At 45.9% G+C, this 142,564-nt stretch overlaps 2 protein-coding genes across 12 annotated transcripts in view; one reads left to right on the forward strand and one right to left on the reverse strand.

The window, feature by feature from the left end:
* The first annotated feature begins 45,528 nt into the window (after nt 1-45,528).
* On the forward strand, nt 45,529-117,953 carry PRR5L (proline rich 5 like). Of its 8 annotated transcripts, none has more exons than XM_024752557.1 (10): nt 45,529-45,550; nt 67,005-67,292; nt 68,980-69,060; nt 83,253-83,301; nt 94,983-95,040; nt 100,123-100,214; nt 101,247-101,429; nt 103,890-104,030; nt 108,195-108,321; nt 116,657-117,953. In XM_024752557.1, the coding sequence occupies exons 2-10, from the start codon at nt 67,129-67,131 to the stop codon at nt 117,049-117,051; spliced, it is 1,290 nt and encodes a 429-aa protein (XP_024608325.1). In that variant the 5' UTR covers nt 45,529-45,550; nt 67,005-67,128; the 3' UTR covers nt 117,052-117,953. The 8 variants fall into 8 exon arrangements, with proteins under 8 accessions (XP_024608325.1, XP_024608320.1, XP_024608326.1 ...); XM_024752552.1 differs by lacking the exon at nt 45,529-45,550 and adding an exon at nt 47,747-47,941; XM_024752558.1 differs by lacking the exon at nt 45,529-45,550 and adding an exon at nt 47,747-47,941 and having other exon boundaries at nt 101,295-101,429.
* Nucleotides 117,954-131,066: 13,113 nt separating this feature from the next.
* Nucleotides 131,067-142,564, reverse strand: part of TRAF6 (TNF receptor associated factor 6) — a 27,787-nt gene continuing 16,289 nt past the window's right edge. For all 4 annotated transcript variants that reach the window (XM_024752563.1, XM_024752562.1, XM_024752561.1 and 1 more), the window contains 2 exons: nt 139,474-139,551; nt 131,067-138,122 (listed from right to left, as the gene is read on the reverse strand). In XM_024752563.1, the coding sequence (XP_024608331.1) occupies nt 137,253-138,122; nt 139,474-139,551 (948 nt within the window). In that variant the 3' untranslated portion in view covers nt 131,067-137,252. The remainder of the gene's footprint in view (nt 138,123-139,473; nt 139,552-142,564) is intronic.

The raw sequence follows: 142,564 nt of genomic DNA on the forward strand, positions 1-142,564 counted from the left end.
AGTGGAAAATGGGCATTGTTAACTTTTTTATAAGATGCGTATGAGGCATTAAGAGCACAAACGAGGGAACAGTCAGGGCTATCTAGATGACATTGGGAACTTTTTTTGCAAGTTACTTAATCACTCTGCACATTAGTTTCCTCTATCGTAAAATAGGGATAGTAATAGTACCTTTTCATATGGCTGTTGGGAAGATTAAATCAATCATGCACGTAGAGACGAAGACTTGTCCAAATTAAAAGTTTAAGAAACTGTAGCTATTATTATTAAAAGCTTATGCCTTGAATTGAACTATTAGGACAGGAGAGTATATTTGCCTCATTTCCTGGTATAAAATTCACATTTGCAAAGTTCAGATGTATTCAGGAAATCCCAATGCTATTTTACTAAAGGCTTTAGTCAAGACAGAAATTGATTAATTTAAGCTGATAGCTCTGGCTTTAGAAATTTTAAATCATTACACAATTCATAAACTTCCTAATGGTTCTCTCTTGATATTTAGTTTTGGAATTCGTAACTTCTTTGGGGGCTGTTAGCTTTGTAGTCACTTCCTTTCATCAGCTACACATTAAGAATTAATCTGGAGTACGAGCTAATAGCCCAGCACTCCTGACCAGAGTTCCCTTTGATTTTGTGTAAATTATGAGCAATTGGCCATATTCCACAAGCAACTAGTTATGAAGATAGAATATGCACGAGCAGAGTTTAGTGTTGGGATCAAATAAGGCTTGTAACAAATTTAACACGGCGTTGTAAAGGATATGCAAAATCAGTATTGTGCTGCGGACTAATTAGACGTAAATGCAGTTCACACAGATGACCGTAGTTACCTTGCCCCCAAACAAGTCCTTCCAGGATTCGCTACCAGAGAAGGGATGGGTCTGTTAGGAGCAGAAAGGAGCTTTGGGGCGCCTCAGTTCTCCTGAGCCCAGAGCATCCAGATGTGTCTCTTTTGGGATGGGGCCTATGTGACCCAGAGGCTTATTGTTTAGGACCAGGACATGATGTAATCAACCTCGTCCTGCTTCTTACAGGGGTTTGACCGCAAAGGAAGTGTATTAGTCTAGGCAGGGGTCAGCAAACTTCTTCTGTAAAGAGCCAGATAATAAATATAATAGGCGCTTATAGAAGGCCATATGCAGCCCTCTGCGTTGCAAGGACTCAAGGCTACCATTAGCAGGGCAAAAGCAACCATAGTTGGGCTTCCCTGGTGGCACAGTGGTTGAGAGTCCGCCTGCCAATGCAGAGGACACGGGTTCATGCCCCGGTCCGGGAGGATCCCACATGCCGCGGAACGGCTGGGCCCGTGAGCCATGGCTGCTGAGCCTGCACGTCTGGAGCCTGTGCTCCGCAAGGGGAGAGGCCACAACAGTGAGAGGCCCGTGTACCGCAAAAAAAAAAAAAAAGCAACCATAGTCTATACACAGGCTAATGAGGTGGGCTGTGTTCTAATAAAACTTTATTTAAAGAAACAGGGGAAGGGGTGGATTTGGCCCTTGGGCTGTAGTTGTGGATTCCTGGCCTAGGCTAAGGCTCTGGATGGGAACCTGGAAAACAGGAGAGTCCGAATCAACAAGTTCCTGAAGCAGGCTTGCATCTGGGTTGGTGGATGAAATAGGGGTGTGGGAACCCAGAGCACAGGGAAACCTCAAACCCCCTTTCCTCTTCCCCTCCTTCACAGGGCTTGCCTACCTCAGTGAAGGCAACCAGTGGCAAAGGTGGTACAGAATGGATAAAAGTGTGGGGACAGACTGGATCAGGTTTAAACCCTAGCGCTCTCCTGATGTAGCTTGGGCAAGTTATTCTACCCCTCTGAGCCCACCTGTAAAATTGGGGTGATAGAACCCGTCTCAGAGTTATGAGGGTTAAATGAACTTTGTGATGTAAAGCGTTCAGCACGCATGAAATGGTCTGCATACTGTATTTTATGGGCAGTTTAAGGGAGCCTCAAGAGTGATTTTTGCCTTTGGGCTTTTTTTTACCTCTCACACAGACTTTAGAATACAACTCCCCATAAATTGGGTCTGTTTAGCATTATTTGATTAATTCTACGATACACCTAGAAGTGGAGTCATTGGGTCATGGACTGTCGGTGTATATGGATGTGTGGGGCTGCTGTCAGCCGTGAATCATTAAGGACACTGAGGGTGGACATTTTGGAGTGCACAGCCTGCACTAGGACAGGATTTCAGGGATGAGTATAGTGAGAAGGAGGTGTGAACAACCATGCAGTACAGCCAAGGAAGTGTCCTGGATATCTGGAAAAGTGAAAAGGAATCAGAGGGAGTGCATCACAGGATGGATCAGAGGGAAGGGAGTTGGGGGGAAAGGCAGAAGAGAAGGTTTACATTTGGTAGCAAATGTCAGAGACTCAAATATAGCAAAAGGAGGTGTTCTTGGGAGCTTGGCCTGCTGAGAGCTGGTTTCCTTGAATTTTCCTTTTTTTTTCTTAGCTAAAAAAGCTCTGATAGACTAAATCACATAGCAATAATTTTTTTTAATAATAGAGGCACTTAATTCCCATCAATTTTTTTCTCTCCTGATGGGAAATAAAATGGGTTATTAACTCTTCAATAGGTACTGTATGAAAAAAAGGGAATAAAGGAAATTTAGGACCAGCAGCAAGCATTGTGAAGAGTATACATATCCCATGTCAAGGTTATAGAACTAGTCTAGCCTCCTTTTCTTTGAGGGTTCTGTGTGGGTCATATTGGAAGGCCCATTCTATCAGACAGAACTCTTGTTCTGAATGTTCTGAATCTCCTCCCAACTTTGCATTTAGTGACATGTTGATGGCTTGAAGAAGGCCATGGTAGGAGTATTTACACAGCAAATCTGGCAAATCAGGGCTCCCACGCCCCTGTAGAATCCTGGTTTACCCCACTCTTAGCTTCAGGGGGTCAATCCTTACAGACTTAAACCAATTAGTAAGGCCTGTTCCTCTGCCCACACTGAAAGGCTGATTTGGGCCAATGAATGCCTGACCCAAAACTTTTACTTTCCTGTGGAGGGGATGAAGCTCTTTTCCCTGCATGGGTTGCAACCGCAAGGGGAGAGCTAGTCCAAGAATCAAGCTAACACGTGGAGGAAAGCAGACAGAAGCTGAGAGATGGAAGGCCTGGACTTTGGAAGTATCATTAAACCCCAGAATCAAGCGGCACCTGACTTTGAGTCTGCCTAAATCAGAGATCAGCAGACTTTTGCTATAAGGGGCCGGATAGGAAAGGTTTCTGTCAGAGCTACTCATCTCAGCTATTACAGTGTAAAGGCCATAAACAATACATAAACCAGTGGGCATGACTGAGTTCCAATAAAACTATTTACAAGGGCAGGTGGTGGGCAGGATTTGGCCCAAGAGCAATAATTTCCAGATACTGCATCTAAGGCAATAGATTCCCTTTTTTGCTCAAGCATATTTGGCTTGGTTTTCTAACACTTGTAAACTGGAAAAGCCTTAAGTAATCCAGGTTCATGGGTTATGAACAATACAAACTGACTCTGAATTCCTTAAGGAAAAACAGAGATTTATTATTAAAATAAATGGTAGCCAATATTTAAATTCCCAGGAGAGAGATTCCCATTGTTCTAGCTCAAGTCACATCTCTAAGGGAGGGAGATTTACAAGTCCTTCCGAGACCACGTGTCGGGGGAAGGGGTTGTTTCCACAGGGAAAGTTAAGGGGCTATAATCAGATGAACAGGCCCTGGAGGCTCAATCTACTCCATTAAGACAGGGAAAAGTCCTCCAATCAAGCACGTTTAGCAGGCACCCTGTACACGCAGCTCATCAAAGGAACTTTTGTGTGTTAGAAAATAGCTCTCCTTTTTTTTTTTTATAAATTTATTTATTTATTTTTGGCTGCTTTGAGTCTTTGTTGCTGTGCACGGGCTTTCTCTAGTTGCGGCGAGTGGGGGCTACTCCATTGCAGTGCGCGGGCTTCTCATGGCGGTGGCTTCTCTTGTTGTGGAGCATAGGCTCTAGGCACGCAGGCTTCAGTACTTGTGGCTCGTGGTCTCTAGAGCGCAGGCTCAGTAGCCGTGGCACGCAGGCTTCAGTGCTTGTGGCTCGCGGTCTCTAGAGCGCAGGCTCAGTAGCCGTGGTGCACAGGCTTATTTGCTCCACGGCATGTGGGATCTTCCCGGACCGGGGCACGAACCCGTGTCCCCTGCATCGGCAGGCGGACTCTCAACCACTGCGCCACCAGGGAAGCCCTGGGGGGACACAATTTAGCCCGTAACAATTCCCAGCTTCCAAGACTACTCCTCAAAATAACTATTTTTAGTGGCTTGTTGCATAACTATAGTTCATAATTATTCCAAAAACATTCTTTGAAATGAACCTACACTGACTTTGCCTCAGAGATTAAGACAGCTGTTTTATCCATGAGATTCTCTCAAGAGTCAGGAAATGTTTCACGCACCTGACAATTTCACCTTAGAAAAGTTTTAAGGCAGGTGTTACCAGTAATTTGGGCACCTATATTTGAGAAGCAAAATATACCCAACGTAAATTCTTGGCGAACCTCTCAAAATGAACTGGTAATAAACATAACCCCAGAAAATGGAATGACTTGACATAATGGTTTAGAGTGAACTGTGGCGGCTTTTATTCTCATCCACCTAGCACACTTTGGTCATACCATTTCTTTTGTTTTTTTTGAGGAATTTTCTCAACTCCATGTGACTTTTGGGTACATGACAGTCAAATCATTGCCCACGGCCACCACCATTCACCTCTGGCCTCATCACAGGGTTCAGCAGGCGGTTGCATCCTCAGGACAAGGTGATTGGCTGAAGGACTGGGCACATGGCCCAAGTCAGGACTTACCCGGATGTTAGAAATTGGAGGGGGAGGGTGGCCCTCCTGTTGCGGGTTGGATTGTGTCCCCCCAAAAGATATGTTGAAGTCCTAACCCCTGCTACCTGTGAATGTGACCTTATTTGGAAACATGGTCTTTACAGATAGAATCAAATTAAGATGAAGTCATCCTCTGTTACGGTGGGGGCCCTGATCCAATATGACTGGTGTCCTTATAAGAAGAGAAGTATGTGTCAGATACACACTGCTGTATATGAAATAGATAACCAACAAGGACCTACTGGATAGCACAGGGAGCTATACTCAATAATTTGTAATAACCTATAAGAGAAAAGAATCTGAAAAAGAATATATATATATATATATACGTATATATCTGAATCACTTTGCTGTATACCTGAAACTGACACAACATTGTAAATCAACTATACTACAATTAAATAAATAAATAAATAGGAATAATAATGGCAGAAAAAAAGAAGAGAAGAGAAACAGAGGCACATGAGGAGAACACCATATAAGGATGGAAGCAGAGACTGGAGTGATGCCATAAGCCAGTGGGGTCTACAAGCCGAGGAACACTAAGGATTGCAGCTGTAGCAGAAGCTGAGAGAGACATGGGCAGATTCTCCCCGACAGCCCTCAGAGAGAGCATGTCCATGTGAACACCTTGATTTCAGACTTCTAGCCTCCAGAACCCGGAGAAACTAAACTTCTGTTATTTTAAGCAATCCAGTTTGCGGTACTTTGTTACAGAAGTCTTAGGGAATTGATACACTTCCCATTCTCTTGAACTGTAAATTGTAGCTGAGGGTTCTGAGTGTCTACCATTGCTGGCCTGGGATTATTTCCTTAGGATGGATTCCTGTGAGTCAATTGTCAAAGTTAACAAAAAGGACAATTTTTTTTTTTTACGAGGTAAACATTTTTATTACTTTTGATATGTATTCCAAATGGCTTTCCAAAAAGTTTATATTAATTTCCACTACCAACAATGATGTATGCCATTTTATTTGACTTTTAATTATTTAAAATATCAAACATGCAAAGATCAGATAGTATGGTGAGCTCTCATGTCCGTATTACCCAACTTTAATAATCATCATTTTGCTACTCTTGTTCAATCTGCATCCTCTCTCCCCCACCAACATGCATCATTTTTTTCTTTCCTGATATAAAGTAAATTGTAGATGTTGTAGCTTTTCGTCCATAAATACTTTAGTATGTATCTCCAATAGATAAGGATAAGAAAATCCCAAATCCAAACCAATAACACACAATTAAATTAACACAATCCATTCAGTTTCCCCCTATTTTCAAAAAAGAATTGTTAACACTTGCTTTATTCGAATCAGGATCCAAACCAACATTGCACTTGATTGATCTATCTCTTGTGTCTTTTAATGGCTAACAGTTTCCCCTCTCCTCTCTTTCCCACTTTTTTCCCCCAAATTCCATTTATTTGAAGTCTCTGGTCAGTCACTTGTCCTATATCCCTCATCTGGGCCCCATTCCTCATTTGACTGACTGCACCCCTGTGGGATCCTCAACACATTCCTCCCTCCCCTATCACCCCACCAGATGGTAAGTGGCAACGGCTCCATTAGACTATTTCCCTTAAAGTTGCTAAGCTCTTGAAATGACTTTTTAAACGTCCCCTGGAAAGACTAACTATTTAAAGAATCTAAAGCATCCTTAAGGACCCAATTAAATGTCAGGGTAAGTGATTGTTAAAACCTTGCTTTAGTTAGGGGCAATAAAAATAAAACCCTGTTATCCTCGTCTGGGTATATTCCCCTCGAGGCCAGTGGGAGAGGAAATATAGAGGTGGTATGACGTCTTTAAGACATAAGCCAAAGTCATTCTATATTTACTTAGTGAGCTTTCCAGCTCTGTGCCCCACAGCTGGAGCCATCAGACAAAGAGCAGAATGATGATAAGATGGATAGCTATCCATTTAATACCACCTGCAAGGCAGCCAGTCTCTGTTTCAATTAACCTGCTGGGGAGAAAAAACTTCTCATCTACACTCTTATGTTCAGCGTTTGGAGCTCTGCAAATTAATCTGACAAAAGATAGATTAGCAAGAGAAAAGGCAGATTTTTATTCACACATGTATGTGGGAATTCACAGAAAAAGTGACTCAAGGAGACAATGTGGAGCTCATAAACCAACTTAATAGAGGACAGAGGACGAGAAGGGTGTTTATGGAAAAACAAACGACTTTTAGAAAAGATAAACGGGCCCTTAGGAATTACTTGAGAGATATGATTGTTTTGTGATCATGTCTATTTAGGTAATTTCTTATTCTGGTGCCAATTTCTCATCTCCAATGATAGGAGTCAATCTTCCTTGGTTGTGAATTCCTGGCGCAGAGGTTTATGACAGTTTAATTCTTTCGGAAGGTTCTGCTTTTACGCAGATAAGGGGAATTCAGAACAAAGACTCTTCACAATGGTATATTCCAGATCCCTTCATTTACCCCATCTGAAACTTCCCTAGAAGTTTCACAGATAAGGAGCTGAGTTATCTGATTGGCCCGTATTCCACTGACCCAGCCTCTCAGTCCTGGGAACAGATCAGTCCAGTTAAAGTTTTGTGTCATTTTAGGAGGTGCTGGTGCAGAGGGAAGTAGGGCCAAAATTAGGCCTTTATATGGTGCAAGCAATCAGGCATTTAATGAGGAGCATTTCTATGAAAACAAAAGAAAAACAAAGATTTATGGTTGGAGCTTCTCTCTTCTCTTCTCTTCTCTTCCTTCTTTTTTCTTTTCTTTTCTCTCCTTCCTGGTCCAGAGTGCAGCCAGTTGAAATTTCTAAATGTTGAGCTCAAAATGTCTTTGGGTGGTAGCCTGATGATGGTAGTGGCAATGTCACAGTCATGGCTGTTCCCCGGAGGGGACCATGGAAGAAGCAAGTGTTCTGGTGAAGTTTCTGAGTGGCCCACAGTGTTGTGGTGATAAATCTTTTGAAGTTATGTCAAGTTGTCCGGTTCAGCATGCAGGGTTTTGGAAAAAGGACATTTTAATTCTCAGCGATGCCAAGACAAGAGGGTGGGAGAAAAACTGGAAACATTAATTACTGACAAAATGTGTGGTATAGCAGGATCCAGTTTACAAAGAGGTGAAATAAGCTCAAAGACAATGAACAGAACTAGAATCTGATAACCCACAAGGGTGGATGATAGTTTTCCATCGACACATAAAATTGCTCTCTACAATCACCCCCATTCTGATCAAAGCTAATCAAGGTAAGATTACTCTTATTTTCAAAATAATGAAATGGGGGAGGGGCAGCAGTATGCTTTAATGTGTTTATGTTGTTCGTTTAATTAGGGAGGCAAGACCATGCTGATCTACCTGAGGGACAGATTATTTTCAAGTACATGGTATTTATTTAGAATGCAGATATGATATGGTCTACTTAAATGGAAGCTTTGACAGGATAATTATAGGATATTAATAGATTCAGAAAAACAGATTCTCCATAAGGCAACTCGTGGTTAGCCAACTAGATAATTAGCAAAAGTGAAAATAACTTCTCTTTATAAATATTTTCCTATTCCAAGTTTCATTGATTTACAAAACTTTGCTAGTTAATCCAATGAGTGGGTTTTCTTGTAATTTCAAAATGGAAATACTCTGACTTAATCTTGCATACACCTCAAAACACAGTCAAATAAATAAACAAAAGAGGAGATATAAACAGAGGAAGAGGAGGGGGTGGGAGCGGGGATGGAGCCTAGCACTTCTTGTGAAAGCGCCCGTCTGGGAACTCCATACTGTAAGCGCTAACTGAGCTGCTTCAGGCCCAGGGCATCCCCGACGTGGCTCATTTTATACCACTTTCACTAGTTTTTGCCATGTCTGCACACCAACAAGGTATTGTTCACTTAGTAAGATGGATTCTACTTTTCAAAGTTAAATTTACTTAGAAAGGAAAACCATAGTTAATTGTAAATGAAAATTTATAATGCCGGCCCCAGCAGTTCAAGGATTTTTCCGTTTTGCTTTCTGCTATATTCCCTTAGTGTCTAATAAAGTGCTTGGTACGTACTCAAAGTTTTTTGTTGTTGTTGTTGTTTTGTTTTGCGGTACGCGGGCCTCTCACTGTTGTGGCCTCTCCCATTGCAGAGCACAGGCTCCGGACGCGCAGGCTCAGCGGCCATGGCTCACGGGCCCAGCCGCTCCGCGGCATGTGGGATCTTCCCGGACCGGGGCACGAACCCGTGTCCCCTGCATCAGCAGGCGGACTCTCAACCACTGCGCCACCAGGGAAGCCCTGTTGTTGTTTTTTAATTTATTTTTTTTGGCTGCATCGGGTCTTCATTGCAGCATGGGATCTTCGTTGAGGCATGTGGAATCTTTTTCGTGCGGCACACGGGCTTCTCTCTAGTTGTGGCGTGTGGGTTTTCCCTCTCTAGCTGTGGCGTGAGGGCTCCGGGGTACGTGGGCTCTGTAGTTGTGGCACGTGGGCTCTCTCATTGAGGTGTGCGAGCTCAGTAGTTGTGGTGCACGTGGGCTTGGTTGCCCTGTGGCATGTGGGATCTTAGTTCCCCGACCAAGGGTCGAACCTGAGTCACCTGCATTGGAAGGTGGATTCTTTACCACTGGACCACCAGAGAAGTCTCTGGTACTCAAGATTTGTTGAATGAATAAATGTCATTGTCATCAATAGAAAAGCAAGTATTTCTGGACTTCCCTGGTGGCACAGTGGTTAAGAATCCACCTGCCAATGCAGGGGTCACGGTTTCGATCCCTGGGCCGGGAAGATCCCACATGCTGCAGAGCAACTAAGCCCGTGCTCCACAACTACTGAGCCTGCACTCTAGAGCCCACGAGCCACAACTACTGAGCCCAATGCTGCAACTACTGAAGCCCACACGCCTGGAGTCCTTGCTCTGCAACAAGAAAAGCCACCGCAATGAGAAACCCGCGCACCACAACAGAGAGTAGTCCCTGTTCTCTGCAACTAGAGAAAGGCCGCATGCAGCAACAAAGACCCAATGCAGCCAAAAATAAATAAGTTTATAAAAAAAAAAAAGAAAAGCAAGTCTTTCTTTAAGATACATTGTCAATCTACAACTATTACAGACAATTAAAAATGTTCATCGGCTCTCCATGTAAAATCTTCTTGCTTGCCACCAGCAATATATACTGTGGACCATACTTTTCTCAGCCACATAGGAATTGTCACTGCAGAAATGATTTCATTCCACTACTTACTTACTGTCTTTCTCACTCACTAGATAAGCAACACCATTCTTAATTGTTTTGTCCATCCCTGTATCCCCAGCACCTAGCACAGTGTGGGGCACATAGCAGGTATAATATAACAACGCATGAATGAATGTCTTCCTCATTTAATGCTTACAGTAACTCTAGCATGTAAACTATTGATATCCTCTCCATTGTCATAGAGATGAAGAAGAAACCAAGGCACAGAGGAATTAAATAACTTGCCGAAGGTTGCAGAGCTGGTAACTGAAGCAGCCAGGATTTGAACCCAAGCCGTCTAACTCAGGAGCCCTCCTTTTAAAATATTATATGATATTACTTGATTTTCTCAGGTCCAGCCTGCGCCACTAAGGTGAGATTTTAGTTAGATCGATTAAGAAGCAACAACTTTTTTCAACATTATCAAAGAACATTATACTCTGTGTAGTTTTTACTTTTTTATCCCAGTTTTTAGAACGATTTTCCCTCAAAACAGGTTTCAGCACATGCCCATTTGTGTTGGTTAATTTTATGCATCAGTTTGACTGGCCAGAGGGTACCCAGATATTTGGTCAAACATTATTCTGAGTGTGTCTGTGGGGTTTATTTTGGGATGAGATTGACATTCGAATCCACAGACTGAGTAAAGCAGATTGTGCTCCCTAATGTGAGAAAAACAAAAAGGGCTGAGGAAGAGAGAATTTCCTCTCTCAGCCTGTCTTTGAGCTGGCACATTGGTCTTCTCCTGCCTTTGGACTTGTACTTGTACTGGAATTGTACCATTGACTCTCCTGGGTTTCTAGCTTGTCAACTGCATATCTGAGGATTTCTCAGCCTCCATAACTGTGTGAGACAATTCCTTATTATATATATAATTCTATTAGTTGTGTTAGAATTTTATTAGAATATATATAAATTCTATTCATTCTTTTTCTCTGAAGAACCCAAACTAATACACTCATTTATTCATTTTGCCTAAATTACTGCATTAACCTCCTCCCTGAGCTCTCAGCCTCTGGATTCTCCCTCCTCTCATCTCTACTGCACAGTTGCTTCCAGACTGTTCTGCATTGTATCCTCCACACCAAATATTCATCTTGTCACTTGCCTGCCCACAAATTTCCAACGGTTGCTTGATGCCCCAGGATAAAGCATACAGTCTTTGGCTTGTGTATCAGTCAGCATTAGGTTTGGCTGCAGGTTAAAATAGACCCCAAATAACAGTGACTTAAACAGTAAGGTTTATTTCTCTCTTGTGTAACCTTTCAGAGGTAGAATATCTGAGGCTAGTATAGTTATCAGGGTGCTTGTTTCCTTCCTTCCTCAGCCAACAGCGTTAGCTTTCTGCCTCCTGATCTAAGATGGCTGCTAAAGCTCCAGCCATTGTGTCAACATCCCAGAATTTGCACATAAGACTTTCTCTTAAGTCCCATTGGCCTTAACTAAAATCAGAATTTAGTCACATGGCTGCACCCACCTACCAGTTAGGCTGAGAAGTACAGTATATTTTGGGCAGTATATTTTAGGTATTCTGTTTAAAAGGAAGAAGGAGAGACATCTAGCAATCCCTATCATAGCCTGGAATTGAAGGTCATTTTCAATAAAGTGTCAATTCAACTTTTCCAGATTTCCTTCACTTACTAGCTGTTCGGAACACTCTGTCCCCATGGAGTTCCTTTGCTCACTGTCCCTGAAACACACCTAGTACTTCATCACCATCTCTCCATGGACTCAGCCCTCTCGGAATGCCTTTTTGCTTCATGTCCAAGCCGCACCTCTGTTTCCATGAGACTTTCCCCTGACTGCTTGAACCTGGGATGATGTCCTCTGAAACTGAACATTCCAGCAATGCAATTGTATTTGATTCTTTCAGATACCCCACCCTTCTGCTCCAGGTTCCCTTCTTTCGATGACTTGAGTAGTGTAAATCTTTCACTGTTAATGTTCTACACATTTAGGTCTTGTCCCCCCTCCGCCACCCCCTATTCTGTAGATTCCCAGAAGACAGGGGCCCTTTATTCAATGAACATTCATTGGCCTCTTACCTCATGGTCCACACTGTGCTCCATGTTGGGGATTTAGTAGTGAGTAAGACTCAGGGCCTCTCTTCAAAGTCCTAATATATCCCATGAAGTCTGGTTTTAAAACTTGGACTCATTAAGTGCTTCATAAATTTCTGTTGCTTTGTGAGTAATAAAAGCTAACATTTATTTAAGTGACTATTACTTATATTCGTAGCAATATTTATTAATTATGATGTGCTAGGTACTGTGCTAGCTTTTCACACATATCACTTTGTTTCTTATGGCAGCTATGAGATAGGCGCTATTAATTTTTACAACTAAAACTGAGGCACAGAGAGGTGAAGTTAATTGTTCGAAGTCACACAGCTGATAAGGGGTTGAGTCAGGATGTAATCTAATCCAGGCAGCTTGATGCCTGAGCCCAGGCTCTTGGTCACGTAGTAAGAAGGTGACTGGAAAGTAAGGGTGGTCTTGTGATTTGAAGATTTAGTGACATCATTTAAATAGCCATCCATAATTTGGACTTTGCCTGCCACCCTGTCCCAGCAGGAAGCTTGCCTAGGCTGGGATGCCTCTTCCCCATGGAATTCCCCCGGGGCTGGGCACTCCACTACCTGAGTCTCAGCTGCTCACCCCTGTCCCCTCTCTTCCCTTTTGATTGTCAAATCCTACTTTGGATGCAATAAAAGCAATTCGTCCACCTCTGTATTTCATGGAAGCTGCATGGCTTTGATCTCCTCCATTCTGCAGTGACAGCATGCAGTAAGTAGGGAGAGGTTGCAGTCTGGAGGCTCCCAGCTGGATCAGGCTCACTGACTTGTTTCGTCCTGTGCAGCCCAGCATTTAATGTTTTTTAAATTCACCGTCAGCATTTACAGATTAGAAGACGTCACACAAAATCTGGATTTGGGGCTTCTTTTGAAAAGCTGGAAGATTTTGGAAACACTGGGTGTGTATGCCCACAGGCTCAGCCTGCCAAGTTCAGATGGAGCATGTTCTGTCTAAATGGCAAAGTGCCCCGCTCTCTATTACCCAGACACCTTCAGCCACATTCATCTTCCTTACCAGCCAGCAGCAAATAGCATATGTATGTAGCACTATATGTCAGATACTGTTCTAAGGGCTTCACCTTTCATTGTCACAGTCACCTTTGGGAGAGGTACTATTACTATCCCCATTTTACAGATGAGGACATGAAGACCCACACTAGTAATAGTGTGAGGGCTGGGACTCTTAGCCAGGCATTCTAGCCCCACTGTCTTTGCCTTCTACCTCTCCTGTAGGCATTGTGTCCCTGCTCTAAAGGGAGAGGGAGGTGGGAAGGGGACCTGGCCCCTATGCTGCCTAAAGGCGATACATTGAAAATCCAAACCCACAGATCTGATTTCCTATACAAATAACAAGTAAGCCGGGAAAGGCTGCTTTTCCGTATTGCTCTGAACAAAGCTAACCTTGCCCCAGAGGAAATCAAGGCAGTGAAAGAAACTAATGAGCACCTGCCAGTGTCTTTGGGTCCATCTGAGAGCCAGCTGTGGTGGAGAGTTTTCCCTTATCTCCTTTTCCCTTCCTTCTTGGAACACAGAGAATTAATTAATTCTATCAAGCCTGCATCCAACTCTCACTTGAAACGTTAGCCCATAAACAAGTGTAATCCATCTCTATCCTGATTGTCTCCCAGCGAGGGAGGTGGGGATGAAATATGATACCAGGCTGAACAAACATCTCAGCCTTCGTGAAGGTGTCTACAGTGGTCACCAAGGCTGTCTGAGCCCCACTGGTCTGCAGAGTCTACAGAGAGATAAATGGAGCCTGTAGCACAGAGAGAGATTCACTTATAGGCTAACTGCCTGACAGCCTCAGGAAACAGCCCTCTTCATATGCTCTGAGGCAGAGGCAAGGGCTGTATGGCTGTTTCAGGTGGGTGATGGCTGTCTCAAGACCCGTCTGGGGAAGTGTCTCTGAAGCTACTGAGCACTTCCAGATTCCAGGTGCTGTGGATATAAAGATAGACAAGTCTATGGCATAGTTAGGGTGATCGTAAGATTCCAGACCAGGGCACTGTGGAGAGTGAAGAACACTGACTTAAACTGGAACTCTCCAGGGCTAACTGGGACATATGGTCACAGTAAGGTGAGCCATTAAGACCACTCATGGCTCTGGATTTCTTGATCCCGAATCTGGCTGAGTGACTGTGGGCAGGTAAACCTCTGAGCCTTTTTCTCGTTGTCTAAAATGGGAATGATTACAGACCTCAGTTCTTCCCTCTCAAGACTGTCATGAGGATTATATCAGATAATATAGTGTCAGAAACATGCTGAGAACCCCCTCCCCATGAGGGAGGTGCTTGAGACCAGGTAGTTGGGTTCTGGGGATGAACCTGGCTTTCCTGACCTGAGATGTCAGGTGAGTTTTGCAAGGTGAGGGCTACTGCTCTGGAAGATCAAGGGAGTTATAAAGGCTGAGGGTGGGGAAGAGAAATGAAAAGACAAGTAAGAGACAAGAGGAGAGAAATTTAGGGATGGTGGTGAGAGGAGACAGCTATTGGGAAATGCTTAAACTAACACCCTGTGATTCGAAGACCACATGTCCACCTCTGCTTGGGTGTTCAGTGGAAGAGCCACTGCTCACAAACACCATGCTAGAGGCAGATCTTTTGGGAGGATGCCACAGACTCAGGGTGGGCTGGTGGTGAGAGCTGAGACCCTCCAGTGAAGGCTCACTCCATGTGGAGTTCGTGAATGCCTTGTGGGGGTCTGCAGGGAAGGTTCCATAAGTGTTAGTGCCCGCTCTTATTGCCATAATCATTCTTATGCCGCCAGGTCCCATCTATCAACACCAACCTGGAAATACAAAGCTGAAAACCAGTGGGGCCGACAGGAGGGGGAAAATGCCCCATGAGAACAAAGAGAAGTTTTCTTACAACGCACCGTTCCTAGAGAAGGCTAGCATTCCGCAGAGCCAGCTGCAGGAAATCCCAGGCCAGCCGTGGGCAGCCCACCTCAGTAAGGCCGGCAAGACATAGGTGGCCCTCCTCCCGGTTGTCTGCAGAATGAGAAGAATGTTAATTAATCCTGTTATCTGAGCTGCATACTTTCTGGTTTAATTCCTCTGATAAAACTACCCTGAATGGAGAACTCTCAGAACACCGAAGGAGGCCTTTTAATGGGATTCCTGAGGTGCAGTGAGCCCTGGAGTGGGTGTGGGTGGGAGGTTAACTTTGTGGCCCTAGGAACGTGGGCATCAGCACTGACTCTTCCCTTTCAGTATTCTGAATGGAGACCTTTTACCATCCAGGCTTCTTGCCCCATTCAACATGGCCACATTTCACAAAAGAATGGGAAAATAGAAATTCACTGAAAAAAAAAAAAGAACAAAACCTTAATCTGTTTGACCTTAAAACATAATACAGCCAGGTATTTTACCAGTAAAATGGGTTTATTCAGGAATGGCAGAGAATTGTAATTTGGGACCAGCATGCTCTAGCAAAAACTGAAAGCAAGTCCTGAGAGACAAAGGAGAGGACCCTTATTTCATAGAGGAAAAGGGGACGTTCGGAGGGGCTGTTACAAACAAAGAGTCTATTGGAGGATACTGGGAGTGCAAAGTGTGGTGGCTTTTCATTGGCTGAGTTGTGACAGTCTCTCATTGGCTGAGCTGTTGCCAGGCGAGGAGAAAATCTTCCTTTCTCCTGCTGAGGTTGTAAAGCAGTAACCTTCCAGTTGGAGATGCAAGGCGAGTCTCTTCCTGATTGGGGTCTGCAGAGAGAAAGAGGTAGTAAGGCATGAGAACTCCTCTCTGGCCTCCTTGACTCCATTTTAAGTGAGGTTTCCTTTTTCCAGTTCCACGGCTCAAAATCTGTAAGGGAGTACATGTAAGAAATGCAAAATTCAGAATATGGGGCTACCTAGAATTTTTGCATCAGATTTAATAATCACATAATTGTGGTGTGCTTACATGTTTCAGGGCTTTTATTACTTTACAGGTGTTATATGTGTGATTAACTCTAAAACACTTCAGCATAGGTCCTGTGATATTTGTGTACACTATTTGAAGTGACACCCCAGGGCAGCTACCATTTCTAATCAGGCGTCTCCTCTCCATGGATAGTCAATTAGAATTATGTCAGAAAAATACCACTCCAGAAGAGACCATTTTAAGTGCTTCAGCTGTCTTTACCTCTGAGAAACACCAAGAGTTTTACCAGTTAGCAAACTGTCAGAAATAGATTTTCACTGGTGAAATTAGTAGCCTGTTGATAGGCATAATGGATGCTAGAAACTCAATTACTATCAGTGAGTGGTATTCAAGATCTATAAATTGGCTAAAAAGTTTTATTATTGATACCTCTACCCTTGTGTGAAAAATATATACGAATTCAAGTCTTTACCCCCAGATGGCTCTCTATCTAACTATTTGGAAAATTTCTTAGTTGTCGGAGGCTGGCTATAAGGGTTCTACAATCCTACCTCTGAAATATTGTTTCAACTGCCTTGGCGATCGTTTCATGCAAGGTGGTAGTTGGTCTGAGCAGCTAAAAAGACAGCAATAAGGGACTTCAACTGAGCATACAGCACAGGTTATAGGAACTACATATTCCTGCTCACTGATAAAAGTTTGCAGATGTTGGTAGTGTAAGGGAGAAAAAAAGAACTTCTCTATCTTCTTAGGTTCAGTATCTGGGACCTGTGAATTAAACCGACAAAAAGATGAACAGGAGAAAAGGTTTATTTTGTATGTACATGGAGGGCCTCATAGAAAAAAGGTGAAAACCCACAAGGTGGCTAGGCCTGGGAGCTTATATACCATTTTAATAAAGGGTGATAAATTGTGGAGAAGTGGCAAGACAAAGGGAAAGGGGTTGGGGCTTCTAGGTGGTAAGTTGTGGGAAGGTAAATATATGGGGGGAACAAATGGAAGACAAGGGTTGTTTAGAAAGGTGTGTTACGCAGGTTCAAGTCTCACAATGATTCTGTGATGCAGGCAGTATTATTACCTTCACTTATTGCTGAGGAAACACATCTGGAGAGATTGAATCACTCTAAGGACACAGAGTTAGGATATAAATCTAGGTCATTTGATTCTAAACTCCATGCTCTTTCTACCATGCAGATATAAGTTTTATGGTTTTTTTCTTTTTTTAATTTTAATTTTTAAATTTTTATTTATTTATTTTATTTTTGGTTGCCTTGGGTCTTTGTTGCTGCGTGCTGGCTTTCTCTAGTTGTGTCAAGCGGGGGCTACTCTTCTTTGCGGTGCGTGGGCTTCTTATTGCGGTGGCTTCTCTTGGTGTGGAGCACGGGCTCTAGAGCGCAGGCTCAGTAGCTGTGGCTCACGGGCTTAGTTGCTTCGTGGCATGTGGGATCTTCCTGGACCAGGGCTCAAACCCGTGTTCCCTGCATTGGCAGGCGGATGCTTAACCAGTGCGCCACTAGGGAAGTCCCAGTTTTTTTCTTGATTTTACAAATATCACATACTCACAGGAAAGCTGGAAAACATATGAATGTATAAAATAGCATAATTCCACTACTCAGAGAAAACCGGATTAAGCTTTGATGTTTTACTTCCAGATTTCTTTTTTTATGCATGTTTAGTTGCGATTGTATAGTGCTTATGGTTTTGTGTCCTGTTTTACTTAACATATTATAAATGTTTCTTCATATCATTAAGAAGCCTCCATTAACATCATTTTAAGGTGAACATAATATTCCACCCTATGGCTCTGTTATACCACCTGTTGTTGGACATTTAACCTCCTTCTGTATTTTACTACCATCAGCAACAAGATGGCCATCTCTGAAGGTAATCTCTTGTTTACATTTCTCGCTGTTTCTTCAGGGCAGATTCCTGGAAAGGAAATTTCTGGATCAAAGGCAAGAACATTTAATGGACATTATGAAGGATTGAAATAGACCACGGTGAGGGACTTCCCTGGTGGCATAGTGTTTAAGAATCTGCCTGCCAGTGCACGGAACACGGGTTCGAGCCCTGGTTTGGTAAGATCCCACATGCCCCGGAATCACTAAGCCTGTGCGCCACAACTACTGAGCCTGCTCTCTAGAGACCGCGAGCCACAACTACTGAAGCCCGAGCACCCAGAGCCCGTGCTCCACAGCGAGAGAAGCCACTGCAGTGAGAAGCCCGCGCACCGCAACAAAGAGTAGCCCCTGCTCTCCCCAACTAGAGAAAGCCCATGCGCAGCCACGAAGACCCAACGCAGCCAAAAATAAATAAATAAATTACATTAATTTATATTAAAAAAATAAACCACAGTGTACCCTGCCTTTGTAAATAACAAAGTAAAAAAAAATAAACCACAGTGTACCCTGCCTTTGTAAATAACAAAGTAAAAAAAAATAAACCACAGTGTACCCTGCCTTTGTAAATAACAAAGACCAGCATGACTTTCTAAGACTCTGATTAAAATTCAAGATAAATTAAAACAGGATTTTCAGTAAGAAAGGACTAACCGGCCGTCAGGTTTATTTAGTGCTTCTTTTCTAACCAGGAGGGGGCAGCACAAACAAATACCAACGGAGATCCTCCTTGGTCATTAAATTTGACATTTTTGCAGCATTTTTTTGTGTGTGGCCAAACTTCCTTTGTAAAAATTTAGCAACAACAAAGTCATCACATTTACAGGCAGGGGCCAGAGAAGAATATCTAGTTTAGTTGAAAGATTTACAGCTTTCAGGAAGGTTCTGGAAGACTGATCCAGATGGCAAAAAGCTAGAAAGAAAAGTGTCTTTCCAGTGTGGGCTTGCACCCAAGGCTAGGAAAGCAGGTCATGGTAATAGCAACAGCAGGAAGAATGGTGTTGATCCGTGGGATTGATGATGGCGTTCTGTGCCCAGCGAGAGGTGTCTGAGGGCTGGGAAGTGGGTTTATCTTCCCAAACAGGATAGCCGGAGGAAGAAGGAGGCACATGACAGCCAGCCTGTGGAAGACCTTTAGAACGGCAGGCACAAGGTCGGTGATGCGAGAAAGGGAAGCGTTAATGAATCACAGAGAAACACGCTGTGTCAAACTCATGACAAGGGCTGGGTAAGCCACAGTAAAGAACATGATTGCAGTGTACCTGGAGCCGGGGTTGCCGACCTGAGGACTGCGTGCCATGAAAGGTTGTTCATACCCTGAATTTGCACAGAATCCTTACAGAAAAATAGACATGTTTTTCCGGGAGGAAAGATCTATAGCTTTCAGGAGTCTATGACCCCAAAAAGATTAGAAACAAGTAATCTGTATACATTCCCTCCATCTCTAGGATCAAAGGCACTCTCTCTCTCCAGAGCTGAACTCCTTCTGCCCTGTTTCAAAGGCACCTCTTTCCCCACAAGTGGCAGAAAACCCTGCCTGGCTGGAACGGTGGGGTGCCCCAGCCTAAGTCCTGGGCGGTGGAGGGCTTAGCAGGAGGCGTGGGTGGCTCAGGTGGCAGAGACTGGATGCCCAGGGGAAAGCTCTTTGGCACAGCTGAAAGCTGGGAAGCATCCAGGTGAATCTGTCAGGACAAAATTTCTGCTTGGAGCTGTGCTCTCTTTTCTAAAAGTTTAATTCCTCCCGTGTAAGCCTGGCAACACCCAAGCCTGACTAGAACTGCTGCTTGAAGAGGCTTACTGGCACAGTGAGAGCTTCATGTTTGAGCCTGTGGATCTGTTCATTACATCCCATTTCTTCTGGAGCATTTTAAAACTAGACATATTTTTTAATTTTTAAATTTTTTATTGAAGTATAGTTGATTTACAATGTTGTGTTAATTACTGCTGTATAGCAAAGTGATTCGGTTTTATACATATATATTCAGTTATATATATATATGTATATATAATATACACATGCTTTTTTTTGTATTCTTTTCCATTATGGTTTATCATAGGATATTGAATATAGTTCTCCTGTGCTATACAGTAGGACCTTGTTGTTTATCCATTCTATATATAAAAGCTTATACATCTGCTAACCCTAACCTCCATCCCTTCCCCACCCCACCCCGCCTTGGCAACCACCATTCTGTTCTCTATGTCTGTGATTCTGTTTCTGTTTCATAGATAGGTTCATTTGTGTCATATTTTAGATTCCACATATGAGTGATATCATATGGTATTGTCTTTCTCTTTCTGACTTACTTCATTTAGTGTGATAATCTCTAGTTGCATTCATGTTGCTGCAGATGGCATTATTTCATTCTTTTTATGGCTGAGTAGTATCCCATTGTATATATGTACCACATCTTCTTTATCCATTCATCTGTCAATGGACATTTAGGTTGTTTCCATGTCTTGGCTATTGTGAATAGTGCTGCTATGAACGTAGAGGTGCACATATCTTTTTGAATTATAGTTTTGTCTGGATAGGTGCCTAGGATTGGGATTGCTGGATCACACTGTAATTCTAAAAAATAGACATTTATTACAGCAGTGACTACAGCGGCAGAAACCTGTGAACAATCTGAGAGTCCATCAATAGTACAACTGCTATGATCAGTTTTTTACCCACACTCCAGTTTTGATCCCAAACGTGTGGATTTTCCACACCAAGCAATTCTCCTGTTCTCTGTGGACACCAACTGGGTGTCCTACAAGTCAATTCAATTTTGACACTGATTACCCTGAGTTAGCCCAACCCACAGGTTAAGGGTTCAGCCCCACAAAATTGCCTGCCTCACTTCAGATGCCAGTTGAAAGTTGTGGGTTCCCAGATTACCCAGGCTTCTGTCTGACCTGGCTACAAATTGGGGGTTCCCACGACCCCCTCCTTAGGTTTGATAATTTGCTATAACGGCTCACAGAACCTGCAGAAACACTTTACTTACGATTACCAGTTTATTATAAAGGATATTATAAAGGATACAAATGAACAGCCAGATGAAGAGGTATTTAGAGTGGGGTCTGGAAGGATCCTGAACACAGGAGGTTCTGTCCCTATGGAGTTTGGGATGTGCCACCCTCCCAGCACGTGGATGTACTTACCAACCAGTTGCTCTCCAAACCCCTCCATGTTGTGTTTTACAAGGTTCCGTTACATAGGCATGATTCATTAAATCACTGGTCATTAACTCAATCCCCAGCAACCCCCCCACCCCGCTCCCACCATCCCTGGAGGTAGGGGCATGGTAGAAAGTTCCAACCCTTTAATCACGTGGTTGGTTCCTCTGGCAACCGGTCACCATCCTGAAATGACCTAGGGACCCACCGAGGGTCACCTTATCAGCATCAGCTCAGGTTTGGTTGACAGGGGCTTATTATAAATAACAAAAGACACTCCTGTTGCCCCTATTATGCAGGAAATTACTAGGGTTTTAGGAACCCTGTGCCAGGAACCAGGGAGAAAGATGAAATATGTATTTCTTATTGTATCATAATATCACAAATAGTGAAATGATAGAATAAATTATAATTCATCCATATTATGAAACATTAAATAGCTTTAAAAAAGAATGTTAGATCCATACGCAATGAGCTAAGAGGCGGCCATGATACTTTCTTTAAGTGAAAATACAGGTTGGAGTGTAGTGCATAGGGCAGAAATGGGCACATGTTTTCTGAAGTGGGCCAAATAGCAAATATTTTAGGCTCCTGCCTTTGTAGCGTAAAAGCAGCTACACACGATGTGTAAACGAACAGGCTTGGCTGTGTTCTAATAAAACATTATTTACAAAAGCAGCCAGTGGGTCAGATTAGTCTGCAGACCATAGTTTTCTGACACTTGGCATAGAGTGTGATCTTTTTGAAAAGAACCCTTGAACATTGTGTCTATATTTCGTAAAGATAGGGTCCAAGCTGTTACCTTGGGGAGAAAAAGGGCGGAATGGGGAGGAGGGAGATTATTCATTTTTCTTTATTCATTTCTGTTTTGTGTGATTTGAGATGGAACACATGTATAGATTTTGTAATTTCTTTTTTGAATTCCCCAAATGACGTAATTAAGGATTGGGAATTCTTAGCTGCACAGCTGAGTGTTTCTGCCCGTAGAATGGGAAAATTGTGGCATAAGGAGGTTTCAGTTAGTCACAAGCTCCAGAGAAATCAGTAATTGCTAAAAAAAAAAAAAAAAAAAAAAAACAAACCTAACCCAGTTTGAGACATAATGAAAGTGTTACCGAATCAAGTCTGGCTGCTCACCACTCAAAAATCAATACTCGAGAGAGAGACAAATGTTGGTAGAAAGTTGCTTTTAATCAGAATGTCAGCAATCTGGGGAGATGGTGGACTCAGTGCCCCCCAGAAACCATCTCTGAAGATTCTGCTCAGCCATGAAAGTTTTTAAAGGGAAAAAGGGAAGTGATCTCAGTTAATCATTGAAAAAGGAGGTCAGAGTCATTACCATCCCTCACTGTGTGCAGGTCTGTGTTGACGTCTTGTGATTTTTCTTTAGGTGCTCTGTTGTTCACAGAATTTGTTCACGAGATTACTGAAGGGGAAGCTGGGGAAGAGATCTGGTCATCTATTAATTACTTATTGTGTGATCAAAAGATCTGAAAGGTGTGCTAGGGCTGGAGATGAGTAGAGCATGGGGGCGCCTGGTTTAAAGTTAGTGACAAGCCAAAAGGGTGCCTCCCGCAGAGAGCTCTTTCCTGCCAAAAGCTTGATGATAAATAGAGGGTCACTCTCACTGTTCTTTGTATCAGTCAAGCCACATCCAGGGCTCTCTTCCGAGCTTGGGGTGCTGGAGTGTAAGGCAGACACGGGCAAACTAGATGACCGCTGAGGACGGAGGCTGGCAAGGCAAAGGACCAGGGAGTTCCTTCGAGAGGCGCAGAGCCTGCTGAGCCTGAAGCAAAGAGGGTAGCGTGGAGGATAAGACAGCTGCTCTGACACACTGGAGAGGAGAGAAGATCCACCCACCCGAGCCCCAGAGCCTGTGCCCCATCGTCTCTTGTCAAGCAGAGGACAGTTCAGCCACAGGGACTATTGGCTGGGAAAAGACGAGGTGATCCTTACACGGCCCCTTTCTGAAATAGCCCAGAACAAGCTGGTCTCGGCAGGACTCTGGGGGCAGTTTCTATGGGCCTGAGCTCAGGGCCTGAGCTTTGGGGTGGACGGACCTGGGCTTGCAGCTGGCCCTGCCAGTGACGAGCCCAGCAACCTTGAGGCAAGTTTCTGAACCTCTCTCAGCCTTAATATTTCCTCTGTAAAGGAGAGAAAGTAATAATAATAATAATATAATACCACCACCGATTTCATAGACATTATGAGAAGGAAATAAGCCAACACACATTTAGCACGTTCCATGACGCCTGGTACAGTGAATAAGTGCTTAGTAGATGTTAATAGTTTGTCGTCGTGACATTTATCATTGCGGTTGTTACATAACAACGGCCAGATGACTCTTTCGGTTGACTCCTGAAGCCGTGTTACCCTTCTGTTAACTTTTCGCCGCCTGATCTTTGACAAAATGAGGCTGGTATTGGCTTGGCTGCGTTTCTTTCTCTGGGGCTCAGTTTCTCACCTATACAGCAGACTTCCTGGCACCCGTTGTCCCTATTCAATCAGGCAGATGAGGTATGAAAGACCCAGGGCATGGGCACTGGGAGAGTAGGAGGAAGGATACAAACGGAAGGTGACATGGTACCCAACGCTGGGAGGTCCCCGCCTCACCTTTCTTGGGACCAAATCGTGCTCCTCCTTCAACCAGCTCAAGTCCTGCTTCTTCTGACCACACAGATATCTCCCTTCTCAGGACTTTCAGGCACACTGTCTACCTTGCCCGTGTGGATTGGTAGTGCCACACCCACCCTAGTACCTTGTATCATGAATGAATCATTTCATATGGAGGTGTCACAACAAAGAGTGAGACCTTGGAGAGTTGGGACTTTGTCTTATGTATTTTCAAGTGGATAACTATTAATAAGAGATGAATTAAAAACTAATCATAGATGCTAAATTCTAGTACCTTGTATCATGAATGAATCATTTCATATGGAAGTGTCACAACAAAAAGTGAGACCTTGGAGAGTTGGGACTTTGTCTTATGTATTTTCAAGTGGATAACTATTAATAAGAGATGAATTAAAAACTAATCATAGATGCTAAATTCAAGGAGATTGCTGTGTGTCAGATATGGTGCTAGATGCCTTCACACAGAATTTCAGTTTAATATCACAACACCTCTATAAGGTAGGTATCAATGTTCCCATCCTACTGAGGAAAAATGGGGTTCAGGAAAGTCATTAAGTAGCTCTAGTAATCAGTACCACTCAAGTATACTAAGAGGCCGACTCTCCTACTTTCTTAGTGCCGAGTATCAGCACACACTAGGTTCAAGGTAAATATGAAGTAATATTTAGTAAGTCCCCTACATACAAACCTTTAAGTTGCGAACTTTCAAAGATGCAAATGTGGGCTTCCCTGGTGGCGCAGTGGTTGAGAGTCCGCCTACCAACGTGAGGCGTAAGTGAAATTGCAGCTTGCCCTCCACCTCCTATTGCTGACGATCCCTCAGCTCTACCATCTCCCACCTCCTCTCCCTCCTCCAGTCAGTAACTCTTCTTGCCTGTTCACTCGATGCCAGCCCCTGGATGCCAGCTGTTGTACTGGACTACTGTGCTTTTCAAGGTACTGGACTATAACATTCAAAATGTTTTCTTTATTTTTTTGTGTTTGTTTTTTATGTATTATTTGTGTGAAAAGTATTATAAAGTATACAGTACAGTACTGTATAGCCGATTGTGTTAGTTGTGTACCTAGGCTAACTTTGTGGGACTTATGAACAAATTGGACTTATGAACGTGCTCTCGGAATAGAACTCGTTCGTATGTAGTGGACTTGCTATACCCCTCTCTGATGAAGTTGAGATTTAAAAAACTGTTATTTCTATAAAGCAACTAAGTTAAAATTAACAACAACAACAAACTGTATGAATTGCGCTCGGTCCTTCTGTCTGTTTACCAAACAGGCAGAGCGTTCACCTGGAGCTGGACCAGGGCAGAGAGGGACGGGAAGCAGGAGGCCCTCACAGGGCCTGGGTTTCCTGCAGGGCAATCCAGGGGCTGAGTGTCCCAACTTCCTTCTGGTCGATTGTTCAGGGGAAGGAAAGCAAGGGGCCTTCTGTTCTCTCTCCGGAATCCCGTGATGCTCACACTTTATAGTGGGTGAGAATAATTAGCACCTCCCCCATCCCGGCCCCAAACCTCCACATCCTCCAGGGAACTCTCCACTCTTCCCCCTGGAGGGGGGAAGAATGAGGAGGGAATGCGCGTCATGGTGGGGATTGGGGTGGAGCGATGTGCAGCTCTCTACATTTTCTCCTGGACAGCAAGGACAAGCAAGTTCAGCTTATCACTTTTTTTAAACTCATCATTTTTTGAACCCTACTCTACCTAAGGCATCTTGGGGTGGTCCAGATGGAACTGGTCTCACTCTTTCCTCCAATAACCAGAAAAAATACTGTGAGACCTACCCATCCCCACAGAGGATTCAGCAAAGGAGAGAGCCCAGCACCATCTCCGGCTTTGACATCCTGCCATCTGCTTTTCCTCCATTACCTCTTACCCACCCTCGCTGATGCTGGGGGCTGCTTTCAGCTCTCTGTACCACTTAGCCCCCAGTCTAAAGAGAATAGATTTCATTCTCTCTCAGTTTTACTTCCCATATTTTTCTGAGCTAATAGAATTACATCACAGAGCAAGCACACCCACCTGCAATATAGTAAAGTCGTTAAAAGCATAGATCTTCAAGTCAGACTGCCCGGGTTCAAATCCCAGCTGTGCCTCCTACCAGTTGTGTGATGTGAAGTAAGTCACTTAACTTCTCTGTGCCTCAGTGTCCTTGTCTATAAAATAGTGATAATAAATAATACAAGTGGAATTGCCATAAGGATTAAATGACTTAATACTTGTAAGGTGCTTAGAACCTTGCCTAGCACATAATAACCACTGGATAACCAGTTATTAAATAACACAGCAATGTTATTTGACATAGCATCTAGGTCGTCTCTGTCTTTGACCTGGTCAGTTTCTCTGTTGCTGGGGCCTGTACCCACCTTCACCCTGAAGAGCAGCTGCTTTCATTTTCTTCTGTTATATGACTCCTGAGCCCCTCCAATATCCCTATGGCTCAGGCTTCAAGGGAAAAACAGAGAATTCTTGTTACCTTATTCTGGAGAACACTTTTAGCTTCCTTTATTTCTGCTTCCTCATTCCAGTCAGAGCCAGATAAGTTTTTAAAAAATTAATTAATTAATTTTTGGCTGCTTTGAGTCTTTGTTGCTGCACACGGGCTTTCTCTAGTTGTGGCGAGCGGGGGCTATTCTTCGTTGCAGTGCGCGGGCTTCTCATGGCGGTGGCTTCTTTTGTTGTGGAGCATGGGATCTAGGCACGCAGGCTACTTGTGGCTCGCAGTCTCTAGAGCGCAGGCTCAGTAGTTGTGGCGCACGGGCTTAGTTGCTCCGCGGCATGTGGGATCTTACTGGACCAGGGCTCGAACCCGTGTCCCCTGCACTGGCAGGCAGATTCTTAACCACTGCGCCAGCAGGGAAGCCCCAGATAACTTTTTATAACTAAAGGCTCATCACCATGATTTTCTAAACAGAAGATCCTCCCCACTCCCCCACCACTGGAACAATGGACAGTGCCCCTCAATGTGCTCATTGTGTAGAAATAGCTGCAGTCAGTAGTTTTCTAATAATTTTGCCTTTGTAGGGGAAGAAAAACTTTTCCTCTACCCTCTTAGGTTCTGAGACTCAGGACTGTGAATTAAGCTGACAAATGACAGAGTAACAGGAGAAAAGCTTACAAATTTTATTTGATATTAATATTTTTATGTGGCATGGGGAGCTTCATAGAAAAGAAGTGGAAATCTCAAGAAGCAGTTAGATTTGGGGGTTAGATACCATTTTAACAAAGGGGGATAAATTGTGGAGAAGTGACTAGACAAAGGAAAGGGGGTTGGGCTTCTAGGGGTGGTAAATTACAGGAAAGTGACTAGGGAATATATCGGTCGATAAGGGTTATTTTAATAATGTTTATTTATGCAGGCTCATTTCGCCTCAACTCCCCATCTCCCTATCTCAGGTAATAAGAATGTTCTTTTCTTCTTGGTACCAGGAGGGCACCTTTCTCCAGGGAAATTTATGCTCTGCTTTTAGACAGAAGGGGTTACTAGAGTGTGAGCAAAGAAGAGGCAATTCTGCTGACTTGGGGGAAACTTCCATGAAGAAGAATTCTGAAGCATCAGCTGCTCTCCAGGAAAGGTAGAGAGAAAATGAAGAGGGGAGAAAACATGCCTTATGTCACAGATTAGGGGATACGGGGCCTCCAGGTCAAGCTCCTGAATCTCTTGAGGATTTAGCCTGGAGAGAAGGAGGTCGATTAGAAATTTCATCCCGTAATCCAGGTGGTGACAATGACTGTCTGGGTAGAGGAAGTGGGTGTGTGTGGTGGGGAATGGGAGGCACAGAGAAGTGAAAAGGAGAAAATTGCAGGCGTGTCTTAAAAGTAGACAAAAAACTTGACCTGGGGTTGGATGTGAAATCAGACGGATACATTAAAAAAGAAAGAAAAGATCAACTTTCAAAATGTGTTAAAACCTGAGGATTTTAGAGCTAAAAGGGGTCACCCCCATCCACACCCATTTTACAGATGAAAAGTTGAGCCCAGCCCCTTGTCTATGGCACTAAATCATGTTAGTTCCAGGTTTTAGGAACAGGAGTTACATCTCTGGATCCTCAAGCTGGATCCCCAATTTTTCCCTGTTCCTTCCATTCAAATAAGAGGGCAATACTGACCCTGGATTATGGCACTTGGCACTCAGATAAACAGAGGGTTTATACATCCCTGCCCCATCTCAGCCACCAGGACACCAGCTTTAGGAAGAACAAACCCTTATATCAGGTTTCTCAACCTCAGCACTATTGACATTTTGGGCCCGATTGTGTTCTTTACCATGGGCGACTCTCCTGTGTATTGTAGGATGTTTAAAGGCATCCTTACCACTAGATGCCATTGGCGTCCTCTTCCCTTCCCCCCACCACCAGTCGTGAGAATTAAAAATGTTTCTGACACTGCTAAATGTCCCCGGCATAGTGGAGATGAGGGTATAAAGTCATCCAGGGTTGAGAACCAACGCTTTGCATCAATGTGCTTACAATGAGCTCCAACATCGCATGGGCCCAAACCCGTAAAATCTTAAAGGTTGAAGCTCTTAGATCATTCCTCAAGAATAAAATGATTACCAGTTTTCAAATAATCTTTAGAAAGGTGATTTGTTCAATTATTTAACAAATATATACTGGTTATATACTACGTGCCAGGAGTTATGGAAGCCTTGAGAGAGATAGGAGTGAATGAGATGACTTTAAAATGTTTATAGTCAAGATTGGTGATAACGTGAAAGTGAATGATCTCCTCCAGGACTTGAAGAGTCCCACGGGGAATGGGAGAAGGGAGAGAAAGCAGAAAAGACATTGGCAGTCAGGTGTCTTGTTTCTCTCTGGGAAAACTTGGAGAACATACTCCTGCAGAAGTCAGCCTAGGAATTGAGCTGCTGAGAGCATGGGCTTTGAAGGCAGATGCACCTGTGTCTGAATCTTGGCCCAATATGACTCGGGCAAATTATCTCCTTAACCTCAGTGTCCTTATCTGTAGAATGGAGACACTAAGGATACTCAGTTCATGATTGTTTTGAAGATTCAAGAAGATAATGTGTGTAAAGCTCTTAGCACAGAGCCTGGGACTTGGTAAACACTCAACAATCCTACAAAAGCTTCTCTGATCATCTTTCAGCTTATTTTATACTTAGGAACAAAGTCGTGCTCTGGACAAAAGCGTATGCACTGCCACCGAAGAGAGGAGGGAGTCAACGGGGCAGTTACTTTAGTTTCAGCCTTTTGTGTCCTTGGTTTTGAGGTGTCTTATGAATATTACTAAATCTTTTATTCCCTATATGCACAAAAGCAGGGAGTGTTAAACGTGTTACTTCGAGATTCACTCATAATGGAAATGAAAGTAGAAGTCATTTTTAAAAATTGAAAGTAAGAAAAAGAATTCTACATGTGCATTTGAGGTGAAGTGGGGATGGGGGGACAATGACGCATTTAGAGTGCTGAGGACCGAGCTGGGTACATAGTAAGCACTCAAGAAATATCTTCCGGGCTTCCCTGGTGGCGCAGTGGTTGAGAGTCCGCCTGCCGATGCAGGGCACACGGGTTCGTGCCCCGGTCTGGGAAGATCCCACATGCCGCAGAGCGGCTGGGCCCGTGAGCCATGGCCGCTGAGCCTGCGTGTCCGGAGCCTGTGCTCCACAACGGGAGAGGCCACAACAGTGAGAGGCCCGTGTACTGCAAAAAAAAAAAAAAAAAAGAAAGAAAGAAATATCTTCCATCCTTGTCATCATCATCAAATCATCAACACATAGAATAAAGAGGGGATCATATAGTATGTGGAAATTGTTGAGTCATGTACTCTACAGTTATCAGCCTGAAGCAAGAAAAAATGAAGAGCAAAGTAGAAAAAAATCCCAATTAAGAGGCTGGAGCAGAGCATCAACCCCAGAAGCCTCATGCAAGTTTAGGAGCCGGCTAGGCAATGGAAAATGCAAGGGCTTAGCTTGCGGAAGTGGAAAGCGCTGCTTGGAGATTTTTGGATTCTTTTCTTTTTATAAATTTATTTATTTTATTTATTTTTGACTGCATTGGGTCTTCGTTGCTGCACACGGGCTTTCTCTAGTTGCGGAGAGCGTGGTTTACTCTTGGTTGTGGTGCGTGGGCTTCTCATCGCGGTGGCTTCTCTTGTGGAGCACGGGCTCTAGGCGCACGGGCTTCAGTACTTGTGGTTCGCGGTCTCTAGAGTGCAGGCTTAGTAGTTGTGGCACACAAGCTTAGTTGCGCCGTGGCATGTGGGATCATCCCGGACCAGGGCTCGAACCAGTGTCCCCTGCATTGGCAGGCGGATTCTTAACCACTGAGCCACCAGGGAAGCCCACTTGGAGATTTTTTGTTGCAAGCCTGGGTGTTCCATAAATTTAAAGTTCATATGAATCTGTTCCTCATTAAAATGAACCTTGGGTGATTAGGGTATGGATCCCATAGATCTCTAAGATACGGAGACCATCTGGGGAAGGAGTGTCGATTGCCTCTACAGATTTCCAAATTGGCCTGTTTTAAGGAAATATACCCGAGAAAGATGTATGACAGCAGCAAGGAGAAACAGAAATGTCACAGCATCAACCAATGCTTCCATTTGGTGGGTATGTGAATGGATATTGCAAACGTAAACTCCTCTCGGTCATCTTAGATTTACAAATATTATACCGACAATAGCAACTTACATTTATTGAGCACGTAATATGTGCCAGACAGTGTTCTAAACATATTCCATGGACTTTCACCCAAACTCTGTGAGCTAGGTACTGTTATGTTCCCAGTTTATCACTATGGAAGCTGCGGCACAAGGCATCCTCCTAGTCAATTGTGCAAGCAAGAGATGAACGGGGCAGTCTGGCTCCAAAGCCCTTTTAAATACTGAACTTACAAATGGCTTTTTAAGACCTGACCTATTTTTAAGTATAAAAGCTTCTGTATTATCACGACGACTATCACTATTAGGGAAGCATGGTCATTGACGTCAAGGAGAATTACGACCAAGTCAAAGACATTTGATTTAGGACAAGCACATCATTGACCCTTGGTTTCTGTTAAGCGCTGGGATGGCAGCCAGACTGCAAGGGCTTACAGGAGTCAAGGGAGGTGAGAAAAGGGAGGCCTCGATGTATATATCACTTGCAGGAGTTTGGCAGTAACAACCGAGAAAGAAATAGAATTATAACCACGAGGGGCAGCTAGCCTTATGAAGTCTTGTTTTCTTCTTCTCCCCAAGGCAATAAATACACATTGGAGGGAAGGAGAAGGGGCCAGTGGAAGGGAGGAGGATAAAGGGGCTGAAAATGGACGAAAGATATTTCAAACGAACATCGGGAAAGGGATGGTACTCAGGGCGCTAGTGGAGGGTTTGACGTCCAGCTGGATTTGGAGAAGATATTTCAGGCTCTACTTGTTAATGATCCTGGATGAAGCAGTGGTTACATTTTCAGTAATCTGGACCCACACTGTGCTGAAAGCCCACATTATTCTGGTGTGGGTGGTCCATTATCTAACTGTTCGGAGAGTTGGGTGTGTGTCCCAGAGCTGCTATTAAACAGCTCTGTGATCTTGGACAAAAAAGTCACTTCTTATCTCTGAGCCTCAATTTCCCCATCCTGTAAAGTGGCAGATTTGAATTCAAGGTCCTGGGTCCTTTGCACTTGGCAGCAGTACTAACTTCTCATATGAGTAGAAGAAGGTCCATTTTAGGTGAAGGATTAATACCTCTATTGTGTGATTTTTGTCTTCGAGTGAGAGAGAGGTCACAGTCCCTTCCCTCTGTGCTGGAAGGAGAGGTGATTTGACCAGAATTGTAAATGGCTCTGTATTTTATTTATAAACGTGTATAATATTCATTAAAATAGACTGATTTGTTACCAGGAATCTAAGGGCATCCTTCTAAATACTGTAAAAACGTAGGGCCTTTATTAGCTATATACATATCTGAGCCTCAAGAACATCAGGTAACATTGCTCACTTGTTTCGGGAAAATGATGTGTCATCATTTGAATGCACAAGTCCACCCATTGGTCACAGGGTTGCTGATCTCTGGAACAGCCTGGTTCTCGGGAGGGAGGACAAATTGCTGCATTTGTGTTGTCAACCGTCAGTTGTTAACAGCATTTAGTAAGTAGAATATCCCCCCAGCCACTGGAATTATAAAATTCAACTCAGCAAAAGCATAGAGCGCCTACTGTGTGTTAGGCCCAAACAGGAAAATGGGGATGATAGACATCAGTTTGGCTGATCAAAGCCTGCAACCACAATAAAAACACAAAACAGGAAACTATGATGAATATCGGGTGGGCAGCCATTTGGAACACAAGGGGTGCAAGCTTTCAGCTAGAGGTGTGTGTGTGTGTGTGTGTGTGTGTGTGTGTATCTCTCTCTGTGTGTGTGTGTAATAGACTGAACAGGGCAGATTATGTGGAAGGCATCCAAGGGGAAAACGTGCACAAGTGATCAAGAACACTTATGCCTGGTGATCCAGAAGCTCAAACAACACACACACACACACACACAGACACACACGCAGACTGCTACCTCTATAGCATTTTGGTGTATACTTGTGGCCCTAAGTCAACCACTTGATGCAAGATGCAGGTCATATTCTGCAGTAGCAGTTCTCAAAGTGTGATCCAGGAACCTTTGAAGTAGCCCTCAGGACCTGTGCAGTCATTCAGGGCCCACTGATCAGAAGGGCTGGTGCTCTGTTTAATGCTGTGCTGTGGCTGTCTTGAAATTCTAAGTAACTTTTGAACAAGAGACACACAACCCCCACCAACCATTTTCAGTTTGCACTGCAAATCATGTAGCTGGTCTTAGTTGCTTGAGACCCCTTCATGGGGTGCATGAGTTCAAAATTTTTTTTTTTTTTTTTTTTGCAGTACGTGGGCCTCTCACTGTTGTGGCCTCTCCCGTTGCAGAGCACAGGCTCCGGACGCGCAGGCTCAGCGGCCATGGCTCACGGGCCCAGCCGCTCTGCGGCATGTGGGATCTTCCCGGACTGGGGCACAAACCCGTGTGCCCTGCATCGGCAGGCGGACTCTCAACCACTTCGCCACCAGGGAAGCCCAAAACTATTTTAATAATACTAATAATGATGAGGAGGAGGAGGATAATAATCTTACTTTATTTGCCTTTTCCACTCTCATTCTCACGCGTTGGATGGTTGTGAAGAGTGAAAATGTGTATGTTTGCTTCTTTTCCCCAATAAGATGTCAGCTCCATGAGGGCAGGGCCTTTATATCTCTTGCTTATTGTTGGATCTTGGCAGAAGAGGTGCCAGCAACATTTGTTGAGAGAATAAATGAAAGAAAGAATAAATGAATATACAAAATCGTCCCAACTGGGTTCTATAAATTTTTGTATAGGAGTTTACCAGGTGGTAATGGTAGGATTAAAGATGACTTCTGTTTGATCTAAACTTGTATATTTTAAAACATATTTTATAATTAGACCAAATAAAAACATCATGGCAATGGGATCAAGGCACTGACCGATTATATCAATGGCTCGCCCAGACAGAACTTCAGGTGGCCCTATTTGTCCTTACAGCAGCACCAGGATTTATAATTAGACCACATAATAAATGTCATTAGAATTGAGAGTTTTAGCATCAAAGGTTTCAGAAAGCAGCATCAAGCCAAGCAGCAGAACTGATCCCTGCAACACGCTGAGGTCAACACTGAAGGGAGGGTGTGCAAAGTGCTGGGGAGGCCGCCCCGTGGGGAGGGGAAGCACAGTCCTGCCCTGGCCCCCGGAGGGGGAAGTGGGTACTTATAAGGGGGAGCAGGAGAGCAGGGTGCTCCAGGCCCAGAGAGGTTAAGTAATGGGCCCAAGTTCACAATGGTATGTTGCTGGATGAGCGCCGAAATCTGGCTTGTCTCCATCACCTGAACCCTTGACCTGAATGCAGTCCTGCCTTTCCAAGAACGCAAGCAGCTTCGTGTGACTTGGCGTAGGGTGGGGTGGGCGAAAAGGAAGAGTGGCTGGGATTGAGGCTGGGGTCCAGCCTATATATAGCATCCCTTCAGTCATACTGGTAAACAGAAAAAGGAGGCAAACATTTATGGACCAGAGAAAAGTAAAACCCAAAGCTTTAAGGGGCTGTTCACTTATATTCATGTTACAAGTTATCCGGCACATATTCATTGAGCCCCTGCCCTGTGCCCGGACGGACATCACTCCCGGCCTGTCTCGGAGCTCACGCCTGTCCAGCACAGCTGGGGGAAGACTTACTGAGCTAGGCAGGATTCACTGTTAATAGTTCAATGTCATTTCTTAGATGCTGTGTTTGCAGCTTCTCATGCTTCCTTTGAAGACCTTTTGCCCCTTCTCCTAATAAATAACCTGACTCACACCTTTTCTTTCATCCTTTCCTTCCCCCAGCTCCCTCTGTCAGAGGTGCAGAAGGGCTGTGAACTGACCCAAGGCAGGTTTCCTGCAGAGAGAGGAGGAAGGGGCCCAGCTCCTAGACCAGCAGAAAGCAGGAGCCGACCCATCTCTGCCGGGTTCTCTCGACAAAGAGATTTGGTCCCTTCACCTACCAGTCTTTACTTGGCTGACGCTGGCTGACAGCTTACTCTTCTAGAAACAGCGGGGGCCCAGGGAGAATGGCCCACCCCTCCTGCAGGAATACAAAAAACAATCGGCTATTAATTTCTAGTAGGATGAGCAGAAACATTTTCAGCCAGGAAATCTAAAGCTCCCTGGCCCCCGTTTAACTTCCAGGACTGCAGATGGCTCTGAGTTCCTCTTCGAGATCATTTTAGCCACTGGTCTTGGGAGGGTATTTCACTTTTAAATGAGGTGTCTGCCTGTTCCCATTGGGCAGCACCCCATAGCGGTTAAGCACAAGGACTAGGGATCCAGACTGCCTGGGTTTGACTCCCAGCTCTGCCACTTGCTGTGTGACTTTGGGCAAGTCACTAAACTCTCTGTGCCTCAGTTTTCTCATCTACAAAATGGAAATAATAATAGTACCAGCCTCATACTGTTTTGCGGCATTATAAGAATTAAATGAGTTGATACTGGTGATGTGCTTAGAAATATGTAAACATTTTTCAGGGTTAAATTAATAAAATAAATATATTTAATTATCCAGCTTTGGGTGGTATGTGCCTCTGTCTGTTCCTTCTCTTGGGATGTCTATCATTGGACTGAGGGAATAGATGTAGCAAAGAGGCTAAAAGCAGGGATTTGAGGGTCAAACTGCCTCAGTTCACATCCTGACTCCATCACTTAATTAGAGATTGTCATCTAAATCTCTCTGCTCCTCAGTTTCCGCATCTGTAAAATGGGTTTATAATTGTACTTTCTTCTTAGGATGTCATGGGGAATGAGCTGTGTCATGTTCTCAGTGTAGTAAGTGGTACATAGTAAGTGCTCAATAAATTTTAGCTGTTATTACCAGGCACTCCAAAAAAAAGTGCAATTTTGATTGCATAAACTACAGTAATGCCAAAGCTAATGCACAGAGCACATATGGCCAGAGCCTCACACCAGCTCCTCAAAGCTGGTTGTGCACTAATTAACAAAAAGCTTGGCGGTTGGTCAGATGTGGGAGAGCTCAGCTATTTGGCATTTAAATCCTGGCTCTCCTGCTTGCTAGAGGTGTGATATTGGGCAAGTTAGCATCTCCAAACCCCAATTTGTTTCCTTCCTCCCACCCTTCCTTCCTTTAATAAATATTTATTGAGTGTCTACTCAGTGGAGGCACAGTGCTAGGTTCTGGGTATTCCCCAAATGGACAGGCCCGTGAGGCATCACAGGCAGGCTGTACAATTAAACAGGTCACCCGCTCTCTGCTGGGGGCCTAGGCTGGGCCTGGTACCTGGTGTGCTCTCAATAAATATGGCTGCTTGTGCTAATTTACGATCAAACGCCCTTGATCACGTCTCCATCAGGTCTCAACAGCCTTCCTCATGAAGGAGGTGGCTGGGTCTTATTCTTTTCTCCAGCCCAGATGAGATGCATAGGCGGGTCAGAGAGAATGATTGTAAAGGTTACTCATTTGGTTTCTGCAGTGGAAAGTGAAGGTGGGAGACACTTTCCCTGTACATTTGGATAGTATCCGTAGATTAGTCATTCAAGAGATTAAAAAATTGAAAGCAAAGTCAGCTGAGTAGATTCCGTTAAGAACTCCCGTTGATCTTATTTAGTTCTGGGACCTCTTCAAAGCAAATTTGACTGACGTGCGGTTCTCCTGTCTAGGACAGCATTTTCCCGATGGTGTTCTGTGGAAAACTATATCCCTAAACTCTTAATAGTAGTCCATGAAAAGAAGTTACATTACTGAACCTTTCTTTCCTGCAGACCGCCCCCAAGTTCTTAACATACAGAGGCATGTTATGATACTGTGTGCACGATATATCCAAAAATTATTTGAGTGAAGAACCTTTTTCCAGTAACACTAGCAACAGCTTGTGGTTTACTCTTCCTCAGAGGAGAGCTTGAGAAATGCCCTAAGTTAGACTTCACTGATGAAAGCCAGGCTGAAACACCCAAACTCTGGTAACATGAGTACCATACTTAGGAGAAGTGGAACAGACATTGAGTGATGTCAGATCAGAACTGCCCCACTTAATGCCAGAGAATGAACAGAGAGTTCTCTCTGAGCCACGGCCATCCATGTGCTGGCTCGGCTCACCTTGACCCAGCTGCTAGGGACAGTTGTCCAAAGGGACAGGGCATCCTGGCTCTGCCCACTTTCTCCTACTGCAGAATTCTCCTTTCCCATGTCCAGCAGAAAACCTCCCTACAGTTGGTGGTTTGGATGAGAATATTTATCTTCCCCAAACAGCTCTGTAACTTCCTCTCCCTAAATTGGGAGGTCGAGATGACTCAGAGTAGGGAGGAACTGACAGTGGGAAAGAAAACCTTGTAATTTGTGGTTATTTCTACTTCTGACAAGCTGGGTGACCTTGGGAAAGGACTAAAACGTTCATTTTAGCCTCAATTCTTCATCTGTAAAATGGGGGTAATAGTAGCACCCATGTCATAGTGTTGTCTGAGGTGTGAGATACTGCTTGTAAAGCACCTGACACAGTGCCAGTACATCGTATGTCTGCAATTAATATTAATATCAGTTGTAACTGTTGTTATTGTAGATTCCACATTTGTGTGTGGGGGGGAAGGAAGGGAGGAAGGAAGGAAGGAAGGAAGGGAAGAAGAAGAGAGGGAGGAGGGAAGAGGGTGGCACAGGATGCAACGTTTAGGGTATAATGGGAATTCCATCGTGCAGAGGAAGATTTAGATTAAAATGGAAAGTGAATAAATTTCCTACTAATGCAGGAAAAAGAGAAAATTTATCAATATGATTCTAGGCAGAGTCCTAGAAACCAAAATTACTGGTTACATATTAATTAGTATGTTAGTTTATACATCAGGCTCTGGAGAATTTAGTTACCATGAGTCAATCCCCCAGAAGCTTACTTTGCATGGGATACATCTTGCAGCTGCATCATGGTACCCAGGACACTGAATTTGTGGTTAGAGACTTGAGAGATGGGCACTGACTCTGAGGAAAGGGGGATAGATTGCCTTGAGGGATTTTTTTCATCAGGCCTCTTGACTATAGCCTAGATGAACTCTCCTGGCCGGAACTCTTTCACTGGGCAAAACCATCTCTCTCCCCCTGTCTTTTTCCTTCTCCTCTTCCACACTCTTCCCTTTCTTATCCTCCCCTCTTCCTTTCCCTTCCCCTACCCCAACAGGAATGAATAAGCATGAACACACTCCTACTTATTCCATGTGTCTTTGTATATAACCAATGAAGACTACTATCTTATGTCCTGATGTTATATTTATGTGATTCTGCTCCTTATTTTTATTTTATCTATTTTTGAAGTGGGGAGCATGTGAATGGCATGTTTTAGGATTACCATTTGATGTCCGTATTCTTGGACCACTTGTTGAAGTCTCCTTTATACTCAACAGTATTTTTTAATACAAGAGTATATCTGTATTGCAGTAATACAATAAACATTAGAGAATAAAGAAAGGCTGAAATATATGTGAATCAAACTGGGAATCAAGCTCAATACTAGGCTTTATCATAAAGGAATCGGGATTATTTATCTAGGGAAACAAACGCTATAGACAATAAACACACAGGATCTCCTGTTTTGAATATGATGCCTCGTTGCTTTTCTATTGCTACTAAAAAAATGTACGGCAGTGTGCCAAGCACTATGCCAAATATTTCACATAACTCTCATAAACTTCACTTAGACTTTATAAAATCCCTGAAAACCAGATTGTGTCTGCAACTGAGACTCTCATGGATTAAGGAACTGCCCTGAAATAATGCTACTAGGTCTAAATCAAGGTTTAGGCTTCTTCCCCACAAGGAAGCATTTCTTGATGGTAAGATTTGGGTTATATCAATACTAGAAGAGATGACTGTTCTGGTCAAGATACCTGTGTTGCAAAGGACAGCCTTACTCCTACGCCACTCTTAAATAAAAGAGGCCTCTCGAAGACATAAAGCCAAGCCAGGCTTTGTGGGAGCCGGGGCCAGGAAGAGTTCTCTCTCTCTGTCCTTCTCCCTCTCTCTGCCCCTCCCCCTCCATCTGTGCGTGCGTGTGTGTGTGTGTGTGTGTGCGCACGCACACACGTGTGACTTTTCTGTTGGGAAATCCTCACTCTCTGAGAATTCATTCATTCATTCCTTCAACAAGTATCTGAGTTCCTATGCGACATGGAGATCATGGACAATGTTGACAAGTAGTTTCAGCAGAATGGAGAAGATGAAAGCCTGATTGGAGAGGGTCAAAGAGAGAAAAAGAGAATAAATATTAGGGACAATGAATCTGGAAAAATCTTTCAAGCTGTTTTGCTCTACATAAACTGGAAGGGTGGGAGTGGAGTAACACCCAGCTAGGAGATGTGGGGGGATGGGATCAGTTGCACAATGGAGGGTTTAGCTTCAGATTCGGCACTGGCAGTCCATCTCCAGCAATAGGAGGGAGGCGGAATATGGCTACAGAGTCTAGCAGGTGCATAGGTACAGCAGTGGTGGTATGTGTGTCGGTCAGCTCAGGCTGCTGTAATAAATACCATAGACTGGGGGGCTTAAACAGCAGACATCCATCTTCTCACAGTTGTAGAGACTGGGACGTTCAAGATCAAGGTACCAGCAGGTTTGATTCTTAGTGAGGGCTCTCGTCACAGCTTGCAGGTGCTGCTTTCTTACTGTATGTTCACATGGATTTTCTTTTTTTTAAAATTAATTAATTAATTAATTTTACTTTTGACTGTTTTGGGCCTTTGTTTCTGTGAGAGGGCTTTCTCTAGTTGCGGCGAGCGGGGGCCACTCTTCATCGCGGTGCGCGGGCCTCTCACTGTCGCGGCCTCTCTTGTTGCGGAGCACAGGCTCCAGATGCGCAGGCTCCGTAGTTGTGGCTCATGGGCCCAGTTGCTCCGCGGCATGTGGGATCTTCCCAGACCAGGGCTTGAACCAGTGTCCCCTGCATTGGCAGGCAGACTCTCAACTACTGCGCCACCAGGGAAGCCCAGTGGATTTTCTTTTTTGAGAGAGAGAGAGACAGAGAAATACAGAGAAACAGAAAGACATATCGCTTTTGTGTCTCTTTCTCTCTTTATAAAGGCATTAGTTTTTTCATGAGGGCCCCAACGTCATGACCTCATTTAACCTTAATTAACTCCCAAAGGCCCCACCTCCAAATACCATCACGTTGGGAACTAGAGGTTCAACATATGAATTTGGGGGGACATAATCATTCAGTCCAAAGCATTATTGAAATTGTTATTAGATGTTCTTATATTATCGTGCAAAGGAGGAATGAAGGTTCTCAGATAAGAGTGAGGATGAGGAAGAAAACTTTGGAATGTGGGAGACAGTAGAAGCGTGAAAAGACCAGAGACATGTGGTGCGGGTGCTGAGTGGCGTTAGGGGCCCAGGAGGGTGGTAGGTGTGAACACACGGTTGCCTGTATTTCTCCAGCTGTTTATACTGATGTAGGCACTGAGTAGAGGAGAATTGGATTGAACAACCTTGGCTTAGCAAAGCAATGCAATGAGAAAGGGGCAAGGGAGTCTAGGGCGTATGTGAAGAAGTTAATATAATAATGGAATCTAATCTGAATGAGGAGGGAAGTGAGGACCTGAGGGGTTGAAAGCCATGAAAATGTAGTATATCCCAGGGAGTTGAAGAATTATGGGAGTCAGGGAACTAGAGAGAGAGAGAAGTGAAAGTTAGAGAGTGGGAGAGAGTGGCAGGCAATAGGAAATGACAAGGTCAAGGTTGACCAAGAGAGTGAGTGGCTGTGGTAGAGTGAAGGACAAGGTCATTGGAGCAGAGGTCAAGGAACTGAGCGTTGAGGATACTGGAAGGATTCTATCTATGGATATTGAAATCACCAAGATGATTCTTCAATGGACATTGAATGGACATTGAAAGCACCGAGAGCAATACCTAAGAGAGTGACCTTGAACTGGGAGTGAAAGCTTCAAGGAAAGAGAAGGATAATCCATGAGACGGCAATGACCACAACAAGGAAGGAAATTGGGTAGAATAATCTGATGGTTTGATGGGATTTTTAGGAGGAACTATGGTCTGGAAGTGGCGTAAGGAACAAGGAAGACAAGTACTCTCCCTCAAAATTCAGTGATACAAGGAGTGTGGGAGAAAAAACACCACCATTTGAGAGGACTCTGGAGGAGGCAAGGCCCTCAGGGGAGAACCAGTGTTCATTTAGAATAGTGATTCTCCAAGTGTAGTTCAGGAACCCCAGGGAGTCTCCAAGACCCTGTCAGAGATCCATAAGTCAAAAACTATTTTCATAGTGACACTAAGATATTATTTGCCTTTTTGCTCTCATTCTCTCACAAGTCTACAGTGGAATTTTCCAGAGGCTACGTGATGTGTGATAACACAACAGATTGAATGCAGGAGTGGATAGAAGAATCCAGCTGTCTTCCATTAAGCTGGAAGTTAAAGAGATTTGCAGAGATGTAAAACAATGTCATTCTTCCTGTGACTTCAAAAGATACATATATGTGAAGTTATTTTTCGTAAAATACGTGATGGTTTTACTATATTTTAAATTAATAAGTTAATTTAAATGTTGTGTTTCAAATCCAGTAAGTATTGATAGATATAACACACACAAACAAAAGTTTTCTGGGGGGTCCCGAGACCCAAATGCTTGAGAGCTACAAGGTTATGGCATAAAGGCTAATGAAATGTTCAGAGAAGTTGAACATAAAGGGGATTTTGCTGATGATGGACTACGGGTTCCAGAGCACACAACAGAAGGCTTTGGGGAATGGGGAAGGGCTGGGAGACAGGTCAGAAATGGGAATGGAAAGACCAAATGTGGTGATGGCAGTCTGGAGGATTAATGGTGATCTTGAGCCCTGGCTTCTCATGTGGAAAGCATAGAGTGGTGTGAGCATTTCCAGGAAGCCAGGAGCACGTGCAGCCAGCTCCCGCTGTGCGAGGTGTGAAGCTGACTTATGTGGTATCTGGGCACCTCAGTCTGAATTTTTAGAGGCCAGCCTGATAGGCACTGCTCATCTGCCTACTCCCAGGACCAGTCACCTGTCACAAGCCACAGCATGACCTGCTGCCCTATCCCGCAGAATCTGAGTGTGATGGTTCTTAGAGAAGGGAGTATGGTCTGGGCAGGCATTCTCAAATGCCTGCTACAATGACGAAGGAAAAGAAAAAATTATTTTTGGAATAACTTTGATTATTTGGAACTTTTATAATTCAGTTCTGCCTGAAGGTGCAGAGATGGATTGGGTGCGTGCAGATTTTACACTGTGACATGAAAACTGGGGTATATGGTTTACCATGAATGTATTCCATTGCCTCTGGACGCAAAAGACCTTCTGAGAGGTGCATCGGGCAATACAATGACAGCATCTTTGGAGGTGCCAGTGGTGAGTGGGTTGACGTATGTAGTCAGATTCTTAAATCTGCAAAGAAAATTTGGGCATGGGTCTGCACCAGTGGTTGGTTGGTAGAGGATCTAGCCCAAACAGTCTTAAGGTTAAGTCTGCCATATTGCACAACTTCTAAAACACACCATTCGCACTGTGGTCTAAGGGACTGATGTTTTTTTGCAGCTGTGAAATGCAGAAGCTCTGATGTGAGAACCTTCCCTGTGCATGTCAGTATCTTACTTCCACATGGTTTCCTCTAACATCTTTTCGTCATAGTCTCAACATGTCAATTTATTGCATTTTAAATGTATTTAAATGGTGCCACGTTTGGAGAATGTGTTCAACAAGAGCATTTATTTCCCTATCCCCTCCCACCAAAATGTGTGTAGGGATATAAATCAATTTCCCTCTCTACTGGATAATTCTCATCAGCCTTTAAAACATGCCTTGCTATTTATCACCCATTTAAAAATAAACCATCAATCAAACCAGCAGACTATCTTTTGACCGTGCACCCTCCAGGTACAGCCCCACTTCTCTGCTCCCCTTCATAGCAAAACTCTTTGAAAAAGTTGTAAGTATTCCCTTTCTCCATTTCTTCAATTCTCTTTCTCTTCCCAGCCCACTCTGATGGAATTTCCTTCCATACCACTCCCCTGAAAGGACCCTTATCAAGGTCACCAATGACCTACATTTTGCCAAAGAAATGGTATTCTCTGTTTGCATTTTACTCGACATTTTGACAGCACTGGACATACTTGATCAATCCTTCCTTCTTGGAATATCTTCTCGAAGCTTCTATATCACACTCCCTTGGATTTCCCTGTCTCATTAGCAACTCATTTCTTTCTATTCTGCTGGTTCCTCCTCTTTCACTAGACTCCTCTATTCTTCCTGGCTTCTCTTCTCCATTCATACTGTCCAAGGCATCATACCTAGTTCCTTGGTTTTCAGTACCGTCTATATACACCGAAAGGTCTCCTATTTCTCTCTCTAGCCCTCAATGCCATCTCATATATTCCAATGTCTCTTTAACATCTCTGCTTGGCTCTCTCTTCAGGCATTTCAAACATAACATGGCTAAAGCAGAACTACTAATTCTCCTTCTAACTTCACTCTCCATCCTGCCCTTGCCATCTCAGTAAATGGTACCACTATCCACCCCATTGCTCAAACAAAAAAATGGAAGTACCACCCATGATGGTAGTCTTTACTTCACACATCCAATCTATCAGAAAGTCTCATCATCTTTAATTCTATAATGTTTTACAAACATTATTGCTTCAAACTAATTCAGGCATCACCATCTCTTCTTTGGTCTACTGTGGCCACCTCCTTTAAGGGACTGCCAGCCCTCACTTTTCCTAGTTTATGAACCACATATCAGCCAGAGGGATCTTTCTAATACAGAAATCAGATCACATTACTGCCTACCTAAAACCCTCCAATAACTTCCCACTGTGACCCAACTCTTACCATGACTTACCAGGTCCCATATGATCTGACCCTGATCTCTTTCTTGGACCTGTTTGCTAGGCTTCAACCATACTGCCTTCTTTTAATCCCTCTAACTTGATAGGCTTCTTCTTGACTCAAGGCCTCTACACTGACCTTTTCTTCTGTTTGGAACATTCTTCTGTTCCTATGGCTGCCTCTTGTCATCATTTAAATCTCAACTCCAAAGCTACCTTCTCTGAGAGACCATCCATGATAACCAAAGATAAAGCATTTCTCTTTTTCCCTCCCATCACTCTAATACCCCATTTTATCCTCATCATAGCACAGATCAGTACCTGAAATTATGTGAAACTACCTTTATGTGTTCGTTTCCACGTTTATTGTTTTTTTTCTGCCTCTTGATGGCAGGGACTTTGTCTTTTTTGCTCACTGTGGCATCCCCAGTACCTGACACCAGTAAGTGATGGTTCAATATTTGTCGACCAACTGACTGACTTAGAATTGTGGGAAGGAATAATTGAAGTCTGGATTATCTGGGGAAAATTCACGTAGGATTGCTAAAGTTCTTTTCACTTTTAAGATTTGCTCATTCAAGTTATTCTCAAAACACATTCAGACTGAATTAAATACCAACCCCTTTAGAATGGAGAGGCACTTCCCAATACTAAAAGATAAAATTGATAGAAAAAAACCCAACACACCAGAAACAGCCCATTGCTATCAAACAAAGAATGAAGCGAATGAAAACAATTGTTTTTTGTATCATCCAAAATTCTTCCCGAAAACAAACTTCAAGGTTCTCAGTTTTTCTTACTGTGGAAGTTAAAGAGAGGGCAGAAGGAGAGCAAGGGTTTTCATTGGTGTGTTAAGTCCTCCTGCTAGGCCAAAGGTCACTGATTTTATACCCCAGTGTTAGATCAGATGCTGAGCTTATTTTTCAAATGGTCCTGTTTTTATGGATGGTGCAGTGCTGTGGACATATATTGAGGGCTTATGCAAGTTCTGTATCTAGATTGGCATTTATCATGAGTAACTACATTAACTTATTTTATGACCAGAGCTCCAAGGACCTGAAAAACTATGTGTTCGAAACTGCGTACGCCTGGGCAACTACCTGTGCTCCTCGCAAGCTCTGTACCAGCCATTAGCAAAGGATCTTGGATTTTCTGGGCCTCCAGCTTTCTATCTATAAAGAGGAGAAAACTTATGGAATGATTTGATGATTTTTTTCTTCATTGGAATACTTTTATGATACGATATGAGACCCTGAGGTGTCATGGAAGGAGGTCTGAACTGGAGATCAGAGCGGAAACACCTAAATATAGCAGATATTTATTTCATACCTATTATATACCAGACCCTCAAGCTACCACATGCTATGCTTCTGCAAATTGAAGTAATTTAAATTATTATTTAGAGAGGAAAGCAGTGAATGAGACCAAGAGGGAGTATAGTATAGAACAGGAGTCCTGAATTGGCATTAAGGGTCCCTGCTTTGTCCTTCCTTGTCTGTGTATAATTTTAGACAAGTCATCTAACCCTTCCTAAACTTGGTCTGATTAGGCTTGGGGGGGTAGAAATGAGTAATGGATTGGGAGGGGTAGGCATTGTCATGGGAACAAAGGAAAAGTAGGAACAACAGACCTCTGGAAGAGCAAGAATTGGATGGTGGCTTTGATCCCAAGGCAGCCCTAGTGAGGGCCTCTGCTGCTCCCTGCACCCACTTGCCTCCCCACCTACCCCATAGCTTCCTTCACCTCAGTAGTATTCAAATTCTGCAATTCCATGCAAAGTTTGTTTATAAAGGCGTTCTCTTGCTGGGAGAAAAATGGTTTGAACCAATGCCATCCTCTTACATAATGTCTGCTGACTCAGACCTCTGCCCCCCTCCCCCACCCCTGCCCCTCCAACTATATGCCAGCATCCCTTTTCTAGCTGCATCTGGGTGGCAGGGAAGTGGGTGAAGCAGGCTGGGAACAAGAGAAGTAGAGAGTAGGGAGTGGCTGGGCTTGTGGCAAACTGGAAAGTGCATGCCCTGTTTAACAGGAAAGAAGCACCGTCGCACCAGCTAATTGTGGCTGTGCGGGCCTGCACCATGGACAATGCCAGGTCATCCAGATTTTTCAAGGCAAGCTGAAAATCCACATTTTTGCATGAAGTTTGCTGCTTTTTACGTGTTGGCAAGTAATTTAGAAAATGTTGACACCATGGGGTTCAAACAGTATACATCTAATATATATCTAGTTAGTCTACAGACAGTTTTTAGAAACTAGAGTTCAGATAAAGTCATGACCTTTCAGCTTTTGTTCTGGATACTAGGTACGTGTGTGTGTGTGTGTGTGTGTGTGTGTGTGTGTGTGTGTGTGTGTTTTCACATTCCTGAAATGGAATCTGATTGGCCCAATGTACCTTTTCAGGCCAGAGTTTCTCAGAGGAGTTTATCACAGAGTTTGGCTGCATTTGGGTCAGTGACCACTGGGGCTGCCTAAGGCCTACCCTTTCAGCAGGAACCTTGACTGGGCCAACTTCCATTTCAGAGGCTGTAGCCATGGTAAGCTGTGTGACTGATATATCTAATAAAGAACTAGAATTTCCTCCTCCATAAATGAATATTTAAGTAGCATGATCTGTATTGGTTTCTTCTAACAAAATTCGATTTCTTAATAAGAAAAAGCAATGTTCCACTGATATTAGTTAGAATCTTGGTAAAAATGTGGGTGGTGACAAGTATAATATACTGGTATTAATGGTCCTTAGAGCAAAGCTCTGATTTGCACCAAAATGTTGGCTCCTTCTTATTTTAAGAAAATTCTGTTCACAAAATTAGCAAAACCCTTAGGGTTAGAAGAGAGTTTAACCTCTTTAAACCTCCCTTCCAATCTTTGAATATTCTTTTATGGCGTCCCCACCAAGCTGGCATCGCCTATATTGTGAATACTTCTCTTTACAGGGAGTGTAAAGGGAGCCACTTTTATCCTCAGATAGCCTGGTGATTACGTTTTTTCTTATTGCACAGAGTCCAACCCACCACATGAAGTCAGCATAGCATAAATTTGCTAAATGAAATCTATTCACGTATTCTTTCATATGATATATACTGGGGAGATACTATATGCCAGGAACTCTCCTAGGATCTTGAGTAGTATCAGAGCAAATCCACGTTCTTGTAGAGCTGATGTTCTAGCGCAGAAACAAGAGGTGGTGGGAGAGACAATAAATTTTTTTAAAAAGTAAATCACATAAAATGCTACAAGGTGATAGACACAATGGAAAAAAGAAAGAGTAGAGTTGAATGAAGGGGATTGGGAGGGAAGAGTGAGCTACAATTTTAAATAGACTGAATAGGGTAGGCCTCATTGAACGACTCCCTTTCCACTTCCCAGACCTGCAGGATAATAATAGTAATAATAATAGCTTAGTATCTGTTGAATCCCAGCAGAGATTCTAAGCACTTTCTCTGTATGAAATTCATTAAATCCTCATAACAACCCTGAGCTAGCTACTACTTTTATCCCCATTTTCATAGTAGCACACTAAGGGATAGCGGTTAAGTAAGTTGGCTAATATCATGCAACTAGTAAGAGATGGTGGTCGACTAACCCTGACCTTCTGGCTCCAGGCTTTGGCTCTCAAATGCTCAACACAGCTGCTTTTCAACGCATCTCCCAAGTCTCCTCGTTGACCGCTGCCCTCTCAAGCGTTTCTTTCCCAGGCACGTGCTTTGTCCAGTGCCTTTCATTGTCTGATTCTTGGGATGAGGTTTAAAGTCTCTTTATTATCCTGGGGTTTGTTGAGAATACTTTAGCTTTATCTGATATCACTGGACAAGGGAGGGGGGCACCCAGAGCTTCACGAAACCCTCCTTGGGCACACTCTGACCAGCCACCCTTACATCGGTTTTGTAAGGTCACAGTGATCAAAATAAACACGAATTTTTTTCTCTCAGTTTTGACATAAAAAGACATCTTTTTTCAGTAAATGTCACTGTGGTTTCAAAGCCTAAGTGTGATGTGTGAACGGGCAGCATTTGTAAAGTATTTCCTGCTCAGCCATAGGGTGAAATTATGCAAGCCAGTAAGTCCTGAAAACAGCTGCATCAAATTCTTAACACCTGCAAAAATAAAAAAAGTTTTGAGAATAATTTTTCATTGTTTTTAATTTGGGGATTGGTTGGTTTTCTGCTGTTTCAAACTCTGAAGGACCCTCCAGTTCACTAAACCTTCCGTTGGAAAGAGAATTGGGGAATTTTAAGAGAGTTTTGCAAATCTAAGTGAGAGACTTCACTGGAATTATATTTTCATTGATGCACTTAAAACAACTTCTCCTGGAATCAGCCTCAGGACTGCTCCTTAAAGCAACGACAAAAGCCCCAAGCTCTCGTTCTCTAGTGCGCCCTGGATCACTCCCTTGGCTTCTCGGTAGAGTTTCTCTTCGTAGGGGTGGAGGTAGGTGGGGGGGTCTCGTCTTGTGCGAGGGGAACGCAGAGCCAAGCTCCCATGACCTGTTGCATCCTCCCCAGCTTTTCAAGTTAAAGCGCTGGATTTCCTGAAAGTGTTGAACTGGATCTAAGCGCAGGCGCCCCCTTTCCCCTGCCCCCCTCCCTAGCAAGGTGAGGGTTGCTGCTGGGGAGGAGAGGTGGGAGGGGGTGAGATGGGGCTGGGATGGGGGCTGTTGGAGAGAAACTGAAGCGATGAGCACAGGACAGGAAAAGTGGGAGGAGGAGGAAGGAGGGGGGAGGAGGAGGTCGTAAGATGAGAGAGGAGGGAAACGTGTCACCAGCTCGGCTCCGGGAGCTCCGCTGCCGCCGCGTTTGTGGACTCGCGCGGGAGAGGACTTGAGTCTGGACCGGACCCCGCGGAGGGCAGAGCCGGGAGAGGAGGGAGAGAAGCAGGCTGAGCAGAGCGCGGCGGCGAGAGCCATCCAGGTCGCTCACTGCTCTCGGGTGAGCAAACTTTCTCGGGAAGACCGGAAACTTTTCCCTGGGCGCGCGGAGTCTGGGGCGGAGGCGAGCTGAGGGTGTGCGTGACTCGAGGTGACTCGGGAGGGGCTGGAGTCAGGCTCAGCAGTGGCACGGGATCGAGAACAAAATCGCCGGGCACACCGGGCACAATCCGGCGGGGCACGGGGAGGGGCCTTGGGGAAAGCGTTACATTTGAGGGGAACAGGGTGGGGGCCCCCGCGTGGTTAAGGATCCTCCGATTGGACGCTGCAGGCGGGTACAGAGGAAGGGGCTCGCGACCACCGTGGGGGGTGCGGGGGGGGGCGGGAAACGCGCCCAGCGTCCGCACCTTAGGGTGGGCGAGGGATCGCTGTGGGGTGGAACGCGGGACGCCGCCGATCCTGGGACCCAGGCTGTGCGAGGAGATCGAAAAAGAAAGTTTGCTTGTCGGTCTTTCTCGTTCTCCTCTTTGGCCTGAGGGGCAGATCTAAAGAGCTGCCCCTACTCGGGCGCGGGCGATTCAGCGCCCCGAAACACCCCATCTTTTCCTGCCATTTCCCCCTTTTCCGGAGAGAGGCGTGGGAGGGGAGGCCAGAGAAGTGAGCCGCTTTGTCCCGAGCGCCGCTGGACGTGCGCTTTCTGCCGACTGGGGCGGGCCCGGGCGCAGCTTGCGGAGACCCGGCGAGGCGGGCGGCTCTCCTCGCCGGCGGCATTCCCTTTCTGCTTCACCTTTCCCGCCAGACCTCCCTTTGGAGAGGCTTTACCCTGTGCGCCTACTGTGCGCGCGCGCAGAGCTCCTTGCGCGCACAGGGGGCGCCCTGGAGCCTCCGCCCCTGCAGCCCGCACCCTCTTGTCCCCAGCCTTCCGCCCCTTTTCTGAGGGGCGGCCGTCCGAGGGCAGACCAGGTTGTGTTACTTGCAAACCGTGCTTCAGGAATCGGCTGTGGGGTGCCTCTGTGGTTGGCAACAGGGTTTTCCCCTTGTTCTACCCACCTGCCTTTGGTCACATGCCACCGCCTCTTCCCCCGCGGTGCCGGGAGCCCGCGTTTTGCTTGTCAGCAGTAAGGCGGTGAGTATTTATAGACGCACTACAGTCTGCGGAGTGCAAGGTTTCAATTACTGCGATGCGCCCCACAGGACGGAAGGCTCACGCGAGGCGGCTCAGCGGCAGGTCTGCTCCGGAGACTCGCTTGGAAATAGTTCTGGGCCGGAGTCTGCTGGCATCCTTGCTGGGGCAGAGTTCTGGACCTCTTGCCCAGACGATACGTGCAAATCCAAATGACCCATTGCAAAGGACCAAAGCAGTCAAGGACGCCAACTTCAGATTGTCTCCATCCCCAGCCCCTCCCCCATCAAAGGGTGCTAATTGATCAAGCCTCAGAGACTGCCCTTTAGCGACCGTCGTGGGTGCAGTCATGACATTTCACTGGCCTACATGGTGCAGTATTTCACGGTGCTGCGCCCTGGTAAATTGCTCTCTGGCTGGAAGGCGCTGTTACTGACAACGTGAAGCAGCAAGCCGGTCAGGAGGAGAGGTGGAACTTGCAGAAACTAATTTAGCCACATTTTAAATTTAGCCCCTGATGAGGTTCCTAGTAGACTGAGGAAAGTGCAGCCCTCCTCTCTGTGGAACCTGGCTGGCCCGTCTTCTCTGGTTGCATTCAGCCCAAGAATCTGACCAAGGGTGCTGTTCAGAGTGTTTTTGTAGAATGTAGCAGATAAGGGAAACAATGCTTGGTCAGTCCACAAAGTTGTCTTTGGTTTTTTCAGCTCCAACCATTGTCCTTTCGGTGTTTTACTGAAGCTTCTGACAGCCAGAACCATGAGTAGTGTAAAACAGAAAGGCGTTAGAGGGCTTCCCTGGTGGCGCAGTGGTTGGGAGTCCGCCTGCCAATGCAGGGGATGCGGGTTCGTGCCCCGGTCCGGGAGGATCCCGCGTGCCGCGGAGCGGCTGGGCCCGTGGGCCATGGCCGCTGGGCCTGCGCGTCTGGAGCCTGTGCTCCGTGATGGGAGAGGCCACGGCAGTGAGAGGCCCGCGTACCGCAAAAACAAACAAACAAAATTGGCATTGTCATCATAGGTGGTCCTTAATAAAATGCAGATTTAAAAAAAAAAAAAAGAAAGAAAGGCGTTAGAAATAGGCTTGTTTGACTGGGTTCTTTCTCAAGGGCTTAGTTTATAGACAAAATTATTTCTCAAGGAGACCTCGTTTCTTTCAGATCCAGAGGGTCATGGCTGTGTATTTATTTCAATGGGTGAAATTTCAGTAATGGTCTGTGTTTGAACATTACAAAAATGTTCCCTTTATTTTAAAAAAGGGGGCAAGCGCCTATTGTGGCCTTAATATGTCTTAAACTTTGCACTAACAGACTCTGATAATATTATATAATCTGCACCAAAACAATGATGAAATAGGTACTATCATATCCGCAGTACATAGATAAGCCCACTGAGGCTTAGAGAACTTAAGTAATTTGTCCAAAGCAACACACACAGGGGTGGAGCTGAGAATGGGTTCCAGATCTGTTACTGCAGCCTTGTAGTGCCAGCCTGTTCTGGAGATGTCTTTCCTTTCAGGGCCTCAGTCGTTAATTAGATCGTCTTATAGTTGATTAACTTGGTGACTTTTTTCTTTAAATGTCACATAATATCACAGAGTGGCTCAATAACTGGAAAAAATAATCCCAGTCTTGTCTTTAGAAAACTATCACTCTGCCAACTGAAAATTTCATGCTGGAAATCCAGAGCTAATGTCATAATCTTCAATTCGTTCATCGACAATGTATGTGCAACATTTAGACCATTCATGTGCAGAAAATTGAAATCAGTGAGGGCTTTGTGGATTTCTTAATGATTTCTCTATCTTAGGGAATTTGTAGCTATGCATGTGTATAATCCGCTGTGGTCGTTCCTTTTGTATTGCCCTTGTACAAGGTAAAATATACTGAAATCTTTCTGGAATTGTAGCCTTTTTCATGTTCATCTTTTTTTGCAGAGCTAGACCAATACAGAATTGATTTGAGAAATAGAGTGTGAGGTCCTATGAAAGATCCCTACTGTGTTTAGCGTTCATCATTGAAAGTTTATTCCCTAGAGTTGCCTCTGTATGTGCAAAATGTAAATGCTTGCTAAAAGCAATGCTTATAGAAAGTATCATTTGTGAACAAGTCAGTGGGAATTAATATTTCAGTTGCTGAAAGTCGGGAATAAAGTATTTTGTGGGCTTTGTGTGGGGTATGAGGTTAGTAATTTTGGAACAGAGACAGTGGTACCCTGTTAAGCAGAAGGTACTGTTTTACAAGGGAAGATTCCCCTTTGGAGCTAAGAAGGAGGTTGGGAGCATAGATGATACAAAGCAATAATGGGGCATCAGAGGTGAACTTGAGTTATTTACGCTTTTGTCAGGGGCTGAAGATCCAAGGCAAGGTTTACCTTGAAACTTGTACAGTTAAACGAGCCAACTTATTTACTGGGCAATAACTGTGAGCCAGGTCCAGCCATGGTAATGTTATTTGAACCTCCCAACAACTGTGCAGGTAGCTATTCTTTTCTCTATTTTAAGATGTGAAAATGAAGGCTCAGAGAGGTTAATTACTTTCCTGATGTCACACAGCTATTAACTAAAGCCCCTTGTTCTTTCTAGTTCATTTTGATATCTACCCTTGAAGGCCTTCCATGAAGAACCCAGGGTCCCAAGTACTCAAGAAGGTCCTACTTGTTCACATGGAAGTTTCTGGAAGTTTCTGGATCAGAGCAGTGTGGTAGCACTAAAATGAGGGCACAGGAGTTGGGTGAACAATGGAGGAACTAAAGGGACAGTCTGGATAATTCTGACAGTAGTTATCCCATGGAAGAAGGAGAGAGGCCCAGAAGGTATTGTGAATTTAAGAATTACTGGCATTGGTCTGGCTGGGGATGGCTGTCACATTGCTCGGCAAGACCTGGTGATTAGCCTGCCCGACAAGGTGCTGAGAGGGGAAAATGGGGGAGGAAGTACTGCCACCTCCCTTGGCATGGCTTCTGTTGTGAAGAGGCCTTGTTAGAAACCCCAGGTTATAGTCGATATAAATCAGGGAGTCCGTGAGACCTGTTTCCATTTTAATTGGACTCGGCTCTTTGAGGTAACAGTCGCCCAGTCTCTCTCTTTATTCTTTTCTTACGTTTTGCCAGTTTATGGCCTTTGTAGATCAATCCTTGGATTTCATTTAGAGGCGAGAAAGAGAAAGAGGGAGAAAAAAAAAGAGCGAAGGTTAGTGATTATCTAAATTGGATTAAGCTCTGTCTAGCAGCCGTTTAAAGAAATACTGCTTGCTCTCTAATTACCATCAACTAGGAATTTAAATGGTCTATTAAATTTAAGCTGACTTTTTTTCTTTCTTTCTCTTTTTTTTTTGGCCCTTCTGATAGTTGCAGCCTTAACATATTCTGGAAGTTTGGGGGCTTTTTATATATTCTTCAAATGTGTGGAGGACATTCTCTGCCTCCTCCCTTTAAAAAATATTACATTTCTGTAACAGGATAATAAATGATATTATTATATACTGGCCTGGTTAAAAAGCGGAAGCTCATAGCCAGGTTCAGCCGGCACTGGCTGGCTGGAGAGCGAGTCAGTTAACCGAGTTCTTTGTCAGAAATGTAGAGACACCTATGTTAGGCTTTCAGGGTGGAGTATGGCTCGCGTATTTTTCTCTGTAGTAAAAAGTTAGGCTTAGAATGAAAATCAGCCACCTTTACTCTGTGTGGAAGCTTTGAGTCAAAAATATGAGTGTTCTTTATCAAAGCGGGTGGTGTGTGTGCTTTGGGGCTGGGACTGAGCTCAGGCAAGTGAGACATCAAGAGCGTGGCCCTGAGAGAGATGCCTCACTCGCCTCTCCCTCTTCCCAGCCCTGCTGTGCTTATGGTGAACTGTGCCCAGAAGGGTTCTGGAGAGATCTCTCTCCCTCTTGACCATGGCCTATGGAAAATCCAGGTCGACATCTACCCCTGCCACTGCCCAAACAGCCTCTCATAATTATTTGTACAGTTTATTTTGCATATAATCATATGTTACAAAAAGCGTGTATTTACCTCTAAGCTTTCATTCTCTTTCCCTCACCTCAATTTTAGGGTGTAAATGTGAGATTTCTCTCAGGCACTCATCAGTGTTCTGGTTTCACTTTAGCTGATCACCAAACACCAGCAACACCTCCAGTTTCTTGCTTCTCTCGTTTCTTACAGAAGTTCCTTCAACTTTGCTGGTTCTTTTGGACACAGGCCAAGTTCTGTGTTTTGTTGAAGGCATCTGTGACAGCAGTTAGGTTTCTAGCAAATACTAGGATTAAGGGGACACTTAGGGGCTCCCTTGGCCATTCAGAAACTAGAGTATATGTCCATTTAAGCTGAGCCTGGGAGAATACGTGAAGGAATTTGTTTTCCTCTTCTTCCCAAGGACTGGGGGCAAAAATCCAGTAAGACCTCTGATGTGTGTCTGTATTATTCTGAACTAAGCTGCCTCAAACCCTGTTACAACCTGCTCGTGACCTCAGCTGCGTAAATCCTCCGTGTAAACCCTTTTACGCTTGCTGTTGAACTCTAAATACTCCTCTGGAACGGGTTCAGCATCATTCCCCAGATGTCTTTGGGGGAGAGCACGTCAGCTGCTACTGTCATTTTGGAGAACTCCACTACAGCTTGCTGGCCGCTGGAGTCCACCACTATGCAGCTGTATGGCCACTTTCATTGTAAAATATCTGGATGCAAAAGTAGTGGGTGAACATGGTAATCCTTGGCAGTGTTCTGAGATAATTAAAAAAAAAAAAAACTTGACCAACAGGATAATCGATTCCTTTCAGGCTTCAGAAAAGCCCCCAAGACACCCCCAAAGGTTGGAATCAACTTTGCAGAGGGGACAGTTGTTCAGAGAGGGCACACATTGGTCCTAACTGGCATCTTGGAGACAACACAGGTCGGGCATTTGAGATCTGGAATCTGATCCCGACTCTGCTGTGGGCAAGCTGTCTGACCCTGGGCCAGTTGCTCAGTGTTCCTCTCTACAAAATAAGGAGATTGGTCTCCTGCGAAGGTTCCTTCCTATTCTAAAATTCTGTGATGGCCAAGGAAGTGTGGTTTAGAGCAGTGCTTCTCCAAGTGCACACACGGCTGGGGATCTTGTTAAGCCACAGAACCTGATTCAGTGGGTCTGGGTTGGGGCCTGAATGACTAACAAGCTCCCAGGTGATGCTGACTCCGCTGATTCTCAGGTTGCTGGTTATGTAGCCAGGCACTAGAGTCTGGACCAGGGTCTCTCAACCTTGGCCCTATTGACACTTGGGGCTGGACAATTCTTTGTTGTGGGAAGCTGTCCTGTGCATTGTAGGAAGTTTAACAGCATCCCCGACCTCTACCTGCTAGATGCCTGTAGTACCCTTCACACCTCCCCAGTATGGCAGCCAAAAAATACCTCCAGACGTTGCTGAATGTCTCCTGCAGGAGGAGAGGAGGGCAAAATCACCCCTGGTTGAGAACATTGGTTCTCCCTAGAACAGTGTTATCAATCCTGGCTGTACCTCAGAATCCCCTGGAAGATGTCTAGAAAATACAATAGTCTGGAGTTCTTCTCTGAAGTTCTGGAAAAGTACTAGTCCCAGACTTGAGTCGTGGTGCTATTATCCTTCCATAGCTGTGGGACCAGTTGTTCCTCTGGCCTCCCAACCAGAAACTCTTCACTTCTAAGATAGAGGTCATAATGATGCCTACTTCCGAGGGTTGTTGGGAAGGTCAACTGAGGTGACATGAAAATGAGCTTTAGAAACTACAGTCATCCCTCAGTATCTGCAGGGCACTGGTTCCAGGACCTCTCCCCGCTTCCCTATACCGAAATCCAAGGATGCTAAAGTTCTTTACATTCGGCCCTCTGTACCCGAGGGCTCAGAACCCGCAGATATGTAAGGCTGACTGTATAAAGTGCTGTGCAGATGTCAGTGGTGAGTGTTATACCACAGGCCCCTGGAGTTTTATTTTATTTGTTCAATTACTTTATTTATTTTTCCCAGGACTGGATTCATCTTCCCACAGGTCTGCCTAAGTGACCTCCACACTTTTCCCTCGTTATTCCTCCAGCGCTGGTAGTTAGGAGCTGTGCGTGTTTTTCTGCAGTCAAAAACTGGCAGCCCGGGAGCCAAACTTTGGCATCAGAAACGTCTTGTTTGGTTTGAGTCGTGTTTTGAAAAAAAAAAAAAGATTTTTTTTCCAGTATTTAAAAATTGGGCGATTTGACATATAAACACAGGTTTCCAGTTTTTCTTTAAAAATACAAAAAGCAGACTGAATGTTCTCTTTAGTTTGGTATGGTCCCCACCTGGCCTTCTAAGCGTGGTTGTGTTTTCTGCCTTGGCCCCTGTAGGCACTGAGTTTGCCATCTCAGCTTTAGGCCTTCCTGTGTTTTTCTTTCATCGTGACCAAATTACTAGTCCTTTTTTCTCTTTTCTTTATCACTGGTAGGACAACATCTGGCTCATCTTTGCATCCTGGGTAGTGGATGCTCACTAGCTATTTATTAAAATGTGATATTTTGTCCCATCCTTTTCTGTCACAGATGAAAAAAAAAAGGATACTCATTGAGCTTTACCTATGAAAGCTTGCTTTTCCTTCCCCAAATTTCCTTTCCAGTGTCCAGCGCCCATATTCTTTAGAGAAACACAAGAAAATGGAGAGCATGTATTTTCGGTTGACCTTTCATTAACTTTACTTTGTAACTGGAGAAGGTGATTTAACCTTTGTGCGTCAATCTTGTCTCAACTGTCCATATTCAGTTACAGCCCTCAGTGTCGACTTGCATTTATGACATTACTTCTGAGTATTTCCTGCGAGCCCCTGAGCCCCTTGGGGGCAGATACTTTATTCTTCTTTGCCCCATATGGCTTCCTCTACTTAGATCTTGGCACACAGCGGACCTTCTAACATGTGGTGGTTGCATGAACTTGAATCGAACTCATGACCTCCCTGAAATGATCATATCCCAAGAGCCCCTTCAGGCTTCTGACTCTCTATCCAGTGCTGTTTACACTTGGCCCCATGACATAGGAAGAAGTGCCCTTTCCCTCCATCTCCTTTTCTTACGAAAAAGCACTCCATCCTGTTTCTGCAACGGGAGAGTGAAGCTAATTTTTAATAAATCGCACGTGTTAATCTAGAGCACATTTCCCCACACTGAAAACTCTTGTTGGCTGCCAGACAGTAGCTTTTGACCGCTGTCACCCCCCAGGGATTTATGTATGTTCCATGTCAGCGATGTAATTGCAGACATCACGGTCGGTCTCGGCTACTGCTGGTGTCTAGCCTTTTGGTTTATCATCTGGGAGGCACTGCAGAATTGCTCTGGGTGGTGTTTATAGGCCACACCCAAACAATTTGCACTCCAAGAACCTCCCTCTTCAAAGTGAGGCTTATAGAGGAGTAGATAAGATGTGTGGTTATTCCCCACAGTTCTGCTTGACTTGTATCACAGGAGGGGATTTTTCTGGTGATTATACTGTGGTTTGAGGCCTGGGTGATGATGACGATGGGATGAAATAATCACTTCTAGATGGATCTGAATTGTCAGTGCTCTGAGTCCTGTGGACATTTAGGCAACACTTTGAAACAGAGAAACACGCGCCTGCACCCTGTTGGTGCCGATATTTACTCTTGCACAGATTCAGGCTCCCAGACTCTTCTGTCTGCGCTCGGTTTCCAGTGGAGCGCTGAGAAAGTTGCCTCATTCTTCCTGTTGAGCCTTTTCCATAGTCCAGACTTGACCCTTAACATTTTCTTGTTTGTGGGAGTGTCTGTCTCTCGGCTGTCTTTTGTCTCCTCAAAGTTGCGAAGTTTTGTCCTCAATCCCAACGAGTGTGCTGTGCTCTGCGGCAGTCACCTTCCTCTGCTGTGTTTGTAGGATCCACTGACCAGCGTGCAGACCCAGGACTCTGTGCCCGCGTGACCCAGGTCCAATAATGCTAAGGCGGACCCCAGTTCAGGCAGAAGGAAGGGCATTTTTCTGCTCTTTCTGCTGGCTTAGAAGTCCACATTTCATCCCATCATTCAAAATTATTTACTGGGCACCTTTTATGTGCCCAGCACTGTGTTCATAGCGGGATACAGCAGTGAACGAGACAAGCAAGGTCTTACAGGTCTTTAAGGAACTTACGTGCTCTCGGGGCCAGTCAGACAGTGAACAAGTAAACACAATGACTTCAGCTCGCTTGAAGGTACCATGAAGAAACGAAGCTTCCTTCCTGTAAGGGACAGAGCATACAGGCTGCCTGAACCTGGTAAGAAGCTGTGGGTGATGGTTGAGAAGGGAAGGCATGGGTGGTGACTGTGTGGCAGACGGGAATGCTGTTAAAACAGAGGGTTGGGAGTTCAGGCCCTGGAATCAGGTAGGATTTGACTTTTGGTCCCGCTTAGTAGTCTTCTGACCTTGGGCAAGTTAATTTCCAGGCTTCAGTTTCTTCCTCTGCAAAATGGGAATAACAAAACCTACTTCCTGTAGGTTGGTTTAGGGTGGAAATGAACTAAGGTGATAGATGCCTGTAGAGGCCCGGCCCCATGCCACCGTCATGACCAGCCCCTGACGATGGTTAGTATATTCTTAAGAGCAACACCAATAGTAAAATCGGCGTGGTAGGCAATTGATTTGCAAAATGGTCCCACTGCTCTTAAAAACCTACTTCTGACTTGGTTTCCATCCCATGGGCGGAGGCTGGGTAGTTCAAATCTGGTTTCCTAGGTTGGCTTAGAGGGTTCTGTTTGGTGTGTGTTTCTTTTAGTGAAATCCCAGGTGCTGCTGGCTCTCCTTGGTGAAGAGTATACCTCGGTGTGTATGTGATATGGGGGTGGGGGGTTGCTTGTGGCTCTACCGAGGAATTGATGATGGGGTAAGAGTGAGATAAGAGAGAGAACTGATTGGTTAAAGAGGCTGGTCAACTAGATGATGTGGCAGGTAGGAGCTGATGCATTGGTCGAGGGCTGGTTCTGTGTATGCACTGTGTCAGGGTCTGATCCCCCTCCAAGTCTGTCAAAGGCACCCAGTTTTTGTGTGGCTTACAGGGTAGGGACTGAATGCATGGCTGGTGATGCTGAGAGGTTATCATGGCCATCAGCAAAGCCAAACTCTTAACTAGCTGAGAAGTCAATAGATTTAGGGAAGGGAAGTGACTTACCCAAGGCCACAGCGGCTGGGTAAGTGCTGGCTTACGTTACACCCCCGTTAGGCTCTGGGTAAAAGGTGTGAGAAGGTTTGGTGGTCATAGCTGCGATGGGATAAAATAAAGGTCACCAACCTATATGTGAGGTCCCCAAAGTGTTAGTCGGCCTGGTGAATTAGTTGCCAATACTTACATATCAAATGATTTCAACATTTTAAAAAGTCTGGATTTGGGGCTTCTCTTCGAAAATTCAGATCTGGGACTGTTGGGCTTTTATACTGAGATGGCAAAAACCAGATTGGATTGAGCAATGGCTGGCTCCTTTAGCCTGGGTTGGTCCTGCCCACTCTCTGGGATGTGCCAGGCTTAGCCCTTTGGGCTTGTTTGTGATGCATGATGCAAAGACGGAAAGAAATTGGTTCTTCCTTTCATCTTCTTTTCTTACCAGGGTTTATTTTCTGGCCCACGTATCCCTAACAAGGCAGCTCCTGAATAGATAAATTTGCGTTGAATGAATGAGTGAATGGATAGTTATGGATAGAGGGCTGCACTGGGGAACAGGAGCCAGGTTTGAATCCTGACTTCCCCCCATAGCTGAGTGACTTTGAGCAAATCATATAAGTTCTACTGATTTTTACTTTTGGAGGAGGGAGGGAAGTAGGAGGTGGTCACTGTTGTTTTGACTTATTTATTTGAATACGTAATGCATCTTCATGTTTCAAAATTCAAAAGGTACAAAAGGGTTTATAGAGAAAAGTGTTGCCCTCTGTATCCCTACCACCCGGCTCCTTTCCTGGGGAAAACCTGTGTTACCAGTTCCTGGTTTGTCCTTTCAGAGATACTTTATGCTCATGCAATGAAATATGCAAATACTCTTTTTCATCTTTTTTATGTAGACGGGAGCCTAATATACAAATGATTCTATGTTTAGCTTTTCAACACGCTTCACTCAGAGTGTCCCCTGGAGAGCATCCCCGTCTCTCCCCTTCTTTCTTAGATTCCAGAGTATGGGATACCATAGTTGACATAGTCAGTCCCCTGTTGCTGTGCATTTAGGGTCTTCCCAACCCATTGCTGTTATGAAGAAGGCTGTAGTAAAAACCCTGGTTCCATAAGCCACTTGACATGCCTGGAATAACATTACTGGGAGTAGACTTGCTGTGTCTGAGGGTACAGCCGTTGTTATTTTGGTAGACCTTGTCAAATTTCCCTCCATAGCAGTTGCCCCAGACTGCTGTCCCTCCAGCAGGGCATGAGAGTGCCTGTTGCCCCACACCATGGCTGGGTGTCACCTTTTGGGACCTATGAGGGCTTCGTGAAGAGCAGTGTTCTATAAAAATTTTAATACTAGCTACAATTTGGGGGACCCCTACTGTGGGCCAGGCCAAGGTCTGGGCTGTCTCATTTAATGTTAACAACATCGAGGTAAGTATCACAGTCATTTGACAGATGAGGAAACTGAGATTCAGAGAAGTTGAGCCATTTATCCAGGTCACCCAGTTAATAAATTGTAGAGGCTGGATTTGAACCCGTGTTTGTCAGATTTCAATACCAGGATGTTTTCATACAGTAAAGCCGTATGTAATTTGAGGTGTTGGTATCCTCAGCTGACACTCGCTTATAGTTTCTGTGTCTCCCAGCAATAGTACCTCTCAGGGGGCTGGTTCATTTGCTCATTTATCAAGTATCTGTGGAATTCCTGCACTATACCAAGCTCTGGGGATGCACTTGAGAACAAGAGAGACATAGTCCTTGACCTTATGGACCTCATAAAAACAATAAGAAACAATTCTGTAGTGATTTATTGGGGTAGATTGTGATACGACAACAAAGGAGGTGAGGAGGGTGCTCTATGGGGTGATGTGACCTGATCATGGGGGAGGGGGAGGAGGGCCTTTCTGAGCAAAGGAAGTTTAGACAATAAAGGGTGTATAAGTTTGAGCCTGGAGAAGTGAGTGGGAAGTATTTCACACAGAGGGTACAGCATGTGCAAAGGTCCTGGGGCAGGAAAGAGTGGGTGGTATTAGGGGAAATGAAGGAAAGTCAGTGAGTTGGCATGCAGAGTGAAGGGAGGTGAGAGTGTGAGGTTGGGGTTTGGGGATTTATTCTAAGACCTGTGGGGAGCCTTTGATGTCATTGAAGCAACATCAGCCATAAGCATCACAGGCACTGGGCTGTCGGGTTCTTGTCCTAAGCAGCACCTCCATTTCCTTCTCTGTAAGATGGGGATGGCGATGGCACACAGGGCTTTCCAAACATTTTGAACGTTACAGACAGTAGGAAATACTGGTACATTTAGACTCAGTACGAGTACACGTGTAATATACACGTTTCTCCCAAATGCAGTGCACTCTGATATTTTCTGTTCTAATCTATATCATTAAAGGTTTTTGGTCAAGATCCCCTAAATTTATTCTAGAAACACCGAGATAATACATGTCCAGTGCCTGCACCTTACTTCGCCCTCAGCAAACGTGCTGTCATTCTCCGCTCTCATCATTATAAAGATCTCTCTGGCCACAGTTGGAGAATGGATGGGTGAAGTTGAATGACAGTATCTAAATCCTGACGCAGCTTAAGGACATTGCCTCTTCATTTCTGTGTTTGTGTCCCAGGGAAGGAGCTCCACACTGGGCTTCCTGCCTGCGGGGTCTCCTGGGGGCGGGGGTGGGGGGACGTGTCAGATGGGCTTTCTGTCTGGTTTCCCTGGGAACTGGTTTCTCCTCGTTTTCCATTTTCTGGGCGGCCACATCAGACTGAGTACCCAGTTTTCTTTGACTTCTTTGTTATTTACACTCAGAATGGCTTTTTCCTGGAAGCCTCAGAGTCATTATAAGCCACCCACTTCTTTATTTTAAGTTGTGCCATGGTCCTACTTCCCTTTTCAGAGTCGAGGGTTGGAGCCTTAGTAGAATTCATTTGCATTTTCCACTGAGTGTACCACCTTCTTCTGCCTACTGGCCTGGTCCGAAAGCTGCAACCCCTCCCCGTGCCCTGGCCCTGGAAGCTGGGAGGAGAAGGCAAGAAGCCACATTCTTTTTCTCCAAGAGACACATTCTGGATCGTGAGTGCAGAGGTTTCCAAAGAGACCCCTGTGCAGTGAGCCTGGGAGAGCAAGGCCAGTGACAGCACCCAGTAACCCTCTAACTGCCTCACGCTTCATGGACACAGGACCCCGGCTTTCCAGATTACTGAAGTGAATGCTTCCAGCACCCGAAACTTAACCCCTTAAACCATCTTAGAAGCACATTTTTTCTAAATGTTAGTAACCTCATCGGTCCTTCACAAGGGAATATCTACTGAGACACTGTGGCTTCTGTAACTCAGAGACTTTAGGCAAAGAAGGTTTTGTGGCGGTGACAATGATGATGGTGGTGGTTGTAGCTGAAGTGTGTCCCCCCCAAATTCATGTGTTGAGACCTAGCCCCTAGTACTTTCGAATGTGACTGTATTTGGAGATGGGGCCTTTACAGAGGTGACTGAGTTAAAATGAGCTTGTTAGGGTGGGCCCTAATCCAATCTGACTGGTGTCCTCATAAGAAGAGAAGATTTGGACACACAAAGAGACACAGGGGATGCATATACACAGAGGAAAGGCCACGTGAGGACACAGGGAGAAGGTGACCATCTGCAAGCCAAGGAGAGAGGCCTCAGGAGAAACCGACCTTGCTGACGCCTTGATCTTGAACTTGCGTCTCCTGAACTGCGAGAAAATAAATTTCTGTTGCTTTAACCATCCCATCTGTGGCATTTGGTTATAGCAGACTGAGCTAATACAGCAGTGATGGTGGCAGTAATAAAAATAAACAATAGGTAGCATGTATCGAGTACTTGCCGCATACCAAGACTATTTTAAGCCTTACTTGAATCATCTCATCCAGCCCCCCACCAATCCGAAATCGCCTGCCTTGGCTGGAAGTGGTGACGTGGGGCCTGGCTCTGGCCCCTTTGCTCTGAACCGCCACTGCACCTGTGGTAGCACCTGCATAGTTCCGGGAACCATGTCAAGCGCCTCGTAGATAATCTTTCTCATCGGCACCACAACTCTCCAAGTTCCCGTGTTTTAGATGTAGAGACTGCAGTTTAGAGCGGTTCAGGGACACAGAGTGAGTATATTCTCTTTCTGTTGGCTGCAATAACAAATTCCCACAACCTTGGTGGCTTAGAACATCAGAGATGTATTCTCTCACAGTTCTGGAGTCGAAAGTCCAGAATCAATGTGTCACGGGTCACACTCCTTCCAGAGGCTCTAGGGGTGAATCTCTTTTTCTTTTTTTCACAGTATACCAACTTCTAGCTGCATTGGGAGAATCTATTTCTTTCCTCTCTCAGCTTCCTCTGGTGGCTGCCAGCATTCCTTGGCTTGTGGCTGTATCTCTCCAGTCTCTGACTCCATCTTCATACCTTCTCTGTGTGTATCTGTGCCTTCTCCTCTTCTGTCTCCAATCTCCTGCATCCCTCTTATCAGGATACATGTCATTGTATTTATGGGCCCACCTGGATAATCCAGGCTAAGCTCCTACTCTCAAGATCCTTGACCTAATCACATCTTTTGCCACCCGAGGTAATATTCACAGGTTCTAAGAACTGAAAAGTGACTATATCTTTGGGGGCCAGTTTTTCTGCCTCATACAGTCAGTGAGTGGCAGAATGAGCCTTGATGCCAGGGTTTGTCTGATTCCACAGCTTCTAGTGACCACTGCTCCTTCAGAACTACAGGCATTCGCATTAATTTTAATGGTATGTTAACTCTTCCATTTAGGGGGTACCATACTTGATTTAACCTTTCCCCTTTGGGTGGGTATTTCGGTAGTTTCCAGTTTTTCGTTACTGCAAAGAATGAGCACGTCTGCCAGTCTTTGGGGACACGTGACCATGTCTGTAGGGTGCATTCTTAGAAGTGGAACTGCTGGGCCAAAGGGCTGGTAATTCTTAGCTTGTTTCACTACTCTGTGACCAACACCCACCCCCACTGCAGCCCAGAAAGAACGCTGCAGGAAAGGAGTTGAGAGGCATCAGGCCTCAATAAATAACATCGTGAGTTACCAAAGACCCTAATGCACTGTGACCGCCACGGGAGCTCAGAGGCCTGGCCTGCTGCCAAGTGGAGTATTTTCCAGATGTTTGTGAGGTCGCCATAAGCTAGAGGAAGCGTTGCTCTGTGTCTACTGCTGTCATTGCTTGGAGATTTAGAAGTAACAACAAGTTATTTTATTTATTTGACAAGCACTTATGAAGCATTTGCTCTTTGCCATGCGCTGTTCTATCTAAGTGCTTTACAAATATGTACTCACTTTATCCTCCTTCAACCCTGAGGTTGTCATGCTAGCAAGCTCATCTCTTGCAGGGGGAAATGGAGCCTCAGAGAGGTCAAGAAACTTGCCAAGGTCACACAGGTGGCTTGTGGCTGAATCTCTCTAGTCTCTGACTTCATCTTCATATCTTCTCTGTGTGTATCTGTGTCTTCTCCTCTTCTGTCTCCCATCTCCTGCATCCCTCTTATCAGGATACATGTCATTGTATTTATGGGCCCACCTGGATAATCCAGGCTAAGCTCCTACTCTCAAGATCCTTGACCTAATCACATCTTTTGCCACCCGAGGTAATATTCACAGGTTCTAAGAACTAAAAAGTGACTATATCTTTGGGGGCCAGTTTTTCTGCCTCATACAGTCAGTGAGTGGCAGAATGAGCATTGATGCCAGGGTCTCCCTACTGAGTAAGTTTCCCTACTGTGACAGTGCTTGTCATGTCAGGCAGGCAGTGGTGCCTTATTAGCTGCTGTCTTTTTCTTCATTTTTATCTTGAGCACTGCGCTTAGACTTGAGGTAACAGAGATGAGTAAGTCCCGATGCCCATCTTCAAGGAGTTTACAAATGGCTTAGGTGGGAATCAGGGAACCTGAGTTCTAGCCAGTCCTGGCTCTCTCCTACCTCAGACACATTGGACGTTTCCCTGCTCCTCTGGGCCTCACTTTTTCTTTTTTTTTTTGCGGTACGGGGTCCTCTCACCGTTGTGGCCTCTCCCGTTGCGGAGCACAGGCTCCGGACGCGCATGCTCAGCGGCCATGGCTCACAGGCCTAGCCGCTCCACGGCACGTGGGATCTTCCTGGACCGGGGCACGAACCCATGTCCCCTGCATCGGCAGGCGGACTCTCAACCACTGCGCCACCAGGGAAGCCCTGGGCCTCACTTTTGTCACCTGTAAATGGGGGCCTGGACTGGCTTCTCCCCAAAGCCCCATCCGTCTTGTCACTTTCTGATTTGTCCTATTTAGGTCAGGACAAACCCATGTCTGAGGAGCCAGCGCCATAGCAGGTGGATGCAGGGTGTGTCAGCTTTTCCCTTTAGACTGCTCTTGTCAGCACGCCCAGCAGCTTCCTCTGCGTGCTCTGGGGAGTCCTCTTGGCTCCGTCCAGAAGTGAGAATTGTTGAGACCCAGACAACTTTGCATTGTCTGTATCTGAGGGTGGCAGGTTTTGCCGGCGACGAATGAGTCAGAGGTGCTGCTTGTTGTGTGTTACTGTGGGGCTAATGCAAGGCCGAGGAGGCTGTGGTCATCATCCCTTTGGCTGAAAATTACCCTTAGTTAAAAAGGTCACGTGTGTGCATGGGTCTGCCCATGCGTCTTGCTGGATGCACACACGGCTTGGAGCAGGCGGCCTGGTGGGAGGCGTGAACTGAGAAGTCGGGCGGGGCCCGGGTGGGGATGGGAGCCCACCCTGGGACCCTCAGTGTCGCCCAGCCTCCTGGAGAAGTGGTGTTTCAACAGGAAGCCGGAAGCTGAACCCCTTATCGATCCGTTCTGCTCACCTTTCTACTTCCCCGTACAAGTGCCCCTGAGTGGGAGGCAACGGCATCACCTGGAGTTTAGGATGCTCATAAAAGGAGTTAATAGCCCGTAATTACACAGATAAATTGCACTTAACAGGCCCATTTAAAGAAGGGCAGTGAAACAGAGCCTCTCTTAATAGTGTGACCTTTACCGGGCAAATCAAATCCCAAAGCCGGCTAGTTTCAGGCTTCCGAAGGGGCTTCTGTGGTTGTATTACTTCTTTGCCTCACTCACTGATTTGCACAGATCTTTCCACCTTGCAGGGGCACTTGGGGAAGTATGAGACCGTCTGAAACTGAGCGGGCTTGTTACAACTTCCCCAGCATTTACTGGTAAAGTTTAGTCACTATTTGCTCAGTCTGAGAATGGGTCGAAGGGCAGGAGATTGTAAAAGAAAATGGGACACAAGTCTGCTTTCCTTTAAAAAACTGTAAGAGGTGGGCGGAGTCATTCCGTTTTTGGCTCTTGGTTTTACAAGTTCACTGTCACTGTGCCACAGTGCTAGGACCGCCCACACCCTCTGGATGGACGGCCTCTGTGCCCATCTAGCGGCCTCACTCCCCTTCTGACCAGAGCAGCATGTTTCATTAGAAGGAGGCACCTCGGTTCCTCCTTTTTCTGACGCTGCAGTTGGACCTGCAGAACCTACCCCTCCTGCCAACCTGAAAGTTGGCATTTATGGCTGGAATGTCTTTTTCTTTCAGCATTGTTTTCGGGGTCATAGCAGAGTAAGCTGGTGAGAGAGGTGCCAGTGAGAATACTTCTGGGCTAAACCTTAAAGCCTTGGAAGGGAAAAGTAACTATGACCTTGGTGGTTTCCTTCTGTCCTTCACTCTGACCAGTTTCAAAACTCACTTTAAGTTGTCAGTTTGGACTTGAGGCTCACTAAAGATGAAAAGACTGAAAGGACAGGTTTAAAAGTGCCGAGGAAAGAAGGAGATGAGTCTGGACAGAAACAGCTGATGCTTGAGAGCCTTGGGTCTGCTGTTCTGCTGGGCATGTCACACCATCTCATTTCCTCTCTCGTCAGTCCTGGGAAGTTGGCAGTGCTAACAGGTGTGGACTCTCAGACTTAATGAACTCAAAGTCACACAGCTTGGGAGTGGCCTTGTTAAGACTCAAACCCAGATTCACTCAAAGTCACGGCCATTAACCATGAAGCCTTAAAGGCTTCCAGGAGACAGTATCCTTGAACCCAACCCTTCAGGGTAAGTTAGATTTAGACAAGCAGAGAGGAAGAGGGAGGGGGTTCTGGGCAAGGGAAACGGTAGATACAATCAAAAGCCTGGGAGGGAGTCAGCCTGGCATGGAGCATTGCCTGCCAGTTGTGAGCTCCATGGGGCAGGGACCATATTCTCCAGGGCCACCATTGTATCCCCAGTACCTGAGTGCCTGGAGCATAGTAGGTGCTCAATAAATATTTATTGTGTGAACAAATACATGACCAGTCATCTTCCTCATGAGCCTCTGGAAGGCAGGGACTAGGTCTTAGAAATCTTTGGATGCCCCACAGCTCACATGGTTAATAAATAGTAACCAATAAATATGTTCTGATGGAATGAATGAATGAACAGCAGGTAAGAGAGAGTGAGGAGCTGGGCCTGAGTGAAGAGGTACTGACACTTTGGGAAATACTGAGCAATACACGTGGGCTCTCGTGGTCAGGGCATGTCATGGACGGTCTTCAGTGCCAGGACAAGGAACTCTTGTGTTCTCTGTTCTTTAAAAAGCCATCTCTTAACGCACAGCATCGTGGGGTCTACAGAAACCCAGCCAGCACCCAAACTCTGATGAGCGCGCATGGGAACCAAGTCAAGTCCAGCTTAGAAATCACTTTTCTGTAGGACTGGCCTCAACCCACTGTCGCTGGCTTCCCATTTTGGGAAGTGACCAAAACTAACAAGAGGCCTGTAAACACTTGTGAATGGGACCCTGCAGGGTATAGATAGTGCTGTGGGGTCCTGGAATTGTTTTTAGGATAGTTTGGCCAGGAAGCCCCAGCCAACTTCCTCCAAGTTGGGGTCTGCTCAGCCTAGGCGTTTTCAACAAAAGCTGCTCTCTCTTTTCAGGTGTTGGCTCACGTTGTGGTTTTGAGAAAGCCTGAGGGCCAGAAAGCGGTCCTGGGAGAAGCCCTCTGGGTGGGCAGTCGGAACCTTCAGGTCCAGAGGAGAAGCCGTCCCCTCACCTGGACTTATGACCCGCAGCTTCGCCCCCAGCCTGCCTGTCGAGTTCCCCAAGATGGGCTCTTTCCGCAGGCCCAGACCGCGCTTCATGAGCTCCCCGGCGCTCAGCGACTTGCCCCGCTTCCAGGCAGCCCGCCAGGCTCTGCAGCTGAGCTCCAACTCGGCCTGGAACAGGTACAGGAGGCACGGGTGGGCAGAGGGGCACTGCCAGCACCAGAGCAGGGCCAGGGGCTGGCTGAGCTTCAGCATCTCCTGATATCTTAGCTCCAGAAGGTCGTGAGTATAGGGTTGATTGATGAAGAGCGTGCTTTCCCTACGGCAGCTGTATCCATTAGCTTTCCTTTATTAAAAAATTTTTTTCTTTTTTTATTGAAGTCTAGTTGATTTACAATGTTGTGTTAGTTTCAGGTGCACAGCAAAGTGATTCAGTTTTCTTTTTTCTGATTGTGTTCCATTATAGGTTATTCCAAGATATTGAATATCGTTCCCTGTGCTATACAGTAAATCCTTGTTGCTTATTTATTTTATGTATAGGAGTTTGTGAATCCCATACTCCTAATTTGTCCCTCTCCCCCTCCCTCTCCCCAGCTTTCCTTGTTTTAGTAGAGGGAAAGCGGACCACTGGGGGCCTCTGGGCTCTCAGAGTCAGTTAACCAGCCCGGGACAGTTGGATCAGAACTTACAGTTACCGTTCATGCCCATTAGTCACACGCCAATTGTAAGAGGACCCGGGGGTGGGAACATATAAGTAACCTCAAGTCACCTGTTACCCCTTCGGAGAGCTAAGACAGTATCTGTGAAAAGCTAACTAAGCAGCGTAAACCAGGGGTGATCCATACCTGGGAGCCACAGGTGGCTGGGAGAGGAGACACTTAGCCTTTGTAAGGCGTTCAGCTGAACGAACTATTGTGCACCCAGCACCGAGTAGAGACTGAATCCGTCGTACGTCTCGCCCTTCTCTGAGCTGTTTTTCAAATCTGTGTGGTTCCTTTTTGGATAAATCAATGCATCATTATTTTAAAGCATTATGGAATTCTTTGTCATTTGGATTATTATGGATTTTTCAATGAATGCCCAACCCTTATGATGGGGAGGGAGGAGGTGTCCGAAATGTTTTGATGTTAAATGGAGGCTTGTTCATTTAAAAAGGCCTAGAACCTTTGGTAAAGACAAGCTTGTGATCAGCTCCTTGCTGAAATGTTGGGCTGGGGTCCAGAGAACATAGAGTCAAGACTTACCTGGGCCCCTCAACGGATTAACCCTTCTGCCTAGACAGTGGCAGGAGTGGGAGTGGCAGGGGAAGTGAGGCTAGCCCCTCTGGAGTTCTTCCCAGAGGGTACTAGTAAAAGGCAAGGACAATTAAAATCCATATTTGAAATTTTTTTTAAATTAAACATTTTAAAAAGGCAAGGAATTATCCTTTCCTATTGGCCCTGGGTCTCCAGGCTGCCCTGTGAAGACGGGTCTCCTGAGTGAAAGAACCCCAGACCTGAGTCGTCTCCTGCTTGCAGTTACTGCCACTGGGGATTCTTTCAGGCCCAGCGGTGGTGGCCACGCAGTTTCCTGAGAGTAGATCCCACTGCCTGCCCTTCATTAAGGCCGTCCCCCAGCAGGGCTGCCAGCCTGCGAGAAAGTGCGGGGGGTGGGGAGAGGGCCTACTTTTGGGTCCTCCTGGCCTCAGTCTCCCTTCCTCTCCAAGGACCCTCAGATGGAAGTGACAGATTCCAGGGATAGAAAACATGGCCGTGTTTGTGCCACAGGCTTCCCGGCCCTTCCACTCACCTTCAGCTCTGAGCTGCTTGAGGAAATGGCCCCGGGGAGACAGATCCACTCACCAGGGGTCATTTCTATTTCCCTGCAGCGTCCAGACTGCCGTGATCAATGTCTTTAAAGGGGGCGGTTTGCAAAGCAATGAGCTCTACACACTGAACGAAAACATCAGGTATGTGGCTGGCCAGGCCGGGACCCTCCCACCGTGGGCCTGAGCTGGGGTGGAAGGAGCTACCCCACCCCCAGGCGCTTTACCTTAAGTTCTGTTTTCTGCTTAGTTCCTATTGCTGCTTCTGTTGGATTTAATGAGACTCTTGTAACTGTTAAGTTCTGAGGCCCTTATCTGTCTAGACTTCTGCTCCAGAGAGGGCTCGTCCATTTGTCCATGTAGATAATGTATGTTTGGGTCACTGGGGTGCAGGGGGTAGAGGGTTGACATCTGGTAGCTGCCATTTATTCTGTAAACATTTCTTGTGCCCTGCTTGATTATTAGGTGCCATATTAGGCCAGGATGGCCTAGCAGTTGGTAGCAGACGGCTTGGGATTTTATTACTATCCTTCCTTTTACTAAGTAGCTCGCCAACTTCTCTGTGCCTTGGTTTCCTCTTCTGTGAAGCAGAGATAGGAAATGCACCTACTTCCAATGCACAAGATTCTTGTGAGTTATTGAGTTACTACATAAATAGTCTGTAAGAACAGGGTTGGAACACACCGAGTATTTGGTACTTGGGGCTCTTATCATCATCGTTACTGTCATTGCTGTTAGGTTTTGGTGATGAAACCCTCAACAAGACATGGTCCTTGAGGAGTTTAATGTCTTTGAGAATCTTCCCAGTAGAGTCCACTACTTGTTCTTTCATTCGTCAAATATATGAGTGCCTCCCTATTAGCCAGGCACTGGAAAAACAACAATGAGCAAAGACAGATGTGGCCCCTGCTCTCCTGGAATTTATGTTCAGTTGAGGAGATAATCTTTAGTCAACTGATCACACATGTAAAATGTAATTATGCACCTGTGACGGCTACTCCCACACAGCTGATGTGATGAAAGTGTATGTTAGTGGGACTTGATCTTGCCAAGGAGGCCAGGAATGGTGATTTGATACTTGTGCTGTCATCTGAAGGATCGGTGGGAATTAACTAGATGAAGAGGGCTCCAGGTGGGGGCAACTGCATGTGCAAAGGTCCAGTGGTAGCAACGAGCAAGGAACTGAAAGAAGGCCCACGTGCGCAGAGTACTGGAGGTTGGGTGGTGGTGCGGTTGGGTTTGTGTTTTGGTGAAATGCGGGCAGAGAGGCAAGCAGGGCCCAGAGCCCCGAGGTCTCCTGGGACAGGAGGTTGAACATCAGGTCTTTTAATGCCCTGGTGTTCATTCCTCTTGGATGTGTTAAGTGCAGAACATCAAGGGTGAAGACCTAACCCTGGAATGGGCAGAACATTAAAAACGGCCATTATTCAGGTCTTGTTTACATTTAGTTAAGACCTGTGTTAAGGGTCAGTGAGGTGGTTTTTTTTTTTTTTTTTTTTCAACTGCGCCACCCGGGAAGCCCCCAGTGAGGTGTTTTAAGAGCTCTGCTTTCATTAAAACGTTTAGAGCTTGGAAACAAACAGAGTTGTGTTAAATTTCTAGCCAGGCACTTGAATTTCGCTTAATAATTACACAAATATGGAAAGAAACAATAGAGATCATCTCACCCAAGCCCTCCTTTTACAGAGGAGGAAACTGAGGCCCTGAGATGTTGAGTGACAAGGGCAAAGTTGGGTCGGCCAACCCCCCAGCTTGCAAGAGCTGAAGTTTACTCCAAGAACTAAGATCTCCGTCTTTTCCGTGAACGTTCCTTAGCTCACAATAGATGTATAAATAAATAAAACGGTGACTCAGGAACGTGCTAATTGTTCCTCACATCAGGGGACTGATCCTGAAATTGTACCTAAAACCTTTGTGGGCAGCTAGGAAAAATACGGGCCACGCTAGATTTCAACAGCCCTGTTAACCCCGGGCTGCTCACTCAGAAGCCCGCAGGTACCCAGCAGGTCTAAGTGGGTGAAGCCGGCCTGGAGAGTGGAGGTGAGAGCTCACCCTCTGTCTAAGGGGATCCCCCCCCTGCCCAGAACAATGCAGGTCCAGTGACATACCATCTTATTTCTCAAGAAGAACCAGAAATTGAGATTTTTATGTGAAATTTTGTCTTTTAAATGTTGATAAGTAATCCAAATGTCCCCAAACATTGGTACAGGCCAAACAAAACACATCTGTGGGCTGAATTTGACCAACGGGCTGCCCATTTATGAGATTGGCCATAGCATACATGGGGCGGCATCGCTGATGGGGTGTCGTGTCCCAGATTCTAGCGCTAAGGACACCCAAGTGGGGGAGAAGGGAACTGACGTGGATGGAGGTGCCAGGAAAAGTGCCAGGCACCTTTCACATACATCATATTCAGCCCTCCTCACAGCCCTGAGAGACAATCATTGTTCTCAGTGCATAGCTTATCCACAAAATGATGGGCAAGAGAAACAAAGTAGCTCGTCCAAGGTCACGCAGCTATGAACGATAGAGTCAGGATGTGAACCCCTGTCTGACGTAGGCACCTATGTTAGTTTGCTCAGGCTACCGAATGGTTTTTGTAACCATAGACTGGGAGGCTTAAACGATAGATGCTTATTTCTCACTGTTCTGGAAACTGGGAAGTCCAAGGTCGAGGTGCTGGCAGATTGGGTTCCTGGTGAGAGCTCTCTTCCTGGCCGCCATCTTGCTGTGTCCTCGCACGGCCTCTTTGTGTACGCGATGGGGAGAGAGCAAGCTCTCTGGTGTCCCTTCTTATAAGGATGCTAATCCCAACATGAGTGTTGAGGGTCCAACCTTCATGACCTCATCAGAACCTAATTACTTCCCAAAGGCCCCACCTCCAAATAGTGTCACATTGTGGGTGTAGGGCTTCAACATATGAATTTGGGGGGTGAGGGGACACAATTCAGTCCCCAGTGGAATCTGTGCTCTTTACACTATATCGTAGTGTCAGAGAGAGAGGTTCTAGGCTGGAAGAAGTGTGAAGCCAATGGTCTTGATCTTTCTTTCTGCCTTTGTTCCTTTCCCAAGGCCTCTGGGACTCCATCTGTACCATGTGCTGTGATTCTTAACATCCCTCCAAGGATCACATCACTCCTCCAACACTCCTTTCCAGTATTGGGTTTAGCGGGGGCTGTTGGATGTTCCTTTCTATGTTTGGAGCAATTTTCAGGCTAGTGAGAAACACATATGGTTGGGGTTTGAAAATAATTGCCTGGATGTGAACAGCTCAAAGCTGTCAAAAGCCAGAGCTTCGATGACCATGTCCTGGACCGTCTGCCCTCTGTCCTTCTTTAGGATGGTGGTTAGAACAGAGATGGGCTTTCCCAGCACAGACACTCAGAGTATAACTGAGAACATGAAACACATCCCAGGCATATGTATGACCTGGTCGTCCCAAGTTAAATAAATTGAACCCACGTCTGCAAAAGCCAACATGGGAATAAACACAGCTGCCTTTATTTCAGTAATTAAAACACCAAAACAGACATTCTACTCTCTGGTTACATTTAAATAGACAGGTTTTGGTTTTTCTTCACTCTCTTTTTTCTGTGAAAAGACCTGTTCGCAGAACACAATGGCAAACTGGCCAGCGTTGAGGCCCGACCAGGTGGGGTGAGGGGCAGAGGCGGTAGGGATGAGGGAAGAAGATGCCAAAGGAGAGAAGGCTATTCATCTCAAGCCCATTTTTCAATCAATTATGACAGTTCCATGTGCAAGAAGATCCCTGCCAGATTCGAGAGAATAGTTTAACTTGTTAAGAGAGTGGCTTTTGGATTCAGAGAGACTAGGGATCCAAATTAGACCAGCTGTGTGACATGGGCAAGTTACTTCATTTATCAATCTCTGTTTTTTCTTTTATGAAACGGAGATAATAATGACATGAACATCAGGGAGGTCTGAGACAATGCTAAAAATGTCATTATTACAAGATCTGGTGCCGAATACATGTTAGCCATTATTATTCCTGTTATGAAACTTGAGCAATAATAAAGTGATAAATGCTGGCTGAGTACCATGCGTGAGAGCACAGGGCAGTGTGATGAATTGCCCCATAAACAGTACTGTATACAAAGTTCTCTAGCTGTTTGGATGAGGTGAGCTGACTTTGAACTAGAGAGGTCCAGGACAGGCCCTTCCAAGAATGTGCTGGCCTGGAAGTGTGGGTGAGGCTAAGTTCTTACAAGGAGAGCCAGCTGTTTCTCCTTTCTGCAGAGGAAAGAACAAGAGGAAATGACTCTCTCAGTGCTTCATTCTACTCCAGCCAAACAGTAATAAACTTTGATGGATTATCCAAGTCCAATGTCAAAGCCTAAATCAGCTTTCCCGGGTCACCCCAGCCAGCCCTGGCCATCTTTCTAACTGTGGAGTTAGTATGTTCCCTGGGAAATATGAATTTGTGTAAATATTAGCCAATGCAAAGGATGACCAGGAAGGTAAGTTTTATATAACTGGGTTCTGAAATGCAGTCGTTGCAAACAATTGATCTTTTCTTCTCAGACGTGTCTCCATGTCTTAAAAATGAACTTCAGTTTAAACTTAAGTAGATAGACTTTGGGGTATCTCTGAGGAAGAACTCTGGACTAAGGATGTTCAACTTCTAAAACACATTACTAGATCAAGAGAAGGATGCGGAGACCTTTTTTTTTTTTTTGAAAAAAAGACTGGAAAGTGTCCAGCCATAGTTTACACTTTTATTGAAATGAAAATTATTGGAGGTACAGAGATAATGCCTTTCCATGCACTTGTGTCCACATTAATTAGCAACTTAAAGGATACAATATGCTTGTGTATATTATGTGTTTTAGAAAACAAGAAAATTCCTTATATAGTGTTCCTCAAGCTAACAATGGAAATGTGGTTCTCACGCTACCCGTTATTATTGCCAAGAACAGATATGCTTCTGAACACAACCCTGGAAGTGGTGGTCTAATCTCACTGGTATATCTATATAGCTGTTGAAAGAACATAATAGAATGTGCTATTGATACATTGTCCACACCCTATGGATGGAGCTAAGAGTCCTTCACTATCGCCTTTGCTGTTAACTGCACATATTTCTGGATCACCAAATTTACCCAGATTTTTTACAAAAATAATAAATTAAACAGGTTAAAAAAAATAAGGACATTTGCGATAACATGCATGGTAATTACGGTAAAATTAGCAGTCTGAAATTTCATGCTTTTTCTTAAATATTAATTTAAGAACAACTTTTGCTCACAGTGAGCCAGTTTACCTCCTGATGCAGAAGCCAGGATATAGGATTTTTGTCATCTAACTCCACATGATCTTAACCCCATTTCTCATTAGGATTTATTTCCTCATTAATTTTGGGTTTTTAAAAATTTAATTTTATTTATTTTTTTATACAGCAGGTTCTCATTAGTCATCCATTTTATCCACTTGGAGAAACGTCTATTCAGGTGCGGAGACATTTTAGGAACAAATTCATCAGGAATGTCACACCTCAATCAAGTGGCCAGTTTTCCCCCAATTAAAGTCAGGGCTCATGGTCTGTCAATATGAAGACCATAAATCAGAATCTTTTCTATTGAAAATCACCCCTCAGAATAGACATATTCTAGTGAAATCCCTCGTCATCACAATCTACAATTCTGCCCGCCCTGAGTGTCCGTCTGCACTGGTGTGGGCTGGACCTGAATGTCTTCTTGGTTTAAATTCTCTATGGGGCATCGATGTGGTTTTGAACGCCCCTCTCTAGCCTCAATTCTAATGTGGCTGCATTTTGGCAATGGGCACAAGTCTCTGTTAGAGGTTTGGGTTTCACGAGCTTTCCCAGGAACAAGAGTGGCCAAACTCTGACACAGAAGCGCGCTCTTGCTAAACATGCCTTTCGGCAACTATTCCACTGATGACAGAGAGTTAGGAAAGCGTGAGAAAGCCATGATTTATTTGTATTGGTTCTTATAAGAACCTACGCAAGTAGTTTCTGAAAAGTGCTTTCACTTTTTGGTTGGCTGGTGGGAGTGCAGGGGGTACGTGTAGAGGGAGGGGTCATTGATGATTTTCTTCATTTAATCAGTGAATATTTGTGGACTTTGCCAGGTACTGGGCCAGGTTCTGGGGCAGCCGTTGAGCTGGGTTGTTCTTGCCCTTGGGGAACTTACGGCAGAGTGAGAGTGGGGAACTGAATAGGCAGTTATCATATGATGTTCTAAGTGGGGTGGTAGCAGAACCCAGAGTGTTGGGGAATGTGAGGGGCTGGGCACATGATTAAATATGGGAGAAAGCCATGCCTCCTTTGAAATCTGCAGGATGAACAGGTGGGAATCAGGTAGAAAGGGCAGGTGAGGATATAAAGATCTTGCCACTACTCTCTCCATACTCTTTCACCCCTCCTTCTTCCTGGTTTTTTTTTTTTTTTTTCTCAACAGAAATAAAGGCTCAGAGATGAGGTTTCCGGAAACCAGAGATGAGTTATCTGCAGCTGGCCTGAGGCAGGAAACTCACATTTTCCTTCTCTCTCCAACCACCCTGCTTCTGTTCTTGTTGGGAGGGAGGTGTCATGAAGGAAACCCCAGAGATTTTCAAGGAAAGGGGAGGTTCCAAGAATTGAGCTCGGTCTCTCACAGGTCGGAGTTGAAACGTCCTGGTTCTGAGTCAGTTGGCTGTCTGAGGCCCGGAAGGGAGCTCCACCTCAGATGCTTCCAGCTCTGTGAGGGAGTCTGTCGACTGTACTGGGACCCACAGCTGCGGGCAGAGCTGGGAGGGGAGGAGAGGAGAGGAGAGGCCGGATGGAACCCACAGGCTGGCAGAAGGGACCAGGCTGAGTCAAGATTCTGTGCGGTAATAATAACAGTAGACGTCAGCAGAACATTTATTTAGTGCGTGCCGGGCTCTGTGTGTTAACTCTTGTAAAACTCACCACGCCCCTATGAGCCGGGTGCCACTGTATCCCTATCTTACAGATGAGGAAATAGAGGCACAGAGGACTGGAATAACTTGCCCAGAGTCGCAGAGCTAGTTAGTAGCTGACCTGGGACTTGAACTTGAGCCTCCCACGTGCCTCAACACACAGTAAGTGGGCTGCAAGAGGCACATGCCTGGCATTGTCCAGCTTTAGGCCTGATGCTCCTGGATGTAGATTCATGAACAGATCATCAAATGAGTGGGCATTGTCTCCTGAGGACACTCGTTTGGGAGGCCTGCAGGCGAGATCTTCTCTTTTTTGGCCCAGGTCGCTCTGCCTGGCCGTGTGTTGATACCTTGTGTCTGCTCTAGTTGAGAAACAGACTCATCTCTGGGGGCAGGAAGAATAGTTGAAGGGAAGTAGTGAATCAGAAACCTCTGGGATTGGCCCATGAAGTGGTCGGCCTGCACAGTGTTTGGAAATCTGGACATCCCACCTAAAGATCCAGGCCTCTCTGGAAAGTCTACATGGGGCAACGCTGCATCTGGAACTGGTCAGTGGGAGCGAGGCCTGGCTGCAGCCCCACTGTCTGTGCCCATATGCTTCCCTCACTCACCTTACCTGCCTGGCCCTGTGGGGATGGGGGTACCACTGCCTGATGTTCAGGTGGGCCTCTGTTTGAGGTGGGACCTGCCAGTGTATGGCCTCAGGGAAGGCTCTGAGCAACAGTCGCCTCATCTGCAAAATAAATTCCTGCCTTAGAGGCTATTGGAGGATTCAAGATGCTTTGTGCCATCTGCTTAGCATGGTACATGTGACATAATTAGGAGCTCTGGAAATGCTTTTTGTTGGTTTTCTCCATCTTTTTCACTGTCCCCACTGCCACACACTGGGGTGCAGAAAACAGAGAGGTGTGAGAATCCTAGAATTTTATCTGAGTTACGCACACAACCTCTGATGGGCCCCCATAGAATGGGCCAGCAGAGGAAAGGGATGTTTTCCTGTGTTACTGCTTAAAAGACGCCACCTCCTTGAAATGTGTCCTATTGCAGAAGCAAGGTGGGTGATCTCAGGAGGATATAATGATCAGGTTGGACAGGCACTGACTGACGAGCTATAGCGTCAGGCACAGGACCCTGAGGCCCCCTGCTGTTCCTAGACCAAGAGGACGTCGGCTAGATCCCACCAAAAGGCCTGGGTACTTGCGGCAGCCCCTGATTGCCAAATGGCACAGAAATACTTCACAACTGATATGGTGTCCCCACTCGTGCTGGCTAAACTTTAGCCCTGTGGCACCTGTCTCCAAGCTGTTTCATTATCCTTTGGGATTTTGCTGCCTTGGGGCTTTCCCTGTGCACAAGAGATATTGTGGCTCACATCTAAGGTGATTTGTCTACATCATTTCTGCCACTCCATGCCCTGCCTGCCATCTGGTCCTCCCTGTACCTCATAACCAGCTAGATCCAGCTTGGGCTGTGCCTCGTTTACCTTCAAGCCCACAGAAGTGGGAAGTTGAGTTGACAAGATGGTGCAGGGTTAGATGACGGTCTGTATAATAACAGGAAATCCTGTCATCTGGGGTGGTGTCTCACCCAGTCAGCCTGGAGGAAAAGGGGGTGAGATAGTACAGATCAGCGTGTGAATGGTTCCTCATTTCTCCTTATTACTGCCCTTTTGGCTTCTGACTGAACTTCATGCCCCATTTCCCTTTTGGGTTGAGTCCCACATAAGCATTCACTTCCCATTACTCTCAGGTCCCCACTTCCTTCTCTTTCTAGCTCAATGGCTGATGGTGGTGACAATGGTGGTGATGGTGGTGATGATGGTGCTGGTAGTGGTGGTGATGGTGGTGATGATGGTGATGATGGTGATGGTGGTGGTGGTGGTGGTGGTGATGGTGGTGGTGGTGATGATGGTGGTGGTGGTGGTGGTGGTGGTGGTGATGATGGTGATGGTGGTGGTGGTGGTGATGATGGTGATGGTGATGGTGGTGGTGGTGGTGGTGGTGGTGGTGGTGATGGTGGTGGTGGTGATCATGGTCATGATGGTGGTGATGATGGTGGTAGTGACACTTGCTGAGCCTTGCTGTATCCCGGGAGCATACCGTTCAAGGATTAATTCGTTTAGCCCTTGCAGTAATCCTGTGGAGTGGCTACCCTTACTATCCCCAAGTTCCAGTTGAGGAAACAGTTACAAGGGACTAAATTGTACAGTTAACTTGCAAAGGTTACTGCTGACCACAGGCTTCGGACCCAGGTGGCTGCCTCCAGACCCTCACATTCAGTGAGACTTCTCTCCTCTCCATCCTGAGCTTGCTGCATGCCTCCTCAGTAACCTCTGCTGTTCCATTTTCTTGTGTATAAAAAGCGGTTTTGTTTTACGCTTAAATGAGGAAATACATATACGTTGTTGACAATGGTGCCTGGCACTTAGTAAGTGCTCAGTAAACTTTAATTGGGAAAAAAGCTAGGCTCCATCCTAGGAGCAATTTGTTTTTTGTTTATTATTATTATTTGCTCCAGTATGTAATAACTTTCCTGTTTCCTGGGAAGAGACCCTAGGAAAGGATGGAAAAAGTGGAAGGAAGGCTGCCGGGTTCTGTGCCTCTGTGCCCAGGAGAAACATATGTCCTAGGTTTTGGGAATCAGGATTTCCATCTCTTCCGTATCTAGGGAACCACAAGAACAGGCTCTTTGATTCTGTTGTCTTTCTTCTGCTTTTCTCTTCTTTCTCGTGCTTTACAAGCTAAACTGGCAAATGTAGTGAGGAAGGTTATAGGGTGAGTGGTCCCTCTGTGAATTTAGGTCTGTGCATCCCTAATGCCTTGATACTTTCCATTTTTTGGACGAGATGGTACCCCTGTCTCCTGGGAGAGGGGTCCCGATGGGCAGGAAGTCATTGTCTGAGCTCTCCCATCCTTCTCTCCTAGCACCTCACACCACATCTGACACAGAGTAGGTTTTCAGTAGACGTTTGTGATTCGGTGAATTAACTCATGGGGTCCCGATGTTCTATCAGTCACCCCGTTCCTGTTTTGGAGGGAAACTACTGATGAGTTCCCCCTGGAGATGGTACCTCAAGGTAGAGGGGTGGAAAATCCCTTTCTCTCAGTTCAGCTAAGACCAGGGTAGAGTTTTTGAGAAGTACCCTTTCCTTGTAATCCAAGTGCAAGCAGAGTAAACACAGAATATAGAAATAGATGGTGGATCTCGCACTGTGACTCAGCGGCAGACTGTTCTCAGCTTGGCTGAGCCAGCTCTGTCCTCTCCTCACCCCCCTCTCTCTGCATTAAGTTCTCGGGTTACCAGCCTGGGGTGGGTTTGCATTGGCAGATTCTCAGGACTTGTGGGATTCTCTGATCCCCTAGGACAGTCTGCTTCCTGATATTGTGCCCCTGATATTGTGCCCTTGATGTGGGAACGCACTCCCACAATTCCTTCTCGGCCTCAAGCCATCTGTTGGTAACCCTGATGGTGGTTATTGTTAATTCAAAAAAATTTTTTTAATGTTTTTGAGTAGGATGTGTTCACAGTGTACTAAAAATTTATATATACAACGAGATATACATTGAAGAATCTCCCTGCCTTGTACTCCAGAAACCCAGCTCCGGCTCCCCTGCCAAAGATAACTTTTATTACAGTAGTTTATTGGTTATTCCTCCAGAGCTTCTTTACGCACATATGAGGAATATTTGTGGAAAAGCAGCAGGGGATACTTGACACTTTATACGAGGTCCACAGACTAGGGTCTAACGAGGTGGTTTGGTGTCTCTAGCACAGCGTTTCCCAACTTCAGGGGATAAAGTTTGCTAAATTTCCAGTAACAGCCTCAACCTTCTCCAGCCTCCTACTTGGGAAGATGGAGAGGAGGAGACACAACCCAGTGCATTTACATATAATTTTGAAAATGCATGTATGTTTTGTGTGTTTAAAAATCAAGATACTGAAAAAAAAATCAAGGTACTGTATATTTCAGTTCAAAGGGTCTCTTGGAAACCAAATCATAGTTATGACAGAACAGCAAGTTAGAGCAGATTTGACAAGTGAATTTGTTGCTCTCGTGTAAATAAAAAATACATATGTTTTCTCTTCCCTTCTCACAAGGTAGCACATTATACACAGTGTTCTGCATCTTGCTTCTTTCTGACTTAACGTAATGTAGATATTTTCATATCATTACTTAACAGCACTTCCTTATTCCCTTTTGTTTTTTTATGGCTACTTAGAACTTCATTGCACGAATGAACCAGGTTTTTTTTTTTTTTTTTTTTTTTGGGACGCGGGCCTCTCACTGTTGTGGCCTCTCCCGTTGCAGAGCACAGGCTCCGGACGCGCGGGCTCAGCAGCCATGGCTCACGGGCCCAGCCGCTCCGCGGCATGTGGGATCTTCCCGGACCGGGGCACGAACCCGTGTCCCCTGCATTGGCAGGCGGACTCCCAACCACTGCGCCACCAGGGAAGCCCTGGACCAGGTTTTTATGAGCACTTTATTGGTGCACATTTACGTTGATTCCATATTTCACCGCAGCGGAAGTGCCGTACATGTATGTATTGACCTTGTCTAACTCATAACATGTGCAGACAGAAATAAGACAGGATTTTGTAAGGAACAGGGTAGCTTACTGATTTACCCACCCAGGACAATGGAATGTTGACTTAAATGATCAGCTAGGGTCTATTCTGTTCTGATAATTCTGTACAACAATACCTAGTAGAGAGGGTTTTGAACATGGAATTCTCTTACAGTACCTGCTTACAGTCTATTACATTTAACATATATAAAGCAGATTGCCACACCTGTGTGTGGTTCCGCTTCAGTAAAGGACTGAGGACCGCTCTTATCAGTGTGGTGGGAGCACCTCTTCATATCCTGCCTCTTTATTCTTATCCATCACCATCTTGCTGCCCCTGGTATGGCTGCTACTAGCTTCTGGGTCCTTTTTGCTATGCCTTTGTCTTGGCAGTTGCAACAAGTTCACTCTTTAATCTCTGCTCCTTTATCAGCTGATTTCTACCTCAAGCTTTGTCTTCCTGTAATGCTCTGCCAAGAATTCTGGCCTTGGCCGGGGCTTGCTGCAGTCCCGGCTGTAACTTAAGGGTGATGTACCGTTCCTGTCACTGCAGTCTGCAGCCTTTCCGCCCTCCCTGATAGGTAGGGGAGGAGACCTCTTGGATTCCTCAGTTGTGTAGCATCACAGTGCTTCTGGGGTACCACCTGTCTAATCACGTCCAGCCCCAGTTCACGATTGTTACTCCTCCGCCTTGCTCCAAGTGGGTTTCCATAGCTCTTGACCCTGAAGGCTCACCTGTACTGACGACCTCTGTCTCTCTTTCCATTTTACCTGAAGCGTCTACATGAACACAGTGTCCTCCCAGCATGGCTTCCTCGGGACACCAATTCCATAGCCTGCGTTTTAGTCTCAGAACCGTGTTGACCCCTTAACATTGTAAGTGCCCGAGATAATGCTTAAGAAACTCTGTTAGTAGTAGCCCGTTATGAGGACTTGTTTTTCCACTTTTTTTTTTTTTTTTGCGGTCCGCGGGCCTCTCACTGTTGTGGTCTCTCCCGTTGCGGAGCACAGGCTCCGGACGCGCAGGCTCAGAGGCTACAGCTCACAGGCCTAGCCGCTCCGTGACATGTGGGATCTTCCCGGACCGGGGCACGAACCCGTGTCCCCTGCATCGGCAGGCGGACTCTCAACCGCTGCGCCACCAGGGAAGCCCTGATTTTCCACTTTTCGATGAAGCTTCGCTTCTTCACCTATGGTTTTGAGACTTCCCAGTGGCCATGAAGACTTTGTTGGGAGGTGCTTCTCTTTCCAGCAGCCAGAAGCAGCCTCCCTGCCTCTTCCTGTTTCAGGGCCTCCCTCTGGGGCTGCCCACTTGATTTCTGTGTCCCGTCTGAGCGACGCCTCTGGCCTTGAAGACCAGCTGTGACCCACCTGCTCTTGGCCCAGTGACCGACGAAGGCTCCCCTGTCTCTGCCAGACCCACCCGCATCTGGGTGAACCCCTGGGTTCTGTGGATGGGATGGCCTTCTGAGAGCCTGCCATTCACTTGGATCTCAAAATGCAGTGTCCACCACAGATACGTTTTCTGTCCTGGCAAAAGGAAGGTATCTTCCTTGCTCAGCATGAGTTTTCAGCTTTCCAGGGCTCTTTCTGGTGCAGAAATTTAGATCATGGATGTTTCTTCTTCTTGTGACTCAGTCTTATTGTGTCTATCTTCTGCACACTGTGGCATCTTGTTGTAACTTCCTGTTTATCCTACAGCGACACGTGAGAATGCATTTTTTGAGGAGTTAAAACCCAGCAGGTGTTGTCAGAAGCTTGAGTGTTTGCTCTTTAGTAACCGTGTCCAGTGGGATGCGTAAATGAAGTTATTGGAAGTCCTGAAGCGTTTTTTTTCCCCTGGATCCTTGGTTTTAGCTTCCTCACCTTACTTGGATCAAATTAAAGAAAGAGCAGTAGGGATAGTCCCATGATTTCTCTCAGGGAGAAGGAGGTCTGGTGCCAATACCACCATGTTTTATTTTTATTTTTTAAGCGCTTAAGACTCTTTGCACTTACCTCTGGAGTGTATCGATTAACCTGCTAGCTCTCCACACCCCTCCCCCCAAGGATGTAAGCTCCTTGAGGGCAGAGACCTCGCCTGTCTTGCTCACTTCTGCAAGCCTGGCGCTAGAACAATGTCTGGCTCATAAAGAGCAGCTGAATAAATGTTTGTGCTGCGTAAATAAAATCCATCTGTTCTCCTTTGAAGGACTTTTAAGTCCCTTTGGGATGGGCAGTAAGGCCCCTGAAACCATGGCACCAAGCTCAGTGTCTCCGATGGATTTGGGGGCGAGGCTGGGTAGGGTTATGCAAAGAGATGTTGAATTTGCAGAAGGTCTGGGTTTGAATCTTCACTCTGCCGCTGACTTATTTGGGAGACCTCTCTGAGCCTCAATTTCTTTATCTATACGCGAGAGATAATAATTGCTCCCCAACACACACACATACTTTGCAATCCTGGGGTGAAGAATGTATGAAAAATGCATTTTAAACCGTAAAGTCTGCAAATGAGGGGGAATTACAAAACCATGGCCTTTCTACTTCCTTATTTTTTGCCGCACATGAAGCCAGGTGCCCCTGCCTGCCTCCACCTCTGTTAGAATTGGGATCTCCTGTGGCTGCCCTCTTGAGATGCTTTATCTGTAAAAGTGAACTAAGGAGCAGATGCCTTCTAGGAGTTCCATCTGCCCCAGTTCCCTAATGACCTTGGTGGGGGTGGGGTATTACTGGGGCCTAGGAAAGCACACTTCCGGCTCAGGCCTGGCCTCGGCCCCTGTGCCACTGGTGAGCACGGCAATTCACCAAGCATCTGTGAACACCAGGAGCTATAGCATCAAGGGCTGCTTGACAGTTTTTCTCTCTTTCCAGGAGGCTGCTGAAGAGTGAACTTGGATCGTTCATTACAGACTATTTTCAGGTAAGCTGTGTGGGTCTGAGCTTGTCTTATATTGTGCGCGTGGGTACATGTACCTAAAGGAGTGACCGATACTGTACACCTGGACATGCCTTCAACATCCAAAATTATGTATCCCGAGTTCCTACTATGTGCTGGGCACTGCAGTGCAGCCCTACTGCGTGCTGGGCACTGCAGTGCAGTGGCAGTGGAGGCGTACAGGGCAAGCGTGGTCCCTGCTTTTATGGAGACTATAGCCTCAGACAGCGGTTCTCCGGCTTTTTGGTCTCAAGGACCCCGTTACGCTCTTAAAAATGATCATTTATTTGGGTTATCTCTATGTATTTTCACCATATTAGAAATTAAGCCTGAGAAAATTTACTGTGTGCCTTAATTCATTCAAATAATAAACCTACTACATGTTAGCATAAACGGCATTTTTATGAAAAATAACTTTCTGAAAATAAAAGGATAGGAGAGTGGTATTGTTTTATATGTCTGCAAATCTCTACCTGCAGACACTGGATCCTCATATCGGCGTCATAGTCAGTCTATTGTGATATTGCCCGTCTGGAAAAGATTGCACCTAGTCTCTGGAAAATTCGACAGTACACTCAACGGAGGATGCAAGGCAAATAACAGCTTAGTGTTGTTAAGGAAATCGTTTTGACCATGTGGGAAAGGTCTGGGTGATCCCTCAGGAGACCCCAAACCACACTTTGAGAACTGCTTTCCTAGTGCCATTCCCTCCCACTCCGTGTATGGTACCTAATTGAGTGTAATGCTATGTCCCTTTAGCCAAGTTCTTTCTTGTCACTAAGCCTCTCGGTCTGTTCTGTTAAAGATAGAATTGAATCAGATAAGCTAACATCCCTCCTGCCTAGACACTGTTGTTATTGCAGCTAATGAGTTCAAGATTCCAGGTGCAGTCCGGATGGTTTCTAATCCACTGACACGAGATGCCTTCCTGACTCCATCCAAAGACACGTGGTGGGAAGTCCCCACACAGATTTTTTCAATAGTCAATACTATAGTACTGCAGGATCCATGGTTGGTTGTATCTGTGGATACAAAAAAACCTCAGATACGGAGGGTCAACTATAAATTATATGCAGATTCTCGACTACACGGAGGGTTGGTGCCCCTAACCCCTCGCGTTGTTCAAGGGTCAACTGTATACATATTTGTTATTCTAAAGTGTAATCCATCCCTTTTAATGGGAAGGTGACATAAAAAAAATCCATAATAAATTGGTTTCAGGTTGGTGATATTATTCTGTATCCCAGGTGAGCACACTTTTAAGACAGTTTAAAGAGTTTTTAGCTTTTAAAAATAACGCAGGCATCCTTCCATTTTCTTTCCATAAATCAGGAAGCTTAAACTTTTATGTGCACTTTAAAAGAATGACAAATGTCAGTTGTTTCTCTCTCACATGCACACCCACACCCACACACACCAGAAAATGACCACTTGGCCACTCTATATCTGGACAAAGCAAGACCCAGCAGAAGCCTGGAATTCAATCAGGGCAAATGTCTCAGCTGCTTGAAAGAAAACCCCTGTCCAGGGAGAGACAAACAAAGATTAAAAAAGAGATAATTAGTCACAAATGTGAATCATTTCAGTTGCCCTCGACTCAAAGGTCAGTCTTGTCCTCACTCTCTTCTCTTGCTGTCTCTAGTGACTGAGTTTTAAATCCAACTACAGAGAAGTGGTTTTTCAATCCCTCCTGGTGAAACCTGCCAGCCCAGCTGCCTTCCTCGTTGACATTTAAAATAGACAGGGATCTGTGTGGTTTCAGTCAAGTTTGAAATGTCAGTCATGTCTTGGCTTTGGGGGCTACCCCTCGGATGGGTGGGGAAGGGCATTTGGGTGGAGATTTATTTATCTGGAAAGCCCTGAGGTTTTGGGGGCAGTAAGTGCTGCTTACAAAGTATGCCAGACACTTAACAGCTGGTAACCACATGTCATTTTTTATCGAGTGCTTAATCAGAGAAACTGCTTGGTGAATATTGAGTCTCTTTCTGGGGGTGTGGGGTATGAACTGGTTTTCACAGTTTTGAATCTGGGTTTTTCCTTAGTTTATGGTGCTAGACTGGAGAAAAGCCTATCGTAGACACTGTTTATTAAAATGTAGGTTTTAAGTCTCATGTAGGCACAGAGCCTTTTTAAAAATATGTTTGGTTCTCCAGTCCCTGGAAATTACCTAGCACATAGTAGATGCTCAATAAACTTTATTGGGAGAGAGGGAGGGGTTGCCCACCACAGATACATGAGAGATTTTAGGAGTTGCACACAATGGTATTAAATAACATTCACCTTTGTGGTAAGTGTTTCCTTTCCTTATTTTCCTTTAGCTCTTCTGATCGTGCCAGGGAGAGTCTTCGTTTGTGCCCTTGTGTCTGTTACACTTCTGCAAGACTTGGTGATCTCTCTTGTTTAAGGAAGAGAGAGCAGGTTTCAAAATTAGTGTCTTCAGCTAGAAGCAATGTCTAATTAGGATTACATAACATCATTTTGTTGAGATTGAGTTGATCCTTGAGTTACATTCAATTTATGGTAAATGGTGTTGCTGTGGTTTCTTTTATAAACATATTTATGTTTTTAAAAAGTGGATTGATTGAAGAAAAATAGTATACAAAGAATAATAGTGTATGTGGCCCTGGCTGTGACCAAGTGGTGAAGGTGGTTCAAGAGAGACTCAGGCGTGGAAAGTCCTTCGCTAGGCACCCTTGAAAATGGGCTGGTTTCAAAGCCACACCAAGAAGAGCTTTTCAGATGAAGAGGGAAATCCAGGAGGCAAGACTGATAGAGGTGACCTCAGCCTTCACACTCAACTATCGGATGTAGTTTCAAGAGGGAAAGTCAGAATGGGCTCCAGAAAGAACATTCCTCCAGCAAGGAGGAGGGAGGAAGGTCTGGGGACAAGTGAGGAGCAGAACCAGGGGGGTGGACAGGTAAGACCCAAATGCCATGGATGTGGCTGTTGGGGAAGGTGATGAGTGGGTTCCTCCGTGTGGAGGATGAGATGGCCACGCCCCCCACCCCCCCACCGCCTGGACATCTGGACTCAGCAATGAGGTCTGTCTCCTGGGACCCAGACCCCCCCACCCCAGAGACTGCTACTTGTAAAAGCCATCACCGTGGCTCCGCTTTTGAAAGTGAACATTCTCATTTTGCAGCTTTGAAGAAAGACTCACAGAAAGATTGTCTTCAGTGAAGAATAATGAAAATGACCCGAGGTGAGGGCAGGGGCAGAGCAGGCGGAAAGATGGTGCTTATCTTGTGTCTGCATACAGAGAAGACAGGCTGTTTGATTGACAAAAGCACAGATAGATTTCCATATGACAGAGGCCAGAAAAATCTTTGACATTTCCAGTATTGATTTTCCTTTTTCCTCCGTCTGTTTTGAATTGCACCCGGAAGGAAAATTGGGGTTTCCGACAGGAACTCTACATCCTAGAGACAGCTCTGCGGGGTAATTGGTTCCTTTTGTCTTTGGAAATGGTTGACAGGAAATGCTCTGCATTTTTCTCTTACCTGATTAGGTGCCTTGGTGGTCCGGGGCCTGGGGATGGGAGAGGTGGCTGATCATACTTTCTGTGCTTCTGCCTCTGCTGGTTGTGTTGTGTCTGTTGAAAGCTTTTCCCCAAGCCCAGAAAGTTAAATTATTTTTGGTGGAACTAGAGTTTCGCTTGATACAGAGACTCAGTGTGTAGTCAGTGGCTTTGAATAAGATAGTACCTAAGAAAAGGAGAAATTTGGCCACCATACTTGTCAGTAGGGCACGGATGATGTAAATGTTTGATGTAAAGGTTTCCATCTACTGCTCGTTATCTGTGGCAGTCACAAGAGGCCACTTTCCCCTTAGCTCATCATTATCAGAGAAGATTCATTAAGGGCGTGTGGCATGTGGCAGGGAGCTGAAGGAGAGACCCACGGAAGCATCCTGGTCACCATGGAGTTTGAAATTGCAGTGCAGGGAGGTAGATGCATCCGTATAGGGGACACACGGCATCGTGTTAACTGAAACCCTGAGTGGATGGTAAAGGCTTAAAAACAGGCCCAGTATAATCTTTACTATTCTTTAAGATTATTAATCTTTATTATTAACAATAATATTATTATTTAAGATTAATAATAATCGTAAAGATTATCTTAATAATCTTTAAGATTATTAAATAATAATCTTCTTTAATCCACCTGGGAAGGCTTCTAAAACAAACGGGATTCCCAAAAGGGGAAAAGAGATAATTAGGTGGGCAGAAGGTAGTAAGGCACAATTCCCATATACTCTGCTTTGAAGGTAAAATTGGGGCCAGTATACAGAGGGGCTTTGAACAAGAGGAGCTGGGCTCCAGTGAGAAGACAAGCAAGAGGGGAGAGGATGATGTCTTTAGGTGAGAAGGTCGTTAGAAGTTGCATCTTGCATTTGGCCAGTACCTGGAAGAGAGGCCTTGGGGAGTCTGTGAACATTGGGGTGGCTTAAAGCTCCCCTTGGCTGTTGAGAGGGGAGAGAAAAGGTGCTAGTCTGGGGGCTGCCAGGAGGACCCCTGGATGCTTCAGGCTGCCCTCCTCGGCAATTACTTGAATTTTATGCAATTATTTGAATAATTTTATTGGACTTTCCTGCAATTTTATGAAGCAAAATGGAAAAATGAGTCTTGAAATTGATAACCACAGATCTTAATATAATTGAGAGAAGGATGGAAATCAATGGGTATATGAGGAAATGGCAACTCTTCGGCCTCATTGCACTGAGGTTATTACACATTCCGTTGTTAAGGAGGGAAGATGTAGGTACCAAATGCTGCAAATATATCACCTGAAGACTAGCTCTGAAAATGAGATGTAATTAGGGATTTTATCATCCTTTTTGGCTCTGTGGGAACAGAACTCCCCCTGATATCATGTAAGTGTCTAGGTCCACATGGGTATGTGTTTTTAGGAACCCATTATGGATGAAATTGGGTGACTTCCAAGTAGACTAGGCCGGAAATGGCAGGAGACAGATTTAGGGAACCATTGGGGGAAGGGATGGAAGGCAGGGGTAGATGCTGGAAAAGTGGAAACATCCAAATACGTGGAAACATCCAGCAGCTCAGTGGCCATAAGAAGTCAAGACTGAGGTGGGAGGTCTGAGAAATATTTGTTAGACTTGGAAAGCAACGGGCGACCTTTCTTGGAGGCTGTTTCACAGCTATAAGGAAGACTAAAATAGCCATCATTGTAACAACAGCTAATATTTTCAAGCATTTATGTGCCAGGCATTGTTCAACAGTTCTGAGCGGTTGGTTCTCAAAGTGTGGTCCCTGGACCTGCGTCTTCAGCATCACCTGAGAATGTGTCAGAAAAGCAAATTCTCAGGCCCCACCTCAGAGGAACTGAGTCAGAAACTGAGGGGACTGTGGCGCAGCAGCCTGTGTTTTAGCAAGTCCTCTGTGATTCTCATGTGTGCTCAAGTCTGAGAACTGCTCCAAGAATCCTTCCTGCACTAAGTCATGTATTCCTCCTGACAGCTGATGGGGAAAATTTCATTATTACCGTTTAGCATATACTGCAGCTGAACCTGGGTAAAGGAAGGTTATCCACAATCATACAGCTAGTAGAAGGTAGAGCGGAGATCAAACCCAGGCCATCTGGCCACGGAAGAAAAGCTTTTGGATTATACTTTAAATGTTAAAAATGCCTGGAAGATATCCCCTGAAAACCCCAGAGGAGAGAAGTTTCAGTGCTTTTAAATTTAATTTTACTTTATTTTTTTAGGATCCAGCAAAACAGACATGGGACCGTTTTCCTGCTTCCTTGTAAAATAACTTTGAAAAAAGCCCAAATTCACCCTTTTAGTGAATTTTACCCTTTTACCAGCGAAATGGTGCTAAATGAAGATGAAACTTGTACCAAGTTTCAAATTTTCTTCATTCCCCATCTGGGGCTTTCTCTCTGGTCTCATCATACCCACACACACAACCCCAGGACTGGTTTATTAAGAACTCTCTGGTCCTGGGGGTGAGTTGTGTTTATAAGACTTTTTGTTGCTTATCTAGGAAGGCATCCAGGTTCACAGGAAATGTAGACATCCTAAGAGATGATGGCTGTACTTTCAAAGTTACAGAAGAGAAAAAAAAATGGAGGTGGCCCATGATTTCCATCACTGGCTTGGTGCCAACAACAGCAACTTTTGCAGACATTGCTATCCCTGGAAACAAATGCCTAGAATGGAATTATTGGTTAATACAAGTTCTCAGTAGGCAGAGTGACATGCTGCCAGACACCTCTGGGATGGGAAAGGATGTCTCATTTGGGAATAACATCCACCTGGGAGCCAGGTATATGCCTTGCCAGACATTACATATGGTAGTCGAGAGGGAGACCCCAGGAAAGTACTTTTGGAGAGGCGGAAGTTGAGAAGCCAGTAGCAGGATCGGGCAGCAGCAATGACCCAGCTGGATGGAAGCTTTGGTGGAACCCAGTTACGTGGCCTGAAATTGCCAAGCCAGCTGCCCCCAGTATCTGAACCGAGTGGATCTCATCTACTTTCCCTTGTGGGCAAAGGGCATTGAAAACCTCTCCAACTGAGAGGGCAGAAGAGTGCGATGCCTAAAAGCGCCAGCCTTTCTGCCAGGAAGGTCTGGATCCCAGTCCTTGCTAGAACACTTGCCGGCTGTGTGACTGTAGGCATGTTACTTAACCTCTCTGAACCTCAATCTTCTTAGTGGTAATCTAGTTGTAATCGTAGTACCTACCTCAAAAGGTTGATGCAGTGACTAGATGAGATAACGTACATCAAGTGCTTTGTACAGAAAGTAAGCAGTGAATGAATGATAGCTGTTCACCTTAGTATTTTTTTAATCATTGTTGAAGTAAACCAGAGTAATATCCTGGGGGAAAGATTGGGGCTTTGGATTCCAGCCAACCTGGGTGCAAATTCTGGTCTCACATTTGCTAGTTGCTTCTCTGAACCTCGGTTTCTTCATCTGTATAAAGGGGATAAGTTTGTGGCAAAGGTAGAGTGAGATAATGCATGAGAAGGGTATAACACAGTGCCTGACAAAGAGTAAAACAATAAAAAAAACTCCACCGTCATTCTTTGTGTTCTCGTTATTATCGTCACTGCTAAAGCATTAGAAGCGACAGGTGGCTGGCAGCCTTAAGCATTTACAGAATTCCTACCTTGTGTGGGAATGGCATCATTCTCCTCACCCCCTAGCTTGTTGGTTCCCCCTTTTCCTGAGTCCTTCTGGCCGGGTCGAGGAGGAGCCTGCTTGAAGGTGCATGTGGTTGACATTAACAAGCCCTGCACCTCAGCAGCCCACCCTGTCCTCTGCCGTCCTCGCCTCGTCCCGCCCACCCTCCGTGATTACCCAGGATGAGCTCGGTCCTTCCAGCCCACTGAAGGCTCCATGGTTTTGGATGCCTTTCCACAGACATCCTTGTTCTTTGCATTTTTCCTTTGAGCCTTGTTCTGTTGGCAGCCCATTTTCGATGTCTTAATAAAAACAGGTCAGCTGTTTCTGACTTCCGGATCCTCTGCCACTTCCTTAGAGTGCTGTGTATTCCCCGTCCAAGTTCACTTATGGGGGCTGCACGAAGTGACAATGGGCCCATTTCCTAGGTGGCTGCTACTGAATGTAACTAGTAATGTTAGCTAGTTACGTTCATGAGTAATGTTAACTTGTAATGTTTTTTGGCTTGAAGCCTTTGGGCTGGGGAGGTGATGCGGTTGGTGCCATCAGGCGGGGAGTGGGACAAGAGGAAAGCCAGGATCTTCTCCAGCTCTGTTCCCATACATTTTCTCAGCACCTTCTACAGTCAGGCGTTTGTCTGGGGCTGGGAATACTGGCAGGTGAGGCCAGAGGGGACAGACACTTCGAAAGACAAACAATGCAAGGTAGCTGTCTAAATCCAGGCTGGTTTTCTTTTCTTTTTTCTTTCATTTTTTTAGGTCTCAGCAGCCTTAAGCCCCACAGATGTCCAGTTGGTGTGTCCTTAGCTGAAGTGACCAGCAGACAGGGTGGGCTTCGTAATTTGCAGGGCCCAGTGCAGAATGCAAATGTGGCTCCCACCAGGGTGAGGAACGCACTCCCCTTCCCGTGGACCTGTGGCCACAACGTGTCGTGGACAGGGGACCCCCAAGAGATTGTAACCTTCATGCTCTCGGTACATAGCTCAGGGGTGGTCGAGAGGCCCCCAGCTGAGTCATCAGTACTCAAGCCAGAGCTCTGCCAGCCCAGGGCAGGGAGGGGGGGCTGCCACCAGGCCTCTCCCCAAGATGCCACAGAGCACCAGGGCCTGGGCCCCTGCCGACGCAACCCTGTCACCACCTTGGGAATAGAAGGATGGCAGTGGTGGGGCAGGGCAGGGGAGACCAGCAGGGTGGAGAGCAGCAATGGGGGTGCGGAGCAGGGGCCTGGTAATCCCTCCTGGGGTGACTGTAGAAGGCAGGACCATGAGTGAGCTGAGCCTGAGCCCCTGCGCTGTGTTCTGTTTCCCCAGCAGGCTTCACTTACAAAACACAGATTCAAAGCTAAGACTATTAAGAAGTGAAGATGGCACCTGCAGAGCATTAAACCCCAAGCATGAGGCCCTTCAGAGCACCGGGCCCTCAGGATTACAGGGCCCTTTGGGGCATAGGGGGCCCGTGTGACTACAGATTCCCAGGGGAGAAAATGATTGGCTCAGTTTGAGACCCAGGTGGGGTGGAGGGCAGGCACCAAGCCAATCAGCTAAGCTGAAGATGCAGGCTAGATTCAAATGGTTCGAGCATGCAAGATAGGGAAGCGGGGCTTTGAGCCAGGCTGGCCCAGAAGATCCTAACTCACTTAGCACATGCCAAATAAAAGATGGAGACCGTGCTTCTAGCTGCAGTTTATTCAACTGTGAAATGAGAGCAAAATCTACAAAGCGTAGGGGTATAAACATTTTCAAGATGCTTTTGAAAGGTGCTTTAGCTTCCTGGAAAATATGTCCACCTAAAAATTATGGAAACTGTATGTGACCCCTTGATTTGGACCACAGGGCTGGGGAGAGGGGAGAATGACTAGATGATTCTTAAGGCCCCTTTTAAGTTTTTGTTACTGTTATTTTGGTCTAAGCTACACAATTTCTATGCCGTGTATCATGAGAAATTTTTAAATGAATGTTTTCCATTTCTTCAAATAACTTCTTCTCCTTGAAAAAAAATTTTTTTTTGCCCCAAATGTCTCCTTGAAGGGGGAAGACAGAGAAAAGAGGAGGAAGGAGAACCTAGGCCACTTTTTAAAGTTTATGTCGTAAGATGCAAAGTAGTTTTTATCAAATGAAAATAAATACCATTTTTAAAATAAGAGCAAGGTGTACAAATGCATGGGGTATCAGAATTTTAAGGACCTACATCACTGTCTCTCCTCTTACAAATATTCTGTCTCTTATCTTGATTTCTTAAAACCAAAGAATGGTCTGTACCATCAAAACAGGCAATATATACTCAATATTTATTAGCTTCTGCTATGATCTAGGCACTGTTCTCAGAGCCAGGGGGACTAAGTTAAGTGGTCCTCACTCCTAAGGACCTAAAATCCTAACACATAAGATATAGGGTTTGAATTAATTTCCGTTATTAACTAATGATATAACCTGGACTAGGCTTTTATCTCTCTCAGTGCCTTGGTTAGCCCCCCATACCTTTAAAATGTAGACAATTACAGTGAAGGAACAAAATTATGAAGCCTGCGTCATAGGGAGGAGTATCTCTTACATTTGTAGGTGCATCCCAGAAACATGAAATTAAGGAGGGTTTGTAGGTGTTCTGGAAGAAGGCTGAGGTGTCAGTGTTGGCAGTAGAGGTGGTGACAGAGAACAATGCATCAGGAGTCCTTGCACGGAGTGCCAAGGGGACTCCTTGAGGCCCTCATCTGGGCCAGTGAAAGGGACTCGGGCAGACACTTCAGACCTCAATTGGGATCTTTGCTCAGAACCATTCAGGGGGAGTGACTGCCATCTGGAAACACCTCCACCGTCCATTCCTGCCCAGCTCAGCTGGCACAAAGTCCTGATTTGGATCGTTTCAGTTTGGTGCTGTGGTGTTTTCTCGCTGCTGGGATTCGTGTGCTTCGCTAGAAGGTAGAGAACACAGAGTTTCACCTTAAGTACCTGTCTGTTCCATGATTCCTAGTAAAGGAATTGATTTTTTTTTTCCTTTAACAAAGTTGGTAGACTCCTATAGGATGTCACTCTAACTTTGAGTTGGGGTTCCATCTTGAAACTAAATGGTGGCCAATTACTTTTTAAATTAGGTTATAGCTTGTGAATTTTAATAGGATCTATAAAATCTGGTGTATATGTATTAGTCACAGGAATGTGATAGTACCTTTGATCAAATACTTTAATATATTTGACGTAGGTCCATTCATTACTGACTCTCTACCTCCCACTCCTTTTGTGAAGATAGCTGGGCTAAAAGAGCAACTCTTGTCATCACTACCCAATTCCACTGATTACCGGGAACATAAAACACCGTGTGTGTTTGTGTGTGTGTGTGTGTGTATTTATAACGGTTAATTATTATAAGAACTTTATGATATTGCTGTAGTGATGTCATTTTGTAGATGAGGGACTCAAGACTCAGGGAAATGAAGTCCAAGGTCACACAGCTAGAAAGTCGCTGAGCTGGGACTTGAACCCCTGTCTGATGTCCAGGTTCTCTCTTCTCTGCCATGTATGCTCTCATCATCACCGTGACAGGGTTTAGGGTTTTATAAAAGAGAGTACTAAGAAACGCATTAGGTTTGGGGTAGGATATATACCACTGTGTATCCCCTACCCTATAAGCATAGGCCTTTGCTAATCTAAAGATGTGTGGTGAGTGGGGAGGCATCCTTACTCTCTGAGCTTCTGTGACCTTTGGAGGGGCTGCCTGCGTCATGTGGGACCAGCTGTAGCCTTCTGAGGGAAGGAGGGGTCTGGGTGGGAAGACTTGCTGGAAGGCTGCAAAGCAGAGTGGGCAGAACAGGGCTTGTGGAGCTAGGAAGACCAGCTCTGTGTCCTGTGTTCCAGCCTCTTCCCCGACCATCAGTGAAGTCAGGGTAATGGCACCGGCTTGACTGGACTATTGGGAGGGTCAGAATTAAATGAGCTGAAGAATATAAACGCTCTGATACATGCAAAACACTCAGCAATTGTTAGTTGTAATTGCAAAGGGACTTCCTCTTATTCCCTCTTTCCACAACTTTCCCACGCACACGCTCATCAACGGACCCACACTCACTGCTGCTTAAAATCTTGCGGGCAGTCTCTTTCATGCTAGCGTGAGAGATTTATCGTTTTTATAAGAAATCATTTTTATAAAACAAATCCATTATTTCTGCATAATTTCCCATTGCTTCCGTGCTCCCTTTTCTGAGTTTTACACGAAGGGCTTGAAGGACATTGGGTGTCTACCCTAGTCCTTCCAGAGAATTCAGCCAAGCTTGGGGCAGCCCATTCCCTGGTCGGAGGGATGGGGATGGCACTTGGGTTTGGCTCTCATCTCCTTCCTTTGCTTCGGGCTGTCTCACTGATGCCTCCAGAAGCCTCGGCCTTACTAGAGGATAGAAGGCTTTTTCAGCCTGGAGGCTTGAGCAGCGCCCGAGTGCCTGGAACCCTGTGCCCTCGCCCACTGGGAGTGGATCTGGGTTTGTCACGCGGTAAGTAGCCCAACTCTTGTGTCCTTTGTTCTCTTTCGGCAGAACCAGCTTCTAGCAAAAGGACTGCTGTTTGTGGAGGAGAAGATTAAGCTGTGTGAAGGCAAGTACAAGGCGGCCCCCGTCCGGCGGGCCCCTGAATCAGCCTTTGATGCTCGGACAGCTGGAACGCTTCTGTCCAAGAGAGGCGCGTGCCTCACCCCGGCCGCCCCTTCTCCAGCTAGGGGGCAGCATTTCCGCCCGAGTTCGCCACTCCCAGCAATGCAAGTCAGACTGTGTTTTGGGAACTGAGGGGGAATTAGGGTGGCCTCTTTGGAGACCCCCGTTAAGGGGGGTTTTCATGGGATGCATGCTGGTGGTCTCCTTTGAAGGGACAACTTATACTGCAGATCCTGCCATGCTGTTCCCTCTGGTTTGATCCAGGCTATTTCCTATTGGCCTTTGTATAATACTGTTTCTAGAGGTGGTGCATGTCAGGAGGCCAACCCACTTGAGGGACAGGAGGCTAAGCAGCCACCTACTCAATGGGGGGTGATTTACTAAACAAAGAAAAGGGCTTCCCTGATGGCGCAGTGGTTGAGAGTCCGCCTGCCGATGCAGGAGACGCGGGTTCATGCCCCCGTCCGGGAAGATCCCACATGCCACGGAGCGGCTGGGCCCGTGAGCCATGGCCGCTGAGCCTGCGCGTCCGGAGCCTGTGCTCCGCAACGGGAGAGACCACAACAGTGAGAGGCCCGCGTACCACAAAAAAAAAATAAAAAAGTGTTAGAGTCGAGCTGACAGGATAGAAAGGCACTGAATGGATCTGGGAGGTGGCCAAAGGCAAGAGTCGGCCGACCCCGTGGCTCCACCAACCGCTAATCTCAGCTCCCACCAATGTGGATCCTGATGCAGCTTTCCACCTACTTCTTGGGTAACTTTTGGCAAGTTTCTCATTTCTTTGAGCCTTGGTTTTTTTTTTGTTTTTTTTTTTTCTTTTTTTTTTTTTTGCGGTACGCGGGCCTCTCACTGTTGTGGCCTCTCCCGTTGCGGAGCACAGGCTCCGGACGCGCAGGCTCAGCGGCCATGGCTCACGGGCCCAGCCGCTCCGCGGCATGTGGGATCTTCCCAGACCGGGGCACGAACCCGTGTCCCCTGCATTGGCAGGCGGACTCTCAACCACTGCGCCACCAGGGAAGCCCTGAGCCTTGGTTTTTTAAAATAATTTTTAAAATGATAAAATGGGACTAGGGATCGTAGGGAGTATAGGAAGTATAACTGGCGTAGCTCCATACCTGGCACATAGTAGGTAAGCAAACTGGTTCCTTCTTTTTTTTTTTTTTTCCTATTCCAGCCTAGAGACCTCCATCTGTAGGTCAAGTTTACTTCTAGATTCAGACTTACCAGGCAGTAGGTCATTCCTTTTTTCTTCCCCTTCCCTGGGAGAGACACTTGTGTCCAGTGAAGTGTCTCCTAGAAAGACAAAGTAGGAAGAAAAATGAGAAATTGACACTGGAAGGTCCCAGTGCCCAGCTCACAGTGAGTGCTCACCAAACCTTTGGAAAATGAGAGGTTTGAAATTAACCTCTGTCTATTCAAGAACTGACTGGGCCTACAGCCTTGTTTCCCTCCAATGCAACTATGCCGAGATTTTTTCAACCTTAGAGATACCCAGTAACCGGAGGCCTTATTTTTGAGTGACCGGCTTTGACAAGAGCTTCGTGGCCCTTTCGCGTGTTGGAGTTAGGCTAGTACACCAGTGTGAAAGGTGGCTGCCTGCCCGGTAGTAAGTCGTTTGGAGTTATTCCGTGCTCCTGGAAATGCGGAAGGCCAGCATTATGAAAGAGATGCTGAGAAAACCAGAGCGTCAAGGACCCTTAAAAGGGAAAGTTGACTGTCTGTCATCCAAGTGACACTTAACATAGCTACGTTCAGAGTGAAAACTCAGGCACAGAGCTAGACGGGATAAACAAAGGGCATCCAAGTTTCTGTGTTTCTGCCCCAAAGCACGACTAGAGAGCAGTGGGCCGGGATATTCTTGCTGGGTCCCTTCTTGTCCTGGGGTCTGGGTGGCAAGGTTCTTGCTGCACAGTGAAGGGGCAGGTGGGAACCTGTAAGCGTCTTTCACATCTTTAACCAGAACATCTCTACTTTTTCATTTTGTGTGTTACAACTCCAAGAAAGATTTTATTTGGATAAAAGGATTCTTTTGCTATAAAATAGAGTTTTGATCCATCCTATCACTGAACAACCTTTACTTTATTGACCTGGCTCGTACACATCCACTCTACCTGACGGCTGCAGAAGGGACAGAGGTAGCCCCTCATTATGTGGTACTCTTTCGTGGACAGAATATGCCTTGTTACTTTCTGTGATCTTTTCTAGAGCTTTAGTGACCTTGGCTTTAAAGAAGTTTCTCATACCTCTTCTATACACCTCTGGTGATCTAAACTTCTATGGCAACTAGAGGACAGTTTTTATAGGACAGTCATCTAGAACCTCCCATCCAAACCCCTTTCATCTTTGCTGGGGGCTAAGGCCTTGACTTGTGGGCTGTTCTTGGAGATGGAGTCACCTCCTTCCTTTAAGTCTTTCTTCCCGGGGCTACCCTGTTTTGTTAGCCTGTGTCTCTCTGATGTTCTTCTCTGAACACTGTCCAAAACCTTCACTCCTCTCTGAGATTTGCAGCAGGCAGTTAGACCCAGGTTCCCAGGAGAGGCGCCTTCCTGCTGCCAGGTTGAAGGATGACTTCATTGTTAATGAGTATCCCATCTTGGAGGTGAAGGGGAGTAAGTAGGCACCAGCACTGAACAGCAGGCTTCTCTGTCACTTCCTTCCAGTCGGGAGGACCTCTGCTTATCTTTCTGACGGAAGACTTAGGATAAGGGCCATCAATAAAGGAGCTGGCATAGCCTTTTCTCCTTTGAGATACACTCTCCAGGTGTTGGGATTCACCTCGGTTTTAGACACCAGGATGCCCTAACATTTCAGACCATCCTCTTGACTTCCTGACCTCTTCCCTGCAGTGAACTAGCCTACCTTTGAAAAGAGAATGGTGATCGATACATTCATTCAAACATTCATTGATTGTCTACTTTTTTTTTTTTTTTTTTTTTTTAAGCATGGGCTCTAGGCGTACAGGCTTCAGTAGTTGTGGCACACGGGCTCAGTAGTTTTGGCTCGCTGGCTCGAGAGTGCAGGCTCAGTAGTTGTGGTGCACGGGTTAAGTTGCTCCATGGCATGTGAGATCTTCCCGGACCAGGGCTCGAACCCGTATACCCTGCATTGGCAGGCGGATTCTTAACCACTGTGCCAGCAGGGAAGTCCCTGATTATCTACTGTTTACCAGGTACTTTGCTAGGTGCTGGGGACACGGTGGTGAACAAAACTTCATAGGATTTCAGGTCCTCGAGGCCCTCACTACCTGGTAGTGGAGACAGGTATTAATCAAATCACCATCAGATATAAAACCCCAACTGGGACAAGTACCAAGAATGCAATCCATAACAGGGGGATTTGGCCAGTGGGGGAGACTTTCTTGTGGAAGTAATTCTGGAGTTGAAAATATTAAGATAAACGGATGTACATTAGGCAAAGAGAGGAGAGCAAGAACAGTCTAGCCAAAGGAACTAGAACGTGCAAAGGCCCTGTGGCATGGAGGGGGCATGGTGAGCATGAGGGGCTGAAATAAAAGTCGCATACAAGGGGAATACAGAAGAGGATGAAGACACAGAAGAAGGAAGCAGACTCTCCCCAGCCAGATTGCCTATGCTGTGGTTTCTTTATCTAAGAGCAAAGGAAAGTGTTGGAGCTAGCTATTAAGTCCTGCTCTGTCCTGTCCCAGATTTGGGTTAAAAGGTAACCTCCTTCCACTCACCAGCCCTAGTATCTGCAAAAACCTATGCACTCAGTACTTGCCATTCACTCATTTAAAGATTTCCAAACATTGATTTACTGATGTGTCTGGCTAAGTGCTAGAAATAGAATGGTGAGCAGGACAGACAGGGCTGGGACCCTCACTCCCATTCTAGTGGAGGAGACAGACAGAAGTAAATGAGTGATTCCAACAATGTGTAATTAGCACACAGTGAGGGAAAGTAGAGGGTGCTGTGGATTTGCAATTCTCTCCAGTGTATTTCACTCTGACCTTTCAAAATCTGCACAGCTTTGGCCCTGCTAGCTACTAGTCACGCCCTCGTTCTGTTTTCTCTGCCAGCCACTGCTTTTGTTGTCCGCTAAATTAATAGATGGACAACACTAAATGACTCTTTGAAGATCAGTTCAGTGGAACTGGCCGTGCATTGCCAGATGCATCTCTCAGGGTCTAATCTTGGCTGACCCAGTTTCCCTGCCTCAGCTGAGCAGAGATAGTACCCAGTCAGCTCTGTTATCTAGGTCATTAAACAGCAGCCACCGTGCAGGCTCTGCTCTGCCAGTGCCTGCCTTTCCTGCAGGTGCAAAGTCCCTCGAACAGCCTTCCGGTGGCGTTGGGTGACCTATGTCCATCTAGCCTGGGGGTGGCGCTTGGCCAGGGCTTGGGCTTCCTGATCCGGGGGATGAGGGTAGGCATAGCGTCAGGAGGTGGGTCCCGTGTTTTGCAGGTGACTGTTCAGAGAATAATGCCCTGCCGGTTACAGTGGGTGGAGGTGATAGTTTCTAAGCCCTCTTTCCATCTCTCTCAAGTGACAGCTCAAATCTAGACTGAAAAGCCAGTGTCTTAGTGATTATGAAAAACAAAATAATCTATAACTGTGCACATGATCTTTCTGGATCATAAGGGCAAGAGCACGGGTTCTGGAATCCCAGCTTGGCCTTCTACCTGTGTGACTTTGAGCCCAGATACCTGGCCTGTCTGAGCTGTAAAATGGGGTAATAGCGTCTACTCATGAGATAGCTTATAGATAAATAATCCAGCACAGGGCCTGATAATGTAACCATTCTCGTGACGATAGCAGTTATGGCGTGCTTTTCAAAATTCAGCTCCCTTTTCTGGATTAAGGGAGAGAAGGCATATTTTCGGTCGAGTTTTCCCATCCAATCCCATGTTTTCTGTAGTAACACCTCTGGATCAAAAGTAGATAATGAGCTTCCTCTCACGACCATCCCATGCTCCGTCTGACGTGGAACTGTCTCCTGGCCTCTCCTGCAAGTAATGACCGAGTTCTTTCCTTTCTTCCTCCCCTCCCATCTTCTCGCCCTCATGTAGGTGAAAATCGCATGGAGGTTCTGGCTGAAGTCTGGGACCACTTCTTCACTGAGACGCTCCCCACCCTGCAGGCAATATTCTATCCAGTTCAGGTCAGTCTTACTGGGGAACATCCTCCTGCCGGTCTGGGCAGCCTGTCTTATTCCTTGGCCTTTGCCCCCGGGGGCCTGCCAGTGAATGGGGGAAAACCAGGGTATTGGGCGCTGCCTGAGCTGGCTCAGGACCTCGGACATCTTTGGAAGGCCACTCTGTTCTATATCCAGCATCTAACCTCAAGCAACGAGCAGTGCCTGCAGACCTAGCAGTTTGTAGGCGCTCTCTTCCCTCTTGGTTTTGAGTATGTCTGTATATTCTTGGAGTGGGTTGTTTCTTCTTACTTTTCAGAAGTAGGGAAGGTGGGGCAAGGAGACTTTTTCTTTCCTTTTCTTTCTTTTCTCCACCCTCTTCTTTGAAGCACAATTTTCTGTGGCTCCCAAATTGTGGGAAAGGGACAATATTCCTTGCCCCTTGTAAGGGATTCCTGAATACGAGAAGGCCCATGATGTCGCAGAAAGAACTGGGGACCTGGAATCAGTAGCTGGGTTTGGGCAAACTCATTTCCTGTTTCTAGGCACAGCTCTGTTTCATCTCCTGCAGAATGAGGAATTTAGAGTAAAACCGAGTAGCATCTCTTATGCTTCTTATTCTGGGAGCTCAGCTCATTCTACCTACATGCGTCGGTTTCCCTCTACCTTCCTGAAGGGGCCAATAGCAGGACTGGTCAGTGCCGGGTCAGAATGGACAGCCCCTCAGGCAGACTGACCAATAAATATTCTTCTCCAAAATGTATGTCTCTGCCACACGCTTATGCTGCTATGTGCTCACGAGCGCTCCTCCCACTGCGGTTAAGGCATCACATCTATCAGGTTTGTTGAAGTGCAGGCGTGGGCGCTCCAATAATGCAGCCATTAGCAAAGGTAGGAATTACCTTGGACCAGAGGTAAGGGCCCACATGCTTTGTTGGCTTTGAGTGGTATTTTAAAGGAAGTTGGGATTCTTTTAAATACATGTCAGATATTTAAAAATTGGGAGGTTATGCCTTCAGAGTCCATCTCCCAATTCAGGTTTGCCCCTAACAATTCCAGGAGAAGTGTCTGGCCTGCAGCGCACTGCTCTTTTCATCTCATCCTCAGCTCCACCCTGCACCCCTGCGAGAGGATTTGAAGCATTTATGTGGATGGTTCACTCCCTGTGTCCACAGACTTCTCCCTTCTCTGCAATACTCACTCCTCGGCCAACAGTGGGTCTTAAGAAGACACACCAGGGAGGTAGGGTTGCCAGATTTCGCAAATCAAAATACAGGATGCTGAGTTAAATTTCAGATAAACAATGAATAATGCAGTATTTGGGATATACTTATGCTAAAAAATGATTCAAATTTAACTGGACAGCCTCCGCTTTATTTGGCAGTCCTACTGGAGAGGGGGTGTAGACCTAGGTCCCCCTTAGGACCATTTGGGCAGGGAACTCCAAGGTGCGGATACCCGGATGGATTTAGAATGGGGAGGGAGGGATCTGAGTGGACATGGCCCCGTGCAGTCATTGGAGGCCCAAGAGGGGCCTTTTTAGCCTCAAATCCAGGCAGGAGCCCAGTTGCATGAGTCTGAGGATGGTACTGTCCTGCTTCTCTTGAAAAATTCTAAGATCTGGCAAGAGTCGCTCTTGCCCCTGTCTGCCCCTCCCCCACACAATTTCCCAAGTGCTACTGCTGGTCCAGACACCCCACTTTGAGAACCCCTGAGTTAGGGACTCTTACTACTACTGGTAGTGACACCCCCAGAGGTGTCTGTTTGTCCAGCTGGGTCCTTCTCACAACTCGCTGTGTAGGTGTCTGTGTGAGACCTACTGGTCTCACTGGACGATGTGTTTGTGTGCCCACTGTGTTCAAGGGTGTGGAACTTTGCCTGCCTTTTTCTGTCTTGTAAAGTGAAAGGAGTCCTGGCGATGAAGCGAGGGCACAGATACCTACGACATAGAAAGTCAGTGCCGAGTGCTGGGATGTGATGCAAAGAATAGAAACTGTAGGACCTTGAGGAAAGTGGGGGGACCACTGTCATTGGAGGTGGTTGGGGAAGGCATTCAAGGAGTGGTTAAACTGAGGCTGTGAAGCATGGGTGGCGTGTATCTCTTGGGACTGGAGGGTAGGGGGATGCGGGGATGGCAAAACCTCTCTTGCCCATGTTTCTGTAAAACCCTAAGGAGTTGCAGGAAGTGCAAAACTTCCTTAAACCTCGGTCAACTTGAGGGATGGGAAGCTATGTCGTCTTTGGGAGGATACCCTAGTGATACCTCACCTCTACCAAGGTGATTTTTGTTGTACGCTGTATGTATATGTGCAGATGAGAGTCCAGGAAAAGGGCCCTCCTTTCCCTTTCTGTTTTGGGAAACTTTAGGAGCTCTAAAATCAAATAGTTTAGGTTTGAGATCCAGCTCTATCTTGGGTAGATTCCTGTCACTCTGGGTGTAGGGTTTTTCATCTGTGGAGCGGGTTTTAGAGTAGTATCTATCTCAGAGGTGGTCGTGAGGATTAAATGTGCCATTTACATCTAGGATATTGAGAATCAAGCCTAGCACATGGTCAGAGCTTAGGAAGGGTCACAGCTCTTACGATGATTAGTTACTGTTTTCATCCTCTGCCCCCAGCCTACATGGTTGAACAAGTCCCTTTCTTCTACTTTCCCAGTGGTTTTTCCTCCCGTGTTTCTTGCATTTGCAGAAGAGTCTAACAGGTCCTGTGTTTCCTTCTTTGCCTGGCACATGATAGGTGAGCAGGTATTGAATGGGTGAAGCTGAGGAAGCAGCCTTGCCTGTAGGGAGGCGCTGTTGTCCTTCTGTCTCATTTCTCCTCATCTTCCTCCTTTCTGACCATTAGCACACCGTGGCCCCCACTGTATGTGTCTTGTATCACCTTTGGGTCATCTAGGCAGGTTGAGTCACACCTTATCTGAAGTATAATTGATTTACAATATTAGTTTACAATGTTGTACAGCATAGTGATTCCATGTTTTTATAGATTATACTCCATTTAAAGTTATTATAAAATATTGGCTATATTCCCTGTGCTGTACGATATATCCTTGTATCTTATTTATTTTATACCTAGTAGTTTGTACCTCTTCATCCCCTACCCCTGTGTTACCCCTGCCCTCTTCCCTCTCCCCGCTGGTAACCACTACTTTGTTCTCTGTATCTATGAGTCCGTTTCGTTTTGTTATATTCATTAGTTTGTTTTATTTTTTAGATTCCACATACAAGTGATAAGGTACAACATTTGTCTTTCTCTGTCTGACTTATTTCACTAAGCGTAATACCCTCCAGTTTCATCCATGTTGTTACAAATGGCAAAATTTCATTCCTTTTTATGGCTGAGTAGTATTCCTTTGTGTGTGCGTGTGTGTGTGTATTTATATACACACACCACACCTTCTTTATCCAGCGATCTGTCTATGACATTTAGGTTGTGTTCACATCTTGGCTATCGTAAATAATGCTGCTATGAACATTGGGGTGCATGGATCTTTTCGAATCAGCGAGTCACACCTTATCGTAAATGAAGCTTTTGTTCTGAAGGACGGGGGCCAAGTCTGTGACTGTTTGACAGCCCCCCTGGGCCTTGCAGACACCTCGTTCCCCCCGACCATCCATTTGTGTTGCTGGCCCCCACGTGGTTGGTGGCAGATCCCGCCAGCTCTCACCTCCCGACGCTGCTTCTTCTTCTCTCCTGCCAGGGCCAGGAGCTGACCATCCGCCAGATCTCCCTGCTGGGCTTCCGCGACCTGGTCCTGCTGAAGGTGAAGCTGGATGACTTGCTGCTGCTGGCCCAGCCCCAGCTGCCCTCGTCCATCGTCCAGATGTTGCTCATCCTGCAGGTGAGGGTGGGCGGAGACATCACCGCAGGTTGAGGGGGAAAGGGCCCTGTGGCCAGAGCACCCTGGCTCAGTTTAGTGTCCTTTAGCGTCATCAGTCACGTTCCAGTTCGTTTGTCCATTTGCTGTATGTCCACTGTGCACCGTCAAGGTCCCTCGTGCTGTGCTGGGTGCTGGGATCCCGGGGGAAGCCAGAGGAACACTGCCCCGTCCTTCAGGGAGTGGACACCCTTCTCCCCGATCCTGTCATGTCAGGGAGCCTCGTGTTGTAAGTTACGACCAGAACCCACTTCATCCCAGCTCAAGCCAGACCAGGAACCCACAGGAAAGGTCCTCAGGGGCTACAGCCACAAGTGAGACCACGTCAGGCCACAAAGCTGCCAGCCTCTCCCCACTTACTGGTCTCTACTCGTATCTGGTCCACCTGGCTTCTCTCTGGCCCTGCCTCTCCTGGCCTTCTTGGACTTGGTCTCTCTCTCTCTCTCTCTCTCTCTCTCTGCAGGGTTGCATTCAGTGCTTCGGTTTGCGCCGACAAACGTGGCATCCCACGGCTTGCATGTTTCCACCAAGAGATGACCCAGGTGGCTGCCTAGCATCTCTTAATCCCAATTCTAAATCAACGATAGGAAGATGAGCTAACCCTGGTTGGTTCCCGGCTATCTGCCAGGCATGGGCCAAGGACTTAAAGTGTGTTGCTTTCTGAATCAAATAATCTAAACCTTATGAGCTGGACACTGTTGTTAGTGCCATCTTACAGATGAGGAGACTGAAACCCAGGAAGTTTATGTGTTTGCCTGAGGTCCCGCAGCCCGAGGTAGTAAGATTTAGAACCGTGTACACTCAGGGGAAAGACTGATTGGCCCAGCTCGGGCTACGTGACTCCCCTTTGCGCAATCGGCTAGGACCTTGAATAGGATCACATAGAATAAACATGGCCTCCGTGAGCCCGGTTCTGTGGATAGGGGTGCACAATTCCAAGAAACAAGGCTTGTGGCCTAAGGACATCCCCCAAAAGGTGGCTGCTATGCCTCTCTGACCTCTGTACCAAGTTGAGATGCTGCAGCCTCAGCTCTGAGCCCGTCCTCGGGGAAGAGAGTTTCATTCTTGGTCAGGCTGGTGAGGATCCCTGGCTGCCGTCTCGGTAGGGGTGGAACGTCAGGTGTGGAACCCCTGATCTCTCCCTCCCCACTAGCTGCTGTTTTCTTCCGGTTCTCTAGCTGGGCCGTCCTTCTGGGCCTTCTCTCCCTTTCCTGAGGTCAGAGAGGAGGAAGGGTTACCTAACAGAACAAGAGGGGGTGTCATTGGCTAGAATACCAGGTCAAGTATTTTTATGAAAAGGAAGGAGAAGGAATGGGGATAGAAAAGCATGCGTATGCAGCTCAGGTCTGTGGAGCATAAAATAGGGCTTGGGTCCTGAAGAAGGAGTGTAGAAAAGGAGGCCTCTGGGATTCGGAGAGGAAGATTAGGAAAGGAAAGTTGGGCTTCCACACTTCCATTTCCATTTATATTCTGGGAAGTCGGGCAAGGAAACAGTCTCTGTTTTCCCATTTCACAGATGAGATGGAGGTTCAGAGAGGTTGGCAAACTAACTCAAGGTCACGTGCTGATTTGTAAGAGAGCTGGATTTGTCACCCATTCCTCAGCTCTCGCTCTTTCTACCTTCCCACCTAGCCTCTCCCGGCTACCACTGCCTCCCCTCCCGCAGCCTCCCAGGGTACTTGGAGACGCCCCATGAGCTTCTGAGATGGTCTCTTCGACACAGGACATTTGGCATCATTTCTCCGAGGGCCTCCTGGGACTGGTTCCCTGGTCCGTGTTTTTCTACACTCTGGGAGCCAGGAAGCCGGAGGCGGGAGTGTGACAGTGACAAAGGCAGGTTTTTCCCCAGTCTAGGTCCAGCTCCTTGGGTGGCAGGGGCGGCAGCTTCTGGATCTGAATGGAACGTGCAGGTTGTACTACCCTGGGACCATTCCCGCTACAGGAAATTTAGGCCCCAGTAGTTAGAATTGCTCTGCTCTCTCCCCGGGCCCCTACTTCCCACAGCGCCATGAGATCTGGGGCTGTTTTTTCCCTGCCTAACTCATATGGAGAAAAGAGCCATTTCTCAGGCCATCTCTCCCTTTTCCAGTGCTTTCCCAAAATGTCCCTGAACAAACCCCTCCCTCCCCAAAATATACAAGGGGTTCAAACTACTGTGGGCCACGAGCTCCTGTTCTTAGGCTGTCCAGGAAGAGGCTGAGCCAGAGATTTTGACCACTGTGGAGATCCGGTTCCCCCTGGCAGTGGCAGACAGGTCTGAGACCATCCTAGAATGGTCCCTTCCTAGGGAACCTGCCAAGCCAAGCAGATGTGCTCCCTGCCGGGCCGGGCCCCAGGGCCCCCAGTCTCAGCAGGGCCCCGTGCTTGGTTTAATTGTCTCCTGTTGCCATCGGGAAACTCTTTAACAATTTTTGAACCAGGAACCCCGCGTTTTCCTCTTGCACTGGGCCTTGCAGATATGTAGCCCGTCCAGCGGCCAGGCCAAGGGCTGAGGGCAGCTCCCTCCTAGAGGGCTGTGTGCAAGTCAAGTTCTCGGCCCAGGGAGAAAACCATCCAGCTCCGGATCAATGCGTTTGTTAGTTAAGCATTTTCTTCCCACCTCCTTCCTCTTTTCCTTATCCTGTCATCCCTCTCTGTTTAGTGCTTAGGAATTGTAGAGGGGGAGAGGCTTAGATGAGAAATATCAAGGCATTAACAAAATGAGAAAAAAAAGTTTCCTCAGATCTGAAACCCAACCAAGGTGGTTTTGGGGCTGAAACTGGTCCACTTTTGAGGCCTGGGGTGGGTCTCTGGGAGCATGAATAAGGCTCCCCGCGCCCTTCTATTGCCTGGAGGATCCCCTTCCATTTGGGCAGATTTGTGTGTGAAGCATCTTATTTCCACTGCTGGCCTTTCCCAATGCTTCAGCTCCTGCTAAGCGGTATTGGAACCTGGGGGCGTGAAAAACCACCAAGTCGTCTCCCCATCATCACCCCTTTCAAGTGCCAGGCAGCCCCACTTGCATTTTCTCTTCATTTCTTTTCCAGGCCCTTCCCAGCCCTAATTCCCAAGTCTTCTGCATCATAGCCCCTCCTCAGCCTCCTCTGTGTTTCCTTAAGCTTCCCCCTCCCTCGCACGGTGATGGAGCTGACGAGGGACCACGTCAGCCAGTTTCCCTGGGGGCTTCTTATACCTCACCCAGTGATCTCCAGCCCGTAGGACCGGCCCTTCCCCCTTCATGGCCCAGCCTCCAAAACTCCAGTGCAGTGGAGAGTTTTCACTTTTCAAGTGAGGGTGACATAAAATCTATTCCGTGTTGAGAATTTGATTGGAAAAGCCTTTGGGCTGAGCATAGCCCCTGCAGAGCCTTGACTCTGCTCCCCTGCAGCCCCTCAACATGACCACCTGGCTTCCAGGGCTTTCCAGTGAGAAATTGAATTCCCTTGGAGTCTGCTGTTTTCCTAGACAACCTTGGTGACCTTCTGGCTCCTTTTAGCTCTAAGGACTCCTGTCGCGCTGGGCTTTGAAGTGATCCTTCATCCTGGTGCTAAATGTATGTCTAGTTCCACAGTGACACTCCCTTTCTTCTACTGTTCTGGACTTCTCCAAATTCTGTTCCCCTTTCTTTTCTAGCTAATTAACAAGGGGCAGTAAGATGGGCTTGGAGCCAGACAGCTTGTGTTCCAGTCCCAGGTTTTTGCCACTTTCCAGCTGTGTCTCCCTGGGCAAGTTACATGAGCTTTCTGGGTCTTACTTTCCTCATGTGTATAAGGCAGATGACGAGGGTTGTTGGGAGGCCTCTGTGCTCTGATACACGTGAAGTGCTTATATAAAGCGCCTGTGTGCCAGGTGTGAAACAGTCATTGTGACAGTGCTGGTGAGAGTACTACGGTTGGAACCACTCAGACCTCAGCCCTGGAGCTGGGGTGGGGACAGTTCCCACGGGCCCTGCATCGGGGTGGGATCCAACCGCAAAGGCCACGGTGCTCTCTGTGCACGGTGCCGATCACCGCCACCCATGACAAGTGCCTGAGGCTTCAGTCCTGGCTGTCCTTCCTTTCAGCCACAAGGATGCGGCCTGCCTTGATTATAGTAGGAGGGCAGTCGGACTTTGACTGACCTTTGTCTCTCTTGGGTGTTTATTTCCAGAGTGTCCACGAGCCCACAGGCCCAAGCGAGGGTTATTTGCAGCTGGAGGAGCTGGTGAAGCAGGTCGTTTCTCCTTTCCTCGGCATCAGCGAGGACCGGAGCGTCTCAGGCCCCACATACACACTGGGTAAGGGGCACGGCTCTCAAGCTGCCAGGAGCCTCTGTGGCAATGATACCAGCTATGTTTTACCGAGCCCTGATTATACCCCAAGCCCTTTGCTTCCCATGTGGGTCGTGCAAATCTCTGCATGTCCATCTCTCATGTTTCCCACTGGCCTGTGTCTCGGTAACCTCCCCTCTTGGCAATTCCTCCCAAGGCACTGTTACCGTACCTCCGTGGCGGCGCTTGTTTGATCCGCATCTTTGATCGGTGGCTTTGATCTTTTTCGGTGTCTGCGATGTTAATTTTCCTGTATCTCATACCAGAAACGGCCTTACTGCACCCTATCCCCTCATGAGTGGAAAAACTACCAGTGATGAATTTCCCTTTGAAAGCAGCTCAGAATGTGAAGCCAGCTCATTGTGTGTGTGGCTGGAGGTACAGCTGCTGGCTGCCCACTACATTTCTATAGTTACCATCAGGGCCTTCACACCAAGGACAGGGGCTCCTGGACTGGGGGACAGATCCCGTTGTGGCCTTTTTCAGTGGCTGTAAAGCTAGCATTCAGGCTCTGTACTAGTCACCCTGGCGAATCTAGAGATGAATTGGGTCTGTTCCTTCTCTCAGGGAGACCACGGCCTAGATGGGAAAATAGCTACAGAATATCATAAAAGATATGGCTCAGTTACCCTCTGAAATGAAAATCCCCCAAATGCATGAACTTTGGGTTTGTGGTTCTATCTCCAGCATCCAGGATGGTGCCTGACATACAGTAGGCACTCAAAAAACTATATTTGTTAGCTGGATGGGCGGCGTCTGTACCTGGGGCTGGGGTGACCAGCACCCACAGACAGGTGCAGAGGCGGAAAGGGACTCCCCAAATTTGTAACCTTTTGCCCGCTCTTCTTGCTTGCATGGAGACCTAGCTGAGCTTCAAAGAAAAGGAGGGAGGAGCAGCCTCCAGCAGGCGTCCCACCCCTTCCTGGGCCTCAGGACTGCAGAAAAAGGCAGGGCCGGCCACAGTTTTCAGGCCCCATTTATGCTTCCCTGGAGACACCAGCATAACCACAGCCACCACAGATCCGAGGGTGCTGGCCTGAGCCTGGTCTTCCACACTCCCTCCTTCTCTGCCTCCCTCCCTCATTCCACCCGGCTGAAGGAAAACAGTCCCCTGCCCTCCCCGTGAGGAGGCCTGGGCGCCACCTTCCGGCTTTGGCCCAGCAACTGGCCCCCGAGTTTTTGGGGCAGGTGTCAAGATGCCAGCGGGTTAGCCAGGCCATGGCACGGACCCCACCATCCTCTGGGCCTAGAGCCGGGAACAAGAATAGATTTGGAAGTTTGTTCAGTGAGGACGTGCTCTAAGAAGGGATACCTTCAACTTTTCAGCTATAATAAGACTAAAACATACTTTCATCAAATTATAAACCAAAGGCCTGAGGTTTTATTCTTATACCAAGGACCATCCTTTTCTCCGGGGCGTTGTCACAGTAGGGGCAGAGAGGGAAGGAAATGACCTTCTTTTGATTATTTTTTTATTATATTATTGTTTCAGCAAATGTGTACTGAGACCCTGTCCCTGGCACCTTGTGAGGTGCCGCAGGTTTATCTGTGACAAAACTGACCCATCCCTGCCCTCTGGGATGCAGGGTCTGGTGAAGAAGTCACAAGCAATAGATGATGACTCATCAGTGTACGAGTGCTCTGAGTGGGGAAGTCCAGGGCCCACGGCAGGAGGACTTCACCGGGACTGGGAAATCAGGGAGGACTCCCTGGAGGAAGTGGTATCTGCAGTGGGACCTGGAGGATGAGCATAAGTTAGCTGAGTAAACGGGAAAGGAAGACTGTCCCGGGCAAAGGGAAAGATCTTTGGGAGGGTTTTGGAGTTGGGGGGAGGAGGGCGGGGAGTAGGAGGGTGAAGCATTGGAGGAACTGAGAGGGCCTTAGAGTTTTAGCGTGGCTGATGGCAGGGAAAGCCCCCAGACACAGACCACATCCTGGGCACTGTGCAGGTGGGCTGGATACCACCTTCCCACGCACAGGGGAGGCGAATGAAGGTCAAGGTCGCTTGGCCATTGGAGACAGGCTTCCAAAGCCTCGAGCTGTTTGCCCTTTACCAGCTTTTCCCCACACTCCACCTGCACCCCACCCACCCCGTCAACTCCTAGGAGGTGACTGATTTCACTGAGGGACAGCGGAGGAGCTGGTCTTTCCCTCTCAGTTGTCGACTGAAAAAAATATACAACCTGAAAGTTGAGAATTATGTTTTATTCGACGGACACAGTGAGGACTTAAGTGCAGAAGACAGCCTCTCAGAGAGCTCTGAGGGACTGTTCCAATGAGGTAAGGGAGGAGCCAGGATATGTAGAAGTTTTTGCAACAAAGACCAGGTAGTCGGAACATTGAAAGAATACTGTTAAAGAAAAATAGACGTCTCAAGTCAGTGAATTTTGCGCTTTTCTGCATATGGGAAGATGCAAGAGTCTGGGCTCATTGAAATCATTCCTTTGATACCCACCTTAACTCTCTAGGGCCAGTATCCTGCTCTTCTCCATCCTGAATCCCCTCAGGGGGCAGCTTCTGTGGCTGAGGGCTTGATGGCCACAACCCCTTTGTTTACTGACACGGCAGCCGACATTCTTTGTCCACACACTCCTTAGCCCAAGAGGTGTCCGAGGCCGACATGTCATCCCAAACTCCTGGATACCAAAAGGCTAACACGGCCACGAAGGTGCCCTTCCTTATCGAGGACACCCCTTTCTAGATAAAGAGAGGAGTCTCTGGGCCTCAGTCTTCCCCTCAGTCAGTTGGAGGCAATGACATTTCTCCTGCCTGTGGAAAAGGCCCGTTATGACGGCTGGCCGAGGTAAAGACTGAGGAGATGCAGTGGACATGAGAGATCCCTGGACCCTCGGGAGGGCTTTACTACGGCCGCTCTGGGCCTGACTCGGTGGGAGGGGTCAAGGGCAGCTGGGACCATCATCTCCAAAGCCACCCCTTATCAAATGCTCGTCACCTTCCAGGCCCTGAGCAAGGGCTTGGCATGTAATCATCCTCATGGACCTGCTGCGAGGGTGCCTGCTGTCGTGACCTCAGACTCAGTGTTGGTAAGAAACGTCCCCCGGGTCACATGGGGTAGGTGACCAGAGCCAGAGAAGTGGTTTTCCAGGGGGCTCCCCACTGCACCCACGTGCCCACACGGGTTGATCTGGGGACTCAAGGGCAGGCCCTCTTCCTACTGGCCAGGCCGATGGGTCTGAGAGTTAAGCCTCACCCTGCAGCTGTGCAAGGCTCGCTTCAGAGAGAAAAGATGAGTCCAAGGCCGTGATGGAGTGAGTGTGTGTGTGTGTGTGTGTGTGTGTGTCCTCTCTGCCAAAGCTGTCACTTTTCTTGGGCAGACGGAGTGTGGGCAGAGGAGGAAGATAATGAAATCTTAAAAAAAAAACAAGAAAACAAAAAAATCCAGGCTGCTTTGTCAGAGGCCAGGCCCGTGTTTCTACCTTTCTGGTTTCCCAAGTTCGCAGGCTGCTGCCCTGGCCTGTGTAGTGCGCGGTGTCTCCCACATGGAAGCCTGGCCTCCCACCCATGTGTCCCCATTGTGTCCTCCCTCAGGGGGAGGGCCCTTTTCCTCAACATACTGTAACTCGTCCCCGTGCCCAGTAGGCATTCATGGGCTTTCAGGTGCCGGGGCCTGAAGAGGGACACCCACCGTGGACGTGGTGGGCAGGGATCACAATGCCTGCCTTATGGGGGCCACTCTGGTGAGGCCCGGCCGGCGAGCCAGGGAGATCAAAGGCCTGGGAACAGAGTCCCCAAGAAAGGACCGCCTCCTCCAGGCTTTGCTTCTCTCTGGGGAGTTGAAAGGAGCTGCCATGTCTGGCTCCGGAGCAGAGGGATGAATGCCAGGGCTCAGCGGGGCGCCTGGGGAGTGAGGGGGGAACAAAGGCTCCCCTCGCCATACCCCATGTGACAGGCAGGAGGAGGCCTGGAAGTGGGTACAGGAGGTGGCAGGGCCCAGCCCCTCTCCCTGCTCCAAGGGCCCCCTTGCAGGGGAGGGACAAGTTTTTAGGCCCCAGGGGAGGTCCACAGCTTAGTCAGTCCCTTAATGGAAATTTCCTTCTCTGAGTGGCAGGGCCCAGCTTTCCCTGATACAAATAAGAAAAAGAGGGAAAAGAGAGCAAGCAGCCACAGTGTGGGGAGGCCACTGTCAGCTCCAGGCCTACTCTTCAGTTTTAAGGTCTCCCAAGGGGCCCTAGCAGGGTCTGACCTCGCCGGGGACACAGCTTGGCGTACACTTGTCCTGGGGTTGGCTCTGGAATCCAGTGGGAGCTTCGTAAGGACACACTGTCTGCCCAGGGGACTCACACGGCCCAGCGGCCCCTGTGGTCTCGGCTGTGCCCACACCTAGTCTTGGGAGCCAACACATTCCACCCAGAATGCAGGAGGAAGAGCTGGAGGCCTCTCAGTCAGCGTCAGGCAACAGCCCTAAGGAGAGAGGTGAGGCCAGCCGCAGAAGGAGTGGGGCCCTGGAAACCACAAGGGCTGGGCTTCAGCTGTGTGCCCTGGAGTAAGTTACTTAACGTCTCTGAGCTGCAGAGGGCCGAGCACAGAGGAGGAAGAAGACGCCCTGTCTCAGGGCAGGGCCCAGGCAGAGCTGCCACCTGCTGTATTACGGACCCCAGCTAGAATGGCCTGGGGCCTGTGGAATCACCCCAGGTGAGGAGTTGTGTGTGCCTCCCCTTCCCTTCTCTGGACCCCAAACCACATTCTGGCCCTTGCCATGGTGTGTAGTCATGACCTGACTATTTGTTGGTCTCCCCCTTAGACCGGGAGCTTGTTGCATGTGGCTCACCTGTATCCCAGGCCTGGCACAGACCTCTCCTCCGAGGGAGGGGATAAATGAACCACCAGCTGGGGTGCAGGCTGTCCATCCCTCTCAAAGGAGCAGGCCCATCTAGGACGACCCCTCTTCACGACTCCTCCTCTGAATCCCCAGAGCGCTCTGTCCGTAGCCCTGCCCTGCCATTGGACACTGATTTGTGTGCGGGCCTCCCAGAGGTCAGGAGCAAGGGCTGTGCTGTCAGCCTTGGGTTTGAATCCCGGTTTCATCACTAATCGTGACTGTAAAATGATATAGCATCTCAACCTCAGGTTCCTTTTCTGCAAAGTAGTTATAGCAGGAGATCACATCAGTAAAGCTTCTCCTTTTCTGATACAGTGCAGAGTAGAGGCTCAGTTAATGATCGTGCCTGAGACTCTACCCATCTCCAACGCACGTATCCCCTGCGCTCCAGGCCCTGTGCAGGCCCCATATCAGATTTACATTTCTCTTGCTCTCAGCAGTGCACACAGCATCTGGCACAAAGTTCAAGATGTGTTTGCTGAAAGAGGGGGCAGATGTCATGGGGACCCCCTCCTCCAGGCTGGCCGCCCTCCCTCTGGCTCCATCTCTCCGCAGCAGCCCAAGTGGCCTGTCTTGTCAGTTTGCTCCCTCCAGGGCCTTTGGGGTGCTGAACTAACGGTGTGAGAGATGGACAATGCCCAAGCCCCCATCTGAGACACCTTGCTAGCTCATTCTACTATGGAAATCATCAAACGAATTCTTTCCCCCAGAGCTTCTGTGTGTGTTCACCATGCACATTTGTCCCCCGGGCCCTCACCTCATCCCATGTCCTGGGCCTGGGCTTTGTCCTACCTCTTTCCTCTTCCTGGATCTGCATGTAGTAAATGCTCACCGAACAGTCCAGCCCAGTCTCCTGCCAGGCTGGTTGTAGGGCCACAACCTGGGTCTTGCCACTGCCAACCTAGAGTGTGCTTGCTTTTAACAGCAGCAGGAGAGAAATGGATTGTTTCCAAGGGCATTTTTTAATGGATGGTTCTTTAATGAGGTCCCTGCTTCTTTGAACTCTTCTGGTGCTTCTGCTTTATAGTTACCGATTTCTGTGATCATAAAAGTAATACATGGTTATTGTAAAAATGTGGGAACATCATAGAAATGTGCGGCTTGGCACGTACAAGCACCCATGCTTGAGAGGACCTCTGCCGACGTCTGGCATCGATTCTTCTGTCCTGGTGGCTCCTTGGCATTCTGTCTCCTATTCATTCTTCCCCAGAGAAGGGGCTGATGACGCCTCTGTCTGGCACTACTGGAGGCTGTGTTTGCTGTTACCTGAATTCAGAGAGTGGGCCGGCTCAAGCGCAGCGGCGGAGCCCTGAGAGGCAGTAGTGTGTAGTGGGGAGCGTCCGGGCACTGCCATTTAGAGCCTCAGAGGGTTGGGCCAAGTCTCAGTCTTCCTCATCCGAGCAACGGGGATGATGAGAGCCGTCCTAGTGTTTCAGAGGGAGATTGGGATTCAACAGTGAGAAGGCAGATGGGAACACTCTCAGTAAGCTCTAAATTCTATGTATTATTGTTTGGTTTTGAGAAATATCAGTTATTGCTATTAGCACCAAACAGCTCCCCCTGGGGCTCTGAGCCAGTAGTCTTGGTGAACTTGGTTCTAAGGGTTAGCATTTCATTCTCTTGTCATTGTTTATACCTATGTGTGTGTGTATATATATATGTATATGTATACATATAGACACACGTGTGTATATACATATGCACATATATGTAAATACATATGTGCATATATGGACATGGAAAATCGTCCAGTGCTGGGAACTGCTGAGAGCTTTGCAGATGGACATGGCAGCCTCACTACAATGCCCATCTAGGAGCACAAGCTGAGAGCATGTATCAGGGCCTCCAGATCCATGGGAAGAGCTGACACTAAACTAGACCAGCATGGGCCGAGTGTCCCCAAGGCCAGTGTGTGACCAGTGAGCACTGTCTGCTCTCCCTGTAGAGACTAGTTTCCCCCCTCCCCCTCTGTGATCCTGTCAGGGGTGCTGGGAGTACCAGCGCAGTCAACCCTTCTTCATTTCTCCCCACGGCATCCCCTGCTGAAAGAGGGATGTGTTAGGGGTCTTTGGGGTCTCAGGGATGAGGGAGCTGGGGAAAGCAGTGACACACGCAACGAGGTGGGCGGTTGGAAGGCTGGGAGACGTGTGCACTGGCAGGAAGAGGGCCAAAGAAAAGGAGAAAAGGCTTTGAACAGAACCCACCGTTCCTCAGCCCTCCATCCTCACCTCCTCTGCCTCGCTGGGGTCTTTCATCCAGTTCGTGATGCAGACGCAGGAGAAGAGGACAGTGCCTGCAGAGGAGGCTTCCCTGGGACCTTGGGGATGCAGGCTTACCCTGGTCCCTACTCCGGCCACACTGTAGGTCTCTGGACTGGCCTGGTCCTTGTGAAGGCGGGAGATGAGAGGCCCTCAGAACTGGGTGTTGCTGGTACACGTGCTTCCTCCTTTGGATTCTTCTCCCTGGATTTGAACCCCATGTACTTGGCTTGTCCTTCCCACGAGATGCTCAGTCTCACTATGTGTACTTTGTGTGGGCAGCTTGCAAGAGTGAGGTCTGGAGTGAGACAGACCTTGTTTGCATCCCAGCTTTACTACGTTCTCTCCGTGTGAGCGTAGGCTAGTTACTACCTCTCTGATATTCGTATTGTCTCCCACTTTACAGATGAGAAAACGATCATAACTTAGGTTCAGTTTAAGGAGGATTCAAAAGACAAAAGCATGTCCAGGTTGAGCATATTTTCTAGAGTGTGGTGAGAATTCAAGAAGCAGCAGTTTTATAATAATTCCTGTCCAACCCTCTCTCTGTCTTCCTCAGTGGGGCCTGCCATGGAGCGTCATCCATTCTTTGATGCTGTGAAAGGCTGGTTGAATCCTGAGTATTGACTTGAACAGAACACGGGTCTCAGACCACTGACCTGCTGGGAGCGTTGATAGTCCTGCTTCAGGACGATCTGGAGGATGTCCCACTGCCCTCGCTTTGATAGCCGAGCTCCCCCAAGTAACCCGTTCCTCCAGACTTGAGCTTATGAGGCCTTTTCCACTTCCTCTGTTGGCACTGCAGAGAGCACATCATGCTGAATAGAGCCGAGGGCTTCTTTCGGCAGCTGGTCCAGCCAGTGCCCGGGTCTTCAGAGGAGACTGGTTGAAAGGGAATTGAGGGCAAATCCAATGAAGCTCAGGCAGCAGCGGGGAAAGCGGGGGGAGACTCCCTTGGACCTAATCAATCATGGAAAGTCCTTTGGTGACCCCTACTGTGGGGGGCAGTATCAGGCATAAACAAGTAAAGATACAACAGAAGCCTTTAGACATAGCCAAGTTCTTCCCTTACGTTTTAGGGCTTCATCTAAAGCTCTCTCTGAAGGTGGGGCCGCCACCTCCCTCGTCCCCCAAATTCATTAGGAGTTTTTGATTCCCACTATCCCCTCTGCAATCACAACCTTCGCTGGTCTTTCTCTTGCAGCCAGGCGCCACTCCAGGGCCCGGCCCAAGGTCACGCTCTTGAACTACGCCTCCCCGATGACCGCCGTCAGCCGGCCCCTGAACGAGATGGCCCTGACGCCCCTGACGGAGCAAGAGGGCGAGGCCTACCTAGAGAAGTGTGGCAGCGTCCGGCGACACACGGTGGCCAATGCCCACTCGGACATCCAGCTGCTGGCCATGGCCACCAGGATGCACTCGGGCTTAGGGGAGGAGCCTGGCGGCGAGGACAAGCGCCTGCTTCTGCCACCCAGCTTCCCGCCGCCCCACCGGCAGTGCTCCAGTGAGCCCAACATCGCTGATGGCCCCGATGAGCCGGAGCAGGTGGCAGCGGGCAGCCAGGAGGACTCAGAGCTGAACTGTGCATCCCTCAGCTGAATGCCCGCCTCTGGGACCTCCCAGCTCCTGCCTGGCCACCAGGATGAGGGTGGCTTCATCCGCGAGGACCGCCGAGGGGAGCTCTTCCTTTGGGCAATTCCGCCGTATGCCTTTCCAGGTACAGGCTAGCGTGAGCGCCCTTGGGAAAATCCCCGTCGTGAGCCTCTCCATTTTCGTGACCGTGGCCACCTACCTCTTGGCGGCCACACAGATCCAACTGCCTAATGCTCACCTTCTGACTTTCAGCCTTGCCTGCCTGACTCAACTCAAATCCTCCTCTCTGGGCTTCCCCTCAGATACTGGACTATCTGATCCTCCCAGCCCTATATCGCAGTGCCCCTGGCGTTCCTATAGCAGGAAGCCGTCCGGCCCACACACACAGCCAGCAAGGATGTGTTGGCGTGTGGCGTTCCCCTTGAGGGTCCTTGTGATACAGAGGCCGATGGGTGAAAAGAGACAATAGAGAGGTACCTCTTCTCTCCGTCTTGTGTGGAGTAAAGGTAGACTGCAGCCCCTCCCAAGCCTGACTCTGGGAATGCAGCTTTCATTTCAGTTTCAGAATTACTGGGAAAGAGTGGCCCCACCGGTGGGTGAGGGTCCGTCCTCACCTATATCCAGACCCTATGTGCTGCCCTTGGCTTTTGGTCTGGGAGGGCCACAATGCTGGAGGAACCCCGTCTTTGATTAAGCCTCAGCATTCCCCTCTCAGGCTTCCTCCCCGACTCAAGGAACTAACCTTCCCGGTGGAGTAGCTGGTGCCTCCCTCCCTTTCTCATTTCAGAAACTGACCCTTTTCCTATTGTGGGGATGGGGCCGGCTGATACCAACCAACCAGTCTGTTCCTGGATTTGACTTGAATTTTTTAAATGTGCATCGTTTCAAAAATAAATTGCTTGCGAGTATCTGCACGTAGGATCTTGCACCGCTCATTTCCAATGGGGTGTGTCTTCAAACTGAAAAACAGCGAACCCCCTAAGAAAGGAGACTGGAAGTGGTCCAGGGTGAAAGTGATCCGTGGTGGGCAGGGCTTAGAGGCCGCAGAGCTCTGGAAGCAGCTGGACTTGAATCCAGTGTGGCCTGTGTTTGTGAGTGTTGTGGTTTATAGGAAAAGTTGCATTGAGATAGAGAGACTCAGCTTGTCGTATGAGCTGAGAGTTCTAGCAAATGGGATGTCTTAGCGCTCTACAGTGCAGGGAGCTGGGAAAGATGTGGGCAGGACCTTTTGGAGAGATGTCCATTCCCTGTGATTAAAGAAGTGCCTGGAATGTATAACCTGTGGGGCCTTGAAATGTTTTTTGGGGCAGCGGGCTTTGGTACTGTGCTATATATATCCTCAGCACTCCTCCCTCCATCCAGGTCTGGGCTTTTTATCTCCGTTGACCTCCCTGTTCTTTTTGTATTTGCCTGTTGGCCCTGCTGATAACAGCTCCAGAAAAAAGAGAAGGCCCCTGGGCCCTTCTGGCACCTTCTAGGTATCCTGTTAATCTTTGGAAACTTTGTTTATGAAATGTCAGAGACATGAGCCAGTTTGGCTTCCAATATGGCAGGAGGTGGCCGGGAGAGAATGAGGACAGTTTAAGCTGCCAACAGAGGAGGAAACCTTCTAAGCTCATCTAAGCCTTGACAGCATTTCCCTTCTGGGTGAAGATTTGAAATATGACTAGAGTCATGCTTTTGATGGCTTTTGATTTGGAAATTTTGTTTAAAAAGTTGTTTCGTTTTCATCCTTTTAAGAGATTGATGGAAGAGAAATGTCCAAAGGAGATCTTCTGAGAATTTCAAACAAAAAATAATCTGTGTATGCGTTGGATAAAGTCCACAAATTCACTAACAGGTATCAGTAGGTAACAACATGATGATTTATTTAACTGATGGCTTCTGTCCTTATTGGTACACTTAGCACTTGGGACTAGTATTTATTGATCCAGGCAAAGTAATTAATCATGCTTGGGTTTGCTTTTTTAGTTTACAACCTGAATGATATATATGTCTTTAAATGCTTTTTCCACACACTAAATGCCCCTGATGGGGACATCAGTCATCAGTTAAATATGTAAGCTCAGTACAGACCCAGTGTACTTAATTGCTAATGAATTGGTAGCCAGTTTACAACTTTACCTTTGATGTACACACCTGATATTTGTACAGTATTTCACACTGTACATATAAAAATTGTGCTGTTGTCTATGAGCATTCTAGCCATCAGAGCTATTGCAAGAGCGACAACCGTAGTGTTGTTTTTTTGTTTTAATTTCATTATTATTTTTGGCTGCGTTGGGCCTTTGTTGCTGCGTGCAGGCTTTCTCTAGTTTTGGCGAGCCGGGGCTACTCTTCGTTGTGGTGTGCGGGCTTCTCATTGCGGTGGCTTCTCTTGTTGTGGAGCACGGGCTCTAGGTGCGCCGGTTTCAATAGTTGTGGCACGCGGGCTCAGTAGCTGTGGCACACGGGCTTAGTTGCTGCGCGGCATGTGGGATCTTCCCGGACCAGGGCTTGAACCCGTGTCCCCTGCATCGGCAGGCGGATTCTTAACCACTGCGCCACCAGGGAAGTCCAACCGCAGTGTTTTTAACCACTTTTTCTCCCCTGCACAAGATGAAGATTCGTTTTTGTTATTTAAGCTAGGATCTTCCGGTGGCTGAGGTTTAATGACAGGAAATGATCATGACTCTTAAACTCCGAGTGGGCTCGAAACCAAAAACCTTTCATGCTGTCCGTTTCCAAAATGGATTCAATAAACGTCATTTTGTACATGCTGCCCTGTTCCCAGGCTGCGTGTCTTGATTGAATTTGCAAGCGCAGAGCGTCCGTTAGATCTTTTCTGTCTCCTGTCCTCACACTCCCTGTGTGAGGAGCCTGCCTTCCCTGGCGCCATGTTCCATTTCCTGTTGCCCCCACCCCAGGGTTAGGCAGCAGCCTGACCTCAGCCAGTCTCCCCTGGGCTTGACTTGCCATCCTTGTCTGGATTGGCAAGTCATTTCCTGGAGGAACAGCCTGTCTGCAAAGGAGCTTGGAAAACACCGAACAAAGTCGGAGAAGGCAAGGCCTCTTCTGAAGCCAGCTTGGTCTCTTTCCTGAGTATTTGACCTGGAGGGGGCACTTACCGTATTTACTTGTAAACCATCTCCTCATATATGCCCCTTCGGTTCTGTTGGGCAGAGGCTATTTATTTTTTTAATTTTTATTGGAGTAGAGTATAGTTGATTTACAATGTTGTGTTAGTTTCAGGTGTACAGCAAAGTGAATCAGTTATACATATACATATATCCCGCAGAAGCAATTTATAATATTTTGCTCTCCACATATATTGGGCTGGCCAAAAAGTTCATTCAGGTTTTTCCATACGAGCCGATGGAAAACCCGATCGAACTTTTTGGCCAACCCAGTATTTTCCTGGGAGGGCTGCATCAGTGTTGGCTTGAGACCCCTGAAGGCTTTGTAAGAGGCTTCAGAGAGGTGTGACCTGAACTGACTGAAGATCCTGGAGGAGGTCAAGGAGAGCGTTCACACTTTTTATTGTGCCTTCAGAGGCTGGAAGTGTGAACTATGAACCCTGAGCGTTCTGCCTTGGTAGATTTCATGCCATTGGGGCACCACCTGTATTCACTCAGCCAGCCACTCATCTTCCGGCCAAGGATTTGTGGAACTGCCACTGCTTTGTAGGCACTTGTGTGTGCTGGGGATGCAGTGATGGATGGATAACCTGCGTGCCTGCTCTCTTGGAGCTTACCATTGAATGCGGGAAGGCTGGCAATCGGGTAAACACAGGCATTTCAAAAAATGAACAACACTGGAGGACATAAAATGGCAAAATGCAGTGACTAGAGGGTGATGCGAAGGTGACCCTAGGTCAGGTGGCTAGAGAAGGTCTCTCTAAAGTTGCAGCCGGCTTTACAACCTGCTTTTGTTTCCGCTCGCTGCCATAATAAATTACCATGAATAAGTGGCTTAAAACAGCGAACACTTCTAATCTCACAGTTCTGCAGGCTGGAAGTCTGACCTGGGTCTTACTGGGCTAGAAGTCAAGGTGTTGGCAGGGCTGCATTCCTTTCTGGAGGCTCTGAGGGAGAATCCATTTCCTCACCTTTGCCTGCTTCTAGAGGCCACCCATGGCCTCTTCATCTTCAACACCAGCAAGTGGGTTGAATCCCTCATGCCAGCCTCCCTTCTGCCTCCTTCTTCCACTTTTATTAAAGACACTTGTGATTCCATTGGGCCCCCCTGGATAATCTTTATCTCAAGATTTCTATGGGCAAGGCCTCTCCTGCCCCCTCTGCTGATGTCTCAGTGGGAGAAAGGCCAGCCACCTGGTATGCTGGGGACCCCGAGAAGATGAGGCGGTGTCGAGCGGGTGGGTGCTGGTCTCCAGGGAGACTGGCCCATCTAGCCCAGGGGCCTTTAAGCCTGATTTCTACCCACTGGCCCAGACTCCCATGGTGACCATGATGCTGGAGTTCTTCACTCAAATCTTATTTCCCATCTCATATGCCTGTCAGGCCCACATCATCCCTTGAATGCACTTGTATGACTTGGTACTCCCTGTATTGGTCTCCAGGTCCCATTTCACCCTATGGACACGCCCCAACTGATCTTTCTAAAATGCACTCCCTGCTTAAAACTTCTCCCTGGCTTCCAATAAAATCCACACACCTGAACTTGCCTTTCCAAGCTGATCCCCACCTGCCCTTCCCGCCTCCTTCATTGCTCCCTGACTGTCCGTTATCCCAGGAAGCTGCCTTCTACCTCCACACCCTCCGCCTTGCCCCTGCTGATCCTTCTCCCTCATCCAGGTAGAAGCCTCTACACACTCTCAGGTACTGTCCTAGGAAGGTGAGGATGTGTAGGATTTCTGTTTGCATGCCTGGAGCCTAGCAATACAGAGAGGGATCCAAGTCTTGTGCATTGAATGAATTAATGAGGTGGTGATAATTCTGATCTGACCCCCTCCCTCCCAGGTATTTATGGAAAGCACCTTCATCCCCCTTCCTTTCTTCCTCCGTGGGGACCTTCCCCATGATGCTCTCTAGGGATGTTCCAACTGAGGCTGCGTGGCCAGGTGACCCTGTGAGCAAGGCATGGGTTGGAGGCAGGTCTGAGTCCGTCCCTGAATCCCTGCCCCCTCCTGCTGCAGCCAGTGGCTGCCGTGGCCCTGTGGACAGCTACCCCTGTCCACAGGGCTGCTACCTTGCTCCTGAGCCAGCCACCTCTTTCTTGGCCTTTCCCCTGTCTGTGGTGAGAAATTCCTTCGGAGCCCGGACCTTGTGCCTGAGGGAGAGAGAAAGCCCTTGTTTGTCGCAGGGCCATCTCCTTGAAGAAACCCTCCTGCCACAAAGTAAGAGGGAGCGGCCTAGGCCCCTGTGCTCAGGCAAGAACCTCCTTGTCCTAAGCCCCCTGCCCTCAGGATCCAGCACAGGGGAGGTTCCAATGCCGCCACCCTGGCGTGCCCCGCACTGTGCTGATCCTCGTGGCAACCTTGCAAGGCAGGTGTCCCCTCATTTTGCAGATGGGGAAGCTGAGGCTTGGGTTCTTTAAGCAATGGAGCTGGGACTCAACCCCAGGTTCTTTCACCTCAAATCCAGTGGTCATCCCTATCTATTCCATGGGGTATCCCAGCTTTAGAAAGTGAGAAAGCAAAACAGATAAGCCAAGGGCATAATCTCCTTTGCCTGCTGCAAGGTGAGACGGTTTCAGGGTTTCCAGAAAAGCAAAGAAACAAAGCTGCCTCTCTTGCTCTTCTCTAGCTATTTCTAGAAAACCTGAGAGTAGAGAGTCGGGAGGGGAACCCAGGAAAGTGGATTTCTTATGTAGGAAAGATTTCAATGGATATTTTTATTAATGAGTTTAATTTTGGCTTTAAAATACTATTTTAATAAGTTTAATAATTAGTAATCATTTAATAAGTAATACAATTAATAATTTTGTCATTAGAATCAATATTCAAGATACAAGTTAAACTTTTTCAGGCTTTTAATTTTATTATCCTACGAATCTTATTATTCTATTTATAAGTCTAGCAGATTGTAGCAATAACTTTGGAAGAGCCTTCTGCATAATGCTTGGTTCTATTTACAAGCTTAGCTCAGCACTTGAAATGCTTTTAAATGCATTTATAAATTTAATATATTAATTTCTTTTCAAAGTACTTCAGTTTTTATGACAGCATGCAAAATGTTCCCCAATCCTAAGTTCTTATAGAAACTAATAAATTAAACTTATAAATAAGGGAAACTTTAAATGTTTTCATACTCTACTTAAACTTAGATGTCACCATAAAAAAATCGCTAGTCTAAATTAATTACTCAATTATACATTTTAAAGTGGAATTATAAAACTGTCATTCTAACGGATCTTATTCTCTTAAATATCACGTGTCTAAAATACCAAATATGCCGTTTGCTTTCTAACATAAAAATATTAGAGCTATAGTTTTGTTTCTTTTAAATCTTTCTCCACTTAAGCCTCAGTCTTCCTGGTGTGGTGGTTGTTAAGCTATTGTCTCAGCTTCGAGATTTTTCTATATTTGGGGATTCTGGGGCTGGGATCCTGCACATAACACATCTGATTGTTAGAGGGGTCCCTGTTAGCTCTGCCAGTGGGGGCCGCTAGAGGGAGCCTGGGAAGCCGGTGGAGTCTCTGCTTCCTGTCCTGTCAGCATTGCACTGACAGTTGGGTCCAGTGGCAGTAGCTACCTCCAGTTTGCAGGTTTTCCTCCACCCCAGAACCCGCCTCAACATTCCTGCTCAGAGACAGCAGCACCGCTGGCCTGGGCCCCCCTCAGACGTCTGCAGCCCAGCTCTCTGCGGCCATCCTCCAACCCTTTACATCTCAGTCATCCCCAGCTCTTCCTTCTAAGGGTGGTCGTTGCCTCCTGTAGTTACTTCTGTGATTCCTCGGTGTCCACTCTTTGCCGTTTTACTTGTTCAATACCTGATTAATAATTCTTCCTATTAAATGCTCTCTGTTAAAATGATGGATATGGCTTTTGCCCCTGACTAGACCCAGACTGATGAACCAGGGTTGAAAACTACATGCCTGCTAAAGAAGATAGTAACCATCCCAGTTAACCAAGGTTATGCATTACCAGAAATTTCCTTTGGACGTGAGACTCAGACCTGCAGACATTCAGAGAGATTCTTCTCACCTCCACCTAAGGAAACCGTAGTATTTCAAGTAATTTTGGTGACTGCTCCTCAGCATTCTTGAAATTATGAGCAAATTGTACTTGATTCTTGTCAGCATCCCCAAGAGACACTGGGTGCCATTTATGATTTGGTCAATGACTTCAGAACCTAAAAGAAGCATAAGACGATTGCCTACTTCTTCAGTCTACCTTCAGAAGTATGCCCTCCTCACCAAGTCACTCATTAACTTGATTCTTAATTTCCTTGGTTTTTCTGGCCTAAGTCTAATCACCCTTGAGAAGAATACGAAGCAATGTAAATATCTTGAACCTAACAGTCCCCTGAATTCTTTCATACTCTCAGGAACACACAACTTTTAACAAATACCTGACTTCAGTCTGATATCAGTTATGTATCTCAGATAGCTTTGTCTGGGGTCCAAGTTATGAGGTCATTCCATCCTCTGTAAACTGAACTAGGATCAAGTCAATTGCCTGCCAACAGAAACGTTTGCTGCCCACTCCAAGGCAGTTTTGAGAAGAAGGGCTCAATAGGTGGAAATAACATACGGCTTCTGGTTCTGGCCATAGGGGAATGGCTTGTATCAGATGAATCTTTTTGCCAAAATAATTATAAAACCTGGATAAAATATATAAAGCAAATGTTCAAAGGAATTGGAGAGCACCCAGTGTAGGCAGGATCTGAACTGCTATGATCCCTAAGAGAAGGGAAACAAATGAGGCAAAACTTCACATTCATCCTGGTTTTTCCAAAGGGTTTTACCCAAAATCACTGAAAGTGAGAGCTTGCTGGGTGGCCCCTCGAAGCCCCTGATTTTCCATAGAGGAGTTGTTCCACTGGAGGGAAATTCCCTCTTGAGGCTCCTCACCAGTGTGTGAGAGCTGCCCTGAGGCTCGGCCCCTCTCACCGGAGAGGCGGTGAGCACAGGAAGAGAATTAACTCCACAGGGAAACCAGGGTCACTATCTGTAGTTTCAATCTCTTTCTCCTCTGTCCTGCTCCACTGCCGACAGACCTTTTTCCATGCCCAGCAAAACTAGCTGGTGACCTTTGACAAGTTACTTAACCTCTCTTTTCTTCCACAAAACGCAACTAATTATGCCTACCTTGCAAGATTAGAGGAAAAAAAATATATATATATGTGCATGCACACACATATACACACACATGCATGCATACAGATGGCATAGAAAAGGTCCAGGCTGTCTCCGGGTTAGGTAAAATCATTAGTGTTCATAGCAGCCTTCTGTGTAATGGCCAAAAACTGGAAACCACAACATCTGTCGATTGATGAATGGCGAGACAAAACGAGACACATCGACACAGTGAAGTTCTACTTGGCAACAAAAAACGAATAAACTACTGACACATGCTACATCATGGACAGACTTCAAAAATGTCATGCTAAGTGAAAGAGACAGACATAGGAGACCATACATTGTATGATTCCATTTATATGAAATGTCCAGAGAAGGCACATTTATAGAGACAGAAGGCAGATTAATGGTTGCCTGGGGTGGGGAACGGGAGTGGGGATTAACGATACACGGGCATCAGGGGTCTTACTGCAGGGAGGAAAATGTCCTAAAACTGAGTTATGATGATGGTTGGACCACTTGGTTAAGTTACTAAAAGTCATTTGAACTGCACACCTGAAATCGCATTTTTCTTTTTTTTTTATTGTGGTAAAATATACATAAAATTTGCTATTTTAATCTTTTTTAGGTGTATAGATCAGTGGCATTAAGTACCTTCACATTGTTGTACAACCATCACCAGCATCCATCTCCAGACCATTTTCATCTTCCCCAGATGAAACTCTGTCCCCATTAAACAATTATTCCCTATTTCCCTGCCCCAGCCCCTGGCAGCCACCACTCTACTTTCTAACTCCATGAATTTGTTCTAGGCTCCTGATGTAAGAGGAATCATACAATCTCTGTCCTTCTGTGACTGGCTTATTTTGCTCAGGATAATGTTTTCAAAGTTCATCTATGTTGTAGCATGTGTCAAAATGTCCTTCCTTTTTTTTGTTTTTTTGGCGGTACGCGGGCCTCTCACCGTTGTGGCCTCTCCCATTGCGGAGCACAGGCTCCGGACGCGCAGGCTCAGCGGCCATGGCGCTGCGCGGCATGTGGAATCCTCCCAGACCGGGGCACGAACCCGTGTCCCCTGCATTGGCAGGCGGACTCTCAACCACTGCACCACCAGGGAAGCCCTGTCTTTCCTTTTTAAGGCTGAGAAATATTCCCGTGTATGTATGTACCACATTTTGTTTATTCATTAATCCCTTAATGGACATTTGTGTTATTTCCATCTTTTGATTATTGTGAATAATACTGCTATGAATATTGCTCTGTAAATATCTCGAAACTGGTAGGGTCTGTGATAAGTAAAACATATCTCAATAAAGTTATTTTAAAATAAAACTTTTTTTTTTCCAAAATTTAAAGAGCCAATAAATGGTAGATGCTGTTATATCAATAACGTAGAGTGGCAAATTTGATCAATGAAGTGAGTTTTTAAAAATAAAATTAATTTAATAAAAAAGACATGGTTTAGGCCTTCCCTGGTGGCGTAGTGGTTGAGAGTCCGCCTGCTGATGCAGGGGACGCGAGTTCGTGCCCCGGTCCGGGAAGATCCCACATGCCGCGGAGCGGCTGGGCCCGTGAGCCATGGCTGCTGGGCCTGCGCGTCCGGAGCCTGTGCTCCGCAACGGGAGAGGCCGCAGCAGTGAGAGGCCCGCGGACCGCAAAAAAAGAAAAAAAAAAAAAGACATGGTTTAGAAAAAGGAAAAATACAGAAAAGTACGAAAAAGAAAAAAAATCTGTAATCTCACTTGGAGATAAACCGTTGAAAGACTACAAGAACTACCAAATTTTAATTTTACTTGAAATTAGTAGAAGGAACTGAACTGAAATGAAGTTGCTGAACTTCAGATGTTTATCTAGAACAGAGAGATTCATTCCTAAACTCTCTCTCTAAAGGCAAAAAAAAAAAGTTATGAGAAAATATTGAGGTTGGGTTGGGACCCATGGTTTTTCTATTTCAGTTGTTTCTTAATGGTCAAAGTTTAATCTCCCAGATGGACAGCTGTTTCATAAAAATAGAGGATATTTCTGATGTTTAAAAAAATTACCTGAATTTTTAGATGAAAAACAAAAGAACGTTGAAAACCTCAGCCGGGGCTCCCCTAGTGGCGCAGTGGTTGAGAGTCTGCCTGCCGATGCAGGGGACACGGGTTCGAGCCCTGGTCTGGGAGGATCCCACACGCCGCGGAGCAACTGGTCCCGTGAGCCACAACTACTGAGCCTGCGCGTCTGGAGCCTGTGCTCCACAATGAGAGGCCGCGATAGCGAGAGGCCCGTGCACCGCGATGAAGAATGGCCCCCGCTTGCCCCAACTGGAGAAAGCCCTCACACAGAAACGAAGACCCAACACAGCCATAAATTAATTATTAATTAATTTAAAAAAACGAAAAACAAAAAACCTCAGCCAACTTATAAGATAAAACTTCTAAGAAATTATTAGGGAATGACTAGTTTGTAAGCCAAGTAACTACAAAAATGACAAATCACTTTCAAAGCAGGAGGAAGTGATTGTAGCTAGCGTCTAAAATAAATCCAAGGAGGTTACACATGAATTCTGAGTATCTGTCAGTTTTCTCCTCCCTTGAATTAACTGGTTCTTGTTTTTGAATATATCTGCTCCAGCCTGAATTTTTTCACCCAGAGGTGTGGAGTCCACACGTTCTATGTTCTGCTGTCTCTATTCACTGCAAAAAAGAATTAACCGAAACTTGAAAATAAGGCAAAAAGTTGGGCTGTATGTCCTTTTAGAGTCACACCGGGGAATTATTTAACAAGTTGCCCGAGGATTATTTAATTTTCTGGGAGAATATTTCTCTGTTTGACTTTGCTATTTATTATTTGATCATAGCCCAGATACTGCAAAGTTACATGTTAATTTGTATTTTTCTATTTCGTAGGAAAGATAACCCCAAAGTTTATGGCTTTATTAGCTTGTAAGACATTAACCAGTTTCTTCTGTAACCTAGCCATTTAATTCTAACATTCTTTTTTTGTTGTTTTGAAAATGCTTTTCCTGATAGATTATATAAACTCTTTTTACCCAGATGCTCTTGGAATCAGCTTTACCATCTAATGGTTCCGTCATAAATTAATGAGCTGAACAAAACCTTTGACATATTCTATATTTGAATGAGAGCCATGATTTTACCATCTTAACAATTATACTTTGATTTAGCTGGTAGACCTCAGATCATACTCTCTCCTTCCATCTCCTGTGAAGAGTCACCTGGAGAGCCTGTTTAGAATGCAGATTCCCCAGCCCACCGCTCAAAAAGTCTAATTCTGGGGGTTTGGCCAGGGCCCAATGATATGCATTTTAATAAGCACCCTAGAAGATTCTGAGGCTGATGGTCCTCAGACCCAGACACCTTGCGAAAGCCCCCAGTGAACTGCGTGGTGGCGATGGTACTAATGCTGACTTGATTCTCACTGCTCAGCGAGGACAAAGATGACCGGGGTTAAAGGTTGAGGCTTTGGGATGTGCTAGAGTCCAATAGTCCATTTTCCTAAACTTCAACTTGGAGATAGCAGTTGATCTCCAATGTTCATCCACCCACTGGCTATATCAGAACAGGGGCAGAGGAGTGGGGGTGACCAGGAATCTGAACACATAAGTTGAACCTCGAGAAATTGCTGATACTCAACTCTTTATCGACCTTACAAAAAAGGTGATTTTGTATGGGTCGACCTAATAATTCCTCAGGTGTTTCTAATTTGAAGCTAATTTGGCAACCAACCTGTGAATATGATAGTTGGGGGTGTAATTTCTAGTATGGGGGAAAGTGCTTTGTAGCATTCATCAGACTCAAAGCAAAAAAAATTAAGGACTCTCTTCCCCTAAAAAGCCACAAAGTACAACTTTTTGCATATAATCTAGGGGAATTTTTGGACTCCTTAAAAGGGCAAGGACTCCAGGCTAATCCTATTTTACAGATTTCCTTCTGAAGGTTGCTTGCTTTAGGGATGAAGCTCTGCTGCCCCCTACTGCCAAATGAGGCTCCAGCTGGCTTTGCTCTATTCAGGCCCGTCTTCCAGTTTGGAGTTTTGTAGAAGCTAGAACCCGCTGTCATCCCACACAAGTTGGAGCAGCCCACTTCTAGGCGGGAATGGGCCCCACAGATGTGTTTAACCATCATTCACACACTGCAGTGAATTCTCGTTAGTGCAGGGTGCAGGGGCATTTTGTGCTTTGATGGAACACTATGCATTGTGTAGTCCAAAGCACACCCTTCAGGGTTATGAGTCTCATTCTAAGGAAGCTACTTTACAGCTCTGTCCTGTAGATAACCGAGAGCAATGCAAAATGATTCTTATTTCTAGAAACGGAAATTATGTCTGTGAGATTTGCTTGACTCCCCCCCTCCCCCTGCCCCACACCAAAGAAGAAACTGGGTTTGCTTCCATTTGGACATTCATGTAAATGTTCCTCGTCTCTAGGTGTGTCTGTTCTTTGGGTTCTCATTTGGACGGTTAGAGCATCTGCCTGCTTCCCTCATTAAGAGTTAGAGAAAATCTTTAACACATGCTCATTTAATATCTGTATGAGAACCGTAATTTGACTCTTTTTTGAAAATTATCCTTTAAGGCCAGGATCATATTAGAGATCTCTGATCCCCATCTGATTCCTTTCCTTGAAAGCTCATAGTCTGATTGAGAAGACGCTCAGTGCTGCCAGTAACTCTTTGAGATATTAAGAAATCCTCCCCTCCTCTCCCTGTAGGCCACCCGCCTCTTTCAGGTAGCACGCCACCTCTTTGCCTCAGGGGAGGGAGGTATATGGCAAAAGCAAAACAAAAGGCAACAACTGAGGATTTTGTGAATCTTTCTGGGTTTTGTTCTAGTAAAGCTTCAGCCCACAGAAGAGTTCAGAGGAGCAGTGGAGCAGGAGAGGACCAGAATCTTGGAGAAACAGGAAGTGGACTTTTCCTTCTACGGAACCATAGGGTTCCACCTCAGGCTGAGAGAAGGAGAGGGAGGCAGGAGCATCAGGACCAGGCCCTGAGAGGCAAGGCTGCAGGGTCGGGGTGGATGGAACAAGAGCAAGGCACAGGCTGGAAGGCCCCGCTAAGCCCAGTGGACACGTGTGTGCGTGTGCGTGTGCGTGCGTGTGCATGCGTGTGTGTGGGAATGCATTTGGCCTCTAGCCTTCTGGGCTATTTAAAACCCTCAGATCTTGACTCATGAGGCAAGCTGCATTCTGTTAAAGTCGTTTGTGTTCTGGGGGCTACATTTTAAAAGTGAAGAAAGAACAGAAAATGTCAGAACGGATCAGGTGTAGTAAAAGCAAGTGTTTCAGAAACCTTTCGTGTCAGGTGAGTTGGTGTACATATTATTTATTCATTTATCTCTATCTAATCTACTGTGGGTAGTGAGAAAAAAAAGATTGCAAAACTGATCCTAAAAGCATTAATAAACAGTCAATTTCTGTTCTATCGGTCTAGTTGTATTCAATAAACCTGCCTTCTTTCCTCTTCTTTCACAATGGCTCCAAAGGAATTTCAGATTAGACTGGAAAAAATTTTACTTTCAGGCTCCTAACTAGTCTAAAGGAAATGACTAGTTACCATCTTTAAGCACTTTTGGTGGGGCTTCGTCTACTTTAGCTAGACACCTCAAGAGAAACGAGCAGCCGGGGGAAAGGAACCTGGGATTGAGACAAAGAGGCCAGACCTCCTCAGACAGAAGCTCACTATTTTTAAATCAACCCCTGCCTGCCAGTCAGGATAGAGCAGCCAGTGGGAAAGGTGGGGTAAGGAGGGGAAGGATGATTTTTCAGGAGTTTGAGATCTACTTTTCAGCGCAGTTTTATTATTTATCTTTCAGCAGTATAAATTCTGTGAAGATCAGACTTGCTGACCCACTTTTGTATTAAAATGTACAAATCTCTACCCAGACCAAGCAAACATTCTGTGATTTTGCCTCATTTTCTGCCAAGGCAACAACTGTCACTTTATAAAGTAATCCTGTTCCTGCTGGTCCCTTAATTACAAAAGTTAATTTTGAAAATGTGACAACAGCGTTAACAGACATCCGTAAGAATGGACTAGAAGTAAGACGTGTTGTTAAACACAAATGAAGACCACACTTGAAAACTCCCTGAGCAGACACAACCAGTTTGGTCATACAAGAAAAGCTTAATTTAGCTTATTTTGCAAGACAAGCAAGGCTAACTTGACCTGAGTCACTTCTTGCTTATGCCTCTGAAAATCATAAGCAAAACTTAAATTGTTCCCCAAAAGTGATATGAAGTAACCACTAACCAATTTCCTTTCATTTAAGAAAATTCTAATATTGTAACCAATGACTGTGAAGAATAAGCATTGTCTCCACACTAGATAAGCTGCATTATAACAATAGACAGGAGGGGTTAGGTGTGTCAGTCTGGCATTTGTTTTCATCTAAATTAATATTCAACAAGATCCCAATCAAGGAGCACTGTTTTGGTCATATCTTTGCAACCACTACTAAGATACTATCTACGGTAAAAACTCTAAGCACCTTTGGAGATAAACGTGAATCTACATCCATCACCTGGGCTTAGAAAGAACAGAGCACACTCATCTGCTAAATGGAGAACAGAGACCCTGCTTAGCCCTTGGCCGACCCTGTAATTTCATCTCATCGACCTGATGGAGACCACCTGAGGCCGGGCTGGCAGGAGCAGGGCTGGTACTGTGTGTGGTGTGGGTTGATGCTCGGGGAGCAGAGGAGGGTGTGGCAGTGAATCGGGATGACTGCGTTAAGCCCGGCCCTTCCACACAACCTGTTCTTAAACTGAACACTGATTTTCTATCTTTCTGTGTTGAATGTCTGCCTCCTCCCATCTTTGTATTCACCAACCCCCCACACACACAAAATACATTATTTTCAGAGTTCAGATGGATTAGGAAAACACTCACAAATTCTGTGGCAATAGTAAGTTCTAAGCAACAGCGGGGTTTTGATAAGACACTTCGACCGTTTCCCATGCTTCAATTTTTCAAAAGTCAGAGTTCATTCCGTAGCTTGTCATACAGTTAGAGAATTAAGAGAGCCTCCCCAGATTCACAGTGTATTTTTTCTTTCTTTTTGAAGTGTCTTTCTTAATAGATCCAAGCATTAATAAATGTTACCCATTACTTAATAATATCTAAATTTCAAATTCTAGTCCCCACTTTTCAAGTAGATAAATGGACACAGAGAGAAGTGATTTGCCTGTGGTCAGTCAGGAATAAAATCTAAATCTCTTAGCTCCTAATTTACTGGTTTATACACTAAATTACCCTGCCTCTTCAAGCCCTCTGGGAACATAATCCTGGAACGCTGCATAAGCAAAATGGGGCCAAAACTGCACTCTCACCAGAGAAATTAATTGGATAATCAAGTGTGGAAATAACATTAGAATATTCTGTACAATTGATCAAGGACTTTCTAATAATTCTATTATAAAAAACATCCCTTCAGGCAAAATAAATAAGATTGAAATTCAGCATGACAGATTTACAAGTTTAAACTAGCTTAAATTAAGGACTACAATTAGCTATAAAGCAAATATCATGTTTCCCGGAGGAGCTTAAGACAACTGAATTAAAGGTGTTCAATTATCTTAGCAGTGCGATTTTTAAAGAGAAACCAACCTTAGTAAGTCTCATTAAAAGGAGCATCTCTGAAGTGGTAAGGCAAATGTTAACAAAATGCTATTTGTGGATTCCAGGTGGTAGATGGCCATGGTACAATTCTTGCAACAATTCTGCATGTTTGGAAAATTTCATAATAAAGTGCTGGGGGAAAAAAGCAAAATAAAAGTAACGTTTATTTCTTATCACCGAAAACTCACATGACAAATAACCTGCCAAAAAGTGGTGCACCTCAACCAGTATTTTCACTAAATGTTCATTGTTAATAATTGAGTGTGTGCTGTGTGCTAGGAACTGTGCTAAGTCTGGGGTTTCAGCTATGGACAGAACTTTGCCCCTGCCGCTCAGTTGATGTTCCCCTCAGGGCCACTGATAGCATCTCTTCCTTGGAATACAGAAATCCATCTGCCCTTCTTCCCACTGGCGTTCTATTTAGCTTTTATCCTGAAATCTATCTGGGAGAAAGCTGGGATAAATGCAATTCGTCAGCAGAGACAGGGAAGCTCTATCAAGAGGAGGTTCTCCCTTTGAGAGACCGCATCTTAGTGAAGCAACTGGGCATCTCCTTGCAGGTGTTTGCCTTTGACTAAAAGTGAGGGCTGTGATTGAACATCATGATCTGCAGAGATGCATCTATTTGATTTCATCAGATCACCTTTTTGGATACTAGGAATTTGGAAGTGCCAACTCCATTCTAGACTCTACAATAGCGACTGTGAAACTAACTACAGCTTATCATATATATGCACCCGGGAATTTTTTTTAAAATGTATTTCAAAGGAAAAACACAAATGACTATTGTCCCTTTTTCATTTCCTCAAGGCACTGCACTGCTTAGGTTCTATGGAACTAGGCATCACAAAAACACCTGATGGTATTTCTCATAAAACAGTGAGTAGAATTTAACTGAGGCAAAACAAGAACAGCAGTAACTGAATTAAGGAAAGCTATTGCAAAGCCTTAAGTTAGAAAAACCTCTCTAATAATTAAAAATGTTTTCTGGTCACCAGAGACTTGAGGATTCCCTGGATAAAGGAATGACAAGCAACTGCTCCTTTTTGGTGAGAATGTACTCTAACTGCATAATTCATAAACATGCTCTTAGTTTATCTAAGACTTACGGTATAAAAACAGCAATGGGGGACAATTTTATAATTTTATACCTGCCACAAAAACTAAATGCTAGAGATCATTCAACATCTCTGTTAGTCCATCTTTAGCGGAAAAAACCCCTCAATTTTCATCCTATTTCACTTTTTTCTATTCTATTTTTATTCCCCCCAATAAAAGTTTAATCATTTTGTAGTACAGCCAGAAACTGTCACTGCTGCAACCGCTAACGGACAGTAAAAAACTACCAAACTACCACAACATCCTGACTTTGTTTTCCAATAACAAAGGGTATGACCTGCAGCAAGTTTCATCCAACACTGGGTTGGACACCTCTGGGAAAAGAAAAAAACAATTTATTTTTAATTTAACAATGTCTAAAAACAATGTCCAAAGATAAATGTTAAAAGGTTAATAAAACATAAATACACAGCTCAAATACTTGTTAGCCAACTGGGTGAAACCAGCATGTTTCAGAGTGAGGCAGGAGGTTTGAAAAATGAACGGAAGAGAGCCACTTTCCAGCTAAGAGTGGATTCTGAGTTGAAGTCACCAAAAGTTTCTATATGGAGAGTTTGACCATTACTTTTACTCTATATTCACAATGAACAACCAGTATAAAGTAAGTGGCAGGTTTATTACAAAATGCCAAATGTTGGGGGTTAAAAAAATTGTTCAAATTAAAAGGAGACCCTAAATTGATACTAAATTGAAGTATTATGTCAGCAAAAAAAAATAAAGCAATTTTTCTACGGGCAAAATCCTCTTGTAGATATTGCCAACTTTCTGCTGGTTAGCACTTCATTTCTTAAAACAGAATTTTATGGTTGGCATGGACCTTAGAAATAGCTAATTCAACTCCTTCAGGGAAACCTGAAGCTAAAAGTTGAAGTGAGGCAAAAAACTGTTTTTGTTTGGATTAAGGCTCCCAAGTTAGTAGAAAAAAATAACATAACCAAAGCAGAAAATGGCTCGCCTCAGTACCTAATGCACAGCCATGCTTTTAATAGAAATTTGACCAGGAAGCTTTTAAATGCTATTTCCTTCTCTGTGAGGGTCGAATGTTTTGTGGCAACATTTTTTTCTCCGAGAAAAGGACATGTTTACTGTAAAAAAATATAAAACATGTAAGAAAGCACAAAGAAGAAAATAAGTCATCAAAAAGAGTTTAGTATATTTCCTTCAGGTTTTTTGTTTCTATACAAGAGTAACTGCCATTTATTTTTCACATGGAACTGGACAGCTATTTATTTTTGGAAAACCATCACAGGAACAGCAGCGGTGCCGGGCTCCTCACCTAGAGGGCTGTGCCGCAGTGATCCTTGGGAGCTGGGTGGAGAGCTCAGGGGCCACGGAGCACGAACTGCCAGCAAGCCAACTGTGAGCTAGTGACGGGCAGCTGCCGCTAATGGCGGCACTGGGAACAGGGTCCCTGTATGACCTTTTTTTCCCCCCCCACTTTATAGAATAAACCCACAAGAGCAGGAGCCTGGATGTGGGGTGGGTAAGGAGAGTAGACAGAAAAGTAAAGGGAAAGGTCAGAGTGACACTTGCTGGGTCTGCCTGGAACCGAGACCATTCCTTTGCACGGTCTCTTGGCTTCCTCTTGAAATGAAGGCTGATCTTGAACACCGGCCAGGGGCCCTGATTTGGCCTCTCTGGAGTTGCAGGACTACCTCAGACAACTTTAAACAATCTTGTGTAAACAGCATGGTGTAGGGGTCCTCTCAGATTCTTCATAAGAGCCTGTACTAGTTGTGGGACTCCCTGAGAACTACATTTCACCATAATCTTTAGTATCTAAGGCTTTTAACAAATATCTAGTGGCACAAAACCCATCCCTCCCTATTAGGAACAAATGGCCACTTCAATACATTCCACGTGATCCTCCTCAGGTATGAACTGTGGGACTAAAGCCACCCACTCAAGTCCTGATATAATCACTATGACTTCCAACCTTGGTTTGGTGACCTCTCAGGTACACCAATGATCTCCCAAGTATTAAGAAATTCTGCATTTAGGACAGCAATTTTCTTCCATTAATTGAACTAAACCAGAAGGTGTTCAAAAGAGCTGAAAATTTCTGGCTCAAATAGCTTTCCTCACCACCAATGAGCTGCCCTACTGGTTGACTAGTTGAGCCATTTAAAATTTTTGTTGGTGATTATGTGTGTGCATCTCCTTGTCCTACAACCATTAGGCAACAGAGAACATAGGTAGGCCTGTGGAATTCACTCTGCCTGGAATAGACAAAAGGGATTTATAGCATTAACACCCAGCAGCTGGTTTCCACATGGTTCTCAGAGTTCTAAACTCTGGACAAGATGCTACTTTGTAGCCTCAAGTAAATAAGCAAGGTACAATGAAACAAGAATTATTCAACAAACAACATATCCACACTTAGTAAGCTTATATTTAGGGTTTAAACTAGTCCCTGAATATCCTTAAAAACACCCTGCAGGCGGAAAAAACAGGGTTAATGAGAACTTAAACTTTCCAAGGATTATGGTTCAAATCCTCTGAAATCTACAGGAGTTCAAATAAAATGAGAACTCAAGAATAATAATTATTCTCGCTGGCACCAGCACGAGGCGGTAGTGATTCTCAAGTTTAATATATTGCAGCTAACACTATAAGAATACGTGGAAATTTTATGGAACGTCCGTTATTAATAAAAGGTTTGAGCTTTACTACTCCAAACCTGGGTTTGACAATAAACCCCCCTGGAGCAAGAGCCCATGAAAATAAACCAAAGAGATATCCTACTAGACAAACAACTGCTGCAGTAGGCCACAGGCACTTTGAGTGTAACCATTTTTAAAAGGCAGGGAACACGTACATTCCCGAGAAAACTGCTTCAGATTTTTTTTTTTTTTTTTTTTTTTTTTTTTTGCGATAACGCGGGCCTCTCACTGTTGTGGCCTCTCCCGTTGCGGAGCACAGGATCTGGACGCGCAGGCTCAGCGGCCGTGGCTCACGGGCCTAGCTGCTCCGTGGCATGTGGGATCTTCCCGGACTGGGAACCCGTGTCCCCTGCATCGGCAGGTGGACTCTCAACCACTGCGCCACCAGGGAAGCCCTGCTTCAGATATTTTTAACAGGAAAGTGGCAAGTGACCTCTCTAACCACATTCACTGGTGGGTATATCTTCCCCATTGCTTTTTTTGTTTGTATGTTATTGAAAAGAGGGCAAGTTTTCTCCAAATGTTTTTTCTGTTGTTTTGTTTCTTAAACAAAGAGAGGATGCTACATCCCCAAGTCAGTACTTCGTGGTTGAAAACCCTCCCTCCGAAGACTGCCCATGTCAAAGCGGGTGGAGACCTCACAGCGTACTAATAACGTGTCGTCCTTGATGAAGGTTCTTTGTCTTAGGGCTTCCAGATGCATAAAGGTCACATAGCCAAACCCTTTGGGGTTCCGTGGGATTGTGGGTCTCTGGAAGGCAAGCAGCTCTGGTTTGGCGTCCATTATCTCTTCATGGTTTTGCCTTACAGGTGCTTCAGACTGATCAAGGATGGTAAGGCGTATCGTACCCTGGAAGGGCCACGGGAGGTGGCTGTCATACTCTCCTTGCATCGTGTGGACGAAGAGGGATATGTAGTTGGCACAGCGCTGTGCAGTCGGTAGCTGCAGGTGCAGGCGCATGCATAGTTTGTAGCCGGGTTTGCCTGTGTAGAATCCGGGGCTGTGAATGACAACAGGTTTCTCCTCTTCTTGAGATTTCAAGTGCATCCCAAAATTGCCAATCTTCCAGATGTAAATTCCATTGCACTGCTGTGCTTCCATTTCAGCAACTTTGTCCTCAAGGGTTCGAATAGTTCGTTTTAGCTCACTTACATACGTGCTCTGAGTTTCCATTTTTGCAGTCAGCTCCCGGATTTGATGGTCCTGTCTTACAAGGCGACCCTCTAACTGTTGAATGGTTTCTTGGAAATTCTGGACCTCTGAGTGACACCCAGAGGAAATCCGGGGCAGAGAGGCAGAATCACATGGCAGCATGCCACGCTGAGGTGCGGGAGCTATCGCAAGGCTTAAAGTCTGAACAGCCTGGGCCATCATTCTCATGTGCGACTGGGTATCCTCTTGCAGGTGGCGTGCCAAGTGATTCCTCTGCATCTGAAAATCATGCACAGGCCTTAGGTTAGGAACAGAGATGTGAGCACCAGGAAAGGGACCTAGCCAAGCCAAATAAAAGGTTTTTAAGCCATGTCATCACTTCCCTCAATCCCCTACAACCTTCTTTGATTTCATCAGATTCTCGATCCAGTAAGATGATCTTGCCTCCTAATTCCCTGAAAAACCGAGAGGCTATCTGCTGAATAATCGTTCAGGGACTCAGAAAAAAACCTCCCTCCTACCTGTAAAAGTATCAGGATCTATACTCATCCTTCTTCTCTGATTCAGAGCTGACTCTCCTCTTGTCCTAGATTAATGCTTCACCTGGGCTCTAACTGGCACCTGCCCCTTTTCAACACCTCCGAGATTCTGCTTAGCTATCCCCTTTCTCCTTTATTTTCAAACATTCTCTCCTCTTAACCCTTCCCCTCAGAACAGAATTAGTAAAGTCTTTCCTGTTTAAAAAAAGGGGCAAACCTCTCTATTGATCTTGTATCTCCCTCTAGCTAGTATCATTTTCTCCCTTCTCCTTTTATAACCAAGAGGAGTCCACCTGCACTGCCTGCCCCCAATCCCTCACTTATTTTTACAAATCAGTTGCAAAGTGGAATCTTCCCTGTCTTCATACTCTTCTAAGATCATCAAGAATAGCCTGTTATATGAAAAAAAAAATCATATAACAATTTTTATTGTAAGGGTAATTCATGTATATTACAGAAAAATAGGAAGTATAGATGATCAAAAAGAAAATAAGTTACCTATTATCTCACCTAACTACCATTAACATTTTGATACATTTCCTTTAAGTCTTTGTATCTACGCACACAAACAATACAGAATTTTCTCACAAAGTGTAACCATACTATACACTATTTGCTCATTTTATTTTTTTAATTATTAAACACATACTTACTGTAAAAAAGTCAGATAAAAAGGCACAGTGGAAAAGCCGAAGTGTAATCGCACTCTCCAGAAAGATCAACTTATCATAAACAATGCTCCCTCTCAGACATTTGACACAACTGATCGCCAAGTCTTGAAACTAATTTTGGAGATCATAACAATAACTTCTCCTTGCCTGTTTCATCAACGTCTGAGACTGTTCATTCATGGCTCCTTTCCTGTTCTACTTCTCTTTCCTGTACACTCTGTGTGATCCCAATCACACCTCCCATTATCATCACCAACTACTTCTCAAAATTAATATTCTGAGTCCCAATTTCTTGGAGCTTAAGACCACATAAACAATGTGTGTTGGCCATCTCCAATCCACTGGTATCCTCCACTACACTATATAACTTAATTTTCTTGATCTATATTCAAGAATTAAAAGGAAAAAAAAAAACCTTACCTTTTCATGGCAACCAAAAGTACTGAATGTGCATGGAACTGGGGCTGTAGGACAGTCTAGATCATAATGATTAGGCATCTGAAAACCAAAACAAAGGTTGAAAAATGTTTTACCCTGCATATCATAGTCTAGTTTGACAAGATCACACTTGAAATGAAGAGTTAGACTTCATCTAAACAAAATCATATACTGTCAGTGGCTGACTTTGTTACAATGGCTGAGTGAATAGTTGCAACAGAAACCAGTTAGCCCACAAAGATTAAAATGATATTTACGGACATCCTCCAGCTGGATTTTAGCTTGGACAAACCACTCTCCCTGCCCCACTGTTGGTCCACCACTGGAAAGAATAATTAGGAACAATAAGATGTCACTGAAATATCTGTAGCTGATGAGATGAGCAGATTGGCATTTGAAAAAGCCTGATTCAGTGTAAAATGATTGTGAGAGGATCAGCTTGGTACCTGGGAGAACAGTTCTGTGGCTGGTAGGGTCTTGGTGCTTGGGCAGGTGTCAGGCCTGTGTCTCTGAGGTGGCAGAGCCAAGTTCAGGACACTGGTCCACCAGAGACCTCCTGGCTCCATGTCACATCAAATGGTGAAAGCTCTCCCAGGGATCTCCATCTCAATGCTAAGACCCAGCTCCACTCAATGACAAGCAAGCTACAGTGCTGGACACCCCATGCCAAACAACTAGCAAGACAGGAACACAACCCCACCCATTAGCAGAGAGGCTGCCTAAAATCATAATAAGGTCACAGGCACCCCAAAACACACCCCCAGATGCGGTCCTGCCCACCAGAAAGACAAGATCTAGCCTCATCCACCAGAATACAGGCACCAGTCCCCTCCACCAGGAAGCCTACACAACCCACTGAACCAAGTTTAGCCACTGGGGACAGACACCAAAAACAACGGGAACTACAAACGTGCAGCCTTCAAAAAGGAGACCCCAAACACAGTAAGATAAGCAAAATTAGAAGACAGAGAAACACATAGCAGATGAAGGAGCAAGGTAAAAACCCACCAGACCAAACAAATGAAGAGGAAATAGGCATCTACCTGAAAAAGAATTCAGAGTAATGATAATAAAGATGATCCAAAATCTTGGAAATAGAATGGAGAAAATACAAGAAACAGTTAATAAAGACCTAAAAGAACTAAAGAGCAAACAAACAATGATAAACAACACAATAAATGAAATTAAAAATTCTCTAGAAGGAATCAATAGCAGAATAACTGAGGCAGAAGAACGGATAAGTGACCTGGAAGATAAAATAGTAGAAATAAACACAGTAGAGCAGAATAAAGAAAAAAGAATGAAAAGAATTGAGGACAGTCTCAGAGACCTCTGGGACAATATTAAACACACCAACATTCGAATTACAGGAGTCCCAGAAGTAGAGAAAGAGACAGGGACTGAGAAGATATTTGAAGAGATTATAGTTGAAAACTTTCCTAATATGGGAAAGGAAATAGTTAATCAAGTCCAGGAAGAGCAGAGAGTCCTATACAGGACAAATCCAAGGAGAAACACGCCAAGACACATATTCATCAAACTATCAAAAATTAAATACAAAGAAAAAATATTAAAAGCAGCAAGGGAAAAACAACAAATAACAATTAAAAGGACATACATCATGATCAAGTGGAGTTTATCCCAGGAATGCAAGGATTCTTCAGTATACACAAATCAATCAATGTGATAAACCATATCAACAAACTGAAGGATAAAAACCATATAATCATTTCAATAGATGCAGAAGAAGTTTGTGACAAAATTCAACACCCATTATGACAAAAACCCTCCAGAAAGTAGGCATAGAGGGAACCTACCTCAACACTATAAAGGCCATATATGACAAACCCACAGCCAACATCATTCTCAATGGGGAAAAACTGAAACCACTCCCTCTAAGATCCAGAACAAGACAAGGTCGTCCATTCTCACCACTATTATTCAACAGTTATGGAAGTTTTAGCCACAGCAATCAGAGAAGAAAAAGAAATAAGAGGAATCCAAATCAGAAAAGAAGTAAAGCTGTCACTGTTTGCAGATGACACGATACTATACATAGAGAATCCTAAAGATCCCACCAAAAAACTACTAGAGCTAATTCAATGAATTTGGTAAAGTAGCGGGACACAAAATTAATGCACAGAAATCTCTTGCATTCCTATACACTAATGATGAAAAATCTGCAAGAGAAATTAAGGAAACACTCCCATTTACCACTGCAACAAAAAGAATAAAATACCTAGGAATAAAGCTACCTAAGGAGACAAAAGACCTGTATGCAGAAAACTGTATGACACTGATGAAAGAAATTAAAAATGATGCAAACAGATGAAGAGATATACCATGTTCTTGGATTGGAAGAATCAACATTGTGAAAATGACTCTACTACCCAAAGCAATCTACAGATTCAATGCAATCCCTATCAAACTACTAATGGCATTTTTCACAGAACTAGAACAAAAATTTTCACAATTTGTATGGATACACTAAAGACCCCAAAGAGCCAAAGTAATCTTGAGAAAGAAAATCAGAGCTGGAGGAATCAGGTTCCCTGACTTCAAACTATACTACAAAGCTACAGTAATCAAGACAGTATGGTACTGGCACAAAAACAGAAATATACATCAGTGGAACAGGATCAAAAGCCCAGAGATAAACCCACGCACACATGGTCACCTTATTTTTGATAAAGGAGGCAAGAATACACAACGGAGAAAAAACAGCCTATTCAGTAAGTGGTACTGGGAAAACTGGACAGCTATATGTAAAAGAATGAAATTAGAACACTCCCTAACGCCATACACAAAAATAAACTCAAAATGGATTAAAGACCTAAATGTAAGGTCAGACACTATAAAACTCTTAGAGGAAAACATAGGAAGAACACTCTATGACATAAATCACAGCAAGATCCTTCTTGACCACCTCCTAGCGAAATGGAAATAAAAAGAAAAATAAACAAATGGGATCTAATGAAACTTAAAAGCTTTTGCACAGCAAAGGAAACCATAAACAAGATGAAAAGACAACCGTCAGAATGGGAGAAAATATTTGCAAATGAAGCAACTGACA

Source organism: Neophocaena asiaeorientalis, unplaced genomic scaffold (assembly GCF_003031525.2).
Source record: "Neophocaena asiaeorientalis asiaeorientalis breed wild unplaced genomic scaffold, Neophocaena_asiaeorientalis_V1.1 scaffold196, whole genome shotgun sequence".
NCBI lineage: Eukaryota > Metazoa > Chordata > Mammalia > Artiodactyla > Phocoenidae > Neophocaena > Neophocaena asiaeorientalis.

Bases quoted from the DNA above. Each gene is read 5' to 3' on its own strand.
- PRR5L (XM_024752557.1), top strand. From the start codon at position 67,129: ATGACCCGCAGCTTCGCCCCCAGCCTGCCTGTCGAGTTCCCCAAGATG. The intron at 69,061-83,252 runs GTATGTGGCTGG...CTCTCTTTCCAG, and splicing joins ACACTGAACGAAAACATCAG to GAGGCTGCTGAAGAGTGAAC. The intron at 108,322-116,656 runs GTAAGGGGCACG...TTTCTCTTGCAG, and splicing joins AGGCCCCACATACACACTGG to CCAGGCGCCACTCCAGGGCC.